The 144,179-nt window shown below is 36.7% G+C and overlaps 1 long non-coding RNA gene across 1 annotated transcript; it reads right to left on the reverse strand.

Moving 5' to 3' along the window:
• Positions 1 to 23,771: 23,771 nt before the first annotated feature.
• LOC309617214 lies at positions 23,772 to 117,022 on the reverse strand. The gene is made up of 4 exons (XR_014237802.1): positions 107,481 to 117,022; positions 102,074 to 107,154; positions 40,297 to 40,336; positions 23,772 to 37,415 (listed from the first exon to the last, which is right to left on the reverse strand). It is a non-coding gene; the product is annotated as an uncharacterized lncRNA (long non-coding RNA).
• Between the last annotated feature and the right edge of the window lie 27,157 nt (positions 117,023 to 144,179).

The following is a 144,179-nucleotide window of genomic DNA, read 5'->3' on the forward strand; positions in this document are numbered from 1 at the left end:
TTTACTTCTTCTTTTCCGATTTGGATTCCTTTTATTTCTTTTTCTTCTCTGATTGCTGTGGCTAACACTTCCAAAACTATGTTGAATAATAGTGGTGAGAGTGGGCAACCTTGTCTTGTTCCTGATCTTAGTGGAGATGGTTTCAGTTTTTCACCATTGAGGACAATGTTGGTTGTGGGTTTGTCATATATGGCCTTTATTATGTTGAGGAAAGTTCCCTCTATGCCTACTTTCTGCAGGGCTTTTATCATAAATGGATGTTGAATTTTATCGAAAGCTTTCTCTGCATCTATTGAGATGATCATATGGTTTTTCTCCTTCAATTTGTTAATATGATGTATCACATTGATTGATTTGCGTATATTGAAGAATCCTTGCATTCCTGGAATAAACCCCACTTGATCATGGTGTATAATCTTTTTAATGTGCTGTTGGATTCTGTTTGCTAGTATTTTGTTGAGGATTTTTGCATCTATGTTCATCAGTGATATTGGCCTGTAGTTTTCTTTCTTTGTGATGTCTTTGTCTGGTTTTGGTATCAGGGTGATGGTGGCCTCGTAGAATGAGTTGGGGAGTTGTGTCTTTTCAAATTAGAGTTTTCTCCAGGTGTATGCCCAGGAGTGGGATTGCTGGATCATATGGCAACTTTATTTTTAGTTTAAGGAACCTCTATACTGTTCTCCATAGTGACTCACCAATTTACATTCCCACCAAGAATGTAGGAGAGTTCCCTTTTCTCCACACCCTCTCCAGCATTTATTATTTGTAGATTTTTTGATAATGGCCATTCTGACCAGTGTGAGGTTATATACCTCATTGTAGTTTTGATTTGCTTTCTCTAATATTTAGTGATGTTGAGAATTTTTTCATGTGCTTGTTTGTCATCTGTGTATCTTCTTTGGAGAAATGTCTATTTAGATATTCTGCCCACTTTTTGATTGGGTTGTTGTTTTTTTTTTTTTAATATATTGAGCTGTATGAGCTATTTGTATATTTTGGAAATTAATCTCTTGTCCGTCACATTGTTTGCAAATATTTTCTCCCATTCTGTAAGTTGTCTTTTCCTTTTGTTTATGGTTTCCTTTGCTGTGCAAGAGCTTTTAAGTTTAATTAGGTCCCATTTGTTTATTTTTGTTCTTATTTCCATTACTCTAGGAGATGGTCCAAAAAGATATTGCTGAGATTTATGTCAAAGAGTCTTCTTCCTATGTTTTCCTCTAGGAGTTTTATAGTATCTGGTCTTACATTTAGGTCTTTAATCCATTTTGAGTTTATCTTTGTATATGGTGTTAGAGAATGTTCTGATTTCATTCTTTTACATGTAGCTGTCCAGTTTTCCCAGCACCACTTATTGAAGAGACTGTCTCTTCTTCAATGTATATTCTTGCCTCCTTTGTCGTAGATTAATTGACCGTAGGTTCTTGCCCCATATTCTTTTTTTTTTTAACATCTTTATTGGAGTATAATTGCTTTACAATGGTGTGTTAGTTTCTGCTTTATAACAAAGTGAATCAGTTATACATATACATATGTTCCCATATCTCTTCCCTCTTGCATCTCCCTCCCTCCCATCCTCCCTATCCCACCCTTCTAGGTGGTCACAAAGCACAGAGCTGATCTCCCTGTGCTATGCTGCTGCTTCCCTCTAGCTATCTATTTTACGTTTGGTAGTGTATATATGTCCATGCCACTGTCTCACTTTGTCCCAGCTTACCCTTCCCCCTCCCCGTATCCTCAAGTCCATTCTCTAGTAGGTCTGTGTCTTTATTCCCGTCTTGCCACTAGGTTCATCTGAATGAGATCCTTGCTGGGTAGAGTAATCTTGGTTGTAGGTTTTTCTCCTTCATCACTTTAAATATGTCCTGCCACTCCCTTCTGGCTTGCAGAGTTTCTGCTGAAAGATCAGCTGTTAACCTTACAGGGATTCCCTTGTGTGTTATTTGTTGTTTTTCCCTTGCTGCTTTTAATATGTTTTCTTTATATTTAAATTTTGATAGTTTGATTAATATGTGTCTTGGCGTGTTTCTCCTTGATTTATCCTGTATGGGACTCTCTGTGCTTCCAGGACTTGATTAACTATTTCCTTTCCCATATTCTTGCCCCATATTCTTAATCTCATTTTATCATTTAACATTTTTCCTTGGATCTGATATTTAGCCTAATTTACAACTTCTACTATTTTTACTTCCATTTGTGAAAATTTAAGTTTTTCTAACTAAGTTGTCTCAGAATGCTTTAGGTAAACATGATTTTTTTGTTAAAGTTTTAGTTCCAAGTTCCAAAGACAAAACTTTTAGCAGATTCTTTTTCTCTAAACAGATTCACTTCTAAATAGAGAAGAAAGACTCTTAGATACAAGTAAACCAAAGGTATATTTGAGTGCTGCCTTCTACCACCTCCTGAATCCCAAATGAAGTAAGCCCGGAGGATTATCCTAGGTAGGAGTAAGAATGACAGGATTCAACACTCTGTGCAGGGTGTGGCTAGGAGACAGGAAGATGTTTCCTCATCATTTCAGAAGTTCATGATCACTGGGCTTACTTTGCTATTTTGCACAGATGCCCCAACTCCACATAGGTTTCTAAAAGATATAATTGCAAGTATTTGACCTAGAGTCTATTTCCAGTTACTCAGGTTGCACTAGAAAGAACCTTTAGAACCACTATTTTATAGTCTACCTGGATATAGCTGTGGTTGTTAGAGAAGCAGTACAGGGTTTAATGAGTGTGTCTGCCCTATTCTCAAGCAGCAAAGCAATTCTTCAAATAGCACAAAAAGCCAAGTGCTTTCTTGCACTTTAACATACAATTTGCATCTTTATTCCATTTATCCCTTAGCAATTTTATATGATCCTGCTTAGAACTTAAAGCCTACAGGGGCAGTATAATGACTAAAGGAAAGACTCTTGTTCACAAGACGGATTGTTCTGGGCACCTCTACAAATAACACATGTCTACCTGGCCAGGCCATATAAGCTATTACTACTAATAAGGAACAAAATCTATGATGATTTCTACCATTTACTGAGTGCTCTACATGTTAAGCCCATTGATCAGTCTTTATAAAGGGCAAAATAGTAACTATCTTTAAGTGTTGAGAGAATAGGAGGTCATTCATTTCAAAGAAATGGAAATAAACCTAGAATGGGTAAGAAATTCATAGATGGTTGCACTTCTAGTAAGAATAGCAGCTGAATGTCAGGTCTAACAATGTCAACTCCAAGTATGAGCTTTAGAGAAGTGGCTAAGGGAAAAACTTTCCCAATCAATACAAAGCGGGGATTATCAGGCCCCTTTAAGCAAATCTCAGAAGGTAGGGTATAGGTTTTCAATCTTAAAGTGGTTTAATGATTGCCTGGAGTGCTCCTTAAAGACTTCCTAATTCTAAATCTTTTGGGGGTTGAAGTCTGGGAATGTGCCTTTTAACAAGCCAGGAACATAATTTGGCTGTCTTTTCTTTGAGAGTCCAAGCCCTGGAGAGAGAATTATAGTTTCCTTCCATTGTTGAGACAAATTTGCTCAATGAAAGTCAACTTCCAGATGGTGAGCTGGCCTACTAAGAGCAATCAAGGTTAATTTCCTACAAAGATCTTAAAATAGGAAAAAGAAACAGGGAAGCAGGGATTTTTAACATATAAAACCAGGAGAGAAATTGCATATTAAAAGGGAACATTCATCCTTTCACCGAACAAGTACTAACTTAAGGCAGAGATTGTGCTACATATTTGGCTTACAGTAGGGATTTCATGGAAATTTCAATCAAAGGGATAACAGAAAATAGTCAGTATCTGTAAACTGGGAGGAGAGCTCTAATAAATGGTACAGAAGTGTGTCTTGGGATCTGAGGGCTGCAGGAAGGTAACAACACCAAGGCTTCATCTTGGATATATATACTGTGGACTTGCCCAGACTCTGTGTGCTCTCTGGTGAAGATAGATGCTCCATTACCATTCAGGTAAGCCCTGGCCATTAGAATAGTGATGCTATTACCGGCCATATAAGATTCTTTAAGTAGCACAGTATAAAGCAGGCTTTGAGAAATGTCAGATCTGGTTTTGCATCCCAGCCTGTAATAGTTGTGCAACCTTGTTCAATTTACTTTATTTCTCTGAGTTGCAGTTTTCTTCTTTGTATAATATGGGTAATAACATAATCTATCATCTAGAGTTTTGTAATGATCAAATAAGTAGACATTTATTATCTCATTTAATCAGTTCTTCAAAGTATTTAGAATAGCACTTTGAAATTAAACAGAAAATAGGGCCAAGAATAAACCCAATTTGCTTTTCCCTCTGTATTAACCTCTTAAGTTGCTTCATTTAATCTCACAGTCTTAAATAACATTACTATTCTGGTGACTCCCTTGAGCTTTAGACTAAATATTCAACTTCCTATATGAAATCTCATCATGGGTACTTAATAACTATCTTTTAAGTGCTATATCCCCCCAAATTAATATATTCAAACCCAGACTTTTAAATTTTATTACTTCACATTGCTCATCTCTGAATTATTAGCATCTCAGAAAATAGGACCATAATTCTGGCAAAATAAATTTAATCTTGATTCCTCTCTTAATCTCATACTATATCCAGTCCCTCTGCAATTCCTGTTAGTTCAGCTTTAAAATGTATTCCAAATATCACCACTTTCCCCTGACTCTGTGTCCCATCCAACCTACCATCATCTCCCACCTGGTGCACTGACACAGCTGCCCAATTAATGTCCCTATTTCAGCTCTTGACACTAGATTCGATTTCTCCCTGTGTTCACAACCAGAGTTATTATTTCATAAAATTCAGTCACGTCACCATCCTATTCAAAACCTTCCAATGCTTTCATATTCCAGTTAAAATAAAATCCATTTCGTTTATGCTAACCTACATTTCCAATATGATCTACCCCCTGCCCACTTCTCTGACTTTACCATGCTGCCCACATTTCTAAGAACCCAATGTTTCTTGCTACTTTTCCAACAGGACAGGCCCGAAAGTGTTCATTTCCACCAGAATTCCTTCCCACATGCTGTTATCTCTGCTTTGATCCTTCATATCATTCATGTCTCTTTCCACATGCTCCGTTCATAAAGACAGACTATATTCCACTGACTACACTACAGAAAATATTTTCCATCTGTTACATTTTATTCCTTTATGCTACTACATTTTGTATTACACTTACCATTGTAATTAGCTAAATTTCTATTCTTTAAGTTCATGTGCCTTCTGTTTTTCTCATTATAAGCTCAAGAATGCAAAAACAATGTCTGCTTGGCTTCTGCTCTATCTTCAGAACCTATAAATGCTCTAGCATGTACATAGTAGGCACTTTAAATAATGTTGAATATAAGACATGAAAGTGTCAGACACAGAAAAATGTACTCAGTAGATAGTATAGTAATCCAAAAAGCAACAGATAAAATTTACAGCTTCTTCTCCAACTCCTTCACCGTGGCTATATTAAACTATTTCTTGTTTTCCAAAAGCACTGTGACTTTTTGAGTCTCCTTGTCTTTGAATGAGCTTTTCCCTCAGCTCAAACTATGGAAGAGAATTACAGGCTGTGTTCAAGATTCAGATGAAATAGTTCCTCCTCTGGATATCTTTCCCTAGACTCTTTTCCTTCTATTCCATTAGATAAGGTCTTTTCACAGCATCATGAACATACATGTCTTCTTTAAAGCCCTTCTTGTCTTTTTTCTTTAAATGTCTGTTCTAATAAACTATGAGCCTGTAACGGACAGGATTAAACATTTTTCATTGTATTCAAATAGAACTTCTGGCCATGGCACCTCCTAACTGGATAACTCCAGGCAATTCTTTAATTAAACCCTGTATACCTCACTTTCCACATTTATAACACAAAGGATATAATTGTAAATGTATCATGTGATTAATTGAGAAATGCAGATTGAGGAATGCAGTGAAGTACCCACTGTGTATGCTACGCAAGGCATTAAGTGTTCTCTAAATGTTAGCCGTTATTATTATACATTCCCAAAGTTAGCATGGCGCCTTGCATACCACAGATGCTCAGTAAAGGATTACTGAAGTTAAAGAAGAATTGTACCCAACAGAGTTAAATAGGCAAGGAAGACTTTATATGAGTGTATTGCAAAATAGGAGAGAGAATGCATTCAACTTTCCTGAAACAAAAAGCAGAGAAAAATTTAAGCTCTGGGGTAAGCTAGTGGAAAAATATTGATGATCATTAGGAGACTGGTTGGTCAATGTGATTAGGCCATCTGTGTTTGCTAATAGGTACATATGGTGCATATGGAAGTTAGGCACCCACCCTCCCACAGAGATGGGGAGTCAGAGGCTCTATCTTCCTTGATGATTACATTTCAAGGGAGGTCTCCCAGATCCTTGAGAAAGACATTCCTGGGTTTTAAAACTGGCAAGAGGCTGAGAGAAGGAATAGAGAAAGAATTTACAATAGAAATTAAAAGTAATTTATAAAGTAAATGCCCTAAGAAAAGGGATGACAGGGCATATAGTCAGGAAGGAACCTGTCCAAAATTTAATCAAACTGAGGGGACATTTAAGACTATCTTGGACACAATAAAGATCCTGATCTCCGGTCTTATATAAAGCAATATAATCTAATACTGCTAATTGCTGCATTGTTATAGTGATATGTACCAAATACTACCTGTGGGTAGTCATTAGTGATGTTAACCAAATATGTCTAGCTCTCTGCTTATGGACATATAGCAGGATGAAACTTCCTGTTCCCCTAAGGAGTGAATGAACCCATGTGAATTGTTTTGGACAATGCATTGTGGAAAGAAGTGATATATTCCTCTGCTGGACTGAAGGTTTTAATTGTCTGTGTGTTAGCCCCCACTAAGGCAACCTGTAACATTTGAAGGGGAGCTGCTTAGTCAGCCTGAGTTCTAGAGTGGGAAGTTAGGAAGCTGAGTCAAGCCAATCCACACTGGACTGCAGAATGAGAAGAAATAAACTTTTGTTTTCAGAAGCAGCTAATACTGAAGCATTGTATGTAGTTTAAGCATGACCTAGACATCTCTTCCTCTCTGTAAGCATTTTAACCGACTTCAGTCAGAAAAACAAAACAGACAAATACCATCCTCAAAGTTCCAAAATCATCCACCAAAACAAAGTAAGAACATACATACAGGCCCCAAATCACACACAAAAAAGTTGTGTGTGCAAGGGATATGAGCTTGAAATATTAATCTCTCTTCTATTATTGAAAGACATTTATTTTTCCTTGTTCATTTTTGATAGAAATATGAGCCATCGATTTTCTTTTATTTCAAGATCCTATAGATTTTCTATAAATCTACCACAATGAAAACATTTATATTTCATTATTACAAATTCCATAGGGAGCTCTCTCTCTTATACACTCCTTCTCAATTTCATTACATAATTAAAATGGGGAAGTTGCCTTGGGGAAATAATAAAGTATGCTAGGATATACCTGTCTTAAGTAAATACATAGAAGGTATATTTTTACTAAATATTTTAGATTACTTCAGCTTCTTTTAAAAAATATACCTAATGACCTGGCATAGACAATTACCAAAACTTGAGCATTATTACCCTTTGAATGATAATTATATTTTAATTAAAATGCCAAAGTGATCGAAAGGTGAAGAATAAGCTATTTACTGTGTGGAGTCTAAACAATGAAATAAATGGGAGAAAGGACTTAAATTTTATGATGTTTTTCTAGTACCACTGAAAAAGTGATATTGAGAGCAATTATTTTTTTCCAAAATGCAGTACTACATAAATAGAAGCAAATTAAATCTACCACTCAGCAAATTTCATTTGCCATGGAGAGATTAATATGAAAAGGGCCTCTGAATTTTTATCAGAGCAGAAAACTTAATAGGATATTTCAAAAATTCAGCTCTGTCTGGCTTGAGGATAGATAATGGAATTTTGCAGCTTAAATCTTGAGGTCACTATTTCAAAACGCCCCAGGTTGGCAGTAACTAAAAAGCATTACTATCTGATGGCACTGCAGTGCCTATGTGAAATGAATTACTGGTTTCACTCTGATGGTTACCAGATAGGGATCTAATACCATCTGAACAACTGGAGCTAATTGGCCCAATTGCTGGTATTTCAAGGAGGCATCCAACAATTGAAAATGGAATTACATTCTCACTGTGTACTTGGTTGCTTTCCCATGATGGGAAAGACAGGTGTGAAGTTTACCTGGGCTTATCTTGGGTTTTGATGTAAATAAATCGAAGATTAGTTTTGGCAGCTCATGCTTTCACCCTGCAGGGTCCTGGAGATCTGGGTATTAAGTTGGGGATAATGTGTCTTGCCCCGTTTGCCTGGAAGGAAGTCTGTGCAAATGAAGTGATGTTTTAGGGTCTTGTCGTCCATGGATAAAGGACTTGCTCTAGGCTAGAGGAATTCAGGGAAGGTTGATATGGCTGCCTACACCTGTTACCCAGTTTGCACAAAACTACTCTTAGCATTTCAGATTGGTATAGTGGAAGGGAGGAATTAGAGTTACTGAGATGCGTAAATCAGGGACAAACACTAACCCTTAAACTGTCTCAACGACAGACAGTGGATACATGAGGGCACTGACCCAAAGACAAATGGCCTGGATTCAAATACTGGTTCCACCCAATTGCTGGTGTGTTGTGTATACTCCCTAAGCCTCAGTTTCTCACCCTTATATGGCTGCTGTGTGATTTAAAAACTTAATGAACATATGAAATGAGTCTGGCAAAGAGTAAACATAATTACACTGGTTATAACATTTTTATTGTAACAAATTAGTAGTTATTGTTATTTTTAACACCTGTTTTTCAAAAACTACCTCCTAGTTTGGTATGAGGATCAACAAACAAAAAGAAACAGGGTATCTATAAAGTTCCACACAAATTCAAGGTGTTAATAATAATAGTATCCAGGTTATTTTTGCATATTATCATGTTTTATTTCTTATTTTATTCCTGCAATTTCAGACGGTGGCATCAGGGACTAATTAACACTCTGGGCATAGAGTAAAGCTGAAGCAAACAGTAAGAGGAATAAAGAGGGGGCTTGTGGAAAATCTTTGTGAAATATAAGAACTATCATTGCCTCAAGCAGATTCCCTCATGCTCTGGGTTAGCAGGACTGCCAGGTCACTGAGCATTCTTTGTACATGATGTTTATTGGAGCCAGTAGGTATTAAATTATTTCATCAAGCAGTCCTGTAACTTTGCAGCTCCCTGGTGGGTCTTCTAATCTCAGATTATGTTCACCCATTGAGCCATGATTGCTGGAAGCATTATTACTCTTTCTCATTATACTATCTCCTATCTCCTGTGTCCTCTTTTATCCCTTGTTAAAATTATTCCACGGAGAATATTTTTTTTAACTCAAATTGAATTTCCTTTCTGACTCCCTACCTTGATGTCTTAAGAGTTCCAGTTTCCTAAAGATCCCTTAAAAATTCTAAGGGAAAACAAAATGTGTGAGTTCAGTAAGTTTTTTTTTTCCTTGGGAAAATAACTTTAATGTTTTCATCCATTCCATATGTATTAATCAAAGTTCTGGACCATGTCCTGAAGATGCTATGTGTGAGTGCACACACACAAACACACACACAGACACATAATATATTTAGTGTGGTAGAGGTTATGTAGCCAACTCAATGAATTCTATTTTTTTTTGATGGCTTTTTTTTAAATTGAAGTATAGTTAATTTACAATGCTGTGTTAGTTTCTGGTGTACAGCAAAGTGATGCAGCTACATATATATTCTTTTTCATATTCTTTTCCATTATAGTTTATTACAAGATATTAAATATAGTTCCCTATGCTATTCAGTAGGACTTTGTGATTTATCTAGTTTATATATAGTAGTGTGTATCTGCTAATCCCCAACTCCTAGTTTATCCCTCCCCCAACCCCTTTCCCCTTTGGTAACCATAAGTTTGTTTTGTATGTCCATGAGTCTGTTTCTGTTTGGTAAATAAGTTTATTTGTGTCATATTTTAGATTCCACACGTAAGTGATATCATATAGTATTTGTCTTTCTCTTTCTGACTTACTTAGTATGATAATCTCTCGGTCCATCCATGTTGCTGCAAATGGCAAAATTTCATAATTTTTTATAGTAGCATTCCATTGTGTGTGTGTGTGTATATGTATGTGTGTATATATATATATATATATATATACATACACAAGCACATATATACACATACCATACACACACACACCGTATTTTTTTTACACACATATACATTCCTTTTTTATATTCTTTTCCATTATGGTTTATCCCAGGAGATTGGATATAGTTCCCTGTACTATACAGTAGGACCTTGTTGTTTATCCATCCTAAATGTAATAGTTGGCATCTACTAACCCCAAACTCCCAGTCCATCCCTAACCCTCCCCTCTTGGCAACCACGAGTCTGTTCTCCATCTGTGAGTCTCTTTTTGTTTTGTAGATAGGTTCATTTGTGCCATATCTTAGAATCCACATATAAGTGATATCATATGGTATTTGTCTTTCTTTTTCTGGCTTACTTCACTTAGTATGATAATCTCTAGTTGCATCCATGTTGCTGCAAATGGCATTATTTTGTTCTTTTTCATGGCTGAGTAGTATTGCATCATATATATGTACCACATCTTCTTTATCTATTTATCTGTTGATGGACATTTAGGTGTTTCCATGTCTTGGCTATTGTGAATGGTGCTGCTATGAATATAGGGGTGCATGTATCTTTTTGAATTATAGTTTTGTCTGGGTATACACCCAGGAGTGGGATTGCTGGATCATATGGTAACTCTATTTTTAGTTTTTTAAGGAACCTCCATACTGTTTTACATAGTACTGCACCAACTTACATTCCCACCAGCAGTGTAGGAGGGTTCACTTTTCTCCACAACCTCTCCAGCATTTGTAATTTGTAGATTTTTAATGATGGCCATGCTGACCAGTGTGAGGTGCTACCTCATTGTAGTTTTGATTTGCATTTCCCTAATAACTAGCCATGTTGAGCACCTTTTCATGTGCCTATTGCCCATCTGTATGTCTTCTTTGGAAAGATGTCTATTAAGGTCTTTTGCCCATTTTTCAATTGGGTTGTTCATTTTTTTTGTTGTTGAGTTGTATGAACTGTTTGTATATTTTGGAGATTAAATCCTTGTCAGTTGCATTGTTTGCAAATATTTTCTCCCAGTCCATAGGTTGTCCTTTTGTTTATGGTTTCCTTTGCTGTGCAAAAGTTGGAAGTTTGATTAGGTCCCATTTGTTTATTTTTGGTTTTATTTCTATTGCCTTGGGAGACTGACCTAAGAAAACATTGCTACAGTTCATGTCAGCATGTTTTGCCTATGCTCTCTCCCAGGAGTTTCATGGTGTCATGTCTTATGTGTAAGCCTTTAAGACATTTTGAGTTTATTTTTGTGCATAGTGTAGGGTGTGTTCTAACTTCATTGATTTGCATACAGCTGTCCAGCTTTCCCAGCATCACTTGCTGAAGAGACTTTTTCCCATTTTATATTCTTGCCTCCTTTTTCAAGGATTAATTGACCATAGGTGTGTGGGTTTATTTCTGGGCTCTCTATTCTGTTCCATTGATCAATATGTCTGTTTTTGTACCAATACCACACTGTTTTGATTACTGTAGCTTTGTAGTATTGTCTGAAGTCTGGGAGGTTTTGCCTCCTGCTTTTTTTTTTTTTTTTCCTCAGCATTGATTTGGCAATTCTGGGTCTTTTATGGTTCCATGTAAAATTTTGGATTATTAGTTCTAGTTCTGTGAAAAATGTCATGGGTAATTTAATAGGGATTGCATTAAATCTGTAGATTGCTTTGGGTAGTACTGCCGTTTTAACAATATTCTGTCAATCCAAGAGCATGGGATATCTTTCCAGTTCTTTGAATCCTCTTTAATTTCCTTTATTAATGTTTTACAGTTCTCAGCATTTAAGGCCTTCACCTCCTTGGTCAGGTTTATTCCTAGGTTTTTTTTTTTTTTTTTTTTTGGTGGTGGTATTTTATTTATGTATTTATTTATTTAATTTTTATTGGAGTATAGTTGATTTAAGATGTTGTGTTAGTTGCTGCTGTACAGCAAAGTGAATCAGTTATACATATACATATATCCACACTTTTCTAGATTCTATTCCCATAAGGTAATTACAGAGTATTGAGTAGAGGTCCCTGTGCTATACAGTAGGTTCTCATTAGTTATCTATTTTATACAAGCACTGTGTATATGTCAGTCCCAATCTCCCAGGTTATCCTGTCCCCCCAACCATAAGTTTGTTTTCTACACCTGTGTTTCTATTTCTGTTTTGTAAATAGCTTCATTTGTACCATTTTTTAGATGCCACATACAAGCGATATCATATGATATGTGACTTTCTCTGTCTGACTTACTTCAATCAGTATGACAATCTCTAGGTCCATCCATATTGCTGCAAATGCATTATTTTGTTCTTTTTTAGGGCTGAGTAATATTGCATTGTATATATGTACCACACCTTCTTTATCCATTCCTCCACAGATGGACATTTAGGTTGCTTCCCTGTCCTGGCTATTGTAAATAGTGGTGCAATGAACATTGGTGCGTATGTATCATTTCGAATTATGGTTTTCTCTGGATATATGTCCAGGTGTGGGATTGCTGAGTGATATGGTAGCTCTATTTTTAGTTTTTAAAGGAACCTCCATACTGTTCTCCATAGTGGCTGTACCAGTTTACATTCTAACCAGCAGTGTAGGAGGGTCCCCTTTTCTCCACACCCTTTCCAGCATTTATTGTTTGAAGACTTGTGGAGGATGGCAATTCCAACTGGTGTGAGGTGATATTTCATTTTGGTTTTGATTTGCATTTCTCTAATAATTAGTGATGTTAATCATCTTTGCTTGTGCCTGTTGGTCACCTGTTATGTCTTCTTTGGAGAAATGTCTATTTAGGTCTTCTGCCCATTTTTGGATTGGGTTGGTTGTTTGTTTTGATATTGAGTTGCATGAGCTGTTTGTAGATTTTGGAAATTAATCCTTTGTCGGTCGCATCGTTTGCAAACATTTTCTCCCATTCTGTGGGTTGTCTTTTTGTTTTCTTTATGGTTTCCTTTGCTGTGCAAAAGCTTCTGAGTTTAATTAGGTCCCATTTGTTTTTGTTTTTATTTCCATTACTCTAGGAAACAGTTTGAAAAAGATATTGCTGCGATGTATGTCGAAGACTGTTCTTCCTATGTTTTCCTCTAAGGGTTTTATAGTATCTGGTCTTATATTTAGGTCTTTAGTCCATTAAAAGTTTATTTTTGTGTATGGTGTTAGAGAATGTTTTAATTTCATTCTTTTACATGTAGCTGTCCAGTTTTCACAGAACCACTTACTGAAGAGATTGTGTTTTCTCCATTGTATATCTTTGCCTCCTTTGTCAAAGATAAGGTAACCTTAAGTGCGTGGGTTTCTCTCTGGTCTTTCTATCCTGTTCCATTCATCTATATTTCTGTTTTTGTGCCAGTACCATACTGTTTTTATTACTGTAGCTTTGTAGTATAGTCTGAAGTCAGGGAACCTGATTCCTCCAGCTCCATTTTTCTTTTTCAAGATTGCTTTTGCTATTTGGGGTCTTTTGTGTTTCCATACAAATTGTAAAATTTTTTGTTCTAGTTCTGTGAAAAATGCCATTGGTAATTTGATAGGAATTGCACTGAATCCATAGATTGCTTTGGGTAGTACAGTCATTTTCACAATATTGATTCTTTCAATCCAAGAACATGGTATATTTTCCATCTATTTTTTGTCATTTTTATTTCTTTTATCAGTATCTTACAGTTTTCTGAGTACAGGTCTTTTGCCTCCTTAGGTAGGTTTATTCCTAGGTATTATATTCTTTTTGATGCAGTGGTAAATGGGATTGTTTCCTTAATTTCTCTTTCTGATCTTTTGTTGTTAGTGTATAGGAATGCAGAAAGATTTCTGTGTATTAATTTTGTATCCTGCAACTTTACCAAATTCATTGATGAGCTCTAGTAGTTTTCTGGTAGCATCTTTAGGGTTTTCTATGTATAGTATCATGTCATCTGCAAACAGTGACAGTTTTACTTCTTCTTTTCCAATTTGGATTCCTTTTATTTCTTTTTCTTCTCTGATTGCCATGGCTAGGACTTCCAAAAGTATGTTGAATAAAAGTGGAAAGAGTGGATATCCTTGTCAATACTTGTGATTGGTCTGTTCATATTTTCTATTTCTTCATAGGTCAGTCTCGGAAGGTGGTGCCTTTCTAAGAATTTGTCCATTTCTTCTACGTTGTGCATTTTATTGGCGTATAGTTGCTTGTAGTAGTCTCTTATGATCCTTTATATTTCTGTGGTGTCAGTTTAACTTCTCCTTTTTCATTTCTAATTTTATTGATTTGAGTCCTCTCCCTTTTATTTCTTGATGAGTCTGGCTATAGATTTAGCAATTTTGTTTATCTTTTCAAAGAACCAGCTTTTAGTTTCATTGATCTTTGCTATTTTCTTCGTCTCTATTTCATTTATTTCTGCCCTGATTTTTTTGATTTCTTTCCTTCCACTATAAGTTTTGTTTGTTCTTCTTTCTCTAGTTTCTTTAGGTGTAAGATTAGGTTGTTTATTTCAGATTTTTCTTGTTTCCTGAACTAAGATTGTGTTGCTATAAACTTTCCTCTTAGAACTGCTTTTGCTGCATCCCATAGGTTTTGGATTGTCGTATTTTCATTGTCATTTGTCTCTAGGTATTTTTAAATTTCCTCTTTGATTTCTTCAGTGATCCATTGCTTGTTTAGTAACATATTGTTTAGCATTTAGTAACATATTGTTTGTGTTTTTTTTACACTTTTTTTCCTATAATTGATTTCTAATCTCATAGTGTTGTGGTTGGAAAAGATGCTTGATATGAGTTCAGTTGTCTTACGTTTACTGAGGCTTGATTTGTGGCCCAGGATGTGATCTATCCTGGAGAATGTCCATGTGCACTTGAGAAGAAAGTATATTCTGCTGCTTTTGGATGGAATGTCCTATAGATATCAATTAAGTCTTTCTGGTCTAATGTGTTATTTAAGGTTTGTGTTTCTTTATTAATTTTCTGTCTGGATGATCTGTCCATTGGTGTAAGTAGGGTGTTAAAGTCCCCCACTATTATTGTGTTACTGGAGATTTCCCATTTTATGGCTGTTAGTATTTGCCCTATTTATTGAGGTGCTCCTATGTTGGGTACATATGTATTTACAATTGTTATATCATCTTCTTGGATTGATCCTTTGATCATTAGGTGTGTCCTTCTTTGTTTCTTGTAACAGCCTTTATTTTAAAGTCTATTTTTTCTGATATGAGAATTGCTACTCCAGCTTTCTTTTGATTTCCATTTGCATGGAATACTTTTTCCACCCCCTCACTTTCAGTCTGTTTGTGTCCCTAGGTCTGAAGTAGGTCTCTTGTAGACAGCATATATATCCGTCTTGTTTTTGTATCTGTTCAGCCAGTCTCTGTCTTTTGGTTGGCACATTTAATCCATTTACATTTAAGGAAATTATTGATATGTGTATTCCTATTGCCATTTTCTTAATTTTTTTGGGGTTTATTTTTGTAGGTCTTCTTTCTTCCCTGCCTCTTTTGTTCTCTTCTCTGGTGGTTTGATGACCATCTTAATGTTGTTTGGGGGTTGCTTTTTCTTTTGTGTGTGTGTATCTATTGTAATTTTTCGGTTTGCTGTTCCCATGAGGTTTTGATATAGCAGTTTATATATGTACAAGGTTGTTTTAAGTTGCTGGTCTCTTTCCCTCCTAGAGAAAATCCTTTAGCATTTGTTGTAAAGCTGGTTTAGTGGTGCTGAATTCTCTTAGCTTTTGCTTGTCTGCAAAGATTTTATTTCTCTGTTGAATCTGAATGAGAGCCTTGCTGGGTAGAATATTCTTGGTTGTAGGTTCTTCCCTTTCATCACTTTAAATATATCATGCCACTCCCTTCTGGCTTGCAGAGTTTCTGCTGAAAGATCAGCTGTTAACCTTATGGGGATTCCCCTGTATATTAGTTGTTGCTTTTCCCTTGCTGCTTTTAATATTTTTTCTTTGTCTTTAGTTTTTGTCAGTTTGATTAATATGTGTCTTGGTGTGTTCCTCCTTGGCTTCATCCTGTATGGGATGACTGGGGAGACTGCTTCCTTTCTCATGTTAGGGAAGTTTTCAGCTATAATATCTTCAGATATTTTCTTAGGCCCTTTCTCTTTCTCTTCTTCTGGGACCCCTATAATGCAAATGTTAATGTGTTTAATATTGTCCCAGAGGTCTCTGAGACTGTCCTCATTTCTCTTCATTCTTTTTTTTTTCTTTATCCTTTTCTGTGACAGTGATTTACACCACTTTGTCTTCCAGCTCACTTATTTGTTCTTCTGCCTCAGTTATTCTGCTACTATTTCCTTCTAGTGTATTTTTCATTGCAGTTATTGTATTGTTCATCTATGTTTGTTTTTTAAATCTTCTAGCTCCTTGTTAAACATTTCTTGTATCTTCTCGATCTGTGCCTCCATTATTTTCCCGAGATTTTGGATCATCTTTAATATCATTACTCTGATTTCTTTTTCAGGTAGATTGCCTATCTCCTTTTCATTTAGTTGTTCTTGTGGGTTTTTATCTTATTCCTTTGTTTGCAGCATGTTTCTATGGTGTCTCATTTTGTCTGACTTTGTGTTTGCGGTCTCCTTTCCACAGGCTGCATGTTCATAATTTTTGTGCTTCTTGTGTCTGCCCCCTGTTGGGTGAGGTTGTTCCAGGGGCTGTGCAGGCTTCCTGCTGAGAGGGACTGATGCCTCTCCTCTGGTGGGTTGAGCTGGGTCTTCTTCCTCTGATGGGCACAGCTGTGTCAAGGGGTGTGTTTTGAGGTGGCTGTGAGCTCAGTATGACTTTAGGCAACCTGTCTTCTGATGGGTGGGGCTGTGTTCATATCTTGGTGGTTGTTTGGCCTAAGGCTTTCCAGCACTGGAGCCTCAGGTTGTTGTGTGGGGCCAGGCCTTTGTGCTGAAACATGGACATCAGAGAGCATACTCCCATCAATATTCCCTGGGGCTTCTGTTTCCAGTGTACTTCCCCTCACATGAGCTACTGTCGACCTTTGTCTCCTCAGGATACCCTCCAGAGTCCCTAGGTAGGTGTAGCCCAAGATACTATGAAGGTACTACTTTGTGCTGGGTCCCAGTGTATGTGAAAACTTGTGTGCACCCTCCAAGAGTGGAGTCTCTGTTTCTCCCAGCCCTGTGGAGCTCCTGCACTCAAGCCCTGCTAACCTACAAGGCTCAATGCTCTGGGAGTTCTTCCACCTGATGCCAGACTCTCAGACTGTCTTGGAGGGCTATTTTATGTGGAAACATGCTTGTACAGCTCGTGTGGGTTTAATATTGATATTTTTTGGTGTGAGGGTTGTTTTTAGTATAGATGTGTGCCACCTCTTTCCTCAGTGTATGCTGGCCATTATCCCCTCTATAGGAGGTGTGACTGATGTGGTGACCAGATCATGCACTGGGTATTTAGCAGGGCCACACTTTTGCTCTGTGGTTGTCACTGCCCTGTCAGAGGTGGGGTCTGCTGCCTAATTGTTGGAGTAAAGGCCACCAGATCTGTTTCTTAGCTGTGTTTCTGATCTGTGTTGTGAGGTAGGTGGGATTGGAGCACTCCCACTGGGATGGAAGCCACTTAGTATTCCTCCTCTGGAGCTGTTCACCTGTGGGTGTGCTCTGTTGTGTCACCTTTCAACCATTGCAGTTGGCCCTGGTGTCTCTCAGACATTGTTTTCACGAGGCCTCCAGCATAGATCTACTTAAGTCAGGTCCCAGGATTGCAGTCAACATGGATATGGACCCACTTTGGGTGCTATGGGGGGAGCTCAGACTCTGGCCTCACCCTTCCCCCACGTGTATGTGCCCACAAAGTCTACAGCTACTAAATCTAGACCTGTCTTGGCTGCAGGAGCACTCATTGTCGGGTCAGATGTTCTCTAGGTGCTGAGTTTACAAAGCCGGTCATGGGGCTGTCAATTTGCAGTTTGCCAGCTGTGAGGAGAGATTTCAGCTTTTCTTCCTTAGTTGCACAGCTCATGGGGCTCAGCTGTGGTTCAACCCCACCTCTGCATGTGGGCCACCCACAGGGGTCTGCTCCTGAGGTTGCCCCAGAGCACATGAGCCCACCCTGGTGAGGAGAGGGTGCAGAGGCAGCAGCAGCTGGGTTCGCTGGAGCCCTGAGGGGGATGGGGTGTGTGGGGTAGCTGGCAGCCATGGGCATGAGCGAGCCAGCCCCAGTGGGGGTCCTTCCTCGTGCCTGGGAAGGCAGGGACCAGTGCATAGGGAGAGAGGCTGCAATGGCAGTCCTTCCCCCTTGCATGTCAGTCAACAATGGCGCTTTGCTTGTATGGTGGTCTGCATTTCTTCCACAAGCATTCCCGGTTACAGATTTCCTCACTCCCTTCCCCTCAGGATGTCTCCTTACAGCCAACAGTAGTCTTCTCCCTAGGTTTGTTCTCCAAACCCACATTCCAGCACCTAGCCCTTGTCCACACTGACAGACACATGTCTCAGTCTGGTGTACGCAGGGCTGTGGCATGGACCACCTGTGTAGGTCTCACTCTGTCCTTTCTGCCACAGACTGGTTGCTGTGCTCTCCTCTGATAGACCCTGAAGCTCCCCTTCTGGCCCAACTGATCTCCCTGCTGGTGAGTGGGCTTCCCCTGATGCGGGAACCTCTCCTTTCCTTCAGGTCCACCCCCCAGGGGCACAGATCCCATCCAGCTTCCTCTCCTCTTCCTTTTATCTTTTTCTTTCTTTTGTCCTACCCAGTTATGCGGGGGATCTTTCTTGTCCTTTTAGGTGTCCAAGGTCCTCTGCTAGTGTTCAGCTGGTGCTCTGTGAGAATTGTTCCATTTGGAGATGTATTCTTGATGCATTTGTGGGGAGATATGAACTCCACGTCCTCCTACACCTCCGCTATCTCGTCTGCCTGGTGTGATTTTAAAAGGTATTTCTTAATATTCCCTTTCTGATATTTCATTGTTACTGTAAAGAAATGCAACTGATTTCTGAATGTTAATCTTGTATCCTGCTACTTTGCTGAATTCACTTATTAGATCTAGTAGTTTGTGTGTGGAGTCCTTAGAGTTTTCTATATATAGTATCATGTCATCTGCATATAGTGACAATTTTACCTCTTCCCTTCCAATCTGGATACCTTATATTTCTTTTTCTGATCTGATTGCTATGGCTAGGACTTCCAATACTATGTTGAATAGAAGTGGTGAGAGTGGGCATCCTTGTCTTGTTCCAGATTTTAGTGGGAAGGCTTTCAGCTTTTCACTGTTGAGTATTATGTTGGCTGTGGGTTTGTCATAAATCAGGGGTGTCCGGACTGGTACCAGTCCATGGCCTGTTAGGAACCGGGCTGCACAGCAGGAGGTAAGTGGCGGGTGAGTGAGTGAAGCTTCATCTGTCACTCCCCATTGCTCACATTACCAACTGAAACATCACCCCCCAGCCCCATTCCACCAGCTCTGGTCCGTGGAAAAGTCGTCTTCCATGAAACTGATCCCTGGTGCCAAAAAGGTTGGGGACCGCTGTTATAAATGGTTTTTATTATGTTGAGATATGTTCCCTCTATACCCACTTTGGTAAGAGTTTTTATTGTGAATGGATGTTGAATTTTGTCAAATGCTTTTTCTGCATCTATTGAGATGATCATGTGGTTTTTGACTTTCTTTTGTTAACGTGGTGTATCATATTGATTTGAGGATGTTGAACCATCTTTGTGAACTTGGGATGAATCCCACTTGGTCGTGGTGTATGATCTTTTTTATGTGTTGTTGGATTTGGTTTGCTAATATTTTGTTGAGAATTTTTGCATCTATATTCATCAGGGATGAATTTTCTTTTCATCCTGTAATTTTCAGCCTGTAATTTTCTTTTTTGGTGGTATCTTTGTCTGGTTTTGGTATTAGTGTGATAGTGGCTTCTTAGAATGTCTTTGGGAGTGTTCCCTCCTCTTCAGTCTTTTGGAAGAGTTTGAGAAGGATTGGTATAAGTTCTTCTTTGTATGTTGGTTAGAATTCCCCAGTGAAGCCATCTGATCCTGGACTTTTGTTTGTAGGGAGTTTTTTTGTTTTGTTTAAATTACAGATTGTATTTCACTTCTACTGATTGGTCTGTTCAAATCATCTATTTCTTGGTTCAGTTTTGGTGGGCTGTATGTTTCTAGAAAGTTGTCCATTTCTTCTAGGTTGTCAAATTTGTTGACATATAATTGTTCATAGTGTACTCACGATTTTTTGTATTTCTGCTGTATTGCTTGAGATTTCTCCTCTTTGATTTCTTATTTTGTTTATTTGGGTTCTCTTTTCTTCTTGATGAGCCTGGCCAGAGGTTTCTCAATTTTGTTTTCCCTTTCAAAGAACCAGCACTTGGTTTTATTGATTTTTTTCTATTCATTTTTTAATCTCTATTTTATTTATTTCCTCCCTGATCTTTATTATTTCCTTCCTTCTGCTGCCTTTAGGCTTTGTTTTTTTTTCTTTTTCTAATTCTTTTAGGTGGAGTGTTAGGTTGTTCATTTGAGATTTTTCTTATTTTTTTTTGAGGAATGACTGTATCTCTATGAACTTCTCTCTAACAGCTGCTTTTGCTGCATCCCATAGTGCTTTCATTGTCGTTTGTCAAGGTATTTAAGTTCCTTTTTGAATCCTCGTTGACTCATTTGTTTTTTAGTAGCATGTTGTTTAGTCTCCATGTAATCATTTTTTTTCTCACTTCTCTTCCTGTGGTTGATTTCTTAGTTTCATGCCATTGTGGTCAGAGGAGATGTTTGAAATAATTTCTATACTCTTAAATTTGTCAAGGTTACTTTTGTGCCCTAGTATGTGGTTAATCTTAGAGAATGTTCCATGTGCACTTGAAAAGAATGTGCATTCTGGGTTTTTTTGATGTAATGTCCTGAAAATATCAATTAAGTCTACCTGTTCTATTATATCATTTAGGTTCTCTGTTGTCTTATTGATTTTCTGTCTAGAAGATCTGTCCATTGATGTGAGTGGGGTATTAAAGTCACCTACTGTTATTAATTTATTCCCATCAATTTCTCCCTTTATGTCTGTTAGTAGTTTATGTATTTGGGTGCTCCTGTATTAAGTGCATATACACTGATGAGTGTAAAATCATCTTCTTGTATTGATCCTTTTACCATTATATAGTGTCCTTCTTTATATTTCTTTATGGCCTTTGTTTTAAAGTCTATTTTGTCTGATATGAGTGAGCATTGCAACTCCTGCTTTCTTGTCATTTCCGTTTGCATGAAATATTTTTTCCATCTCCTACTTTCAATCTATGTGTGTCCTCTGCCCTAAGGTTGGTCTCTTGTAGGCAGTATATTGTAGGCTCTTGTTTTTTTATCCAGTTTTCCACTCTCTCTTTTGAGTGGAGCATTCAGTCCATTGACATTTAAGGTAATTATTGATACATATGTATTTATTGCCATTTTAAACCTTGTTTTCTAGTTGATAGTATGTATTGTCTTTGTTCCTTTTTCTTTTTGTGGTTTGATGATTTTATTTTATGCTTGTGTTCTCTCCTTTTTTTGTGAATTTATTGTATGTTTTTGATTTGTGGTTGACCTATTTTTTAAGTATGTATATGTACATATATGTATGTATGCATCTCTTTAAAGTATCCCTTCCTATATCTGCTTGTTTTAGGCTGATAGTCATATAGGCTCAAACACATTCTTTAAAAAAAAAAAAAAAATCTATATTTTCTTACTCTCCTTCCCCACATTTTAAAACTTTGATGTGCTTTTTTACATCTTCATGTTTATCCCTTTGCTCTTCCTTGTGTTTATCATTGCTTTCATGAATAGGATTTTTTTTTTCTTTTTGATCTGTATACTGGCTGTTTTAAGTGATTTACTGTCCAATTGTGATTTCCTCCTTCTTGTATATTCTTGATTCTTTTCTATTTAGAGAAGACCTTTCAATATTTCTTTTAGGGTAGGTTTACTATTGCTGTATTCTTTTAGTTTTTGCTTGTCTGAGAAATTCTTTATTTCTCTTCCTATTCTAAATGATAATCTTGCTGGGTGTAATATTCTAGGTTACAGATTTTCCCTTTCAAGATTTTGAATATATTTTGCCACTCCCTTCTGGCCTGCAGCATTTCTGTAGAGAAATCAGTTGATAGCCTTATGGGGGGTTCCCTTGTAAATAACTCTTTGTTTTTCCCTTGCTGCCTTTAGAATCCTCTTTAACTTTTGCCATTTTTATTATAATATGTCTTGATGTAGGTTTGTTTGGGACCCGCTGTGCTTCCTGTAACTGGATATCTTTTTCCTTCTCTAGGTTTGGGACGTTTTCAGCCATATCTTCTTCAAATACATTTTCAATCCTCTTTTCTTTTTCTTCTCCTTCTGGAATCCCTATTATGTGTAGGTTGGCATGCTTTATATTATCCCATAGGTCTCTTATATTGCCTTCATTTTTTTTTTTTATCTGGTTTTCTGTCTGCTGTTTTGACAGGGGTAATTTCCATTATTCTATATTCCAGGTCACTTATTCTTTCTTCTGTGTTATTCATTCTGCTATTCATTGCCTTTAACTCAGCTTTCATCTGAGTAAATGAATTTTCTAATTTTTCTTGTCTCCTCCTTATAGTTTCTAGTTCCTTATTACAGTAATCTGCATTTCTGTCAAAATACTTTCTGAATTCCTTCAGTATTTTCATTACCTCCTTTTTGAACTCTGTTTCTATTAGACTGAAGAGGTCTGTGTCTTTGTTTGTTCCTTCAGGGGAGTCCTCTGCTTTTTCATTTTGCTTATATTTCTCTTACTCAGTGAGTTTAGGAGAAACAATTATCTACTGTAGTCTTGGAAGTCTATTTATATGAAGGAGCATCCATGCATAGCTTGTGTGGATTTAATATTTTTTTGGTGTGGGGCTGTTTTGATTTTGATGTTTGCTGTCTCTTTCCTCAGCGTGTGCGGGCTGCTATCCCCTTAATGGGGGTGTGCAGGTGTGTGGCCCGCACATACTCCCAAGGAGGTGGGGACAGTGGTTGGTGCCCAGTCGTGGGACCCTCCACAGCGGCAGCAGTCCGCACCCACCTTTGGAGTCTGAGATGGCAGCGGCAGGTCATGCCTGCCCCTGGAGCTCTTGCAGGTGGTGCCCTGCCACCTGCGAGCACGTGCCTGGAGAAAGAAGCTCCTGTGGTGGTCCCACCCCTCTCCTCGTGGGCCCCCCAAATGCACCTTGCCTCTCTGGTGGGCCCTGGCTTCTTCACAGACTCCCTTGGTTGTGGGGCACCACACCCTAGCCCCCTCGGCTGTCTCCACACAGCCAACCCATCCTCTCCCTGGGTCTGACCTCCAAAGCCCAAGGCTCAGCACCCAGCACCCACCTGCCCCAGTGGAGGAGTGTCTCAGGCTGAGGAGCACTGAGTGGCACCGACCATCTGTGCAGGTCTCTCTCTGCTTTGCCCTCCATAAACTGGTTGCTGCACTCTCCTCTGAGGCTCTGAATCTCCCAGTCTGTCCTGGCTGATCTCTCCATCAATGATGGGACTTCCCAGAGTTTGGAAATGTTTCCGCTTTCACAGCTCCCTCCCAGGGGTGCTGGTCCAGTCCCAATTCCTTTTTCTCTCTCTTTTTTTTTTTTCTTTTATCCTACCCAGTTACATAGCGATTTTCTTGCCCTTCTGGAAGTCTGAGGTCTTCTGCCAGTGTTCAGTAGATATTCTGTGAGAATTGTTTCACATATTGATTTTTTTTTTTTGGGGGGGGGGTATAGTTGCTTTACAATGTTGTGTTAGTTTCTGCTGTACAATGAAGTGAATCAGCTATATGTATACATATATCCCCTCCTTTTTGGATTTCCTTCCAATTTAGGTCACCACAGAGCCTTGAGTAGAGTTCCCTGTGCTATACAGCAGGTTCTCATTAGCTACCTGTTTTATACATAGTAGTGTATATATGTCAATCCCAATCTCCCAATTCATTCCACTCCCCTTTCCCCCCACCTTGGTGTCCATACGTTTGTTCTTTACACCTGTGTCTCTATTTCTGCTTTGCAAATAGGTTCATCTGTACCATTTTTCTAGGTTCCTCATATATGTGTTAACATATGATATTTGTTTTAATTTTTCTGACTTACTTCACTCTGTATGACAGTCACTAGGTCCATCCACATCTCTACAAATGACCCAAATTCGTTCCATTTTATGGCTAATATTCCATTGTATATATGTACCACATCTTCTTGATCCATTCATCTGTTGATGGACATTTAGGCTGCTTCCATGTCCTGGCTGTTGTAAATAGTGCTGTAATGAACATTGCAGTGTATGTGTCTTTTTGAATTATGGTTTTCTCAGGGTATATGCCCAGTAGTGGGATTTCTGGGTCATACGGTAGTTCTATTTTTAGTTTTTTAAGGAACCGCCATACTGTTCTCCACAGTGGCTGTATCAATTTACATTCCCACCAACAGTGCAAAAGGGTTCCCTTTTCTCCACACCATCTCCAGCATTTATTGTTTGTAGATTTTTTGATGATGGCCATTCTGACTGGTGTGAGGTGATACTTCATTGTAGTTTTGATTTGCATTTGTCTAATAATTAGTGATGTTGAGCATCTTTTCATGTGCCTCATGGCCATCTGTATGTCTTCTTTGGAGAAATGTCTGTCTAGGTTTTCTGCTCATTTTTTGATTGGGTTGTTTGGTTTTTTTTGCTATTGAGTTATATGAGCTGTTTGTATATTTTGGAGATTAATCCCTTGTCGGTGCTTCGTTTCCAAATATTTTCTCCCATTCTGAGGTTGTCTTTCCATTTTGCTTATGGTTTCCTTTGCTGTGCAACATCTCTTAAGTTTCATTAGGTCCCATTTGTTTATTTTTGTTTTTATTTTCATTACTCTAGGAGGTGGATCAAGAAAGATCTTGCTGTGATTTATGTCAAAGAGTGTTCTTCCTATGTTTTCCTCTAAGAGTTTTATAGTGTCCAGTCTTACATTTAGGTCTTTAATCCATTTTGAGTATTTTTGTATATGGTGTTAGGGAGTGTTAGCTTTTACATGTAGCCACCCAGTTTTCCCAGCACCACTTACTGAAGAGATTGCCTTTCCTCCATTGTATAGTCTTGACTCCTTTGTCATAGATTAGGAGACCATAGATGTGTGGGTTTATCTCTGGGCTTTCTATTCCTGTTCCATTGATCCACTGATCTATATTTCTGTTTTTGTGATAGTACCATACTGTCTTGATTACTGTAGCTTTGTAGTATAGTCTGAAGTCAGGGAGCCTGATTCCTCCCTCTCTGTTTTTCTTTCTTAAGATTGCTTTGGCTATTTGGGGTCTTTTGTGTTTCCATGAATTTTTGATGTATTTGTGGGAAAAGGTTAGCTCCACGTCCTACTCCTCCACCATCTTGATCCGTTCCCCCATCTTTACCCATTCATTTGTCCATGGACATGTAGGATGCTTCCATATCTTGGTTTATGTAAATATTGCTGCTATAAATATTGAGGTACATGTATCTTTCCGAATTAGAGTCTTCTCTGGATATACACCCAGGAGTACGATTGCTGGATCATATGGCAACTCTATTTGCAGTTTCTTAAGGGACCTCCATACTGTTTTCCATGGTGGCTACACCAGTTTACATTCCAACCAACAGTGTAGGAGGGCTCCCTTTTCTCTAAACCTTCTCCAGCATTTGTTATTTGTAGACTTTTTAACGATGGCCATTTTTACAGATGGGAGGTGATACCTTGTAGTTTTGATTGGTATTTCTCTAATAATTAGCAATGTTGAGCATCTTTCATGTGCCTATTGGCCATTTGTATGTCTTCTCTGGAGGAATATCTATTTAGATCTTCCACACATTTTTTGATTGAGTTGTTTGGTTTTTTGATATTGAGCTGCATGAGCTGTTTGTATATTTTGGAAATTAATCCCTTGTCAGTCGTTTCACTTGCAAATATTTTCTCCCATTCTGTGGGTTGTCTTTTCAGCTTGTTTATGGTTTCCTTTGCTGTGCAAAAGCTTTTAAGTTTGATTAGGTTCCATCTGTTTATTTTTGCTTTTATTTCTATTGCCTTGGGTGACTGACCTAAGAAAACATTACTATGATTTATGTCAGAATGTTTTGCCTATGTCCTCTTCTAGGAGTTTTGCGGTGTCATGTCTTATTTAAGTTTAAGCCATTTTGAGGGGTTTTTTTTTTGTTTTTGTTTTTGTGTTATGTGTGTGTGGTGTGAGGGAGTGTTATAACTTCATTGCTTTACATGCGGCTGTCCAGCTTTCCCAACATCACTTGTTGAAGTGACTGTCTTTTCTCCATTGTATATTCTTGGCTCCTTTGCTGAAGATTAATTGACTGTAGGCGTATACCTTTATTTCTGGGCTCTCTATTCAGTTTCATTGATCCATATGTCTGTTTTTGTGCCAATACCACACTATTGATTACTGCAGTTTGCAGTGTTGTCTGAAGTCGGGGAGGGTTGTGCCTTCACCTTTGTTCTTTTTCCTCAGGGTTGCTTTGGCTATTCTAGGTCTTTTATGGTTCCATATAAATTTTAGGATTATTTGTTCTAGTTCTGTGAAAAAGGTCATGGATAACTTGATAAGGATGCATTAAATATGTAAATTCCTTGGGTAGTATTGCTATTTTAACAATATTAATTCTTCCAGTCCAAAAGTATGGGATATCTTTCCATTTCTTTGAATCATCTTCAGTTTCCTTTATCACTGTTTTATAGTTCTCATCATACAAGCCTTTCACCTCCTTGGTCAGATTTAGTCCTAAATAGTTGTTTTTTTTTTTTTAATGCGATTTTAAAAGACTTTTTTTTCTTTACTTTTTCTTTCTGATATTTAATTGTAGTGTAAGGAAATACAACAGATTTCTGTATGTTTATCTTGTATCCTGCTACCTTATTGAAATCTTTTATCAGTTCTAGTAGTTTTTGTGTGGAGTCGTTAGGATTTTCTATATATAGTATCATGTCATCTGCATATAATGACAATTTTACCTCTTCTCTTCCAGTTTGGGTACGTTTTACTTCTTTTTCTTGTTTGCCTGCTGTGGCTAGGACTTCCAGTAGTATATTGAAAAGAAGTGTTGAGAGTGGTGTCCTTGTTTTGTTCCAGATTTCAGCAGAAAGGCTTTCAGCTTTTCACCATTAAGTATTAAGTTGGTCATGGGTTTGATATAAATGGCTTTTATTATATTGAGATATGTTCCCTCTATACCCACTGTGGTAAGTATTTTTATTATGAATGGATGTTGACTTTTATCAAATGCTTTTTCTGCATCTATTGAAATGATCGTGTGGTTTTTGTCTTTTGTTGATGTGGTGTATCATATTGATTTGCATATGTTGAACCATCCTTCTGAACTTGGGATGAATCCCACTTGGTCGTGGTGTATGATCTTTTTTATGTGTTGTTGGATTTGGTTTGCTAATATTTTGTTGAGAATTTTTGCATCTATATTCATCAGGGATGAATTTTCTTTTCATCCTGTAATTTTCAGCCTGTAATTTTCTTTTTTGGTGGTATCTTTGTCTGGTTTTGGTATCAGTGTGAGGGTGGCTTCACAGAATGTCTTTGGCAGTGTTCCCTCCTCTTTGATCTTTTGGAAGACTTTGAGAAGGATACTTTCTTCTTTGTATGTTGGTTAGAATTCCCCAGTGAAGCCATCCAATCCTGGACTTCTGTTTGCAGGGAGTTTTTTTGTTTGTTTACAGATTATATTTCACTTCTAGCGATCAGTCTGTTCAAATTATCTATTTCTTTTAGATTCAGTTTCAGTGGGCTGTATGTTTCCAGAAACTTGTCTATTTCCTCTAGGTTTCCAATTTGCTGGCATATAATTGTTCATAGTATTCTCTCATGTTTTTCTTTTCTTTTTGTATTTCTGTGGTATTGGCTGTTATTTCTCCTCTTTGATTTCTTGTTTTGTTTATTTGGGTCCCCTCTCTTTACTTCTTGGTGAACCTGGCCAGAGGTTTCTCAGTTTTGTTTACCCTTTCAAAGAACCAGCTCTTGGTTTTATTTATTTTCTTTTGTATTTTTAAAAATCTCTATTTTATTTCCCATCTGATCTTTATTATTTCCTTCCTTCTGCTGACTTTAGGTTTTATTTGTTGTTCTTTTTCTAATTCTTTTAAGTGCTAGGTTAAGTTGTTTATTTGAAATTTTTCTTGTTTTTTGAGGCAGGCCTGTATAAATATGAACTCTCCTCTTAGGACTGCTTTTGCTGTATTCCATAGATTTTGTATGGTTGTGTTTTCATTGTTATTTGTCTCAAGGTATCTTTTAATTTCCTCTTTGATTACATTGTTTACCATTTTTTTGTTGTTTTTTGTTTGTTTGTTTTAGTAGTATGATTTTTAGTCTCCATGTAATCATTTTTTCTTGTTTCTCTTTCTGTGGTTGATTTCGAGTTTCATGCCATCGTGGTCAGAAAAGATGCTTGAAATAATGTCTATCCTCTTAAATTGGTTGAGGCTTGTTTTTTGTCTTAGTATATTGTCTATCCTAGAGAATGTTCCATGTGCACTTGAAAAGAATGCGCATATATTTTTTTGTTTGGATGCAATGTCCTGAAAATATCAATTTAAGTCCAACTGTTGTGTCATTTAGGATATCTGTTGCCTTATTCTTTTCTGTCTGAAAGATTTGTCCATTGATGTAAGTGGGGTGTTGAAGTATCCTGCTATTACTTTATTCCTGTCAACTTCTCCCCTATGTCTGTTCGTATTTTATGTATTTTGGTGCTCTTATATTGGGTGCATATATGTTAACAAGTGTAATATCCTCTTCTTGTATTGATCCTTGTGTCATTATACACCGTCCTTTTTCTTTATGGCTTTTGTTTTAAAGTCTATTTTGTCTGATGAGTATTGCTACCCCCACTTTCTTGTCATTTCCATTTGCATGGAATATCTTTTTCTGTCCCCTCACTTTCAATCTATGTGTGTCCTTTGCCCATAAGTGGGTCTTTTGTAGGCAGCATGTTGTAGGCTCTTGTTTTTTTTTTGGCCAATCTGAAGCTCTGTCTTTTGATTGGGGCACTTAGTCCATTGACATTTAAGGTAACTATTGATAGATACATATTTATTAACATTTTAAACCTTGTTTTCCAGTTGATTTTGTATTTCTTCTTTGTTTTTATTTTTCCTTTTGTGGTTTGATGGTTTTCTTTTGTATTATGCTTGAGTTCTCTTTTTTTTTTTGTGAGTCTATTGTATGTTTTTAGATTTGTGGTTACCCTGTTTTTCAAGTATGTTAACCCATTACTATATCTACTTGCATTAGACTGGTAGTCATAAAGTCTCAAATGCATTCTTTAAAAAAAATCTACATTTTCTTATGCCTCTGTCCCACACTTTATGATTTTCATGTCCTCTTTTACATCTTCATGTTTAGCCTTTTCTGTACATTGTAGTTATCACTTTCACACACAAAATTTTTTTTAATCTATGTACTGGCTTATTTAAGTGTTTTATTTTCCACCTGTGATTTTCCTATAGATTCTTGATTCTTTTCTATTTAGAGAAGACCTTTCAATATTTCTTTTAGGATAGGTTTAGTATTGCTGTATTCTTTTACTTTTTGTTTGAGAAATTCTTTCTCTCTCCTTCTATTTTAAATGATAATCTTGCTGGGTGGAATATCCTAGGTTGCAGGTTTTTCCTTTTCAGGACTTTGAATATATTTTGCTACTCCCTTCTGGCCTGCAATGTTTTTGTGGAGAAATCAGCTGATAGCCCTTTGGGGTTTCACTTGTAATTAACTCTTTGCTTTTTGTTTTGTTTTCTTGCTGCCTTTATGATCATCTCTTTAACTTTTGCCATTTTAATTATAGTATGTCTTGGTGTAGGTCTGTTTGGGTTCATCTTGTTTGGGACCCTCCCTGATTCCCATACCTGGATATCTATTTCCTTCTTTAGGTTTGGGATGTCTTTAGCCATAATTTCTTCAAATACATTTTTGATCCCCTTTTCTCTTTATTCTTCTGGGATCCCTATTATGTGTAGATAGGCTCACTTTATATTATACCATAGATCTTGTATATTGCTTTCACTTTCTTTCATCTTTCTGTCTGCTGTTCTGATTAGGTGATTTCCATTCTTCTATCTTCCAGATCATTTATTCATTCTTCTGTATTATTTAGTTTGCTATTTATTGCCTTTAGCTCAGCTTTCATCTTGGCAAATGAATTTTCTAATTTTAATTGGCTCCTCTTTATAATTTCTAGTTCCTTGTTACAGTGATCTGCATTTCTATCCATAGCCTTTCTTAATTCCTTCAGTATTTTTATTACTTCCTTTTTGAATTTGGGATCTAGTAGACAGGAGAGGTCTTTCATTGTTTGTTCTTTAAGGGGATTTCTGTTGGTCTTTTAATTGGGAGTGGTTCCTCTGCTTCTTCATTTCACTTATATTTCTCTGACTCTATGAATTTATGAGAAACTGTTATCTACTGTGGTCTTGAAGGGCTGTTTTATGTGGGAATGTCCCTATGTAGCCTGTGTGAGTCGTATTTTTCGTGTGATGGCTGTTTATAGTATGGATCACATTTTTCCTCAGTGTGTGCTGGCTATTATCCCTTTGATAGGGGGTGTGATTGGTGTTGTGGTGACCAGAGCCTGTACTAGATGTTGAGTAGCACTTCCTCTTTGTTCTGTGGCTGTCACAACCCTGTTGGGGGCAGGGTCTGCTCTCCAGTTTTTGCAGTAGAATTTCCCAGATCTGTTTCTGAGCTGTGGTGTGGTGTAAGCAGGACTGGAGCTCTCCCACTGAGAGAGGAGCCACTGACTATTCCTCTGCAGATGCTGTCCACCAGGAAGTGCTTTCTGTGGTGTCATCTGTCACCCAACGTGTGGGCTCACAAACTACACTGTTGTTGGCACTGTCCTTGGCCCTGCCTCAGCCATGGGGATGAGGCAATGGGCCTGAGTGTCCCTCAGATGCTGTACTGACAAGGCCACTAGCACAGATACACCAAAGTCAGGCACCGGAACCCACCATAGTCATGCATATTTGCACACTTGGACCTACCATGGGAGCTATGGAATCAGCCCAGACTCAGGACATGCCTCCTGGTGCATGCACCCATAAAGCCTGCAGCTGCTAACTCTGGACCTGTTCCAGCCACAGGAGCACTAGTAATCTGCTCAGATGTGCCACAGGCACTGAGCTCACAAAGCAGAGTAAATCCACCTAAGTCACAAAGCCACTGAACAGGGCTCAGATTTCAGCCTGGCTTCTGTAGTTGCACAGTCCATGGGGATTTGCTCGGATTTCAGCCCTGCTTCCGTGTATGGGCAACAGCTGGCTCTTGTCTGTAGAGACAGATTGGCACCCACTGTGAGCATGGGGAAAATGAGGCTGCTATGGTGGGGCCCCACCTCTTCCATCACACAGGTGTTAACAGTGGGGCTTCTATGGTGGACTGGGGCTCTGTCCTATGCACACCCCCAATTGTGGCCTGGGCCATACTCCAGCACCTTCAGGCTGTCTCTACACAATCAACCCCAGTCCTCTCCCCAAGCCAAGTCTGTCCACTGAAGCCTGAGTTTCAGCACCCAGCCCCCCTATACCAGCAGACACGCATCTCAGGCTGGGGAGTACAGCGAAGTGGCTAGGACCATCTAGCCTGGTCTCTCTCTCTGTTCTGCCTGCTGCACTCACCTCCAAGCTTCTGAAGCTACCTTTCTGTCCTGGCTGATCTCCCAGCTGATCAAGGCAGTTCTCAGGGTGAGGGAACATTTCCTCTTTCACAGCTACCTCCCAGGGGCACAGGTCCCTTCCCAATTCCTTTTTTCTTTCTTCCTACTCAGTTACATGTTAATCTTTCTTGTAGCTTTGGTTGTATGAGATATTCTGCCAGTGTTCAGTAGGTATTCTGTGAGAATTGTTCCACATGTAGATGTATTTTTGATGTATTTGTGGGAGGAGGTGAACTCCATGACTTCTGTTCCACCATCTTAATCCACGACATCCAACTCAATGAATTCTGTTGATCTAGATTCATAATGTTTTATGAATAAAATGGAATTAAACTTAGGCTTTTTTCCCTATGTGTCTGAACCATAGTTTCTATTCTTGGTCTTCTCTACTCCTACTCAATTCAGGTCTCTTTCTCTCTCTCCCTCTCTCTCTCTCTCTCTCTTTTTTTTTTTTTCTGAGTAACATTCTTAATATATGGCAATTTACCATAGAGTATGGAAGTGAATTATATATGAAAGACCAGAAACAATATATCAGTCGAATATTTTGCACTAAGTGACTGAGGCACTGGTGTCTTCCTTGGGCATATAGGAGGGTTGAGCTCCTTGCCTTGTGTTTTATGTCTGAAAATGCTCTCCTAGTATCTTTCATCACACACTATTTTGGCCTCTTGAATGCTACTGTCCACTTCCCCTTCTTCTGGTTTCATTCATTGTAAAGACCTTGCAATTGACCCATCCCAACAAAGACTACAAATACCAAATCAGAAACTAAAATTTGTGTTTCCACATGTAAAAGGATAGAGGAGCACTGGAATGTCTAAAACATTTTTAGAATTAATACGATCAATTGTTGATGTTAGGAAATCAAAGCACTGCCCAGAAAGTTTTGGATTTATGGTTACTATACCAAGTCCACCTAGAATATACAGTTTTTATATAACATCCTTACTAAGGAGAGAGACAAACCAAAACATAAAAAGGAGAGTCCATGAAAGGTAACAGCTGGTTGTAATCTTCGTGAGGGCTGGGCTATTCCTCTTTCTTACCACAGTATATCTAGTGCCTGGCACAGTTCCTAGAGTGGAGTAGAAACTCAATAAATAATTGTTAAAGAGAAAAGCAAAAGGGACAGGTCATAGCCACAGACACAATCACAAACTTAAGCCTATGGAGGAGAGAAGAATAGATACACATGACTTCTCAGGACACAGGCAGCAAAGCTCCAGACTCCTGCTGTCTTGCCCATGATACCTATGGTGTATGTTGTCATGTAGAACACAAATTTTCTAGGAATCCTCTTTTTGAGGATTTTTTTTTTTAACTGAACCACTACCTGACATACAAGTTAGTCCAAACAGAAGATTCTGTCAGTTCTCTAGGCAAATATTCTTAGGAGTGGTAGCACAAATAAACTTTTCTTCTAACTATCCAGAAGTCATCATCTTAACAGAAAGACCTCACACATTTCTACTGAGACTTAGTCCCAACCTCCTTTATGTAGTTACTATTTATTACAAACTTCTTATATGCCAGGAACAACTCTTAAAATCTTAATATGATAATTAATAGAATCCTCTTAACAAATTGTAATGTGCCTGTTATTACTAGTCTCTCACCTGTAAATTGGAAAAGAGTCTTAGAAAAGTTTAATTGAATATCTTCTATAGGCCACTCATTATTGTAAAGGATGCTAAAACAAAAATGAATGATACATGGTCTCACCACTCAAGGCATTTCTATTTTATTGGGGTAGACGGATATATACATAAATATAAATACTACAATTAGGAAAGTGCTGTACTTGCACGTTCACAGCATAGTGATTAACACAAATACTTTTGATTTCACGTTGCTCTGGTCCCACACTTTGTTCCGTCATTAAATATCTGTTTGGGGGAACTTTTAAACTGTTCTCTGCCCTATTTTCCTCATACAGTTAATTAAGGTGATATTTGTATTTATCTCCAAGAGTTGTCATGAGAAATTAATGTAAACGATGGATGTAAATGGCTAGCCCATATTAATTTCTTAATAATTAAATGATAATTATTACTACCAATAAGTTTATTATTGTGAAAATAATGATGAAAATAATAAATTGTCTACAAATGAATTAGAGCAGCTGTCATGAGGAAGATGCATTTGAGATGACTATTTAAGGATGCATAGGTTGTCTCAAATTGTAGCAGAAGATGCTTAATCCTGACAGTTGGAACAGCATGTGCAATGATTATCAGAGTAAAATTGAATTTCCTATAAAACCTTGACCTCCAAGTCAGAAACATGGACACATCCTCTTCCTGTTGACCACAACAAGACCAGTATCCCTCAGCAGAAGATGAATTATACAGTCTGGATCATTGATCATGCTGAGATTCATTGTCAGCTTGACTTTTAAGATTTGCCAGGTATTAGAGGAGCTTATTTATAGAAAGCAGATGGCTTTTTGTCATTCAATTCACTGAAATTTACTTAGTATGAGGAAGGGAGAAACCAAGCTGTCTCCATGATAAAAGCTTTCTAAATACATTAACTCATTGAGTGGACTGCAGAGGGACAAATAGACCATTGCTTTTAAAATGAATTAGCCTTCTTTTATGTTTTCAAAGAGATAAGACCAAAGTTCTCAGCAGTGAATGATAACACGAGTAGTAGAAGAAATTTCAGAATTCGCTTTATCAAATGCTGAATTCGCTCTCTTCCATAGTGCCGCCTTCCTTATGAGGTGCCTTCACTGCCTCCCTAGAATAGATCAAGTTCAAAAAACCGTTGCCTGATTTCAAACCCCAGACCCATTCCATTACAATTCTCAGATCTCTGCCTTGTTTGTCTTTTTATTTTTTGTGTACAATCAAATCAAAACTCCAATTGGCTGCCTTCTGTTCTGGTATTACAAAGTACCTTTTGCTTTCTTTCTTTTGCTGTAACACACATTCTGCATCATTTTAAAAGTGGCCCCTAGTTATTCATCCAACTGTTGTTTTTATTCAAAATTTTATTGTGACATATTTACCAAGATGTGTGTATTCTCTCTGTCCGGTTGATCTCTGTCTCCTTTCTGCCTTCCTTTCCTCTTTTCCTCCTAACTATCCAAAATCCAGTGAGCACTATTGAAGAGCAACAGGAAGTGTGAACTTTGGAGCCAATAGTTTTTTTTGTCCTAACTAACTATTGTCCTACAATAGTTTTTTGTAGTTTTTATTATAACTTATGAATCTTACAAAAATGTATTTTTCTCTGCAATTATTTAATCTGTAAATAATTCTATATACCTCATGGAACTGTTGTAAGTAATTTAAAAAAAGGGTAATACATACAAACAGTGGCTGGAAATATAGACTTACTTATTACTATTATTACCACTATTAGGTACCAGGGATACAAAGACAGAAAACCCATGGTATCTTCCCTGAAGGAGCTCACTATGTAGGTTTAGAAGAACTTAGAGTATCATTACTTTAGGATAAAAGATATGCTTGAGTATGTAGACAGATAATGAAGAGTGAGATATAATGTTTTAATTCTTTTAATAAACAAACAAACAACTTTTGAGCACTTCTGTTTGCAAGGGAAGGTGATTGATTGTGTCTTAATCTACATGCACTTGAGATGGCCTGGAGCTGCTTGTTTGGAAACGTGTATTGAACTGTGAGACAGCACAAAAGATCACATTAATGATCTCTGGCAGGGACACAGGATGAAAGAGTAGAATTGCCTCATGAGTTGGCCTGTGATTGATTAATAACATGAGGAAAATTAAGATGCCTCGCAGTTGGTCACCTTCAAAACCTTACAGTACCTCAGCAGAAGAAAGAATAAGTCTCTCCATAGGATAAGGCAAGACTTCTTGGAGGAAGATCTTGGAAATGCCCAGTCAGTCACTTTGTCCCAGCGAAAGTCAATCAATCATGATGGGCAACACTCAATATTTGTCCCAGGGTTCCCCACAAGAATTGGACAAGGTTTTGCCAAGAGTGAATCACATTTGATCTCTCCCTTGTTCAATCCTGCCTCCTTTCTTTTACAGGTTTTCATTTGTAGTATACATCTTTCACACCGGTCTCCATCTCAGCATCTGCTTCTGGAGAAACCAACCTGTGACAGTGGAATTTAAATGTGGGAAGACATGGTCATTCATTTGATACAGAGTAAACGTTTCTAAGTACATTTCTGCATGTGCTGCAAAGATATTTCATACTTATAACAAGCATGGTTGTGGTAGTCTTCATCGCTAAAAGAATGGCAGAGCAGACATACATACTTCAGGTCATTGCTTTCAAATTCGAAGAGGTCAAGGTCAGTCTAAAGGAAGTAGCCTACATATGCTCGTAGGCTTGATGTTAAGGAGGGTCTACTCTTCCCAAAATCTGTCTTCTGTTGCCTTGCTCCAAAAGGCCCTTTAACGACAGTACTGATGATGGATCCACAGCATTGTGAATGTACTAAATGCCACTGAATTATGCAGTTTAAAAATGATTTAAGGTAAACTTCATGTTTATACCAGAATTTAAAAATGCTAATATAGCTGGAAGAACTCAAGCCTTAACATGGAGAAAAAGCCAAAAAGAGATCATTTGGAAGTTGGTTTAGAATAGAAATTGGCCACAGCCTTGTTGGGTAGGGGAACTGGGCATGAAAAAATAGGAAAGAAGAAAGAAGTGTGATGACAGAGTAGTGGTTCTCCACCTGTCCTTCACTCTAGGAATTCTAGATCTTTGGATGAACATAAGAATCACCCTGGAGAATTTGGAGGGGGGGAAAAAGAAAAAAAACCTGTCCTCCAGGCTATGTCCCCAAAGCAATTAAATCAGAATCTCTGAGAGTAGATCCCAGGCATCAGGTTTTTTAGGTGCCCAGGTGATCCATTATGTACTCAAGCTTGAAAAACTACTTTATTTCCATACCATTTACTAGTGAATGCATTTTCATCTTACTGTGTCCTGTTATATACGGTATTCTTTATTGGGAGGTGATGTGAGAGTAACATCAAAATCTTTCATCCCCCAAATTCTGACATTGCCCTCTTGTTCCCCTAACCCTAGAAGGGAGTAGGAAAGGAGAAACCTTCCATGGATGAGAACCACTCTAGTAGGGGAGTGAAAATGTTATCAGTGTCCAGCTTTGCCAGCAACGACCTATGGCTAAAACCCTGAAATGTATATATCTGCTTCTCTTAACACTTCTCCTATTTTACCAGAAATACTGTGGAGCCCTTAAGCTGTTTTTCTTCCTTTCAGTCTTTATTCATCCACACCTTTATCTAATACCAGTCACAATAATTACTTCAAAATGCAATTCTGTTTGTCATTCTCCTGCTCAAAACTCTTCAGTGGCACCTTTTTTAGCCTCTATAATAAGTGGCTACAAGACCTTGGATGAGCTCCACCTGCCCATCTCTGTAGCCTCATCTTTTCATCTTTGAGAACATCCATGTGACCTTCTCCTCCAGTCTCACTGTACCTCTCATTTCTCGTAACACCTCTCCTGTTCCCTCCTGTCCTCTCCTCTTCCTTCTGTATCTCTACATCCCTATCTCTGTCTCACATCTCAAGAACTTGACCTGTGCTATTGAATTTGATTAGAATGTTCTTGCCTTTTCCTTGGTTGGTGATCCCCACTCCTCTTTCAGGTCTTGAGTTAAATATCCTTCCTCAGGGAAGCCTCCTGACATGTGGTATCATCCACTGCAATAAACAAACAAGGCAGTGGGCATGGTTCAGATATGTTCATAGCAAGGTAAGATATTTTTTTCTTCCCCACTGGCCCTTGAGTTTTAAGACAGTATAGTAATGTCTATTCTATTCAACACTTTATCACTAGGGCTTAATATTATGTCTGGTGCTTTGAAAAATGTGTTTCTTATTAATGATGGAGTGATTGACTGACTGATCTTAGTTTCTGAAGCAAAATAACTCAAAAGGAATAGTGATTTCATAGCACCCTAAGTTGTTGTGCCTTTTCTTCCCAGAACAGTTTCTCTGCATTCTCAAATTAGATGGCAAAATATCTTGACAGTGCCTGAAGTCTGAGATTAGTCACAAGAGGATTAGATCTTTAACCAACATGATGATAGCCCAGGGGGTAGATGATTATAGCCTAGCATATCACAAGAGGACTTGACTTGGGAGAGTGAGCACAGATTTGGCATTCCAAGATTTGTCGAAGCAACGGGAATGCCTCCTCGTCAATCTTGATAAAGGTCAGATTATAAGAAATAAGAGTAAGTACCATTTAACCCAGTAGGTAGCACATGTATACCTCCATTTTCTCTAGAGCCTGAGAATATAAATTGTTGAAAGATGATTCAGAGAAATTAACTGATCCAGAATACGGTAATATATCATTGTCTGCCACCAAGTATCAGCATCTCAGCATCTTTACATGATGCCTTTTTTCCCTTTATTTGCTTCTACAGATATAATGAACTGAATCCTCACTTTCCCTAGACTCTTAGATCTACATTTTTAAAGCAATTTTAGCTAGTGCATAGAGGCCAATAAGCAGAATTATATGGAGAAATCCACCAATTACTTAAAATTACACAACCCTTCAGAATCTTAAAGAAGTAATAAACTGAGCAAAAGAGGAAGTGAATGTCATCATCCCAAGTTCTGCTCCTGAAATGTGTCCAGTCTTTATAGGTTTCCCATAAACATGGTCGTCCACATCTCACTAACCTCCAGGTCAGTGCATGAGTGCGCTTTCAGATATCTCAGATGCCAACCCAAAAAAAGATCAGAGACATAGAACCCAAATTCAATTACTATTATTGTAGGTGAAGGTGAGCTCTCTCTGTTGCAGTTGCATTCAGGGGTCAGAAAATTACAACCCACAGGCCACATCTGCAGGCAGCCAGCTTTAGTAAATAAAATTTTATCGTAATATACTCATGGCATTTGTTTATGTATTGTCCACAGCTACATTCACTGCAAAGGCCAAGTCGTAGGGCTGACACAGACACCATAACGCAAAACCTAAAACCAACTGGCTCCTTGCAGAAAATGCTTGCTGACCCCTGCACATGTATCAGGTCCTGTTACATCACTAGTTGGTCTCAGAAATGGGGGATTAAGGTCAGGGTGTCTACTTCCTGAGGCCAGTATTGCAGAAGAAATAGTATAGGTAGTAATAAATAGACAAGTGATCCCAAAGTAGCATTGAATTTCCAGGTAGAAGACTTGAAAATGTTGGCATCCTCTTCAAAGTTAGTTGTTAGTAGTTAAAAAACAATATTTCAATTTGAAGAAGGGAATTTCAGTCAGATTGACTGGATATATTTAATTTGGGGCATCAGTGGGAAAAGGCAGAAACTTTTAGACGCTCATAAAAATGCAGAGCTCACATCTTAGGCCTTTCTGAAATCTCAGTACAGAAAAAGCCATTTATTTTTCATCAAATAATTACTGAGTACCCAGTGGTTTAAAAAAATATACTAGACCACTGAGTAGTCCTATAAGTGAAACTTAAAACTTGAAAATAGCTGTTTATTTTCTTTAAAAGCAAGATAAATGAATAAGTTTTAAAAAAATGTACACATATCATCTATAATGAAGTACAATTAATATCATTTAATAGTCATTTAACTTTTAATAGGTTACTTAACCTGCTAGTGACCCAGTATCATCATTTGTAAGATACAGATGATAAAGGTCATAATTCATAAGGTTGTAAGAATTAAAGGAGCTATTATATTTAAAAGTCATAAAACACTTTTTGGCATAGAGTAAATACGGAAAAACAAAAACAATCTATTTTTCTTGTTGTGAAGAGACGCACATTCAGATATATTACAATGGTTGTGGTAACCACAATCTCACTAATGTTCACATTCTCAATTATTCAGACTTGTCTCAAGGATGCAATTGGTGGTTGATAAAGGGAGAACACTGGTCTTACCTGGTGGAGATTTATTTTATTTTCTTATTCTGTTTGTCTTATGAAAAGAAAAAAGATGCCTTTATTTGGCATCTGCTTTTCATTTCTTACTTGTTGGTGGCCTGACCTCTTCTCTATACTTAGTTGTCTCCAGTCAAATTTATTTTCTTCTTCTTTCTCTACCTTTTCTTACTTTCCACAATACCAGAGTTTAGATGTCATACCTTAAAAGTGGGTCTAAATATTGTGACTGCACTGCATAAACTTTAAAGCACTGGTCAGATATTAACTTGTATTACTGCTTTGAGTCAACGAGAAAGTCCCTTGCCTTTTTGTCCCCCATCTAATACCACTTCCTGAGAGAGATGTGTGCTCTTAGAACATTCAGCTTTTCTCAACTTGGTCTTTTATCTTCTGATTTTATGCCTTTCCAATATTTATTGTGTGTAATTGGAAATCTGACCTTTATATACAGGAATCATTACAGTAGCTAAATAATGGAAAATAATAATACTTTACTTTCCATAGCATCTTATAAATATTAAATCAACTTTCACAGGCATTGTAAAGCTGGACTGTGAGCTTGAGGCCAGAGACCATATTTTATTTATTTTTGCAACCTAACAACTTGCTTCTTCATATCTAGCCATTAGCAGGTGCTTAATAATTTTAAAATGTAAATGTTCTTACCATAAAGGCCCTGTGTGGGATGCTTGTAGAGTACCATCTCCTGTATACAAATGAAAAATAAACTTATTAAAGCAAAGAGCACACAGAACTAGAATTTAGTTATTATAATTCATTATTAAAAACTCTTTCTACTAAATTAGGGCTTGCAAAACAAACAAAAACAAGAGGAGGGTTAGGGATTGCAAAACAAAGAAAAAGAAGAGGATGGTTTCTCATGGACATCCTCATGATGTCACTTTCAGTGACAGGGTGTTACAATGAATATTATTGTAAAAGAATGATAAGGCTTTAAAATGGACTGATATAGCCAATAGTGACATGAAGAAGTTTCTTGGATTAATAATTTTGATGGGACAAATAAGAAAGTCACACTGGAAAGAATATTGGTTGACTGATCCCTTACTTTAAACACCTATCTATCTATCTTTCCAAAGATTATGACAAGAAGAAGGGTCAAATAAATAATGACATTTCTTTACTTTAATGATAACTTGGAAACTCCACTTCCTGCAGATAGAATTTCAAAAGTTAAACCTCTTTTGGATTATTTTCTACAAAATTTCAGTCGCTCTATATACCCAAATAAGAGCTATCACTTGAGGAGGTAATGATAAAGTGGAGAGGACGACTCAGATTCAAAACCTATAATCCTGGAAAACTTACAAAATATGGAATTTTGGTCAGGACAGTTAGCGGAAAGTGAAACTGGATCTATGCAACCTTGAAATTTACATGGGTGAAGGAAAGAAACTGCAAGAAACAATATTATAGGTCCTAATCTTGGTTCATGGCACCATATTTACGAAGACAATTGTTACAACAGTGTGACCACATCTGAAATATTGTTGAAAAATAAAACCAGAGTGTGTGGGACTATAAGAGAGAATCACGGTATACCAAACCTATTAAAGGAGAAATCTGAAAATCTACAGAGGGGAGAAATGACATTCTTATGGAAGGGAGAAGTGATTCTTCTTATATGGAAAGACAAGAGGCTAGTCTGAATGGTGATAACTATTCATGATGCCTCCATAGTATCTACAGGAAAGGAAGACCAGAGGACTGGCCATCAGATGACTAAGCCCACTTGTATATTAGAGTATAATAAATATATGAAAGGAGTTGATTGACCTGATCAATATCTGGCAAACTTCAATATCCTCTGGAAAACTCAAAAATGGTATAAGAAACTGGGTTTGTATTTGAGTAATTGTGGTTTATTCAATGCATTTAAAATTTATTGTAACCTTAATGCACAGAATAAAATGACTTACATGGAATTTTTGTCAGCAGTAGCTAGAGAATGGGTAACTGACCATTCTGGTGGTGTAGTGGTAGTCCCGCACCTTGCTCTTCTTGTAGCATTTCTAAAAGAGCCCCCTGCAAAGATTCACCTCGATGACTACTATGTAAAACAAAAAAACATATTTTAGAGGAAATAATACCCACAGGACTAAAAAAAAAAAAAATGCCGCCACAAAGTGTAGAGTCTGCTCTTTCAGGGGAAAGTGCATTGAAACACGGTATATTTGTAATGGATGTTCTGTTCCCCTGCACAGAGGTGCCAGCTATACTGCCTATCACGCTAATGAAATATTAGAATGCTTTAGTAACAAACGTACAAAGCTTCAAATAAATACATTAAGTGCAAAAAAAGTCACTGATATTTACTCAGATGCAGGTGTTTCAATATTCACTTACATAACAAATCGCCGGCCACAGGCATTAGTTTCTGCAAAAATCCCCTGGGTCAATAATATGTTAAATGCACCAACATTCACATGATAGGGGTCCCAGAAGGAGAAAAGAGATAGGACCTGAGAAAATATTTGAAGATATAATAGCTGACAACTTCCCTAACATGGGAAAAGAAACAGTCACCCAAGTCCAGGAAGTGCAGAGTCCCAGGCAGGATAAACCCAAGGAGGAACATGTTGAGACACAGAGTGATCAAATTGACAAGACAAAGAAAATATTAAAAGCAACAAAGGAAAAGCAACAAATAACATACAAGGCAATTCCCATTAGGTTATCAGCTGATTTTTCAGCAGAAACTCTACAGGCCAGAGGGAGTGGCACAATATATTTAAAGTGATGAAAGGGAAGAACCTACAACCATGAATACTCTACCCAGCAAGGCTCTCATTCAGATTCAACAGAGAACTCAATAGCTTTACAGACAAGCAAAAGCTAAGAGAATTCAGCACCACCAGACCAACTTTGCAACAAATGTTAAAGGTACTTCTCTAGGCAGAAAAGAAAAGGCCACAAATAGAAACAAGAAAATTATGAAGGGGAAAGCTCACCAATAAAGGCAAACATACAGTAAAGGTAGAAACCATCCCCACACAAATATGCTATCACGACCAGCAATTACGAGGAGCATATAAATGTAGGGTATTGGAAATGCATGTGAAACTAAAAGACCAGCATTGTTTGAAACTTAAAACAATCTTATTTATATAGAGACTGCTATATCAAAACCTCATGGTAACCATAAACTGAAAATTTACAATAGATACACAAAGAATAAGGAATGCAAACACAACAGTAAAGTTAGTCATCAAATCACAAAAGAAGGGAAAAACCAAACAAGTCATGGAGATGTACTGTACAGCAATACGGATTATAATACTGTATTGCATATTTTTAAAAAAAGGGAAGAAAAAAGACCTACAAAAACAAGTCCAAAACCATTAACAAAATGGCAATAAGAACATACATATTGATAATTACCTTAAATGTAAATGGATTAAATGCTCCAACCAAAAGACACAGACTGGCTGAATGGATACATAAACAAGACCTGTATATATGCTGTCTACAAGAGACCCACTTCAGATCTAGGGACTCATACAGACTGAAAGTGAGGGGATGGAAAAAGGCATTCCATGCAAATGGAAATCAAAAGAAAGCTGGAGTAGCAATTCTCATATCAGGCAAAATAGACTTTAAAATAAAGACTTACAAGAGACAAAGAATGACACTACATAATGATAAAAGGATCAATCCAAGAAGAAGATATAACAATTGTAAATATATAAGTACCCAACATAGGAGCACCTCAATATATAAGGCAAATACTAACAGCCATAAAGGGAGAAATAATGAGCAGCTTTAACACCCGACTTTCATCAATGGACAGATCATCCAGAGAGAAAATTAATAAGGAAACATAAGCCTTAAATGGCACATTAGACCAGATGGACTTAATTGATATTTATAGAGCATTCCATCCAAAAATAGCAGAATACACATCATTCTTCTCAAGTGCACACAGAACTTTCCCCGGGATTGATCACATGCTGGGCCACAAAGTGACCCTTGGTAAATTTAAGAAAATTGAAATCATATCAAGCATCTTTTCTGACCACAACACTATGAGATTAGAAATCAACTACAAGAAAAATACTGCAAAAACACAAACACCTAGAGGATAAACAATATGCTACTAAACAACCAAGAGATCACTGAGGAAATCAAAGAGGAAATCAAAAAAATACCTAGAGACAAATGAAAATGAAAGCGTGATGATCCAAAACCTGTGGGACACAGGAAAAGCAGTTCTAAGAGGGAAGTTTATAACAATACTATCTTATATAGGAAACAAGAAAAATCCCAAATAAACAATCTAACTTTACACCTAAAGCAACCAGAGAAAGATGAACAAGCAAAACCCAAAATATAGAAGGAAAGAAATCATAAAGATCAGAGTAGAAATAAATAGAGATGAAGAAAACAGTAGAAATGATCAAGGAAACTAAAAGCTGGTTCTTTGAAAAGATAAACAAAATTGATGAACCTTTAGCCAAACTCACCAAGGAAAAAAGGGAAGAGGGCTCAAATCAATAAAATTAGAAATGAAAAAGGAGAAGTTACAATGGACACCACAGAAATACAAAGGATCATAAGAGACTACTATAAGCAGCTATATGCCAATAAAATGGACAACCTAGAAGAAATGGAAAAATTCTCAGAAAGATACAATCTCCCAAAACTGAACCAGGAAGAAATAGAAAATATGAACAGACCAATCACAAGCACTGAAATTGAAACTGTGATTTTAAAACTCCCATAAACAAAAGTCCAGAACCAGATGGCTTCACAGGTGAATTCTAGTAAACTTTTAGAGAAGAGTTAACACCTATCCTTTTGAAACAATTCTAAAACACTGCAGAGGAAGGAACACTCCCAAACTCACTCTTTGAGGACACCATCACCCTGATACCAAAACCAGACAAAGATGCCACACAAAAAAAGAAAATTACAGGCCAATATCACTGATGAACATAAACACAAAAATTCTCAACAAAATATGAGCAATCCAAATTCAACAGTACATTAAAAGAATCATGCTCCAAGGAGCTTCAAGATGGTGGAAGAGTAAGACGCGGAGATCACCTTCCTAACCACAAATACATCAGAAATACATCTACGTGTGGAACAACTCCTACAGAACACCTACTGAATGCTGGCAGAAGACCTCAGACTTCCCAAAAGGCAAGAAACTCCCCACGTACATGGGTAGGGCAAAAGAAAAAAGAAAAAACAGAGACAAAAGAATAGGGACGGGACCTGCACCAGTGGGAGGGAGCCATGAAGGAGGAAAGGTTTCCACACACTAGGAAGCCCCTTCGCAGGCAGAGACTGCAGGTGGTGGGGGGGGGAAGCTCCAGAGCCATGGAGGAGAGCGCAGCCACAGGGGTGCAGAGGGCAAAGCGGAGAGATTCCTGCACAGAGGATCGGTGCTGACCAGCACTCACCAGCCCGAGAGGCTTGTCTGCTCAGCCGCCGGGGCGGGTGGGGGCTGGGAGCTGAGGCTCGGGCTTCGGAGGTCGGATCGCAGGGAGAGGACTGGGGTTGGCTGCGTGAACACAGCATAAAGGGGCTATGGCGCCATGGCTAGCCTGGAGGGAGTCCGGGAAAATGTCTGGAGCTGCCGAAGAGGCAAGAGACTTTTTCTTGCCTCTTTGTTTCCTGGTGCGTGAGGAGAGGGGATTCAGAGCGCCGCTTAAAGGCGCCCCAGAGACGGGCGCGAGCCGTGGCTATCAGCGCGGACCCCAGAGACGGGCATGAGGCACTAAGGCTGCTGCTGCCGCCACCAAGAAGCCTGTGTGTGAGCACAGGCCACTCTCCATACCTCCCCTCCCGGGAGCTGGTGCAGCTCGCCACTGCCAGGGTCCCGTGATCCAGGGACAACTTCCCCGGGAGAACGCACGGCGCGCCTCAGGCTGCTGCAACGTCACGCCGGCCTCTGCCGCCGCAGGCTCGCCCCGCATCCGTACCCCTCCCTCCCCCCGGCCTGAGTGAGCCAGAGCCCCCGAAGCAGCTGCTCCTTTAACCCCATTCTGTCTGAGCGAAGAACAGACGCCGTCAGGCGACTTACACTCACAGACGGGGCCAAATCCAAAGCTGAACCCTAGGAGCTGTGCAAACAAAGAAGAGAGGGAAATTTCTCCAAACAGCCTCAGGAGCAGCGGATGAAATCACCACAATCAACTTGATGTACCCAGCATCTGTGGAATACCTGAATAGACAACGAATCATCCCAAATTGAGGAGGTGGACTTTGGGAGCAATGATATATATATATATATTTTCCCTTTTTCTCTTTTTGTGAGTGTGTATGTGTATGCTTCTGTGTGTGATTTTGTCTGTATAGCTTTGCTTTTACCATTTGTCCTAGGGTTCTGTCTGTCCATTTTTTTTTTTTTTTGGATAGTTTTTAGCACTTGTTATCATTGGTGGATTTGTTGGTTGGTTTGGTTGCTCTCTTCTTTCCTTTTTTTTTAATAAAAAAAATCTTTCTAATAATTATATTTTTTATTTTAATAACTTTTAAATTTAATTTAATTTTATCTTCTTTCTGTCTTTCTTTCTATTTTTCCTCTCTTTTATTCTGAGCTGTGTGGATGACAGGCCCTTGGTCCTCCAGCCAGGTGTCAGGGATGTGCCTCTGAGGTAGGAGAGCCAAGTTCAGGACACTGGTGCACAAGAGACCTCCCAGCTCCATGTAATATCAAACGGCGAAAATCTCCCAGAGATCTCCATCTCAACACCAAGACCCAGCTCCACTCAACGACCAGCAAGCTCCAGTGCTGGACACCCTATGCCAGCAACTAGCAAGACAGGAACACAACCCCATCCATTAGCAGAGGGGCTGCCTATAATCATAATAAGCCCAGAGACACCCCAAAACACACCACCAGATGTGGACCTGCCCACCTGAAAGGCAAGATCCAGCCTTATCCACCAGAACACAGGCACTAGTCCCCTCCACCAGGAAGCCTACATAACCCACTGAACCAACCTTAGCCACTGGGAACAGACAACAAAAACAAGGGAAACTACGAAGCTGCCGCCTGCAAAAAGGAGACCCCAAACACAGTAAGTTAAGCAAAATGAGAAGACAGAGAAACACACAGCAGATGAAGAGGCAAGGCAAAACCCCACCAGACCTAACAAATGAAGAGGAAATAGGCAGTCTACCTGATAAAGAATTCAGAATAATGACAGTAAAGATGATCCAAAATCTTGGAAATAGAATGGAGAGACTACAAGAAACGTTTAACAAGGACCTAGAAGAACTAAAGAGCAAACAAACAGTGATGAACAACACAATAAATGAAATTAAAAATTCTCTAGAAGGGATCAATAGCAGAATAACGGAGGCAGAAGAACGGATAAGTGACCTGGAGATAAAATAGTGGAAATAACTACCAAAGAGCAGGATAAAGAAAAAAGAATGAAAAGAATTGAGGACAGTCTCAGAGACCTCTGGGACAACATTAAACACACTAACATTCGAATTATAGGGGTCCCAGAAGAAGAAATGAAAAAGAAAGGGACTGAGAAAATATTTGAAGACATTAGAGTTGAAAAATTCCCTAATATGGGAAAGGAAATAGTTAATCAAGTCCAGGAAGCACAGAGAATCCCATACAGGATAAATCCAAGGAGAAACACGCCAAGACACATATTAATTAAACTATCAAAAATTAAAAGAAAAAATATTAAAAGCAGCAAGGGAAAAACAACAAATAACACACAAGGGAATCCCCATAAGGTTAACAGCTGATCTTTCAGCAGAAACTCTGCAAGCCAGAAGGGAGTGGCAGGACATATTTAAAGTGATGAAGGAGAAAAACCTACAACCAAGATTACTCTACCCAGCAAGGATCTCATTCAGAGTTGACAGAGAAATTAAAACCTTTACAGGCAAGCAAAAGCTAAGAGAATTCAGCACCACCAAACCAGCTTTACAACAAACGCTAAAGGAACTTCTCTAGGCAGGGAACACAAGAGAAGGAAAAGACCTACAATAACAAACTCAAAACAATTAAGAAGATGGTAAGAGGAACATACATATCGATAATTACCTTAAATGTAAATGGATTAAGTGCTCCCACCAAAAGACACAGACTGGCTGAATGGATACATAAACAAGACCCATATATATGCTGTCTACAAGAGACCCACTTCAGACTTAGGGACACAAACAGACTGAAAGTGAGGGGATGGAAAAACATATTCCATGCAAATGGAAATGAAAAGAAAGCTGGAGTAGCAATTCTCATATTAGACAAAATAGACTTTAAAACAAAAACTATTACAAGAGACAAAGAAGGACACTACATAATGATCAAGGGGGATCAATCCAAGAAGAAGATATAACAATTGTAAATATTTATGAACCCAACATAGGAGCACCTCAATACATAAGGCAAATACTAACAGCCATAAAAGGGGAAATCGACAGTAACACAATCATAGTAGGGGACTTTAACACCCCACTTTCACCAATGGACAGATCATCCAAAATGAAAATAAAAAAGGAAGCGCAAGCTTTAAATGATACATTAAACAAGATGGACTTAATTGATATTTATAGGACATTCAATCCAAAAACAACAGAATACACATTCTTATCAAGTGCTCATGGAACATTCTGCAGGATAGATCATATCTTGGGTCACAAATCAAGCCTTGATAAATTTAAGAAAACTGAAATCATATCAAGTATCTTTTCCGACCACAACGCTATGAGACTAGATATCAATTACAGGAAAAAATCTGTAAGAAATACAAACACATGGAGGCTAAACAATACACCACTTAAGAACCAAGAAAGCACTGCAGAATCAAAGAGGAAATCAAAAAATACCTAGAAACAAATGACAATGAAAACACAACTACCCAAAACCTATGGGATGCAGCAAAAGCAGTGCTAAGAGGGAAGTTTATAGCAATACAATCCTACCTTAAGAAACAAGAAACATCTCAAATAAACAACCTAACCTTACACCTAAAGCAATTAGAGAAAGAAGAACGAAAAATCCCCAAAGTTAGCAGAAGGAAAGAAATCATGAAGATCAGATAAGAAATAAATGAAAAATGAATGAAGGAAACAGTAGCAAAGATCACTAAAACTAAAAGCCGGTTCCTTGAGAAGATAAACAAAATTGATAAACCATTAGCCAGAGTCATCAAGAAAAAAAGGGAGAAGACACAAATCAACAGAATTAGAAGTGAAAAAGAAGTAACAACTGACACTGCAGAAATACAAAGGATCATGAGAGATTACTAAAAGCAACTACATGCCAATAAAATGGACAACCTGGAAGAAATGGACAAATTCATAGAAATGCACAACCTTCTGAGACTGAACCAGGAAGAAATAGAAAATATGAACAGACCAATCACAAGCACTGAAATTGAAACTGTGATTAAAAATCTTCCAACAAACGAAAGCCCAGGACCAGATGGCTTCACAGGCAAAATCTATCAAACATTTAGAGAAGAGCTAACACCTATCCTTCTCAAACTCTTCCAAAATATAGCAGAGGGAGGAACACTCCCAAACTCATTCTACGAGGCCACCATAACCCTGAAACCAAAACCAGACAAAGATGCCACAAAGAAAGAAAACTACTGGCCAATATCACTGATGAACATAGATGCAAAAATTCTCAACAGAATACTAGCAAACAGAATCCAACAGCACATTAAAAGCAAGTGGGATTTATCCCAGGAATGCAAGGATTTTTCAATATATGCAAATCAATCAATGTGATACACCATATTAACAAATTGAAGGATAAAATCCATGTGATCATCTCAATAGATGCAGAGAAAGCTTTTGACAAAATTCAACACCAATTTATGATAAAAACCCTCCAGAAAGTAGGCATAGAGGGAACTTAACATAATAAAGGCCATACATGACAAACCCACAGCCAACATCGTCCTCAATGGCGAAAAACTGAAACCATTTCCACTAAGATCAGGAACAAGACAAGGTTGCCCATTCTCACCACTATTATTCAACATACTTTTGGAAGTTTTAGTCACAGCAATCAGAGAAGAAAAAGAAATAAAAGGAATCCGAATCAGAAAAGAAGATGTAAAGCTGTCACTGCTTGCAGACGACATGATACTATACATAGAGAATCCTAAAGATGCTACCAGAAAACTACTAGAGCTAATCAATGAATATGGTAAAGTAGCAGGATACAAAATTAATGCACAGAAATCTGTTGCATTCCTATACACTAATGATGAAAAATCTGAAAGTGAAATTAAGAAAACACTCCCATTTACCACTGCAACATAAAGAATAAAATATCTAGGAATAAACCTACCTAAGCAGACAAAAGACCTGTATGCAGAAAACTATAAGACACTGATGAAAGAAATTAAAGATGATACAAATAGATGGAGAGATATCCCATGTTCTTGAATTGGAAGAGTCAACATTGTGAAAATGACTATACTACCCAAAGCAATCTACAGATTCAATGCAATCCCTATCAAATTAGCACTGGCATTTTCCACAGAACTAGAACAAAAAATTGCACAATTTGTATGGAAATACAAAAGACCCCGAATAGCCAAAGCAATTTTGAGAAAGAAAAACAGGAGCTGGAGGAATTATGCTCCCTGACTTCAGACTGTACTACAAAGCTACAGTAGTCAAGACAGTATGGTACTGGCACAAAACCAGAAATATAGATCAATGGAACAGGACAGAAAGCCCAGAGATAAACCCACGCACATATGGTCACCTTATCGTTGATAAAGGAGGCAAGAAGATCAGTGGAGAAAAGACAGCCTCTTCAATAAGTGGTGCTGGGAAAACTGGACAGCTACATGTAAAAGAATGAAATTAGAACACTCCCTAACACCATATACAAAAATAAACTCAAAATGGATTAAAGACCTAAATGTAAGGCCAGACACTATCATACTCCTAGAGGAAAACATAGGCAGAACACTCCATGACATAAATCAGAGCAAGATCCTTTTTGACCCACCTCCTAGAGAAATGGAAATAAAAACAAAAATAAACAAATGGGACCTAATGTAACTTAAAAGCTTTTGCACAGCAAAGGAAACCATAAACAAGAGGAAAAGACAACCCTCAGAATAGGAGAAAATATTTGCAAATGAAGCAACTGACAAAGGATTAATCTCCAAAATATACAGGCAGCTCATGCAGCTCAATATCAAAAAAACAACAACCCAATCCAAAAATGGGCAGAAGACCTAAATAGACATTTCTCCAAAGAAGATATACAGATTGCCAACAAACACATGAAAGAATGCTCAACATCATTAATCATTAGAGAAATGCAAATCAAAACTACAATGAGATATCATCTCACACCGGTCAGAATGGCCATCATCAAAAAATCTAGAAACAATAAATGCTGGAGAGGGTGTGGAGAAAAGGGAACCCTCTTGCACTGTTGGTGGGAATGTAAATTGATACAGCCACTATGGAGAACAGTATGGAGGTTCCTTAAAAAACTAAAAATAGAACTACCATACGACCCAGCAACCCCACTACTGGGCATATACCCTGAGAAAACTATAATTCAAAAAGAGTCATGTACCAAAATGTTCATTGCAGCTCTATTTACCATAGCCAGGACATGGAAGCAACCTAAGTGTCCATCAACAGATGAATGGATAAAGAAGATGTGACACATATATACAATGGAATATTACTCAGCCATAAAGAGGAACGAAATTGACTTATTTGTATTGAGGTGGATGGACCTAGAGTCTGTCATACAGAGTGAAGTAAGTCAGAAAGAGAAAAAGAAACACCGTGTGCTAACACATGTATATGGAATCTAAAAAAAAAAAAAAGTTCATGAAGAACCCTAGGGGCAAGATGGGAATAAAAACACAGACCTACTAGAGAATGGACTTGAGGATATGGGGAGGGGGAAGGGTAAGCTGGGACAAAGTGAGGGAGTGGCATGGACATTTATACACTACCAAACGTAAAATAGATAGCTAGTGGGAAGCAGCTGCATAGCACAGGGAGATCAGCTCGGTTCTTTGTGACCACCTAGACGGCTGGGATGGGGTGGTGGGAGGGAGGGAGATGCAAGAGGGAAGAGATATGGGGACATATGTATATGTATAACTGATTCACTTTGTTATAAAACATATCTGATTCACTTTGTTATAAAGCAGAAACTAACACTCCATTGTAAAGCAATTATACTCCAATAAAGATGTTAAAAAAAGAATCATGCTCCATGATCAAATGGGATTTATCCCAGGGATGAAAGGATTTTTCAGTATCCCCAAATCAATCAGTGTGAAACACCATGTTAAGAAATTGAATAATAAAAACCATATGATCATCTCAATAGATGCAGAAAAAGCTTTTGACAAAAATTCAACACCCATTTATGATGAATACTCTCCAGAAAGTGGGCATAGAGGGAACATACCTCAACACAATAAAGGCCATATATGACAAACCTATAGCCAACATCATATTCAGTGTTGAAAATCTGAAAGCATTTCCTCTAAGATCAGGAACAAGACAAGGTTGTCCACTCTCACCACTATTATTCAACATAGTTTTGGAATTCCTAGCTACGGCAATCAGAGAAGAAATAAAAGGAATCCAATTTGGAAAAGAAGAAGTAAAACTGTCACTATTTGCAGATGGCATGATACTATATATAGAAAATCCTAATGACACCACAAGAAAACTACTACAGCTCATCAACTAATTCGGTAGAGTTGCAGGATGAAAAATTAATACACAGAAATCTGTTGCATTTCTATACACTAACAATGAAAGATCAGAAAGAGAAATTAAAGAAACAGTCCAAAGCACCAGAAAGAATAAAATACCTAGGAATAAACCTACCTAAGGAGGCTAAAAGACCTGTACTCTGTAAACTTTAAGATGCTGATGAAAGAAATAGATGATGACACAAACAGATGGAAAGAGGCACCATGTTCTTGGATTGGAAGAATCAGTGTTGTCAAAATGACTGTACTATCCAAGGCAATGTACATATTCAATGAAATCCCTATCAAATTACCAATGGCATTTTTCACAGAACTAGAACAAAAAATTTTACAATTTGTATGGAGACACAAAAGACCCCGAATAGCCAAAGCAATTTTGAGAAAGAGGAACAGAGCTGGAGGTATTATGCTCCCTTGTTTCAGACTATTCTACAATGCTACAGTTATCAAAACAGTATGAAATGGGCAGAAAAACAGAAACATAGAGCAATAGAACAGAATAGAGAGCCCTGAGATAAACCTACACACTTATGGTCAATTAATCTACAATAAAGGATGCAAGAATACACAATAGAGGAAAGACAGTCTTTTCAATAAGTGGTGCTGGGAAAACTGGAGAGCTACATGTAAAAGAAGGAAATTAGAACATTTTCTCACACCATATACAAAAATAAACTCAAAATGGTTAAAGATTTAAACGTAAGACTGTTAACTATGAAACTCCTAGAAAAAACATAGGTAGAACACACTCTTTGACATAAATCGCAGCAATATCTTTTTTGATCCATTTCCTAGAGTAATGGAAATAAAAACAAAAATAAACTAATGGGACCTAATTAATCTCAAAAGCTTTTGCACAGCAAAGGAAACCATAAACAAAATGAAGAGACAGCACATAGAATGGGGGAAAATATTTGCAAATGATATGACCAAAAAGAAATTAATCTCCAAAATTTACAATGAGCTCATGCAGCTCACGTTAAAAAAAAAAAAAAAGGGCAGAAGACCTGAATAGGCATTTCTCTGAAGAAGACATACAGATGGCCAATAGGCACATGAAAAGATGTTCAACATCACTAATTATTAAAGAAATGCAAATCAAAACTACAATGAGATATCACCTCATACCAGTCAGAATGGCCATCATCAAAAAGCCTACAAACAGTAAGTGCTCTAGAGGGTGTGGAGAAAAGGGACCTTCCTACACTGTTGCTGGAAATGTAAATTGGTACAGTCACTATGGAGAACAGTATGGAGGTTCCTTAAAAAACTGAAAATAGAGCTACCATATGATTCAGCAATCCCACTCCTGGGCATGTTTCTGGAGAAAAACATGGTTCAAAAAGATACATGCACCCCAGTGTTCATTGCAACACTGTTTACAATAGCCAGGACATGGAAGCAACCTAAATATCCATCAAACAGTTGAATGGATAAAGAAGATGTGGTACATGTATACAATGGAATATTACTCAGCCATAAAAAAGAATGCAATAATGCCATTTGCAGCAACATGGATGCAACTAGAGATCATCATACTAAGTTAAGTAAGTCAGACAGAAAGACAAATATCATATGATACCGCTTATATGTAGAATCTACAAAAATGATACACATGAACTTATTTAGGAAACAGACTCACAGACTTAAAAAACAATCTCATGGTTACCAAAGGGGAAAGGTGGGGGGGAGGGATAAATTGGGAGTTCAGAATTGACATATACACACTACTATATTTAAAATAGATAACCAACAAGGACCTAGTGTATAGCACAGGGAACTCTGCTCAATATTCTCTAATAACCAAAATGGGAAAAGAGTTTTAAAAACAACAGATATATATATATATGTATAATTGAATCACTTTGCTGTACACCTGACACTAACACAACATTGCAAATCAACTATAGTCCAATGTAAAATAAAATTTTTTTAAAAGGCAGTTACATTAGAGTTTAGGCTTTCTTCAAGAACCAGACACCACCCTTATCTGCAAATAAAATAATATTTCTGTGTCCCCTGTTTCCCCCATGAAAGTAACAGAAAATTTCCATGAAAATGGAAAACAAAACGATTTACCGTGTTGAGTTGGAAAAAAGTGTCAGAGTAATCCCTACCTCCTTCTCCATCTTTGAATCTGCATAAGTTTATATCAGCTACATTTACTGAGAACTTATATATGCCAAGCATGATATCATATCCTAGGGATAAAGAGGTCAATAAGATGTGACACCGATATGCAAGAACCTTACAGTAAACTGAGGAAGACAGACAATACTGAGTATCTATTTTGGAATACTTTTAAACTAATAAAATTAGAAAAAATAATAGAGATTTAGTGCGTATTTTAAATTTGACAAGTCAGCAAAATGTCTCCTCAGACAAATCTTTGGAGAGTTGAATGGAGAACCTTTTCCTCATCATCACACTATTTTCTCTTTAGAATACTCATCATGATGCCTAAGCAAAACTTGTCAAGGATCCACTACTTAGGGTGAAACAGCACAAGGAAGAAAAGGGAAAAATATCAGGGAGCAGTGAGTTCTTTCAGGGAAGAAAATTTGAAAGCCTGGTGGGGAAACCAAAAGAGGGCAAGAATGATTGTTAACTCCAAATAGAAAGTCATATCCATAGAGTTTTTAAAAATTCATTAATTACTGTAATACAAAGCAGCAAAAGCATAGGTACTTAATTAATATTCACTGAACAAATGAATATGTAAATTTTGTGGCTGGAGGAGTAAAGCAATAAAATCCCCCTATCAACCTGTTGAGGATAACAGACATTTCTCCATTTAAGGATTCTTCAACTTTAATCAATAAGTTGGACTTTCTGAAGAAAAAAAATTGAGACGATTACTACATTAGACATGAATGAAAGTTGGCTTTAGAAACACTGGATACATGGAGTAATTTTGTTGTTGCTTGTTTGTTTCCCCTGGCCATTGGTATTGATTTATACAATGATAAAAACACGTATGCAAACTCATAAATATGTGTGGTAGACTAATTCCCCACCCCACCTCTCAAGATGTTGGAATCCTAATCTCAGAAACCTGTGACTGTTACTTTTCAGTGCAAAAGCTCTTTGCAGATGTGATTTAGCTTAAGAACCTGAGATGGGGGAACTATAAGCTAATATGCTTTAAGCCACCACATTTGTGGCAATTCGGTACAGTAACAATAAAAAAATACAGTTGACCAACATTTAAACATTGTAAACTTTATATTTAGGCATGGGTATCCTGTATCTTTTGAAAATAAAAATATCTGATAACCCCCAACCTTCTACCCATATACCTGCATGGAAACAATTGAAAGGCGTAGAGTCCTTTTCAGCAGGTGCATGAGAACTAAAACCATCAGTTACCCTCTTGAGAAATTATTCCCAGCAGCCCCACATATTAATGTAACCTGCATGGTCCCTGTGGAATTTGAGTCATAATCCCATTAGGGCATTATTAGAAACTTAAGGGTATGAATAGGGTAACTGTTATTTACAACCCTGTGAAAACATGAAGAATAAAATGAGCATCAAGAATAAGAGATGCTAGCGGAGGAGGCAGAAGTATTTGAGATGTTCTACAAGGTCATTTTGTTCTGTTTGCCAAGATATTTTCCATAATTTCTACCAACTAACTGATACTTGGCTCTCATGCACCCATCTCCTTTGTACAAAAAACCACGTTGAAATAAAGTATAATCATTTGTTGGATACACCATGCCATTTCCTGCCTTATTGTCTTTGAATGTGCTTTTTCCCCCATATGGGATGTTCTTTCCTTTTATTCTTGTCAGACTTCATTCAAAACCAAAATGAAGATTCAGTGCTGTGCATATTTTTTGGGAAGCAGTAGCGTGCTCTTGAGTCCCAACCTCAGTTCTTCTTTCCTCACTTATCAATGAGTCCAGGTTTCATAAGATAGGATCAAATAAAATGCATGTATTCTAATAATGTCCTTATTGGTCATTACTTTATATTCAACATGCATGCCTTGATTTGTTTATTCATAAATATTAAGCATCTTATATATGCTAGACATTGTATAAGGCACTAGTGACATAATCTTGAAAAAATACAGATCATTCTATCCTAGAGCTTAGGGCAGAATTCAATGATGATGTAAAGCTCATTTTCCATCTTTATAACCACAGTACTAACACAGTGCCTGAGACATAAAGTATCGATGAATATTTGAAGGAAGGAAAGAAGAAAAAAGAGTGAGAAAATGGGAGAAGAAAAGGGAAAGAGAGGAACGAAGAATGAGAAATAGGGAGAGATGAGAGAGAAATAGGAGAGGGAAGAAGAGGCAGAGAAAGAACAGGGAATGAGTTCCCTGAATACCAAGTTCTCCCAGCCAAAATTTGGGCGGGAGCTGGCCCTGAAAAAGAAAAATAAGCAAGTTTCTATAGAATATGCATAGCTGCCATCTTGACAAAAATTCATTTTTATTTCATGTAGAATATCAAAGAGTGATGCCATGTTTCACAAACTTTCCCACTGAATTATTCTAATAGCAAAGAGGAGTGAGGGAGAACCTCCAGAGTCTCTCAACCCACTAGAAGAGGGGAATTTCTTTTAAGTCTCTGGATTTATTTGAAAAATTCATGTAAATTTTATATTCTACTCATAATACAGTCACTTTAGTTTAAATATAAAAAACCATTAATTTTCTCTAAAACCTGCTAGTAAAATTTATGCCCTAGGAAATTGCATCCATAGTTACTGTGCAGCTGCTTATCCCACCCAGCACACCACCACCTACTTGGCAGTAATAGGCATATACCAGCTTGCAAGGCAATGGACTGGGGAACCATCTGGGCCAGGTGGTCTCTGAAAATGTCCACAATGACTATCACTGGAAACAGTGAATGGGACTTTTTGCCACTAACCGTATAGCAGGGAGAGATGTCCACACAAAGAATCATCTGCTCTTACTTTATATGCTTGGAGTCCTTTAAGTATTTTAAAACAGCAATTACTATTTAATAAGTTCCATTTTAGCTGTTTCTAAATCAGTTAATGATATGTATTTTCCTTTTAATATCCTTCCGAGGAGACTAAAGAGCCTCTCACATAATTTCATTAATCTGCACAACATTTCCTTTTCAAAGATGGACTTTTTCATCACTTAAAGTACCTTATTATACCAAGTTAGTATCTAATATCAAACGTTTCTCTGGCTTAAATAATAGCAATGTTTATAATTGGATGGCAGTTAGAATTTGAGCTTTAAATCTAGAGAATATTTTGTTATTAAGTTAATACAATAAAATGGTTGGAAATGTAAGAATTTTTTAACTTGTGGGTATATTATATTTATGTGTCTTTTTTTAAATTCATAGAAATATTTATAGTAGTAGATTTCTCACTTATTAGGAATGACCAGTTCTGGATGTAATAGTTTAAATAGATATTACTAAGTATGTTGGCATGTATAAATGTAAATGATGCTGCTTCAATTGGACAATGTAAAAAGACATGTACATTCTGCACAATTGAATGTCTTACGTACCTGAGGGCCAATTACAAAACCCTCTTTTTTCTGTGTTTAGTAGAGAGTTTTATAAAATATTTGATAATTCTTTTCCAAAAGACATTGGAACCACTCATTCCCATTATTCAGGTAATTCAGCCTGGAAGTTGCTCTCTTTCTGTCAGGATCAGAGGATGGTTTATAAAGCCACCCCACAGAGAGAAGGTATTGGTAGTAGGCATTTTCCAGTATGTGAAGTGGAATAGAGCATGTCCCTGACCTGCCAAAATTGCCTGAACATGTTGAAAAGCAAGAAAGGACTATACATTTAGAATAATAGAACTATTATGGCATTTTTTAAAACTTTAAAATAGGTGCAGAGGGTTATCAGCATCTCTGTCTGAAATTAATATGATAATTATCAGCTTTTACTTTAACAAGTGCTCAGTCCAACAAGAATCAATTTACACAAATATTATTAAACTCCTACTTTTTTATGGACTGATGACACTACAGTGATAAAAACACACACAAAAAACATTCTTTTTTATGGTGCTTACAGTCTAGTTGGTGAGATATAAATCAGAAATTATCTGATAATTATGTAGCAGGACTGTTTATTGTCAAAGGGCTATGAGGGAAAATGAAGCAGGGGGTAGAACTAGAGTGTACTGGCAAGGTGGACTCTATGCAGGTTTGTCCAGGTACGGCCTCACTGAGGGATGGCAGTTGAGTTTTACAAATGAAAAAGGAACCATGTAACTAAATACCCAAGGAAAGTTATGCTAGGCAAGAGGACCAATAAGCTTGCCTTATTCAGTGAGTAGCAAGAATACTGGAGAGGTGTGAATAAGGACTGTGATAAGTGATAAATCCAGAAATAAGCAGGACACAGGTCACATAAGTCCCTATAGAGATGGTGAGGAGTTATGTGTGAGGAGTGTTATGGAAATTCTTTGGAGTGGCTTCAGCAGCTACATTTCTTGATCTTATTTAGGGTTAAAAGAAGATCACTCTGTTGCATAGGAAATAAGTAAAAATAGCCAGGGAAAGAGTGGAAGGTAGGAGAGAAGTTAGGAGAAATCATGATGCTCTAGAAGACAGGGACAGGGAACTTGTTGATACTAATATGTATGTTGTGCAGGGATCCAATTTAAGGTATGTTTTGAAACCACATGATCATCTCAATAGGTGTGAAAAAAAGCATTTGATAAAATTCAACATCCATTCATGATAAAAACACTTACCACAGTGGGTATAGCAGGAACATATCTCAACATAATAAAAGTTATTTATGACAAACCCACAGCCAACATAACACTCAGTGGTGAAAAGGTGAAGGCCTTCCTGCTAAAATCTGGAACAAGACAACCATTTCCATTAAACATAGTATTGGGAGTCCTAGCCACAGCAATCAGACAAGAAAAATATAAGGTATCCAAATTGGAAGGGAAGAAGTAAAATTGTCATTACGTGCAGATGACATGATATATATAGAAAACCCTAAACACACCATGCAAAAACTACTAGAACTGATAAACGAATTCAGCAAGATAGCAGGATACAAGATTAACATACATAAATCTGTTGCATTTCTCTACACTAACAATGAAATATCAGAAAGAAAAAGTAAACAACAACAAAAATCCCTTTTAAAATTGCATCAAAAAATGTAATAAATACTTAGGAATAAACCTGACTGAGAAGGTGAAAGACTTATATGCTGAGAACTATAAAACACTGACAAAGGAAATTGAAGATGATTTAAAGAAATGGAAAGATATCCCATGCTCTTAGATTAGAAGAATTAATATTGTTAAAATGGCCATACTGCCCAAAGCAATCTACAAATTTAATGCAATCCCTATCAAATTACCCATGACATTTGTTTACAGAACTAGAACAAATAATCCTAAAACTTATATGGAACCATAAAAGACCTAGAATTGCCAAATCAATCCTGAGGAAAAAGAATAAAGCTGGAGGCATAACCCTCCCAGACTTCAGACAATACTACAAAGCTACAGTAATCAAAACAGCATGGTTTTGGCACAAAAACCGACATATGGATCAATGGAACAGAACAGAGAGCCAAGAAATAAACCTACATTCCTACAGTCAATCAATCTTAGACAAAGGAGACAAGAATATACAATGAGAAAAGACAGTCTCTTTAGGAATTGGTGTTGGCGAAACTGGACAGCTGCATGTAAATTAATGAAGTTAGAACACGCCTGCATGCCACACACAAAAATAAACTCGAAATGGCTTAAAAACTTAAATACAAGACATGACACCACAAAACTCCTAGAAGAGAACACAGGCAAAACATTCTCTGACATAAATTGTAGTAATGATTTCTTAGGTCAGTCTCCCAAGGCAATAGAAATAAAAGCAAAAATAAACAGATGGAACCTAATCAAACTTATAAGCTTTTGCACAGCAAAGGAAACCATAAACAAAATGAAAAAACAACCTACAGAAAGGGAGAAAATATCTGCAAATGATGTAACTGACAAGGGATTAATTTCCAAAATATAAAAACAGCTCATATAACTCAATAACAAAAAAACAAACAACCCAATCAAAAATTGGGCCAAAGACCTAAATAGATATTTCTCCAAAGAAGATACACAGATGGCCATGAGGCACATGAAAAGATGCTCAACATTGCTAATTATTAGAGAAATGCAAATCAAAACTGCAATGAGATATCACTTCATATTGGTCAGAATGGCCATCATCAACAAGTCTAAAAATAATAAATGCTGGAGAGGGTGTGGAGAAAAGGGAACCCTCCTACACTGCTGGTGGGAATGTAAATTGGTACAACCACTATGGAGAACAGTATGGAGGTTCCTTAAGAAACTAAAAATTGAGCTACCATATGTTCCTGCAATCCCACTCCCAGGCATATATCCAGAGAAAACCATAATTTGAAATGATACACCCCAATGTTCACTGCAGCACTATTTACAATAGCCAGGACATGCAAGCAACCTAAATGTCCATTGACAGATGAATGGATAAAGAAGATGTGGTACATGTATACAATGGAATATTACTCAGCAATAAAAAAGAACGAAATAATGCATTTGCAGCAACATGGATGGACCTAGAGATTGTCATACTGAGTGAAGTAAGTCAGACAAAGACAAATATCATATGATATCTCTTATATGTGGAATCTAAAAAAAAAATGGTACAAATGAACTTATTTACAAAACAGAAATAGACTTCCCTGGTGGCGCAGTGGTTAAGACTCTGTGCTCCCAATGCAGGAGGCCCAGGTTTGATCCCTGGTCAGGGAGGTAGATCCCACATACATGCCACAACTAAAAGTTTGCATGCCACAACTAAGGAGCCCATGTGCCACAACTAAGGAGCCCGTGAGACACAACTAAGGAGCCCACCTGCCAAAACTAAGACTGAGCACAAATAAATAAATAAGAAAAGCAGATGTTCACCAAGATGCAGTCAAACCAGAACAAATATTTAAAAAAAACAAAACAAAACAAAACCAGAAATAGAGTCACAGACATAGAAAACAAACTTATGGTTACCAGGGCGGGGAAGCAGGGCCGGTGGGGGGTGCTGAGGGATAAACTGGAAGATTGGGATTGACATATACACACTACTATATATAAAATAAATAACTAATAAGGACTGTATAGCACAGGGAACACTTCTCAGTACTCTGTAATGACCTAGATGAGAAAAGAATCTACAAAAGAGTGGATATATGTATAGGTATAACTGATTCACTTTGCTCTACACCAGAAACTAACACAACATTGTAAATCAACTATACCCCAATAAAAATTTTTTAAAAATAAAAAATAAAAATAGAACAACCCTATGATCCAGGAATCCCACTCCTGGACATATATCTGGAAAAGACAAAATCTCTAATTCAAAATGATACATGCCCACCAATGTTCATGTTCATGGCAGCACTATTTACAAGAGCCAAGACATGGAAACAACCTAAATGTCCATCGACAGAAAAATGGATAAAGATGTGATGTGTGTGTGTGTGTGTGTGTGTGTGTGTGTGTGTGTATATACACACACACACATACATATATATGCATCTATCTACCTATACACACACACACACAATGGAATATCACTCAGCCATATAAAAGAATGAAATAATGCCATTTGCAGCAACATGGATGGACCTAGAGATTATCATACTAAGTGCAGTCGGACAAATACTGTATGATATCACTTATATGTGGAATCTAAAATATAATACAAATGAACTTATTTGCAAAACAGAAACAGACTCACAGACATAGAAACCAAACTTATGGTTATCAAAGGGGCAAGTGGGGGTAATAAATTAGGAGTTTGTAATTAGAAGATACAAACTACTATATAAAATAAACAACAGGGTCCTATTGTATAGCACAGGGAACTATATTTAATATCTTGTAATAAACTATAATGAAAAAGAATATTAAAAATATATATATATACACATTATAACTGAATCACTTTGCTGTACACCAGAAACTAACACAACATTATAAATTGACTATGCTTCAATTTAAAGAAATAAAAAAATATATACCAATATATGCTTTGAAGGTAAAAGCAACAAAACTGCTGATGCCTTGGGTATGAGGAGTGGGAAAAAATGGAAAACTAGAATGATAGAAGGTTTGGTCTATACATCTATGTGAATATCAGTGTCAATAATAAAGATGAGAACTGGTGGGGGGATGATCAGTTTTGGGGAATCAGGAGTTGTTTGCCACTCATAAGTTTGAGATGTCAATGAGATATTCAAGTGGAGATGCACAATAGTTAACCGGAGAGTTAGTCTGCAGGGGATGGGAGAAGTTAAAGGTAGAGCTATGTATTTGAATGTTGTCAACACACGGTTCTTATTTACAGTAATGTGTCTGGATGAGAACAGTTTTAACTGAAAATTTATTTAGAGAAGAGTGACAAAGATTGATCCCTAATTTATTTCACCACTTAAACATTAGAAGTAAGCTAGAAGTAGCCAACAAAAGAACTTGAGAAGCAGTATCAGGAGAAGTGGGAGGAACATCAGGAGACAGGATCCTCAGAAGCCGAAGAAGAAAGTGATTCATAAAGAAGAGGTAATTGTGTCAAATGCTGCTTTGTTCAAGTGAGATGAAGCTGATAATTACCACCGGACATATCTAGATGTAAATCTTTGGAGAGTCAGTCAATGACATAGTGGAGGCCAAACTACTAATAGGAGTGTACTGAGTACACAATGGGGATGAAGAATAGAAACCTGTAGGTTTAGGCGGTTTTGAGTCATTTGCCCATAAAAGATCACAGAGTATTGGGGTGGTAGCTGGAGGAACACTGAGTCAAGGGATTTTTAAAAAATATGAGTTATGGGCTTCCCTGGTGGCGCAGTGGTTAAGAATCCACCTGCCAATGCAGGGGACATGGGTTCGAGCCCTGGTCCGGGAAGATCCCACAGGCTGTGGAGCAACTAAGCCTGTGCACCACAACTACTGACTGAGCCTGCGCGCTAGAGCCCGAGAGCCACAACTGCTGGGCCCACGTGCCACAACTGCTGAAGCCCGTGTGCCTGAAGCCTGTGCTCTGCAACATGAGAAGCCACCTCAATGAGAAGCCCGTGCACCGCAACAAAGAGTAGTCCCCGCTTGCCGCAACTAGAGAAAGCCCGCGCACAGCAACGAAGACCCAACACAGCCAAAAATAAAACTAATTAATTAATTAACTTTAAAAAATGAGTTATAATAATATATGTTTTACTGTGATGGCATTGATCCAGCTTATCAAGGTCTACATCTCCATTAATAATCATTCCTTTCAAATGTTTAGAAAAAAGCTTAATTATAGCCATTTATATAGCTCAGAATTTCACAGCATAGGCTAAAATTTCAAAGATGTAAAGGGGCTTGTAGTTGCCCAGTCTGCTCCAATCTATTTGTTCCTTGACTCATTTCTACATAATAAACTACAATGTCTCTCCTGAACAACTGACCACCACCCAGGATAGAAGTGATAATTGCTACAATTTAACAATTTTTTTTGTTATCTCCAGATATCAACAACAGAAAGAAATCTTGGATTATTTTTGTTCAACAACTAAAATTCCAGATGATAAGACTGATTCTGATATTGTGCAAATCTTTGTTTTATAGCTTTGATTATGTCCTGACTATGGAAAGACATAGGAAGTAGGTGTTTCAGTTGCCGCCAGTGTCATCTGACTAAAAATTAAAATAAAAATATTAGGTTGCATTAAGAGAAGAATAGGGTGAAAATCAAAGAAGGTGACCATCTTTTACTTTCCTCTTCTAATTATACCAGACTTGATAAATGGTAGTGATGTTATATTTATCTAATATTTTTGGTAGGTTTTTATGTGCCTGGTTCTGGGAATAGAGGAAAAAGATACAATCCCAACACTGAAGAGGCTCAGAATCAAATAGGAATGGTACAGACAAGAAATTGCAACAACGTGTAAAATGCTCTTACTCTATGATGTACGGGGGCTGTGAACAGAGCGTCCAGACGGTTGATACCCAATTCAATTCTTGCCCTTTCTTCCCAGAATACATGGTACTACCTGATCAAGATGGTACTAAAAAGAACAAAGAGAACATTGTAAGATGAGAAGGGCTGCCACACTTTCAAAGGTTGCATGCTATATGTTGGCTTTTGACAATCAAGAAAATGTGTAGGGGCTATTAAAAATAAAAACAATTAACATATTAACAACATGCTGAGCACTTACTATGTACTAGGTGAATTAATTTCACCATATTAACAAACTCTATAAAGTAGGTTGCATAGTTTAATCTCCCTTTTACAATGAAGCAAAGGAAAGGCATGGAGGTGAGTTGTTTTTCCAAGGTCACAGAGCTGTATTGGCAGGGACTAGTTCATACCAGTCAGTTCAACTTCAGAGCCTAACTAATGCTCAACTCTGACAACTAAACCAGAGGGCGAGGATGTAGAAACTGTGACTGATGAGGAATCAATAAAATAACTCCTCTCTCTTCATCTCCAGGTTAAACATCCTGAGAGCATCTGAGACGGTGAGGGTCATGGTTAGAACATCTAAATACTTAAAATAAAGCAAAGTATTTTTCCCACGCGAGACATTTATGTGACTCCTGATAATAGAGCTAGGAGTGAAATATCAAAGTTATAAGAGACAGAATTGATCTAATAAAAGGGATCCATTGATTTAAAAAAGTCTCCTCTGTCATTAGGCAGTAAGCCAAAACCAGATGACTAGAATTGTTCAATTATATGTCATCTACCACAATCATATGATTAACCAAAATTAACACATCTCAGTGTAAAAGTGCTTAAGGAATAGAAAAAAATTACATTCCAACTAAGCTTTAGAAAGCTTCACCTGAAGTGAAAACAAACTTTAATGTACCTGGTCATGCTATGGTTTAGAGCTATTGACTGAAGAATACATCTGTAGAGAATGCTTTTGGGAATCTTCCAAGAGAAAATAGAATGTTAAAAATGATCTGATATAAATTTTAATAGATCTAGTGGAACTGCTGCTTACAAGTTACATCAAGTCTCTGAATTTCTTGTTTCTTCACCAGTAATACAGGAATAATAATGTCTTCCAGAAATACCATACAGAATTGAGTTTACTCATAACGCAACACTTTCCACAGTTTCTGATATGTAATACATAGTAAATATTTTCATGTTATATATGTAAATGAATAGCATGGCCTATACTTACTGACAGTTTTTAAGTTGAGCAGTCAAAGAAAGGTACACTTATTGGCATAGAGCTGTCTAATTTTGTTAGCTTGCTTTCAATTAACTCTATTGTTTTTGTAAATTTGTAGTAGAAAATTACATTAAAAATGTATCAAATTCAGGGCTTCCCTGGTGGCGCAGTGGTTGGGAGTCTGCCTGCTAATGCGGGGGACGTGGGTTCGAGCCCTGGTCTGGGAAGATCCCACATGCCGCGGAGCAACTAGGCCCGTGAGCCACAACTACTGAGCCTGCGCGTCTGGAGCCTGTGCTCCGCAACAAGAGAGGCCGCGATAGTGAGAGGCCCGCGCACCGCGATGAAGAGTGGCCCCCGCTTGCTGCAACTAGAGAAAGCCCTTGCACAGAAACGAAGACCCAACACAGCCAAAAATAAATAAATAAATAAATAAATTTTAAAAAAAAAGAAAAACTCATAGCTAACATCTTAAAAAAAAATTTAAAAATGTATCAAATTCAGTAATATGAAAAAAAAGAAACATTGATTGCACAGAAGTAACCACAGTTAACACAGCAGAGCATTTTATGATGTAATGAACTCTTTTCACAACACAAGGGAGTTTTGGTTATTCCTGGTCTGTTTAGTGCTGTAATTGTGTCCTTGCTTTAATGATTCAAGTGTCTTCACATTGGTCCAAACTGAAATTGACTGATGCTGGAAATGGACTGTGTTCTTCTTAAGCGAAAAATTATAGGTATGCATTTGATTTAGTTTTATAAATTCAAGGAATCTCAGGAGCATACATAAATAACTTAGTTCATGGTATATGAAGAGTTTTGTTTTTTATATAGAGTATACAGAGCTGAGGAACACTGGCAAAGTGGGGGAAAATGAAGGAATCCCTTTTTTAAGCCTGGAGGTCCAGGCTTTCTCTTTTGAGATCCTGATCCTTTGTCTTCAGGTGGGAGGTGTCTAGGCACCTATTATTAACTAACTTGAGGATTTTCTTTAGTAAATTATACAAGTCCTTTTCTTTCCACTTTCTGCATCTCTTAACATTCCTGAATAGGTTCTTCAAAATTAGAATCCCATGTGCTACTTATTTGCATTCATGTCAAATGTTTCAAGGGCAAGTAGGACACTCTGTCCACACTACTTTACATCACATATTACAGAGGTACTAATTTCTCCATCATCATAAAAGATCATAATTATCTTTGGATTTTTTCACTGCTATTTGATTCATAGATACATGTCTGGATGCTGATGTCATGTATATTTTATTAAAACCTCACCAAGCATTAGCAAAGATAACTGTTCATACCTCCAGAATTTTTTATTCATGTTTATCCACAATGGGTGAAAGCAGCATGCAAAATAAATGAAGAATGATACCACAAATGTCTTTAAAGAGATATTAGAAAAGAATCAGCAGAGAGGGCTTATGAAAGTTGTATGACCTATATATTATCTATGCATACACTACAACAGTCAGAACATTTAGTATGTCATGCTCCATACCAGCCCCAAATAATATATTTGACACATAATGAAGTTTTCACTTGGGGTGGGGAAGTAAATTTTGCCTTTATTGTTATTTTTAAAGATGTATTTATCTTTAAATGTGTTGTTTGCTTGAAAAGTCTCTACATATTTTCACAATCATTTGAAACAAGCATTTTGTAATGGAAGCATCAAACATCTATACTATATTGCAATGTGTAAGCACTAGCATCATTTTCTTAGCTTGAGTAAGGCTCAGTATCCTAATGTCATTCATATTCCTTTTTGTCACAGTGTTACTAATGAATATTGAAGCTGAAGACAGAAAATAAAGTGCCCAAGACATGGTCAATAGGTTAAAACAGTAGCATATTTTTAAATGCCCATAAATTGTTTCTTTGAACCCAGGAGTCATATGGTGAAGTGGAAGATGAAGAGGACCCCTTCACTTAGAAAGGCATTTTTCTTCTAATTAGCATGTGTCAACCAGGGCTCAGGGGAAAAATACATGATGATATTTCAGACAATGCAATAGAGTAGCTATTCATGGAGTGCAAGGTTAGCAAAATCTATAAGGGTATTTACACACATTTATTATTATTTTTTTTATGTCTTTGTCCCTCGGTGAATGTAAAGGATACGGTTTTCTAGAAACAGAAGGTCAGAGATGGGAAGGAATTAGACATAATTTAGTCTGGTCTCTTCATTTTTAAAAATGAGGATACTGCAGTCCAAAGAAGTCATAGGAATTGCTTAAGTTCACATAACTAGTAAGAGTAGGAATGAGGAAAGAGATTGCCTGCCCCCCAGTATTAGCCCTTCCATTTTGTTCTATTCTGTGACCTGAATGACACAAATCAAGTGTATATTCAAAGAAAACTTCAAATACGATATTTTGAAATTTTTATTGACCCCACTACTGATGATGAATGGTTTCAAATATCTTAACTATTTTCAGACTGAATTCTAATATTCTATGTGGGCTGTGTAGCAAAGTGACATAACATGATATCAGTTTACATGCTTCACCACCACACTGGTGTTAAACATCTCTAATTTCACATAAAAAGATGCTCAACATAGTTAATCATCAGAGAAATGCAAATTAAAAACACAATGAGATATCACTTAACACCTGTCAGAACGGCTATCATCAAAAAGACCACAAATAACAAATGTTGGCGAGGATGTTGGAGAAAAGGGAACCCTCATACAGTGTTGGTAGGAATGTAAATTCGTGCAGCCACTATGGAAAACAGTATGGAAGTTTCTCCAAAAACTAAAACTAGAACTACCATATGACCCAGCAATTCCACTCCTGAGTATCTATCCAAAATTTTAAAAAAGAAAACACTAATTTGAAAAGATACATGCATCCCAATGTTCACAGCAGCATTATTTACAATTGCCAAGATATGGAAGCAACCTAAATGTCCATCAACAGATGAAAGGATAAATAACATGTGGTGTGTATACACACACATACACACACACAAACACACACACACACAATGGAATACTACTTAGCCATAAAAAAAAGAATGAAATTTTGCCATTTGCAACAACATGGATGGACTTGGGGGGTATTAGGCTAAATAAAACAAGTCAGACAGAGAAAGACAAATACTGTATAATATCACTTATATGTGGAATCTAAAAAATAAACTAGTGAATTTAACAAAAAAGAAACAGATTCACAGAAAACAAACTAGCAGTTACCAGTGGGGAGAGGGAAGAAGAGAGGGGCAAGTAGGGAATTAAGAGGTGTAAACTACTACATATAAAATAAATAAGCTACAAAGATATGCTGTACAACACAGGGAATATAGCTAATATTTTATAATAACTATAAATGGAATATAACTTTTAAAAATTGTGAATCACTATGTTGTACACCTGAAACTTATACAATATTGTACCTCAACTATACCTCAATTTTAAAAAGTCCCTAATTTTAAATCCAAGATCTATAATTTTTATTTATGTCACCTTGGACAAATTACTTGATTTCTCTATGCTTGAGTTGTCTCATTTGAAAAATTTGAATTATGAGTCCCAAACTCATACAGTTGTGATGATTAAATGTGTTGTGTGCACACAAAGTGTCTATCCAACTTTCTAGTCCAAAGTTAGTCCTCAATATATTTTAGCAACTATTACTGTTATTTATTATTGTTAATGATAATAAAGAGACATTGCCTTGCCTTGCGCTTGGATGCAGCCCATTAGATTGATGAATTCATCTACCTTCTATAAGAGTGTGGTTTCCATCTTCAGACAATGAAGAGGCATAAGAAGAGATTGGTTAATGCTCATGTAATAATAAATGAACATAAACCAAAAGATTCACTGTCTCCTTGGTTTCAAACACATAGGCAGATGGTCTGTTTTGACATATTGAATTCCAAATCCTTTGCAGTCTTGTAAAGTTCAATCAAATGAAAACCACATTGTAAGTCATGGTACAGGGAGGCAAATATTTGGCCATAGATGAAATGCATGTGTTAGTTCAAACTAAATAACCTTTGGAAGACAACCACTACTAGACCAAAGATTTCTTTTGCACAAGATTACTAAGCAACATATTCTGGCTAGATGCTCTGCAGTACAATATATTGTTAATAAAGTTGGCATCTGGCCTATAGGAACATCCCTTTACCCATCCAAAATAAATAATTTAACTTCAGGGGATGTCCACTTACTTTGTAATCATCCTATATGTGTAACCTACTGAACTGTATTCTGGGAAGAGCTGCTCAAAGCCCCTTTGAGCCACTTTCTTGATACATATAGAGTAGTCAGTAGACTCCAAAAGTAGAAATCTTGGAAAAATTGTCCTTAAGACAATTAGTATGAATGCTGCATTGATAAATGTAACCAGATGTTAATTTCATGTTTTCTCAAGTGCCACATAAAGTCACATGTTCCTTATCAGGTTTCCATTAAGTAACTCATGACACTAATGAAATAATGTTTTAGTAAGAATGATCCAATCACAGGCATCATGACAATGTCTTCTTTGTTTCCCTCCCTAATGTTCAAATCTAATGGCAACACACCATTCAGAATAGCCAGGGGCCCTAATTACCAAATAGAACACTGTAGCTCAAAGAAGATTTTAAGCTAAGAAACAAACAACTAATTGATTTACAAATGACTTGAGGTCCAAAACTTAATTTGTAAGTAACTCAGGGAATTAAATATCTCATGAGGACTATTGACTGGTAGAATCATGAAATAATCATAATCATAGCCATTCATAATGAAGATAGGCCAATAGTTTTCTTTCTCAATGGAGACTCTGCCATGGTAAGCTTTTAATGACATTCTCTTTGATTTACGTTTACATAAATCAAAGTTTATGTAAACATACAGTTTATTGGTCGCTTGCTCAGCAGAATCTTTCCAGAAAAAAAAAAAAATTACACACAATAATGTTTCACCAGTTATATCTCCATGAAACATATCTAGGTTACAAATTGTACAATAGAAGACTAATTAACACTGATCAGCAGATGTGCCTGCCAAGGCAGTACACTGAGACAAACAAATTTACAACTCACTTCCTGGAAAATAAATTCACTTGTGACTCTTCACAGGATACCTGGATAGGTATTTAAGGTCTATCCCCAAGGCCCTCTTCCCATATTACAACATCAACACATCAGCCTTCAGAGTTAGATAAAAGGAATCTGATGAGGACCACGTTAACATTTATGTTGAGCTTAAATAAAACATGAAACTAACATCTTGAAAGACTCTGAGCTGAGCAAGGAAGCATTCACACCACGTTATTCAAGAATTATTCATGAAGCTTCAGTGCTTCTCAAGATTTTAGTTGCTTGTATCTGATTTTACTTAAAGTTCTTCCCTGCAATGATTGTTTTCAGATATAGGAAGTATGCAATAAAGGAAGAAACTATTTGAGCACCTAATGATATCTAAAAGCCTTAATTGCCGGATCGTCTTCCTTCCTGTTAAATACTTCTGTGTGTTGGGATGGGGAGGGTGTTGGTGGGAGGAAAGGGAAAGGTTTACATTCAGGAAAAGCAGATTAAACAGAAGGATCTTACCTCAAAAAATGAAGCCTCATAGTCTCCTAGGTTCAGGGTTCTGTAAAGTCTGAGCTATTTTCTAATGATTTTGTCACACAAATCTTAGCTTTATCTTTAAGCAAAGACCCCACTGAACAAGGTTTGTGAGTATCTATCCTCAAAACCTCCTGCCTGTAACTAGAAGAGAAAGCCATCTTTTTCCTTGAGTTTTTCTTGTCTATATTCCAGACTTCCTCAGTCTCCAGGGAGAAAGTGAATGGTACAAATTGACCCACCCTGGCACCCTTCAGCCTCTGAAATGGCTCAGTCCCACCTGGTCTCTGATAATTACTTATGAAGCAAGCTTTTATCTCTCAATAAACAACATTCCCCTTCCTCCAGGAATTCCCTGTGGCCTTAATTTGCTAAGTCAGAAACCAAGGACCCCTTAGTGACAACAGAAGGTTATATCTATTTCTTTAGTGGTTTATAGTTTCCAAAGCACTTCCACGTACATTTTCTCATTTGATAATGATGAACATTTAGCTCCATTGAAAGCATATGTTAGACTGAGAAACGGACTGTGGCAGATGTGACATTTATGGGATTTCACACAGGGCAGAAATTAGCATGAAGAAGCGAAGGCTGTTCAAGTGTGTAAGACTCATGGTCCATAATCAGAGATAGGGTGTCATTTGTATTTACATGCAAGCAGAACTGGAAAGGCTGATCATGAAACATTCAGCAACATTATTTCTCTCCCTCTCTCTCTCTTTTTAATGTTGGCATGCATTTTTAACTCTAGTGATATCCAAAATAATTTGTGCAAATTTAAAAGATAGAAACGGTTTTGACCCAAACTATGCATTAGTTGATAAAAAGAGGAGAAAAAAGAACACCAAGCATACAAATGCAAAATAATTCTCTCAGTTGGACTTTTTTATTCAGTTTGAAATTAAGATGTTTAATGGAGGGAAGGTAGACTGAAGTAGTTTTTGTGATTAAGTGTATATTATGGTATTTATATTTCGCAATGACATGTAACTTTCCCCCTATGACACTAAATTATTTTTATCATTTTTTCATATACAATTTCTATATCACAGTGCTAATGCTTTTTATAAAGAAAATAACCATTGTGTTTTAAAACCACAGAAACTACACTTTAAAGATTTTATCTTTTCAGGAACAAAATGGCAAATATGTCTTTCTGTCTTAAATTTATATACCCTTCACAGTTTTTTATATGAAAATGTTCAAGGACATTTTTCTTATAAAATCTGATTCTGAATATGGTTTAGATCACTTTTAAACAATATACATTTTGGTGGAATAAAAGGTATATTCAGAAAATGTGCACAACTCATAATTAAATCAAGTCAATTAATCTTTGAAAAGTGAATGTACTTATTTAATCACAATATAGATCAAATTTGAACATTACTAGCAACCCAAAAGCTTTATGCTCCGTCCCAATCAAGCCCCTAAAGGAAACTGCACCTATGACCTCTCAACACAGATTAATTTTGCCTGTTTTTAGAAAATTTACCAATGGAGTCATACATTATGTATACATTTGAATATTTTTCCTGAATGTCATGTTTGTGATATTCATCAATGCTGTGACATATAGAATATAGGCAGTGGTTTGATCACTTCTTTGCTATGGGATGTTTCTAGTTCAAGTTACTGTGAATGATCTCATATGAATATGTATTATACATATATTTGATTATATTTCTGTTGGGTATAATCTTTATTTCAATTTTAGCCATTCTGGGTAGGTGTATAATGCATCTGAGTATGGCTTTAATTCACATTTCCCTACTGACTGGTAATGTTAGATATCCTTTTGAGTAAGGTGCCTGATGAAGACTTTTGCCTTTTTTATTGGATTGCCTAGCTTCTTCTAACTGAATTAAGTGAGTAAATTAATAGAAACATTTATAGGTTGATTGCTAGGTAGGTAGACAGATGACTAGAAAGATAAATACATACAAATAGACAGATAATAAAATAACCTTATTTATTCCTGGTAAAATTCTTTATTTTGAAATATATTTTCTCCAATATTCTCCAATATTTTCTCCGATGTTAATATAACCACTTTAGCTTTCCTTTAATTAATGCTAGCATGGTATCTCTTTTATCATTCTGTCACTTTTAATCTGCTTGTGTCTTTATATTTAAAGTGGATTTTTTTGTTTTTAATGTAGGCGGCATATACTTAGGTCTTGCTTTTCCTCTTTTAAATCAAATCTGAAAATCTCTGCTTTTAAAATGAGATTTTAGAACCATTTCATTTGAAGTACTTATTAAGATAGTTGGGTTTAAATCTACTATCTTTCTATTTATTTTCTATTTGTCAGATTCGTTATTGTTCTCTTTTAATTTTGGATCAATGACTTCATTTTATCACTGATTCTCCATTTTAAAAAAAATTTTGTTTTCATTTTTAACAGTTTTCTTTGGTCTTCATTTTGCACTCTTTAGAGTCAGTTCACTACAATTTTCCAGTGATTTGAGGGTGGAATCTCAAGCCTCCTTCAGGAGGTTCTGAGTGTCTGAATGATTTGTCCCAGCCATTGCCATCACCAAAGTGTCTGTTGATCAGCAATGATAGAGCAAGAGAAGTGAGAGGAACACACAGCCTTACCTATTAAAGAGGCAGGGGGTTCGTGGAATGAGAACTTAAAAAAACACCTGCTAAAGCACAGATGTTAGGGTAAAAGTATGAGGGCCGAGCAGTCTGCAAGAAACCCTCCAGGCACTCTGGGCCGATACTGAGTCCCTTTCCTACTCCCATTCTTTTCTTCAAAGCACCTGGTGAAAAGGAATTGTTAGGTGAGTTCAGATTTTCTTTTCTGTCTGTGGCTCTCAGGGATTCTAAATTGCCATTTCAGCTCACCCTTGAACTTTGAAAATTCATTAAAAGTTAAGCTGCTTTTTTTTCCCCCCACCTCTGTAGTGATTCTTTTCTTTCCCCACTGCTCCACCAACAGTGATAAGAGCCATGAGTTTGTTTTCTCCCAGAATGGGCTCAGCACTCTCAATTTTAGTTCATTAGATTTCTTCACATTCTCAGGTCACTACTGGGATTTATAAACATGATTTTGTAGGTTATCCAGCATATTCTCATCACTAAGGTAGGAGCACTGTCTCCTGCAACTTTCTATAGCCTAAGAGGAAGCATAAGTCTCTGCCTGGTGATTTTTGATCAAATGTCTTAATGTACCTGGAAAAGCACAGACAGTATAAATGGCACTGTCTTCCTTCAGAGATCATTTAGCTTTTGTCTGGAAGACTATTAGAATGAAGCTTGATTGCCTTATCCAGTTAATATATGAATTGATTCAAGGCTGAGTTTTAGGCTCTTCCACTTCCTGTTTGACCTACTCTTAGAATAGAGTTGTTCTAGGATTTAAATTAAAAGCCTGAAAGCCATATGTGCTTACTAGGGCAGGCCCTGGAGTTCAGTTGTTTTTCTTCCTCAGCATGGCAAGATTGCTAAAGCTCTGCTGGGCTTTTTTAACTTCCAAGTATGAGTTTTTAATAAAAATTTTCACCTCCTATTCCTTGAAGTTTATAGGTTGGCAAGTGCCTTGTGATCAAACTAAACAAAATAACAGGTTGACTTTTTTACAGTTCTTTCCCCCCCCCACCCCAGGGCTCTCTTTTCCTCAAGCCTTGGAATCCCCTGATTCCTGGTGTGTACGTGTGTGTGTGTGTGTGTGTGTGTGTGTGTGTGTGTATTCTCAGCCCTGGAATGCTTCTACAAGCTCTGGGCTACAACTTTCTATGTCTATGCCTCACCCTGAGAAGCAGGAGATGTCCTGAGAAAAAGAATATATGAAAATAATGGCAAATATATTGGGTTTGCCTCAATATACTCTCCTTTTCTCCTGTGTCTTGATTTGCTTTCTGATGCCTTCAAACTGCTTCATGGTCATTCTGAATGAGAGATTCAGTGTGATACTAGCCTGAAGTGGAGATTTTAGTGATAATTCATAATTTTAAATTGTTTTTACAGCTGCCCCACATCATAAAAAGTTCTGTGGGAGCCAAAGCAATCTATATGAATTTCAGTTTATTTTAAGTCCTTTCATAAGAATTACACTAATATGAAAAGTTATAGCACAGATGTCTTATTGGTAAAGGTATAGCAGTTGTTGACTGATGCCATGCATGCTCTAAGTCAGAATACCTAAATTTACTATTGCGCAATTCCTATGAATTACCCAAGTTCATACCAGTTGGTGGAAAATGCTGATTCAAAACTCAGTATCTGCTCAATCCCAACTTAAATTTATTTCAGTTTTCCTGACATTCACAAATAGAATGTCTATCCAAACATTGATCCAAGCTGTAATTATCCTCAATTCTTCCTTCCCCTTATCTACCACATCAATTCATGTTTTCATTCCTAGTGCCACTCATTCCAATCTCTCTCAACTGTACTCTCTTCTCCTTCCCTCCCAATTGGTGCTATTGGGGCTCAGAGCCTCACCCTTTCTTGCCTTAATTATTATTCTCTCTCCTAATTTGACTCCCTGACTTCCTTCTCAGTACATCTATCTTTGAAGTTGCTACTCTGAGTTATCGTTTCAAAACACAAATACCATTTCAGTCTTACTTTAAAACTCATTACAAGCTCACTGCTCACATGCAAAGGAATGACATATTTTAGGGCAGCAGTCAGATTGTGCAGGAGTTTTATAAGTCAGGCTAACTTTTCTGTCTTAATATCTGACTCTAAACCTATAACCCTGTGTATTAGCTACAGTAAACTACTCCTAGGTTATTACATGATATTGGCACACATAATTATATGTCTTTGTCTGAAAAGTCTGTGAGTAAAATTCTTTTATTTTCTTAGGCCTCCAAGACCTTCTCTGTGAAGATTTTTCTTAATGGACTAGCTTTTACATTCCTTCCTCTGTTCTTCCATGACCCTTTAGACATGGATCTGCCATAATACATATGCATGGTCTATTCACGAATGGTTATATTCTCCAAAGATGTCTCTCGATCATTTTCTCTATTGTCTCTCATTCATTGATTATATCCATGTCCATGACTCTATTTTCTATGTATATAGCAATTAATCTGAATTGTCTCTCTAAATTTTCTTTCCTTTAGCTTCAGAACTTTATGCAAATCACCTTCTCCAACTCCCCTGCTGTATGCTTTATTTACTCCACATGTAAAATTAAACCCAATACTTATTGCTCCCCATGTTACAGTCTCTATGTTTACTTAATCAAATTACTGGAGCCCCAGTCTGTTTAACCAAGAAAACTTCCTCCAGTTTCTCAATTCATTTCTTTTCTTTGCTTCCTGTATCCATTCAATTATGAAAAACTGTTGAGTCTATATCACAAATGTTATTTAATCCTATCAAATTCTCTTCATTTTCACCAGCACTAATCTAGTTTCAATCATCACTATCTTCTCAAGGGTTATCATTCTAGTGATGTCCCAAAGGACATCACTTAAGATGGATCTAATACAACTTCTTCTGCTTAAAATCTTTAAAAATCCCTCAAGGTTAAAATTTAGTTCCCTAATTCGATGTATAATACATTGTATTAACTTTTGAATCTGATCTTGTTTTAACCACACCTCCCCTCCTGAAAATCTTTATATATATATATACACGTTAATATCTAACCAAAGACATCATATAGTCACGTTATTTTTTTCTACTTGAAAGCATTTCTTTTTTTAACTGGACAATAATCTTTTTCATTCATAAAAGCCACATCAATTTGAATCCTCTCTGTGAAGCTGTGCATAACTCCCACAATCAAAGTAGTTATTCCATTCATTCTACAAATATTAATTCAGTATCTACTTGGTACCAGGTACAACTATAAGTGCTTAGATGAACAAAACAAATGAAGACAAACCTTAATGAACAAAACAAAAATTCCTGTCTTTATGAGTTTTATAGCCTAATGGGGAAGAAAGAAAATAAGCATAAAAATAAGTGTATTTAAAAGTCTGTGAGAACATCAAAAGAAAGAGCAGAGGAGGGTAAGGGATAGGAAATGCTGAGGGGATTGGATGGGTAGAAGTTTTCAACAGGGTGATCAGAGTAGGACTCTTTGAGAAGGCAGCATTTGAGCAAAGACTTGAAGGAGCTGAGAAGATAAACCAAGTGAGTTGCTAAGGAAGGGTGGTCTAGGCAGAGAAGCGAGCTTGTACAATTAGGCTAAGATAGGAATACATGTGCCATGTTTGAGAAACAGCAAAAAAGTTGGATTGGAGTGATTAGAGGGAAAGAGTAGGAGATGGAAGTCATAAAGCTGTATGGAAAAGTCAATTGCATATGGCTTTGTAGGGTATGGTAAGGATTTTGGCTTTAATCCTGAGTTAACATGTGAGCAATGCAGACGTTTAAGAAATAACATGGTCTTAGGTTAAGGATGTCCGACATTAGCCCCCAAAGAACTTTATACTTATCTTTATTGTAACACTTAACACGATGTATTTAATTGTCAAATTGAATCTCTCTTATCCCTGTCCGATATTCTGAAGTTCTTGAGAATATGAATCATGTTATATTTGTCTTTGTATCCACAGGTATAAGTCTATACTTATAAGCCAGGACATTGCATGTGGCCAATAAATTCAGATGTAGATTTAATTACAAAATATTGCCTGTCCAGGATGTGTCAGGCACAGAGGTAGATGCTGTTGCATTTTAATTCAAATCACAATAGAAGTCAGAGGTAATTTATGCATGCACTGATAGCTGCACACATTCCATGTACATTGTTATTTCATTCACCTTTGGGTGACTTAAATAATCATCTTCTGCTGCAAAGTCCTGACTTGGATAAAGAAGCACTGTATCTCTTTCAACATATCACCTGAAACCCCTATATGATTTGAGTAAGACAGAAAAAAAAAACACCTTTAAGCCATAATAAGACCTGTCGTCATTGTGAGACTTTATCTATATTTTAATGACCTTATTTTTTCATAAGAACTCTAAGAGGTATGTAATACTGTTTCCATTTTCATAATGAAAATGCTAATTCTTACTAAGAATTAGGATTTGAACCCAAAGCTATCACTTTCAGATTGTCAATGTCTTTTTGCCTCATCACTCCATTCATCAGAGGGTCTCTACATTACAGGAAATTTATGCATCTGTATTACAGAGATATGTATCTTGACATATATTTATAGACCTAAGTACACTTATATAGAACTTATGTGAAAAAAAAAAATACTACTGCATTTAGGAAAACTGCCTTGTATTTAAAAAGAATGTTTTGTGTCAGTGGCGAAGAATGAGATTTTGTCATATCCAGAGAACTGAAGATAGGTTCAGGAGCTTATTTTCCTCATTCTGGAAATTCTGATTACTTCAGTGAGATCCCATATCAATTTCTCACTTTGGCTTAATGCATCTCTTAGAATGCTTCGAAAGATACATGGGACTTTAAATTGCAACCTTGGTTCTTTTTACCTCTTCACAGTAGAAATAAGCCTTAGCGATTTTTCTTTCTTCTGCCTCTCCCTATTACCTGAGTGCTCTCCTTGTCCAAGGCCACTCTATTCTCACCTGAAGAATAGCACTTATCACTTCCTCAAATGGCTCTGGTGAGGGACAATTCTAGAAGATACATAAGCACAATTCCGACCAACAGTATATGTATAGATAGAAAAATAGATACATACATGCCTATCTACATATATACCTACATATACAGGATAGGCTCTGTGTGTATATGTGTATTTGCATATAGTTGTTACAAATCTTAAACTCCAAAATAAGACAAACTGAGATTAGAATCTCAATTCTGCTGTCATCTTAGCAGCATGAATGTCAGCCAGTAACAAGCTCCCTAAAATTCAGTCTTCGAATGTGTAGAAGTAATGTTGCCAGCTTTAGAAGTTATAGTAAGAATATAATGATGCAATATAATTAAAAGCAATAGTACAGACTAATATTACTTATTTAATAATAGTAGCTTTCTTTTTATATATATATAATTTAACTTATTTTTTGGCTGCATGGGGTCTTCGTTGCTGCGTGTGGGCTTTCTCTAGTTGCGGTGAGGGAGGGTTACTCTTCATTGTAGTGCACGGCTTCTCATTGCGGTGGCTTCTCTTGTTGCGGAGCACAGGCTCTAGGTGCGCGGGCTTCATTAGTTGTGGCTTGTGGGCTCTAGAGTGCAGGCTCAGTAGTTGTGGCGCATGGGCTTAGTTGCTCCACAGCATGTGGAATCTTCTGGGACCAGGGCTCGAACCCATGTCCCCTGCACTGGCAGGCATATTCTCAACCACTGTGCCACTAAGGACGTCCCAATAATAGCAGCTTTCTAACAGTAAATGACTAACCTATGTGTTAATATCTAGTATTTCCATGTGCAGATTGCATTAACTTGAGTAGGTCTGAATGCAAAGTAATGGGTCAATACTAAATCAGTTTTCATAATGGAGCATTTGTAATACAACCATTTATGCAAGCAGGGCATTAAATTCCTTTGTTTTATAAACTCATTGCTATAAACTGAAAATCTTACAAAGAGTGGCAGTGTATTGCCATTTTAAAGGAACTTGTTTCTCAACACTTTCTCTTGGCAGCTGACTATTCTTTCCAATTTCCTGTGATTTACACATCTGTCCATTGTGATGGGAAGACATGCCAATAAGTGGGCAGAGGTGGGCCATGCATCGATCTCTGTGACACGCCATTAGCCATCTTCTTTCACTTAATATTATCTGACGAGTCTTGACCAGTTCAATTTTCCCTCTGAAGACACTGTGTTTAATAGAATTAGAATTCCCCGTGCTCTCATGTCACGCTTTATGCTTAGGCAGATTCAAAGTTCTCTCTTCTTAATTCTGTTTTAAGTCATTCTAGCTAATTCTCCATTCCTTTTTAATCTCTATACTAAATGAAAGGCAAAACATTTCCACTGGCTTGGATAAAATTTGTCAGTCAGTCTTTCGGAAATTTCAGAGTGCTAACTAAACTATTTTGTAGAATTGTTCAGAATTGTTTAGCAATTGGGAACTTTTATCTTTGTTGTTGTTTGCAACATAATTATGAATTCATATTTTAAAATATATCATTCTAGTTTTGTCAATGGGAAATAATTTCTGTTTATTTTGAAATTCCTTTTTTTTCTAAATCAACACATGGTAGGACTAAGAAAGTTGTAGTGACCCAAGATCAATTCTTTCCAACAGAAAAAAATCTGCAACTTTTTGTTCACAATTGATTTTTTTTTTTTTTTGCTTACTAAGATGAAGTTTCCACCATAAAATGAAATGTCCATTTGTAAACAGACACCAACATTTTCCCTAATCAGCAATTCTCTCATTATTCAGGATTTCAGAGTAGACAGTTTATTAGGGAAATCAGAGGGTAAATTTTATCAAAAATATATTCTGTTGAGAAATAAACACAGTATAAGTCATAGCATTAATATATATCTAATAAATACTAGTATCTATTTCTTTCGCTTCTGCCCCCCAGGTGATATCAGTGAACTGTATCTTTTAACGTCTACAATGAGCGTCTGGGGCTTCCCTGGTGGCACAGTGGTTAAGAATCTACCTGCCAATGCAGGGGACACAGGTTCGAGCCCTGGTCCGGGAAGACCCCACATGCCACGGAGCGACTAAGCCCATGAGCCACAACTACTGAGCCTGTGCTCTAGAGCCTGCGCACCACAACTACTGTAGCCCATGCGCCACAACTACTGAAGCCCATGCACCTAGAGCCCATGGTCCGCAACAAGAGAAGCCACCACGATGAGAAGCCAGCACACTGCAACAAACAGTAGCCACCACTCATTGCAACTAGAGAAAGCCCGCGCACAGCAACAAAGACCCAACACAGCCAAAAATAAATACAATGAGCATCTGAGGTAGTATTTGTTGGTCTCATTCTACACATGAGAAAAATAAGGCAAAAAATAAAATAAAATAACTTAGCAATGTTATACACATAAAATATTTTGACTTCTGCCTGTTTCCTTCCCAGATCACCCCAGGATATTGAAGGCAGTTCTTAGAATTTGGCTGACCGTTTTCAGGCACCTTTCATTGGTGTTGTCTGAAAGGACTCATTTGTTAAATACGAGAGAAATGATAATAACTACTCAAAAATAACCACAATTGCTGAATGACTTGTAATGATAGCAAGGGAGGTCAGTGATCAAATGCCCACAACGACAGTAAGTAGGTCATGCAACAGTTTGCATATGTTTGCATATTTGCCTATGTGGGTGCAGGTGTGGGTGTGGGTGGGTGAGTGTACACCCCAGTCTTCAATGGCTTTCCATTAAATAAGTGGAAATGAAAACATTTTAACACTAGACAGACTTTATCCTACAAATTCCCTTCAATCTCTACTATCATTCACACAGTATTATGGGGACTCATTAAAATATCCTCCTTCGATAGTGGTAATTATGGTTCTCTCCACCCTGTGGCAGGCCTTTCCCTCCATTCTACCTGTGGAAAACTTAACCTAAATACCAGGTTCTCTTTGAAGCTTTTCTTGAATAGTGTTTTTGTTTCTCCTTGCTACTGCAAGAAGTCAACACAAACTGGCTTAGAACAACATAAATTTATTATCTGAGAATTCTATAGGTCAGAAGTCTCACTGGGCTAAAATCAAGGTTTTAGTAGGGCTGCATTCCTTCTGGAAGTTCTAAGGGAGAATCCATTTCCTTGTCTTTCCATATTTGAGAGCCTGCCTGAATCCCTTGGCTCATGTTCCTTTCTTCCCCATTCATAGTCAGCAGTATGGCCTTTTCAACTACCTCTCTGACTCTGATCCTCTTAGAAAGTCCTTTGTAATTACCTTCGGCCCACCTGAATAATCATGGGTAATCTTCCCATCTCAAGATCCTTGATTTATCACATCTGCAAAGTACAAAGTATCTTTTGCCATGCAAGGTAATATATATTCACAAGTTCTGAGGATTATAACTTGGGCATCTTTAGGGGAGACAATATTCTACCTACTACAGAGGGAAATCAATCTTGTCTCTGTCATTACATTTCCATGGACCTAGAGTCTGTCATACAGAGTGAAGTAAGTCAGAAAGAGAAAAACAAATACAGTATGCTAACACATATACATGGAATCTAAGAAAAAAAAAAAAAAAAGGTCATGAAGAACCTAGGGGCAAGATGGGAATAAAGACACAGACCTACTAGAGAATGGACTTGAGGATATGGGGAGGGGGAAGGGTAAGCTGTGACAAAGTGAGAGAGTGGCATGGACATATATACACTACCAAACGTAAAATAGATAGCTAGTGGGAAGCAGCCGCATAGCACAGGGAGATCAGCTCGGTGCTTTGTGACCACCTAGAGGGGTGGGATAGAGAGGGTGGGAGGGAGGGAGATGCAAGAGGGAAGAGATATGGGAACATATGTATATGTATAACTGATTCACTTTGTTGTAAAGCAGAAACTAACACACCATTGTAAAGCAATTATACTCCAATAAAGATGTTAAAAAAATAAATAAATAAAAAATTAAAAAAAAAGAGTTTATACCACTATTATATTTTAGATTTAACACAGATTTATGGGCGTTGTTTTTAGTTGTGGTTTCACTTCATCTCCTCCCTTCAAAGTTAGAATCCCAGAGGGCATTGAAATCTTATCTCTTCAATTCAACTGGAGATACTTGAGGATATTCCTACCTCCTGGACACGTTTTGATTCCCAGAACATCCGACATGAGTTCAGTTTATTAAATTGAACTTAAAAGTTTTGAGAGAGACTAATTAAACTATGAGTCAGTCAAAGCAAAAGCAGCAACAGACAATGGAGTTACTTTGTTAAGCGATTTCTGTTATCAAGTAGGACAAGACTGGCAATATCATGAGCGTGAAAGGGTTCAGAATGAGCCTTCTTAAAATGTGGCACTTTGGTATGCAGACTATTTTGAGCTGAAGGCAATCAAAACCCAGCAGACTTAAGAACTTTTACCTGTCCCTTAACTACCTAAAATAATTGAGATAGTGGGCCTGGCCCAGAAAGAGAGTTATTTCCAAGAGATAACTTTTTCTCTGAATGACCTATTTGTATGGCAGAATAAACATCTAATTACCAAACATCTTCTCTCCTTATAGTCCTGTGAATCACCTTCCTCCCCTTTGAATCTCCAGGCCCCTATCCCATTCCTTAGCTCAAGATGCATATAAGCCTCAATTGCCCAGCTTGTCCTTAGGTCTCATTGTCTTTGTGGAGCCCCTGTATATATATGCAATTAAATTTTAATCTGTTAATCTGTCTATGTCAATTTTATTTTTAGACCAGCCAGAGAACCAAGAAGTGTAGAGGAAATTGTTCCTCTCTGAGAAGCCCAATCTGTGGTCTTTCAGGAAAACTAAATCTAGAAAGTGAGTTTTGGGGATTGGCATATTTTCTAGAATGGCTGTATTTTCTAGAATAGGATGCAGTCAAACTTTTAGAGGGCACTGCCTATCATAGCTGCTGAGAAAAAATTAGAAAGAAGTCATTAAATTCTCTTATCTTTAATCCTGATTACCTTCTAAGATCATTCTTGTGACCAGTTAGTGATAATTGCCCATGTGGAAGGATTTAACCTTCTTTACACTGTAGTCCAAACCACTGACAATCATAAACTTGCTTGATGCCTATCTTTAGAATTAAAGGAGGGATTAGTCATTAAGGTAATAATATCTTTGTTCTCAATTACTGGAAGGGTGGAGAGTTGTGTTCATTCAGGGACTATGGTTGGGAGACAGAACAGAGAACGGGCTATAAATTCATTGTACAACAGTTTCTTCAAATTCAGAGAAAAATAAAATTGAATTTTTCCATTGATCATGATCATCTCCATGCCTACAACCTATGAACATTTCACAGACAGAGAATCTGAAAGAAAAAGCCAGAAAATAAGAAAAAAAATAAAGGAGTTCCTGCAAGGTAAAATATACTCTGTTTTGAGGAAATAAAGACACAAGATTTTTTAGGTTCAAAGCATTGTGCTATTTGTTTCAAAGACTAATCCCATGACCTCCTTAAGAGATATTCATTAATATTCTCAATTTTCAAATAGAGATTAAGAAAAAGAGATTAAATAACATGAAAAATATAAGAGCACAAATATGAATTAATAAATATTTAAGTGTCTAAAAATATAACATTAGGAAAATGCATTAACTTTTAGATGAATTGTTAAATTAGCCATCACAAAATACCTATCACATTGAAAACATGCTATAGGCTAATTTTTCTGACTTTGCAATAACTGTTAAGTGGGCACCATGTTTGCTGAGAAAGCATACTCAATTTTAAATTAAATAAGTTACTTATAGCCAAATTACTAGAAAAATAAACTATAAAAATTCTTCTAATTTTTTATAAAAACTAGTATTTTAGAGCTTTTTAATATATTTGATACAATGTAAATTTAGACCTCTAAAAATCAACATTTCTGACTAGAGCCCAGAAGGTATTAAAATAAAACCTACCTCCTTCTTATTAAATGTATTTTATATTCATTTTAGTTTTAAAAAAGTGATTATTTTATAATTTGATGTACACCAGTTAACAAAATCTAGTAAGCTTGAAGCTCAGTTGCCCAGGAGTAGAATTCTGGACAAAGAAGAAGGATGTTTGATGAGGAGACACAATGATAGTTTTCTGCATAGAAAGGTGTGATAGTTAATTTTATGGGTCAACTAGGCTGGGCCACGGTGACCAGGTATGTAGTAAATCATTATTCTGAACGTTTCTGTGAGATGTTTTAAAATGAGATTAATGTTTAAATTGGTAGATTTTGAGTAAAGCAGATTGTCCTCCCTGATGTGGTGGGCCTCATCCAATCAGTTGAAAGCCTTAACTGAACAAGACTGACCTCCTCAAACAAGTGGGAATTCTGACAGCAGATAACCTTTGGACTCAAACTACAGATTTTGGACTTACTTGTCTCCATAATCTTGTGTGCTAATTCCTTAGAATAAATCTTAAATACATATATATATACACATCCTATTGATTCCGTTTCTCTAGAGAACCCTAACACAAAGGGAGAAGGGAATGATTATCCATAAATAAATAAAATCAAAGAGAAACCAATGGGTCACAAATAAGGCATACTATCAAGAGTAGTATATGTCATAAAGGTAAAAAGTGACCTGCCCAGATGAGGCAAAGAAACGAACATGTCTTAGCTACCAAGGATTGTGCTACTTGCTTCAAAATTTAACCCCCCATAGTCTCCCTATGAGATATTCATTATCATCTTCAATTTTCAAATAATGATATTGAGGCCTGAGAAGTTAAGTAATATACAGTCTCAAGCAACCACAAAATTTGGGAGAAATGCATAAGTTAGACCTTCTTTAGTTTTGTTTTTCTGTCTACCTAGCACCTCAGGCCTAATTTGATTAAACTCCACTCACCCACCCAAGGTCACCACTACCAGTTAACCAGATATTTAGGTATCAATCTCATATATCATGGACAAACTGTTACATTAAACTCAAAGTGCATAACTCACATGTTTTACAGTTGAAGGTCCCTAATGGATTTGTACATCACCACTAGTTTATGTGATATAATTCATATGAAGTGTCATAAATATAAGTGGCATATAACATTCAGGTACAGTTTATATGTAGTTCATCACTGCACATGTAGCAAAGTTAATTATTGGAAATTAACATTCTGGGGGTATATTATACCTACAGTCATCATGCTGGGCTCTTCCAGTGGAGAGAAACCTTCTCCAATGGCCCCTCTGTGACTCTGGTTTATTACCTCAATGATTTTGTTGCTTGTTGTAACCCAATATGTATGTTAGTATACCTTAAGGAATAGGTTGTCATCCGATTTATTAGTTGGAGTACCTTACATCTTTCAATGGTAGGGAAAATTTTATATTGACAATATCCAGAGTTTTTATTGAAGTTATATTAGTCCTATCTATCAGAGAGATGCTAGAAAATCTATAACTCTCACCAAAATGATGCCCATGTGAGCAATTCAGTTTATGAAGTGCAATCTTCTAAGCCAAGCTTAGGGCCCTGTGATTCATTTTTCAACCTATGTGATGTTTAATGATTTTGTCAAAACAAAACTAATACACAGTTCTATGTCCATCATCAAATTATGCCATTCAATTTATAGCTTAAATCTATGAAACATGACTTCCAGATATGGAAGTCTGAGGACTGGGAAATAGCTCCAGTCTATGTAATTCTCCATTCTCTATTGACACAGATATTTGTAGTAGGTGAGAAGTTATTTGGCTTATTATTACACTGGGAATTTTTCAGAACAGAGTAATGACATTGTTTCATTATGTCAAACATGTAGATATCTACCTAGGGTATACTGTTGGGCCAAAAAAATGATTATTAGAAAAATGAAACTATATAAAACAAGAGGGGAAAGTGCTGAAAGGTCCTTATCACCTTGTTTAAATCAATCTTAAATCCCATTTTCTAAACTGTTAAACCGTAATTCCCAAACACATTCATTTTTCTTAACCATCTTAGTCAGAATATCAAGGAACATTTTTGCAAGTTATTTGCCTGTGTGTGTGTTTGGTGTGAGTGCATACACACGTGGGCAGTTTAGAAGGCTGAATATACTTCATATTCTGTTTTCATCTTCTTGTTAGATGTTGTTTTATTAAGAATTAGATATTATTAAATAGGGTCAAGAAAGGTAAACCTTTAGTCATTAAAAAAAAAGAAAAATAATATAGTTCCCTCTTTGGAGAATATGATTTCTACAAATGAAGTTTATGTTGGTTATTTAGACAGTGGAAAACAGTCCTTTTTAAAACTGCCCATTGTGTTTTCACATTTCAGAGGTGATGAATAGCAACCTTACTTTTCCTGGTTAATTTTCTGAGATTCCTTTATTTCCTCCGCCCACAGGGTGAAGTATTTAATATTTGCCAATTATCCTTCCAAGATCGTTTTATGTTGATCTTTTTTGCGTACCACTCTGAGAAATGCAGGGGTTTAGACCTACTATGTAACCCCCTACAGGTATTAAACAAGGTTCAGTTGAAAGGGATTGGAACATATGTTGAGATGCCTCCTGACCACGCATGAAGACATTTTTATTTCAATATTCTGAGAAAGCAAATAAAGCACAGAATGATTCACCAACTAGCCCAGGGCCTCATAGTTAATTAGTTGGGAGTTTAAATTCATACTCAGCTTGTCAGATTCAAAAGCCTATGTTCATTATGTAATATCCCACAGCCCCTGGAAGTTGCAGAATTCCAACCGTAATGGGGTAAAATCACAGACACGTCAGATTTAGCATTTGTCATCAGAATGTTCAGCACAAAAAAATCAATCCCCCTCTGCATGCAAGACCCTGCCATTAATCATTTTGCCTTTTTCTCACACCTACAGCACATGACTCAAAAAAGAAGGCTAACATGAGGATGAAATTTACACTTTCAATAATAGGTCTGGATTGTGTAGAACAGATTCACCTCTAATGCTATCCTAATCAAAACTTTTATTACCAGTAACTAGTCAGAGTTTATCTAGAGAAAGCAGATAAGTATTAAAAGTTGAATCTTAGGGGACTTCCCTGGCAGTCCAGTGGTTAAGACTCCGCGCTTCAACGGCAGGGGACAGTGTGGGGAAAAAAAAAAAAAAAGAATCTTAGGATCTTTGTCATCAATAGTGTGGCTTAGGTGGAATGAAATGTTGGGGACTCTGGGATATAAAAGCTGCAACACAAACAAATTAACAGGTCAGCGGCTTTCATAATGGAAGTGCTAATGGAAAGAAAAAAGTCATCAGTTCAAGTCAAAAACTACAATAAAGGACATGGAACAAATGGATGCCCAATGCAGGCCAAGGACAACACCAAAGGAGTTTGGTGTGAAAGGGAAAGGTTACAGAATATAAGTCACAACAAAATATTTTTTTCGGCACTAGATCCCACTTCCAACGATTTCAGGTCCATGGGTATTAAAAACATACCACCCTAGACTTAGACCATTTCACCAAAAGTATAAGTGATACTCAAAATGATCTTAGATGGGGGCTGGATACTAGAACTAAATGCCATCAAATAGCTGAGAAAGTTACATCCTTTTTCTTTCTTTCTCACGTATTCTAATTACATTAATAAAGAAGTCTCCAGTTTTATATTAACATGTCTTTAACACTTTATTAACACTTGTTAATTTCTCTTCCATAGTTTTATAAAGTTTCCTTTTAAGATACATTTATTTACATTAAAAAGGGAGTCAGTTTAAAGGAAAATAAGTAGAGACTTTATGCAGGCATGGTGAAAATCATGGTGGTGTAATATAATTATTGAACTTGAGAAACAGTGTACCTCTAGATGAAATGTTAAAGCATCTGAATCCATTAGCAAAATCTAAGGACTAGTCTATCTCTGGTCATCTCTGAGATTTGTGGGAGGAACTGACACTGGAGGGTCAAACACGAGGGCCAGTTGAGGCAAGAAATAACAGGTTTGCATTTATACAATTCATACTCATCCACTGACCAAATAACAAGCCCTGGATATAAGAATGAATGAGGGGCTTCCCTGGTTGCACAGTGGTTAAGAATCCGCCTGCCAATGCAGGGGACACGGGTTCGAGCCCTGGTCTGGGAAGATCTCACATGCCACGGAGCAGCTAAGCCTGTGCGCCACAACCACTGAGTGTGCGCTTTAGAGCCCACGAGCCACAACTACTGAAGCCTGCACACCTACAGCCCGTGCTTTGCAACAAGAGAAGCCACCACAATGAGAAGCCCGCGCACCGCAACGAAGAGTAGCCCCAGCTCGCTGCAACTAGAGAAAGCCTGCGTGCAGCAACGGAGACCCAATGCAGCCAAAAATAAATAAATTTATTTAAAAAAAAAAAAGAATGAGATTAAATTCCTGACCATCCCTCTGTCCAGCATTGCAGTACGCTTCTTCTTATTTGTTTAGTCTCTCATTGAAATTTTCTGTAGCAAAAACTTTCTAGGGTAGTTCTAACTACTGCAGACAAATGTCTTTCAACCACAGACTGCCTTTCTGTACAGTGAGGTCACTCATAGGATCTCTAATCACTACATAGTATATGCCAGATAAGCATCTCTCTTAGAAATCTGTCTTCTCCTTCTGAAATATTCTCAGTTCCTTCCATCATTTCTAAGTTTCACCTTCATCATCTTGATACCTCATCAATAAACGAATTCCAATTTGCCCATATTTTTAAAGTATTACAGCCAGAACTGAATTCACTATTTCAGGTCTAGCAATATTACTTTATGGACGTTATCAATTGAGCACTAATACAGAAAATGTTCTCTACTTTTGCTTCAGCCCAAGATCGCACTAGCTTTGTGTATTCTATTGATGACTCTGAATGAAATTATTGTTACTTGTTTTCTTAAAAGTGTGGATACTGAATGCATCTTAAGTAATTATTTTTTTAAGCTTATGAGTTATGTAATTAGAAAACTAACAAAAGACTACCCCCACCAACAAACACACATTCTTTATCAATTTCCTCTAAATTTCTCAGGTAATATAAATAAAGATAACAAAAAAAGGGGCCACATAGATAGCAGAATATTAGATTTATTGGTTATATGGCTCTTTATTTTTCTTGAGAATTTTTCTGAAGACCTCATACAGCCTGAGAGAGAGATTTCTTGTTTCTTGTTACACCAGTTCCTTCCTCTTCCAACATACCTAATCACTCACATGTATGTGAAAGTGCCCTTTTTGTTACTGGTGGGGCAGAGGAGAGGGAGTAAAACTGGCAGAGAAATCATTTGTTGATGCAGCGTTTACCCTTTGTCATGATATAGTTCTCCAATACTGTCAGTGGCAGGACTGCAGATTAGTTCCTAAACCTCGAAAAGAACAGACGTCTAATTTTCTACCCAACAGAGGAAGACAACACTCCTTTTTCAGCTATATCTTTATTTACAAAGGACTGTGATGTGGGTGCTAGTCCTGGATAGCAGTGTCTTTATCCCAGAGAGTCTGCTCAATTAGCAGAGAGGGAAAAAAAAAAAAAAAAAAAAAAAAAAAAATATATATATATATATATATATATATATTTTTTTTTTTTTTTTTTTTTTTTATGTAGATAAGGGGACATTCACAGACATTCTGCCTCCAGGTACTATGACCAAGACTAGGCCAGTCCTTCTCCAACTTTAATTTGCATACAAATCACCAGAGGATCTTGTTAAAATGCAGATGTGGATTTCCTGCTTCTGGGGTGAGACCCCAGAGTCTGCATTCCGAACAAACTTGTTTTAGGAAAAGCCATGATACTGGTCCAGAGACCACTTGATTGTTAAGGGATTAAGAGAAACCTGGCAGATTAAAAGCTTCCTACATTTGTTTCCAGCTCTATTTTTTATTAGACTACCTTAGATTTCATTTACCCAATAAATATGTATGGAGCATCTGCGATGTTCCAGGCCCTGCTTTACCTGATGGGCATTCAGTAGTAAAATTTTTCCCAGTGCCCTTTAGGTGTAGGTTCAAAATGTAGGTCTCTCCTTTAAGACCTCATTGCAGTGGGGCAAGCATTTCTAATACAGCTTTGACATTAAGGTTAAGAACAAGGACCTTGAGAATTCGAAAAACTTAATTTGAAAGCTGGCTCTGTCACTTCATTCACTTGCCACCTTGGGTAGATTAACGAAATTCTGAGCCTCAGTTTTCTCATCTATGATGAATTAAAAGAGGAATTAAAAGATATAATATTTTAAAGCATTAGTAGTATCTGACATGAGTAATATATTTTTTAAAAATTCCAATTATTATTATTATTGTCCCAGTTCTGGTATTCACTGAGCCGTAGAGTAAAGCAGAACCTGCAGGCACAGACATACTCAGACGTAATCCTTGAGGGGCTAGGGCTGAGGGGGGTGCTAACAAGTAACAATGTTGGAGGATCCTGAAAATAGGTCCTTAGAGGTATTCACTTCCCCATTCCAGAGATCTTCGTGTGCACGAAAATTGTTTTCTCTGTAATGACAAAAATGCCTATATCTGAACTGGAGCCACTTGTGCAGACAAGTCTACATTCTGTACAAGCAAAGGAAAGAGACATATAGGAAGAAGTCGAGAAGGATACCAAATCATCCAAAGAGATTTCACAGAGTGTATAGCTCCAGGGATACAGGGGACTTTCTATACCGGGGGTAAAATACTGTGGGGAGTGGAAACCTCAAAGGGCAAAGGATAGTCCTACTAGCAGAAGGCAGAATTAGAAAGAGGGAGGGAGAGAGGTGGGAGGAACACTGTCACTAGAACTGCAGGAAAAGGGACTTGGATATCAACTTCTAGCAATACTCCAGTTGCTGACCTACCAAGTCACCAGTTTGAAGATCCTGAAAGTTTTCCGTAATTGAGGAAAATTGATGAAAGGAGAGTGATGAGAGTCATTCTGCGGTGGAATGAATGGTGAAAGAAATCTAAGCTGCAGTGCTCAACACTTATGCAAATTGACCACTTGAATAAGGAAGCACCTTGTTCTGTGCCAAGCTGCTTGTTTGCATGAAACACATTCATTTTAAGGGTTATTAAAATGCCACGGTGTTTAGACCGTAGGCTGGAGAAATATGTGGTTAGACCAGAGCACAGGGGAAAAAAAATTAAGAACATGTGTCAAAAGAAATATCCATTTATTATTTCTGAGGGCAGTTAGAAATCACAGTCTGGGGACAAGAACTGTGATAATTTTATATAATTCTGAAATACTTGTCACTTCGTCATATTATAGTTTTGACAGTATCTATAATACTTTCCGCTTATTAATCAGAGAGAGAGGGAGGGAGGGAGGAAGGAAGGAAGGAAGGAAGGAAGGAAGGAAGGAAAGAGAAAAAGATCCATAAGCTTGTCTGTCTAGATGACCACAGGAAAGAAGAGGTAAGAGACTGTATTCTGATCTGATGCCAAGTTTGGAAGGGCAGGAAAAGATGATGCAAGAGTGAATGACCAAAGGACAGATAAGTAAGCTTGGAAAAAAATTAAGTCAGGTTAAACACTTGCGGCAGTAGGAAGAAAACTAGGAGCTGTATTAGACTTGATAAAGGTGCTTAGCTGGAGAGAGGCTCTGTTGTTTTGAAATCTCCTGCTTCCGCAGAGCTGAAAACCTTTCCTGAGAAGCTTGACGGACAAAAGATCAGCAAGAAGGCCAAGCATTATTGACAGCAGCAATTAGAGACCCATAAACTAGACTAGGAAAAACCTGAATTCGTAAGGAGAATGAACTTCTGCTCTTGTCTTCATTTGCCTTTCTGATCTTACAGCGGAGTACGAGGGTATGAAGGACTTTAAGAGACTGTGGCCACATGGTGAAATGTCAGAGCGCTTGGCAACTGTCAGCCTCCTGGAAGGGTATTTCTCCCCTAGGCTCATTAATCTTACCACGACAATATCTTGTGTAAACTGGCATTTTGGAAACTTCCCCATTACTGCTTTCTGATAATCACCCAAAGTGAATTAGTGTTTTAGTGTTCCCTAGTGTGACTTTCCCGTGCCTTTTCTTGTAACCAGCTATGACTGCACCAACATTAAATGGGTGGAAAAATGGAAAAGGTGACTTTGCAATTTTTTTTTTTTTTGACTCTTCTGAAAATGTCATGTCCTCAGTTGGAAACTTTTAGAGGTCCTTTTACTTCCTGTCTCAGCATAATAAACCACGTCTATCTTTTTTCATATCTGCCTTTTTTCATGGTTTCATTTGGGCTGGGTCCAAATTAAAGTGGAGGGAGAGGCATTGCTTTCACAGTAAATTGAGGTCCGGGGAAGACATATGAATTGAATAAATGAGGTGCAGTAAAGACGTGTAATGTGATTAATATAATGCACTTGAATGCACTGTTTTAAGAATTCCCATTCCTGTTTTTTATTTTTTTTGGCTTTTATGGTCTACATTTTAAAAGCACCACCAAAGAAAATGTCATCCTCATTATAAAGAAGAAAGGGGTAATCTGGAGAAAATATCTGAAATGCAGTTACTGTGTTGTACTTATTTTATTGCCTACTCTTTAAAATTTTATTTCTGAACTTCAGGCACATTCTGTCTTTGTGAAAGAAAAAATTACAGAAAAAGTGACCTGGTAGTTTACCTAGTCTCTATGGTCACATCCAGTGCGAACGGAACATCCAAATCAGAAACAACTTGTGCCATCAGGAATTTAGTTTAGATTGACTGAACAAACTTCCTTTTCTTATCTCCTTGCCCTCCTCAATGATAGACACAGGCTCAAGATTTTTCAAGTATCTTATACTTGTAAATGTCATAGCCATATGTTCTATCAAATTAAAATATGGTAATAATTATGGTTTCTAGAGAAGACAGTGGGAAATATTAGTCACACACATTTTGCATTATGCTTTAGAATTGGCACACCTCTTTTACCTTTGCTTTGCATTTTATCCTCTCCTCAGTGGAAATAAATACCGGAATCCCATTGTGCAGGTAAGAAAATGGAATTGCTTAAGGCCAAACAGCTACTATGTAAAGAAGCTGAAATTCAGAAACATAACTTGTCCAGTGAGCTAAAAGTTGTCTCCTGCATTATCTGGATCATTCTTCAAAAGAAGTGTCATAAAGAAGGTACTTGAAGATACTCATTCTACAGACGAGAAGCAAAAAAACCACAATGACAACAACAAAGTAATTGGTTCATTCAACTAATAATATTTAAAGGAGATTTAAATTTAATTTGGTTTCATTTTAAGTCTTAGTTTCTTCCCTCTATATCATGGGGAGAGATGAGTATATTCCCCTTCAATGCATTGAGGATTGGTAAAACAAACAAACAAACAAACAAACAAACCATAAAGGAGCACAATATAGTGGCTAAACATGTCAATATTGGAATCAGATCTCCACAGTAAAAATGCCAGTTCCCCCGCAGCTTGTCCTTGGGGCAGTTTACTTAATTTGTCTATGTCAGCATTCTTGCCTATACAATGGAACTGCAGATAGATATCCTCTTATAAACAACCAATAACATACTGCATGCAAGCACTTGACATAGTGTCTGGTGCATAGTGTATAGTCAATAAAAGTTTGCTATGAGATGCATGATAATAATTATTCTTTCTATTTTCCCTTCAGCATAGTCTAGAATCTAGTACTATTTAGGATTTAAGTCAGTACCATGATTCAACACACCCCTCCTCTGAAGGGCAACATACCAACCATACTGTAACCCTAGGATGTCTCCACTAATGTATTATCCAATGCCTTGGAGAGACATGACTGAATCATGTTTGCTGAGAGAAGTCCATGTACTAAGCACAGACACATTTACCAAAAACGGAATGAAGCTTATATTTTAGGGCTCTTCATCTGCATGCGCCCATTATCTACAGAGAGGGCAGTGCAGTAGTCACATGGTCATATTTTTATAAAATTTACAAAGTAAGACATTTTAACCTCAATTAGTCACCTTTGCACTCATAATTTTATATTCTTTATCTTAAAGAAGGCTTCACTCATATGATGAAAATTTCAAGACCTACAAAACAGGAATACATCTCTTCTAGAATACCTCCCATATATATAGAAATTAGGCTAAGACCATTGTTTCTTTCCTTCCCAATCCCCACCATTGTCTCACTTCTCCCTTGGGTTAGAGTTGAGGTGCCCTGTGGATATTTTGGGGATCCAGCTAACTAGAAACTGTGCTGGGGGACTATGTAGATTTAGCAGAATATGCTGATGTGGTTCAGTTGCTCTGTGTGTGGTAGTTATTGCTAGCTGTCTCAGTAAAGGGATTTCCAAAGGTTTATACCACTGATAGGCGGTATCATGATGTAAATGCACGCTATACCCCCCATCACCAGCATGTGATAAAGGAGGAAAAGAAAAGATGTGGAATTTAAAGCTTGGCGGAATATTCCTCCAACCAACACACGTGCAACTTTTTAAAAAACGGATTTAGTTCTACTGAAGCCTAGTCAAACCATAGTTTTTACCCTATCAAGAATATACTTTGTAATTCAAGAAAAGTGAATAAAAATAAACAATCCTTGTTAGAAGACTGAAATTAACATTCTACTCACTCTATAAAATGTAATAATCTAAAACCACCATAAGACTGCAGCCAAATAATTTAGGGAACAAAAAGTATTATCGAAGTGTTTCAAGAAGTTAATTAATTAAAAAATATGTTATTCTTCTGCATTATGTGGTACTTGTAATCTTTTTTTTCAATTTATAATCTGTTGTGACTTCTTTACTCATTCTTAATACTGTATTTCATACAAATTTGCGTAATTTTGTATTCTTTATCTTTTTAAAAATTAATTATTTTATTTTTATTTTTGGCTGTGTTGGGTCTTTGTTGCTGCGCACGGGTTTTCTCTAGTTGCGGCAAGCAGGAGCTACTCTTCGTTGCGGTGCACGGATTTCTCATTGCGGTGGCTACTCCTGTCTCAGAGCAAGGGCTCTAGGCGCAAGGGCTTCAGTAGTTGTGGCTCGCGGGCTCTAGAGCGCAGGCTCAGTAGTTGTGCCACACGGGCTTAGTTGCTCCGCAGCATGTGGGATCTTTCCGGAGCAGGGCTCGAACCTGTGTCCCCTGCATTGGCAGGTGGATTTTTAACCACTGTGCCACCAGGGAAGTCCCTGTATTATTTATCTTAAAGAAGGCTCCACTCATATTACACTCAAGACCTACAAAACATGAATACACCTATTCTAGAATATCTTCCAAATATGAATATAGAATTTAAGATAAGTCTTTTCAAGTTATTGAGGGTGAATTCTCACTCAAGCAACATAAAATGGAGTAGAAAGGCAGAAAAGGTAAACAAGGGGAAAGATGGCGTCATGTTACGTATTTGTTTGACTCTTTTTACTTTCCTTTTGGGCTCTTCGAGCAATGTTACCTGAGGCTATATTGCGGAGCTCTTAAAGCCCAAAGAAGGAATATCCTCTCTTGATTTGTCAAGGGGGCTTTTTGGAAGAAAGAAACTGCATAAAGCACAAACAAATAAATATACACAGAGACCTGAATAGGTATCATAAGAATTCAAAAAAGGGTTGAAAAAGAAGCAATAAAGAGAACCTACTGGGAATAAAGAGGCTGGAAATGTTTCCACTGATTAGAATAATGCTTATTTCTATTAATCCCCCACCATCTTCATTTGCAGCAGTCACCATTTTTTTTTTTTTTTTTACATCTTCAATTACAAATTTATGAAGTAAATGTGCGTTACATGGCAAATACATGCCAGGATCTGAGCTATGTGTTAAGATACCATGTTGGGCAAAAATTTAGGCCCTATGTGGAAAATATAGCTAATATGAGAGATGAGCAAAACCATGCCCAAATCACATAGACATAAATCACAACACTGATATGTGCTACAAAGGAATGGTGTAATTACAGGATATACAGGAGGACATGACCTAGTCACAGATATCCCGTTTCCTTTAGTATGTTATATTTGAACTACTGTCTGATGTATGAATATGAGTTACTGAGGAAACAAAAGTTAGGAAATGGGTGTCGGATGGGAAAAAATGATGAACAACATTTCAATCAGAAGGAAAACATATGGGGCAAGGTCACAGATTATAAGAGAGAATGAGAGAACAAGCCATGACTAAAAATAACTCAATTAATTTGTATTTTTAGAAAAGTAATTTTGTAGAAAATATATTGTACTGGGTAGATGAGTCCCATCATCATCATCATTATCATCCTTTTACCACCATCACTACTACCACTTCCACAACCACCAATTTCAGCCCTATGTGCCAGCTACTATACCAATCATTTAAGATACATTTTCTCAATCCTTATGCAAATCTATGTTCATTAGTTTGGTCATTCACTCATTCATCCATTCATTCACTCAATATATATTAAATGCCTAATCTACAGCAGATACTCTGATGGTTAAGAGATATCTGGTATTTAACAAAACGGATATAGACGACTCTAATGGAACATTAATTTGTAATTAAATATTGACTTGATATATGTTACTTGTTATTTTATATACTTCATTTGACTCCGTGTTCTAAAATTACTCAATTCTTATTTAATGGCTCAGCCCTGGTTGGTGTCACAAACTGGTTAGAAAGGACAAACACAAGTCTGACTCAGGAAGGGAGAAGAGAGAATCATGAAAGAATGGAGCTGGCTGAGAAAGTCTCCTGGACACAGGGATGCTTGAGGGTGAGTGTAGACCCTCACAGGTGTCCATGGGCTTTACCACATGAAATTAATCACACATGTGCCTGCTTCCCCATCCACCAGCAGATGAACTGAAATGCTGTGCCGTGGCCAGGGGTGGGGTGTTGGGAAGTAGAGTCAGGTATCTCCCTTTCCTGCAGGCTTACCCCTGCAACCAGCATCAGATGACCAACCCCCAAAGATCTTTAAACCTCCACTCCAGGACATATGTGGTAACTGTATTGGGGGAAGGCAAAAGGCTTTCTCCTGATGAGATACAGCCTCTGGTCAATGATCTGCCAGCCTAGAACAAGGATGACCACTATCATGCTCCACCCCAAGAAGTCATGGGACAGATGTGCCCAAACCTGACCCTAAGTGCTCATGTCCATGCTGCTACGGGTTTCAGTAGTCATGGGTGGAAGAGAGAAGAAGGATGGATGGGCCAGGGAACAGGGGGCACATATAAGTGAGATCATAACAGTGTTTGTTTTTCTCTGTCTTGTTTCACTTATCATAATGTCCTCTGGCTCCATCCATGTTGTCAGGCAGGATTTCTTTCTTTACTAAGACAGAATGATACATATATATATATACATACATATATATATACACACACATATATATACACACACACACACATACATATACACATATATATATTTTTTATGTATTTCTCACATTTATGTATCCATTCATCCATTGAAGGACAATTAGGTTATTTCTATATCTTGGCTCTTGTGAATAATGCTGCCCTGAATGTGGGTGTGCAAATATCTCTTCACCATTCTGATTTCCATTCCTTAGGAAAAATACCCAGAACTGGGATTGCAGGATCATATAGTAATTCTATTCTTAATTTTTTGAGGAATCTACGTACTGTTTTTCATAATAGCTGTACTAATCTGCATTCCCACAAGCAGTATACAAGAGTTTCCTATTCCCTACATTCTTACCAACACTAGTTATCTTTTGTCTTTTTGATAATATTCATCCTAACAGATGTGATGTGATAACTCATTGTGGTTTTGATTTGTACTTCCCTCATGAGTAGAGATGTTGAGCACTTTTTCATACATGATAGTCATTTGAATTTCTTCTTTTGAAAGTGTCTATTTAATTTCTTTGCCCATTTTTTAATCAGGTTATTTGTATTTTTGGTATTCAGTTGTATGAGTTCCTTATATATTTTGGATATGAACCCCTCATTGGATATATGGTTTGCAAATATTTGTTCCCATTTCATAGGTTGCTTTTTCATTTTTTAAAATAAATTTACTTATTTATTTATTTATTTATTTATGCCTGTTTTGGGTCTTCGTTGCTGTGCACGAGCTTTTCTCTAGTTGCGGTGAGTAGGGGCTACTCTTCATTGTGGTGCATGGGCTTCTCATTGCGGTGGCTTCTCTTTTTGCAGAGCACGGGCTCTAGGTGCACGGGCTTCAGTAGTTGTATGGCTCGCTGGCTCTAGAATGCAGGCTCAGTAGTTGTGGTGCATGGGCTTAGTTGCTCCGCGGCATGTGGGATCTTCCGGGACCAGGGCTCGAACCCATGTCCCCTGCACTGGCAGGTGGATTCTTAACCACTGCACGACCAGGGAAGTCCCTGCCTTTTCATTTTTGTAGATTTGGGGTTTTTTCTCTCAGCAGCTTTTTAGTTTGATATAATCCTACTTGTCCATTTTTACTTTTGTTGCCTGTGCTCTTGGTGTCATATCTAAAAAATTATTGCCAAGAATGACGTTAAGAAAAATTTCCCCTACGTTTTCTTCTAGGAGTTTTGTGCTTTCACATCTTATGTTTAATTATTTAATCCATTTTGCATTGATTTTTGTATATGGTGTTTGAAAGGCCCAATTTCATTCTTTTGCATATAGATATCTAGTTTTCCTAACACCATTTGTTGAAGAGACTATCCTTTCCCCATTGTGTGTTTTGGCACCCCTGTTGAAGATCAGTTGACTGATAAGGTGCTGGTTTATTTCTATGTTCTGTATTCTGTAACATTGGTCTATTTATCTGTTTTTATGCCAGTATCATACTTTTTTGAATTTTTATTTTTATTGAAGCATAGTTGATTTACAATGTTGTGTTCGTTTCAGGTGTACAGCAAAGTGATTCAGATATATATATATGTGTTTGTGTATGTATATATATATGTGTGTGTGTATTATATATATGTGTGTACATATATATATATGTACACACACAAATATTCTTTCTCAGATTCTTCTCCCTTAGAGGTTATTACAAAATATTGAGTATAGTTCCCTGTGCTACACAGTATGTCCTTGTTGGTTATCTATTTTACACATAGAGTGTGTATATGTTAATCCCAAACTCCTAAATTATCCCACTCCCTCCTTGCTCTTTGGTAATCATAAGTTTGTTCTCTATATCTGTGGGTCTATTTCTGTTCTGTACATAAGTTCATTTGTATCATTTTTTTTTTTAAGATTCCACATATAAGCAATATCATATGATATTTGTCTTTGTCTGTCTGGCTTACTTCACTTAGTTTCATAATCTCTAGGTCCATCCATGTTGCTGCAAATGGCAAAATTTCATTCTTCTTATGGCTGAGTAATATTCCATTGCATATATATACCATATCTTCTTTATCCATTCATCTGTCAGCGGACATTTAGGTTGCTTCCATGTCGTGGCTACTGTAAATAGTGCTGCAATGAACATTGGGTGCATGTATCTTTTCAAATTATGGTTTTCTATGGATATATCCCCAGGAGTGGGACTGCCGGATCATATGGTAGTTCTACTTTTAGTTTTTTAAGGAATCTCCATACTGTTCTCCACAGTGGCTGTACCAATTTACATTCCCACCAACAGTGTAGGAGGGTTCCTTTTTCTCGTTGCACTCTCTAGCATTTATTGTTTGTAGACTTTTTGATGATGACCATTTTGACCGGTGTGAGGTGGTACCTCATTATAGTTTTGATTTGCATTTCTCTATTAATTAGCAATGCTGAGCATTTGTTCATGTGTCTCTTGGCCATCTGTATGTCTTCTTTGGAGAAATGTCTATTTTGGTGTTCTGCCATTTTTTGATTGGGTTGTTTGTTTGTTTTGATATTGAGCTGCATGAGCTGTTTGTATATTTTGGAGATTAATCCTTTGTCGGTCACATCATATGCAAATATTTTCTCCCATGCTGTAGGTTGTCTTTTTGTTTTGTTCATGGTTCCTTTGCTGTGCAAAAGCTTTTAAGTTTAATTAGGTCCCATTTGTTTATTTTTGTTTTTATTTCCATTATTCTGGGAGACAGATCTAAAAATATATTGCTGAGATTTATGACAAAGTGTGTTCTGCCTGTGTTTTTCTCTAGGAGCTTTATAGTGTCTGGTCTTACATTTAGGTCTTTAATCTATTTTGAGTTTAATTTTGCATATGGTGTTAGAGAATGTTCTACTTTAATTATTTTACATGTAGCTGTCCAGTTTTCCCAGCATCATTTATTCAACACTCATCTATGATTAAAAAAAAACAATTCTCCAGCAAGTGGGCATAGAGGGAACATACCTCAACATAATAAAGACCATGAATGACAAACTCATAGCTAACATCATATGCAACAGTGAAAAGCTGAAAGCATTTCCTCTAAGATCAGGAACAAGACACTCTCACCACTTTTATCCAACATAGTTTTGGAAGTTCTAGTCACAGCAATCAGAGAAAAGAAATAAAAGAAATCCAGGAAAAGAAGAAGTAAAACTGTTTGCAGATGATGTGATACTACACATAAAAAATTCTAAAGGCACTACTAGAAAACTACTAGAGCTCATCAATGGATTCAGTAAAGTTGCAGGATACAAAATTAATACACAGAAATCTGTTGCATTCCTATACACTAACAACAAAATATCAGAAAGAGAAATTAAGGAAACAATTCCATTTACCATCACAACAAAAAGAATAAAATAACTAGGAATATACCTGCCTAAGGAGGCAAAGCCCTGTACTATGAAAACAATAAGATGCTGATGAAAGAAATCAAAGATGACACAAACAAATGGAAAGATATACCATGTTCTTGGATTGGAAGAATCAATATTGTCAAAATGACTGTACTACTGAAGATAGTCTACAGATTCAGTACAATCTCTATCAAATTACCAATGGAATTTTTCACAGAACTAGAACAAAAAAAATTAAATTTGTATGGAAACACAAAAGACCCTGAATAGCCAAAGCAATCTTGAGAAAGAAAAACAGAGCTGAAGGAGTCAAGCCCCCTGACTGCAGACTGTACAACAAAGCTAAAGTCATCAAAACAGTATGGTACTGGCACAAAAATAGAAATATAGATCAATAGAATAGGATAGGTAGCCCAGAAATAAACCCATGCACCTATGCTCAATTAATCTATGACAAAGAAGGCAAGAATATACAGTGGAGTATCATACTATTTTGATTACTGTAGTTTGTAATATAGTTTGAAGTCAGTTAAGTGTGGTGCCTCTAGCTTTGTTCTTCTTAATCAAGGCTGCTTTGGCTATTTGGGGCCTTTCGTAGCTACATATCAGTTTTAGGGTTCTTTTTTCTATTTATGTAAAAATTCAATAAAGCTTTTTTTTTTTAAAAAGAGAAATGTAACTTTAAAATAAACTACAACAAAAACCTGTATGAATATGCTGTTTGCTTTGCTTAAACATTGTCCTTGACTTCTAGTCACCACATCTTAAACAAAGATGCTTCTTGTTCAAGTGTCTGATTCTTGTTTTAGCCTTAATTCCTCCTATTTCTCTTCTTACTATAACACTCTAAGTTCAAGCAATTAACAATGTTTATAGGTGCCTAAACTTACCTTGTCACTTCATGTTGGTTTCAAATCTTTATTCATGATGCTCCTCATCCATTCAATGTTCTTCTTCCCTTTTGCACACCTAAAAAACAAGGATATAGTCAAAGTCAATCTCAGTAGTCAACTGCTCTGGAAATAGACTTCCTACCCCCAAGAAACATTATGTTCTTTTTACTCCATAATAACAGTATATTTATTTATTTTTTGAACTCATTGCTTTTATTGCCTCTATTTGACATACCAGTCTTTTCCACTATATTAAAATCTTCTTAGTGCATGAACCACATATACTTTGTGTTTATAGGGCTAACATTGAGCTCAATCCATTGTAGGTACTCATTTCGTCCTAAATTACTTATGCTCTGTCAATAGAATATTGTTTAGCAGTTAAATCCCTCTGTCTGAAGGCCAGATAACTCATTGTAAAAAAGTTTTTTCAAACTCGATACAAATGCATCAGACAGGCCATATTTTTAACAGTTGAACAGAGAAACAAAAAAAGAAATGTCTCTGCCTGTAGGCCATTTTGATGTTGGAATCTTCTTGCCAGCAAAGTTCCCAATTAATGTTCAAGAAAAGCTATTTGTTTTGGACCATCATGTCAATGATATGTTTTCTTTCGGAAAAGAATAGCATTTGACTCTGCAGAGATAGAAGCAGACAGACAGAAGACAATAGAATAAAAATAAAAAAGTTTTTTTTTCTGTTCAGTTTCTAATATGAAATATATATCAAGGTTAGTTTTTGAGATCTGCTTGTTTTCCTATGTAGTTATTATGCCCATTAAGCACCCATGAAAACAAACAAAATGAACAACCAAAATATTGCAGAGGAAAGGATAAACTCAAGAATCTAGCAAACATACATTATTTAAATAATATACTTTATATACAACATCTATACTATTATTAATCTGATATCTTATAAATATGAATATAAAAATTGATCAATATAAATATCTAAATGTGTGTGCTTCCACTGTGACAGGCACCAGGCCAATTAGTTTGTATACAAAAGCTCATTTATGTCTCACAACAATCTTGTAAGGTCAACATTATTATTTCACAAATGTGAAAATTCAAGCTCAGAGAGAGATTAAATGATTTAAATCTTGACTTTATTGATTTTAAAACCTGTGTTCTTGTTCTACTAAATAACAACAACCACAAAAATAATATAAGAAAACAATCATAAAGCACAACAGCAATCAGTACTGTAACTTGAAAAGCTTCTTATACTTACTGAATTCTCATCATATACCCATTCTTAGTGCTACAGATATACAGTTTAAAGTTCTCACCTCTACCCTGTAAACTTGTTATCCCCCTTTGACAAAAGATAAGAGGACATCGGCACAATGACCAAGGGTTATACTGCTTTTACATTTTGGAACTAGGGTTGTAAGCTGGGCAGTCTCCCTGAAGAACTCTAGTTCCTAATATGTTATGTTTCAGAATCATTTGTATGTGTGGTCGTATGTATGTGATATCTATAAGCTTACATATACCCAGGTAAACATCAATTAACAGTTAAATTTAAACATGTTATAGACAATGTGCTAAAGAAATGTTAGCAGGACTGAACATCAATCCTAAGAAGTTTCACTACATCCCTCTAGCAATCTTCCACTGCCATAACTCCAATGCCATAGCTCTTTGAAAGTGAGAGACTCAACATATCTATAGCAAGTCTACTTGAGATGAGGTTACATGGATTCCCTTACCTTTTAAAATAAGACCTTCTTACTTGGCACACTGTCAGTACATACATGGATGTAGTTGAATGGATGTGTGGAGAGAGTAGGAGGGTAGGTGTTATAGCTGGGTTTCTGCTGGATTTAATGTACTAGGCACTCTATATGTAATGTGGTTTTATTTCTTGAATACTATACAATGAATTAGGAATTCATATTCCCATTTTAAAGATAAGGAGCCCAATTCTTGGTAAGGTTAATTAACTTCCAATATCAGTCAGCTATTGAGTTCTACAGATTAAAAAAACAACAGAAATACATAACTCTAATATTTTTGCTTATAACTGCTAGGTTGTATTATTCATCTTTCTTCCTATGTGTCTGACACATGAGGATCATTTGTTCACGTGAAGGCACCCAAGAATACTATTGGTCCAAAACACAAAGTTAGGAAGAGAGAGTTTATTATACCCACATCTTTTTTTTTTCTTTTTTTAAAATTATTTATTTATTATTTATTTTTGGCTGTGTTGGGTCTTCATTTCTGCGCGAGGGCTTTCTCTAGTTGCAGAAAGCAGGGGCCACTCTTCATCGCGATGTGCGGGCCTCTCACTATCACGGCCTCTCTTGTTGCAGAGCACAGGCTCCAGACGCGCAGGCTCAGTAGTTGTGGCTCATGGGCCTAGTTGCTCCGCGGCATGTGGGATGCCCCCAGACCAGGGCTCGAACCCGTGTTCCCTGCATTGGCAGGCAGATTCTCAACCACTGCGCCACCAGGGAAGCCCCCACATCTTTTTTTCCAAGATGATTTTTATTTGTACCTTAGATAAGAGAAAACCACAGGAGAGTTTCCTGGTGTTGATTGTGCCTTTAGAATCAGAACTATTCATTTTCGGATTATTAACAACATTCTATTTTTATTTCTATATCTGTGTTTGTCAAGATGTGACTATAATTTTGATGCTAAGGTAAATGATGTCTCCCTTGAAAAAGATCCAACCTGGCATTTGATATACCAAGTTGGACATAATCATTTAATTGAAGATATATTGTCCTGTTGATAATTATCATTAGTCTCCTAACGGCAGGTCTCTGTAGAAAAAAAGATGATGCCAACTAGTAGTTGAGGAATAAAATTTAGAGAGAATAAGTCATTGAATTGGTTAAAGCAGTGGCATGGAACAAAAGCTATATATTTAGGAGAGATTTGGGGTTTTACGCAGAACCTTTTTCCCCCATGTTTGAAAGAGACATTATGTATAGTTATTGTCTATTCATTTGTTTTCCTTTTCCTGCTCAAAGTGGTTTAAAAAGTAAATCTCTTTTTTTCTCTCTCTTTGTGGGTGTACACACACACACACACACACATACACACAACACTGGAGCCATTATTAAAATGTAACTTTTATAAAAACTTCAATTGTTCTTCACATAGTTTGCTTTTCTTTCACAAACAGTGATCCACTGAAGGGAAGACTACAGAATCATACAATACTATTTACTCCTTTAACGAAATAGCTCAAGGCCATCAAACATTCCTGTTTGACTTTTATTTTTTGTTGTTTTGATTCTTATGTCATATTTTTATGTTTTTTTTTTTTTTTCTAGTTTGCTGGTCTGTTTCCTTCCCATCAGCCATCGTCCCTCATCATTAAATATATGACAGAGTCTACTAGTGTTCTCGCTAATAAGGTCTAGGCTTGGAAATCAGAAAATCAAATCTGTCCTTTTAACCTCCTGAAGGGATACTTATTGGATAGTTACTATGTGTCAATATACAGGAGACATAATGTGGAACTAAAAGCAAATGAAGTAGTATATACCTTTATAGAATGAGAGTCTCATCTGAGAGGCAATCCATAAGAGAGAGTTACATAAAGGAATGATAGTTATGATAAGTAGAAAGGAGAACGATGCTATAAATATATATGGTAGGAGAAATTGCCCTAGCTATGGAATTGTTTCTGCAGAAATAGTTTTTATAACGTGTGGATTTATACACTGGTCATACATAATGATCATAATTTTGAAGGTCTATTTCCAATACTTGGTCCACAAAAGTGAGAAGTAGAGAACAGATTACCTCTTTTGTACCATCCTTCTACTGCCTACTGCTCAGCACCATGACAGTGGCTCAGCTTCTTTTTGTTTCCATATTTATTCCCAGCCTTTATACCATTACATATTGACAAAAATATATTCCATAATTTAAATTCTGTACTTGGTTGATAAGAATTATTTTGCTTTCTTTGGATATATGTATAAAATGGCCTTATATGTGACAGCTAGACAGATAAACAAAGACCACACACTCAAGGTTACTTTTCTCCTTTCCTTTTTCTCTTGTTTTTCCCGGTGAAAAAGAATGTATAGACATTAAGAGTGCAGGTTCTATAGATACCATGGCTGGAGAGAAGGCTCTGCTCTGCTAGGTAGAATTTGTGTGAATCTGGGCACTTAGTTCATTTCTTTGGGCATGAGTTTCCTTACCTACAAGAAGAGATACAAGCTGCAACTTCCTTATCGGGCTGTTGTTGGCATACAATGAAAAGACTCCTGTTTTACACGTCAGTACCATCAGTGATTGGATTTTAGCATGGTAGTCTGACCATGTCAGGTTTTATTGTGCATATTATGGGCTTAACTAGCCTCCTCTAATTCTTCACTGGGTATTCTTGTGGCTTAGTTTCATTCTCAGATTTAGCATAGGCATCTTGATACTAGAGCCATTATCTTATTTTTAGAACCACACACATCCCCCAGAGACTTAAGACTTTATGACAGACTCACTCCCTCTCTTTCACTTTTGTTAGTATTTCCTCACTTTATGAGTCAGCTCATATGATCTAGTGGTCAAGGAATTTAGTTCAGGTATAACATTCTCCTTCTTGAATAGCTTTGAATGATAAACACATAAAGTAGTCTCCAGGGAACAGGAATCACACCAATGTGGACTACTCTCCCACAGTGCCCTGCCTTCACACAATACAGATTCAGAACCACAGGCAAAAATCACCCCTTTGGTACAGAAAGTTGCAAAGGAAAAGATTTAATTGTGAAATATATTTACCTGGGAGATTTGAGCATGTGCTTTTGTTTTGGATTTTTCGCATTTTGTAATCTGCATTGTTTGTGCTGGCAATTCCTTCTGAGAGGGACTATAAGTGACTTCCAGTTGGAAGAGAGAGGGAAAAGCAAACAGCTTGCAAGCAGATACACGCAGAAATCTGGGTTGCTTCTAAACTGGCGTGCACATGCTGTGCCTATTTAAGTCTTGATGTCTCAACATGTAAGTCCTTCCCGCTATAAATAAGAAATATATATATAAAATCACAAAAACCTAGACTTTGCTTATGGGAATCTATGTGCTCTATTCTCTAGTATAAAAAACCTCAGGGGGCTTCCCTGGTGGCGCAGTGGTTGAGAATCTGCCTGCCAATGCAGGGGACACGGGTTCGAGCCCTGGTCTGGGAAGATCCCACATGCCGCGGAGCAGCTAGGCCCGTGAGCCACAATTACTGAGCCTGCACGTCTGGAGCCTGTGCTCCGCAACAAGAGAGGCCGCGATAGTGAGAGGCCCGCGCACCGCGATGAAGAGTGGCCCCCGCTTGCCACAACTAGAGAAAGCCCTCGCACAGAAACGAAGACCCAACACAGCCATAAATGAATAAATAAATTAAATTAAATTAAATTAAAATTAAAAAAAAAAAAAAAAACCTCAGGGATGGAATGGACCTGATAAGAGGGTGAAGTCTAAAATCTTTTTAGATACTTGTGCATTTTACATATACCACGTACATCAATGAATTCAGGGAAGCAAAGACATTGGAATGGGTTGAAGCAATAAGAGCAAAGGTCCAAACTAGAAAGGGGTAGTAATGGTCTGGGTGCTATCAAGTATTCACTGGTCCATGATATGTGGCTCCTGTCTTGGGAGGATGAGCAGGGTTCCATTAGTATTGTTAAAAATTAAAATAATGACAAAGCCTTACTGAGTGCCTGTCATGCGAGAAGCACTGAATATGTGGGATAGCCACAAATTCTTCGTTAATTCTCAGTGATGCTATGAGATAAATATTAACACTATTATTATTTTATATATAGGTATACTAAAGCACAGAGGAATTATGTAACCTCACCGAGGTCAAGCAATCAGTATAGAGCTGTGATTAAACACCAGGCTTTCTTACTCCAGGCCCTTATCCTTACTCGCCATACCCCATCTTCATGGAGACATCTGAATTGCACTATTTTGGACACTGATTTTCATACCCTGTAAACAGATTCCCAGATTCCACAGGAATAAAACTCAGAGATAGAATTTACCACATTGCAAAAATTTCTTAAAAGATGCTAGAAGCTATAACAATATCCCACCACTTATATTTTGTGTCAAGTAACTTAGCTGATATCCCTGGAGAAAAGACTATGCTGGCAATTGTAACCAATATACATTATTTATCAAGGTAACAGATTTATAATCAGAAGTTCCCTAAATTATACAGAGTGTTATACCTGAACCAAGATACAGTTTGTGTAAAGAAGCTTCTTCAAATATAAAATCTCATCCAAAACTGTATGAGAATTTTCCAAACAAATAAAACAATATTATAAGTATTACCTTTTGCCTGATCATCATTTCTATTCATATTTGTCAAACATGTTAAACACAGCTTTACCTTTGATAAACTTAATCAGGGGTAATGGGTGAATAATTAGAAGATACATTATAAATGAATAACAGAGTATATATTTGGTAATAATTAAAACATTTAATTATTTGTTTTAATAATTAAAACAAATAATTAAAACAATAATATAACATTTACCAGTATTTAGTATCTAGCAAGTATCAATGCTATATCAATTGCTTTAAAACTATTACTTTATTTAATATTCTCAGTAACACTATGATGTCATTTGGTACTTTGGGATCTTTGGGAACAAAAGGCCTTAGTAAAAGTCTAAGGTGTGGAAGTGTTCATAGGTTACAAAAAAATGTTACTAGAGCTGAGCTGTAAAAGGTAATCAGAATTAAACATAAAAAGCAGAAAAGTCCTTCCAGGAGAAGAAAACAACACATGCAAAGAAGGTTGGAGGTATAGGAAAATATGGGTCAATTGCAGAAATTGTGGCTGTAGCTTAAAGGTCGTATATGTCATGCAGAGGAGCTTAGTTGTTATACTGAAGGTAATGAGAAGACAGGGAACCTCTGAAAGGGGCAATGATGTGGTGGTGTTTGTATTTTGGAAGATCTCCTTGGAGGATAGGATAAATCTACTGATTAAACAATTGATATGCAGGAACCAAATAATGCAACTCTGAGACAGAGTTATTTCTGTATCTCTGTATGTTATATCTACATTTGAGGTTATATTTCTCTTGTATAACAAGAAGCAGCACAGAATGAGGGCATTACACTCAGAGGTCTCCAAGTCACACTTTAAAAATACTATACATGGCTAATATGCCTTTAAGAACAGACATTGGCCTCAATTAGTATTTATTTATCTTAGCTGAGCCTACTTTACATATAGTAAAATGTTTAAACCTTAAGTGTATAATTTATATTTCTATGTGTGCATTCAAGATGCCACCAGGAGAATGTATATCATAGTTTGTTCATCAGAAGAAGTGATGAATATATTAATTAATTAAAATTATCTTTCAATGATCTTTTTATCCCCTCCCATCTATAAACGTATGGAACGAGTTCTATGGGAAACAGAGAGCTTAATTACATGTGTTAGGGAAAGCTTGTTAATAAACGCAGTTGAAGCTAGAAAGTGCTAAGTGTTGTGAACAGGCATATTGAAAGTTCCATGGTTGTTCAGAGTAGAGTCCTAGATCATCTCCATCTTCAGGAATCAAAACTCGCTTCTGGGGGCAATGGGTACTGAACTGCAGCTTTAGTAATTAATAATATTTAAATCATCAAAACACCAAGAAAATACTAAAATTGCAAGCACAGAAAACAATGATCTGTTTCAGTTCTCTGTGTTTCAGAGAACCAAGACCTTGATGTAAATTCTTCCTCAAGGTCCCTGATGATCAACATAAGACTCCCTAATGGACAGGATAGAACTCTCTGTGAACATCTTTCTAAAAATGCAGTTATATAGAGAGAGCTTATAAAGATACAGAGGTCTTTAAATAATTAATTTAGAACTAAGGTTATTATTATTAAACATATGTACTTTTATATGCGTTAACTATTCATGGTGTTTGTTTTGGAAATTCTAACCAAAAACATTGATCGCACAACTAATCTCTGTCAATGTCTGACCTGCTTGTGTCAGGAAAAAAAATAATGATTCTTGAGTGAGATAGTCATACCCCACTTTTCTATCCTTGAGCTCTGACAAGTAAGCCTTGAAAATATTATTAGTTTAATGTATGATTGTAAATTCTTGGCATTTTGGCTTCTGTGTGGCTTATAATCCCCATCTCCCACCTCCCCGCTGCCCCCCCGCCTTGACAGTTCAGTTTCCTTATTACTACTAGTAAATCTGATCTGGAGTACTCTTTTAGTGCAGAAATTGTATTAATTTTGGGGAAAATACTCATAGTTTAAATCAATAAATAATTTATATTGTCTTAAAAAGAGATAAAAGTATCACTGAATATATTCATCTTTTACTTTTTTTAGAGTGGAAAGCTTTTGACAATATAATGGGTTCTAGTAGACTTCAGTTTCTGGAATATTTTGAAAGATATTTTATAAGCTATTCAAGTGCTAGATATTCTGATCAATAACACTAAAATTCAATGAACACATCTTTATTTGGTATCTCAAATATTCAAATATTTCTAGAAATGTTTAATTTATTAAAGAGTATTGTTCTCTTTTTCCATACCTACTTTGCTAGAGCTACTAATAACTTCCATCTACTGATCTAGACACTCCAGCTCCAGAGCTCAGTTGTATTAGGTCAGAGATATAGTGTAATATGGTGACATTACCTTCACTGGGGACATAGGATCTTATTTCAATCTTGTGCTCTCAGATCTGGTATGTGATGGTACAATCACACCCTCTGAACTCAATCCTTATGACTAAGCTTCTTCTGCCTCAGGTGTCCTGTCTAGCACTACACTTGCTTGAAATTGGACACCAGTTTTTAGCGTTTCCATCTTGAAACCATAAAGTGGCCTTGAGGTATCCCTTTCCTTGAGGACCATATTGTATTTTCCATACCCACCACATGTGAAAGAACTAGTCACCTGAATACCACCCCTGTGGCCATCATCCAGTTTTCACCTATTCCTTATGGATGTTGATTTTTTAGCCCTTGTTCTTCTCACCTCCCTGTGTCCATGGTTTATGTCCTAAGACTTTACAATCCCTTTCACTAGAAGAAGAGTGCATTTCCCTGAAACTTAAGTTTGAACTCAGCTATGCATAATGGTTTGAAAGAGCCACAAATCTTTGACCTTCTTCCCATCAAGAGTTGGGGGCTAATTTCTTTCCCCTGGAATCTGAATCAGCTTTAGTGACTAGTCTGTAACTAATAGAAAATAACATAAAATATACTGGGTAACTTCTGAGTCTGGGTCAGTAGAAGTCACGCAGCTCCTGCCTGATTTTCTGAAATACTTGTTGGAAGAACCCTGAGTTACCAGGTAAGAAATCCAACTATGCTGAGGCTGTGAATGTCAAGTTTAGATACTGTGTTCAACAGTCCCAGCTGATTCTTTCCTCCAGCCACCCAACCCAGACCAGACATAGGAGTGAAGAAGTCATCTTGGAAGGCGATTCTCCAGCCCAGCTAATCAAGTGATCAATCATTTCAATCATCTCAAGTGAGGACCAGACATCATAGAACAGAAAAGAGCCATTCATACTGTGCCTTTTCCAAATACTTAGCCAACAGAATCTGAGAGAACACAATAGTTGTTTTACACCACTAAGTTTTTGTTCAACTTGTTTTATAGCAATAGATATCTAGAAAATCATGTGACTGCTTTGCTTGATGAGATCTGGATGGAAGTAACTGTGTGCCATTTATAAGCCTAAACCCCAAGAGATTTTACTCATTTCATCTCTTTGTTCTTCTGCTTCTGCCATTGCTAGAATAAGAGCACACTCTGGCTAACCCGATATTCCACGGGAGACAGAGTATGTGGTGTAGGTCTGTGTCCATCATGCAGGGAGGAACCATTCCAAGCTTCCCCACAGTCTGAAGCACAGCTATCCAACCACATCCTGACTAGGTCAGCAAACCACCAGGCAACATACAGACTCACCAGCAAGAATCAATAATTGTTGTTTTAAACTACCTCTTTAGTCGATTACACAGCAAAATCTGACCAAAACACCCCAAAATTATTTCTGCCACTAACCACAATTGTCTGATTGTTTCTCATCAAAGAACAAGGCAAGTTAGCCATGTTCTTTTCCATTATGTACTTTGAATTTTTGGCAGTTTCCACTCAGGCACCAATTCCTGGCCTATGGTACCTATATGTGCTCTAGTCCTAGAAGGTCTTTCCCATAGCTGACTTAAGTTATGAAATAGATCAATGTCTCTGGAGTATAGATTTGGGGGTTACCAGAAAAACTAAAGAATGGCGTTCTTTCATATCTCCCATGGTAGTAATTCTACTCCTGCTCCTTCAGACCCTTACATTAAACAAGTTATCTGTCAATGACTTCCCAGTCTTCAAGCACTCTTTTATACACACTCACTGTGCTTTCCTCAAGAGGCAAAGGCTATCTTTCTCCCAGTGAAATCCTTTTTATTTTCAAGACAGTAACTGCACAAATGCATTGCACGGTTCTAAATCAACATCTCTCTTCCTCTCTCCCTCTCTCTCCCTCCCTCTTTCTCTCTCTCTCTCTCTCTCCTTTCCTCACAGCCTCATGATGGGAGCATTTTAGGATTATTTTCTTTGCCATCTGTTTCTCAGAAAATGATGGAGACTACGAAGTTCAGGGCGGTACAGACATGTGGGCTGATGGCATCAGTATTTCTTGCTCACATACAGCCCCCCAAATCTCAAAATCACATTTGCCACTAAATTCCAATTGCAAGAGCCAGATGGAGAATTGAAATGTGATGGGGCAAGATGTTTCATTTCATTTCAAATGTTTAATGACTTTCCATTCGTAGATAAAAGATCAGAAAATTAATGTAAGGTACAGAAGTCAGGAAACGTGAAAACATTAGGATAGAATCTGTAGAATAAAATTTTATAAGTGCCCAGTGTGTCTGAAAGAAAGATCATCAACATTGCAAAATGGAAGTTCTGGGAAGGATCTTTGAGAATACCTATTGAATTTTATAGATGAAGAAATAGACTCAAGGTTAAAATGCTGCGTAACTCTATTCAATTCAATTAAGCAGTGGGGCTAGGACTACATCTGAAGTAGACATTATCTGACTTTTTAAATAAATTCTGTTAATAAGAGGTGGAAAGAAAGAGAGAATGAGAAGGGATGGTAGTAGCAGGAGAGAAGAGTGAAGGATGAAGTAGAAACAATGTTGTTAATCAAGGAGAAAAGAAATGCATGAGGGGACTTCTTCCTGGAGGGAAGGGGGGTGGGAACCTAAGAACTGGACTTTTTGCCTGCCCACTGGGTGTCTCATTTTATTCTCCAAGAATTTTCTAAAAATTAGGATGATTGACAAATTTTAATGAGTGAGGGAGACTGTAAGACATAAATTACTTTTCCAGACCTGATTCTAACCTAGACCACCCTAATGCCAAAATTCATGGTATTTCACTACTATGCCACCCCAGCTCCAGAAAAGAGAAAAAGGGGATGAGAAAAGGAGATCTAGTGGGAGAGACCAGAACAGAATTTTATTAAAGGCATATGCTAGGTCAACAAGGTAGAATTCAATATTTTGCTCTATCATTTACCTGCTGTTTCTCCTTGAGCAACCTATTTCACCCCCTCTGTGCCTCTGTTTTCCCATCTCTCAAATGAGGATTACTGTAAGGATTGACTAGTGTAATTTTGCTAAAGCAATCATCATGTCTTAAACACTTTTTAGATGTGTAGATTCTTAGATGACTTTAAATGTTATACAGGAGTAGAATGTAAGGAGAGAAAACTTTGCTCAAAAAGAGACAAAATCAACCAACCAACCAACCAAAAAAAAAAAAAAAAAAAAAAAAAGCAAGCAGGAAGCAACAACAACAACAAATTTTGAACAGCATTTGCAATAGTAGCCCTAGCATTTCCTAAAATCCCACCTGTGGTGCTGAAGCTAGCATTTGTGGCAGTTATATAAAGCTTTGATTGTTCTATAATTCTATGATTGTTCTATAAATTCCAAAGCTTGTTATGCCACAGCTATGAAACTTTGGGCACAGAAATTAATGGAGGCTGTATTCTTGCCTGCATGATACCAGGCTTTTGTAGTCTTAGAGAATAAAATTTGAAAGGAAATGGGCTTCATGCAATAGTTTGTCATAAGTGAAATTTATATTTATGCAAAGTGCAAAAGTGTTTAAGAAAATCCCAGTCATTTGAGGGTATGGTCAACTAGGATTCCATTACTTGGCATTTCATGTTAATTTTCTCATCTGTAATTTGTAAGTTTTGAAACTTCTCAGTGTCTAGAAGAGATCACAGCACATAACAGCATGGAAATAACTACTTTTTGAACGATTCTACTGCTTGTTATAGTTCTTTATAATATAATACCTGAACAGGCTAAATAACAGAGGATAATGTAGGGAAGAGAACAATGATTTGAAGTTTGTTTTCTAGCTTACTCTCTCCCCCTAACAAGTTAGCACAAAAACCTAAATTCCCATCTCTTCTGACACTGATACCTCATGGGCTGCAGCGTAGGGACTGACATATTCCAGTCACTAAGTGAGGAAATCCATATATAAGGATCTCAGTGCTTATCTTTGGAACCAATCTCTTTAGTTTCCAATACCAGCTTTGTCACTTTATTGGCTGTGTGAATTTGAGAAGGTGATCACATCTCTTTCTGTCTCAATTCTCTCATCTATATGATGTGTCAGGGGAGGTGATAATAATAACTATTTCTTAGATGTTTTGAGGATTAAAAGAGGTGATCTACGGAATCAAATGGAACCATATCTGACACAAAGTAAAGCACTCAATATATGTCGGGTGTTATTGGTCTTGTTCTAAGAAAAGTTGGAAGCCATATATAAGAATTTTAGATTGGAGTGAAGTGAGGGAGTCTGTAGTTTAAAAAAAAAATGCTGTCTGGAAAAATGTAAGTCAATAGTGCAATGTGTGGATAGCACAAGAGCATGAGGATGGTAGAGGTCAATTAACAGCAGGAAACTGACTTCCACCACATATATGTCCCACATCATTTCATGGAGGGGAGATCCAGAATTGAGATCCTACAGAGTATAAATGCAGAGAGACCAAAAAATTTCATGAGAATAAAGAATATCAAAATCCATCATTTTCAACAGAGTACCAAATCCAAAATTAGAAGGTAAAAGGGCATGAAGCAGATTTCTCTGTGTGAATGTTTTGCATTAAATATAAACGGAAATTTCCCGTAGATTGAAGGAGACATTGCAAAATTAGAGTAGGCATGGATGGAAGAACTGTGTGTGTATGGGGGTAGGGAGTCCTAAGGAGTCTACAGCAGCAGTGACCAATAAAACTTTCTGTGATTATGTAAGTGTTCTGCATCTGCACTCTGCAGTATGGTAGTCACTAGCCACGTGTGACTTTTGAACACTTGAAATGTGACTTGAGAACTTGAGGAACTAAATTTTAAATTAAGTTTAATTAATTAAAAATTTAATAGTCATAGGTGGCTAGTGGCTACCCTTATGGAAAATGCAAGTCCATAGAACTGGATGGATAGACAGATAAAGATATCTTCACAATTAGGAAAACAGGGTACTTCAATGCTTTCTAGTTTTATGACTTGGCCTGTTTTTAGCATTCCAACACATGATGCTAAGAGACTTAACATTTATATTTCCTATAAGAACAGAGGCAAACTAGGGATTCTAACTCTATCAGGCATCTTCTTTACCGGCACATAGGCTAGAACTCCAGAGAATAAAGTTTTTTTTTGTAAAACCCCTTCCTAGAGTTACAAGCACTGACTGTTGCTCATTCCTTTTGGAGTCTCCCTTGCTTGTACACCAGGCCAAATAAAAAGCAGGGGTTGGCAAGCTACTGTTTTTCACAAAACTGTTTTTCACTGGGATGTCTTAAGTTGAGAAAGAACATGGCAAATACGGTAAAATAATGACAGTTGTCACTTGTTTTTCAGATGTACCACACGAGTTACTATAGTATCATCTTCCTCCTCTTGAAGAGTCTCAAACAGAAGATAACACAAGCCAAACTGTTTTTAGAGGTGAATGCACAATTTGGATTTCTGCCAACAGTGCTGTAATCAGGTATCCAAAACTTTAGAAAGCAGACATATATTTCTGCACTATTTTAAAATAATCAGTGAGGTAGTAAAACTTTTCCAAACAATTCTTACACTAAAAACGTGTTGTCAAGTCTCAATAGAGGTGTCATATGACAGTTGATTCTCTACTTCAAGCTTGAGAAACAGCATGTCCTTCTGTCTTCCCTTTGAGCTCTCTTCTTTCTGAAACTTCCTGGACTGTGCATCTTCAGAGGAAAAATAAAAAGCCTCCATTTTATTTAAGCCACTGTTATTCTTGGCACCAAATCCTAATGTATGCAGAAAAAGATCACGTTCTATTCCCAACTGATTGAGTTGAATGTCAGTTTGAAACTATAATATGTGCTGTGAGGATCCAGGCCATTTCTCCTCTCATAACTGGTGGGACTTTTTTTTTCCACCACTAATAATTGCTAAATTTTACTGAATACTTGCTGTATGTCATGCACTATTCTGACTGCTTGCACAGTAAGTTCATGAAATCCTCTGAAGCAACCCTGTGGGATAACTATTATAATTGCTCCCAATTTACAATGCAAAGTCTTAATCACAGAGAATTTAAACAGTTTTCCCAAGGTCAAAGGGCAACTAAATGTTGAGACTGGTATGAACCATGTGGATTCATGAGGCAATACCCATCCTCTTAATAATTAATGGTTAGGATCTGACTAGCATAGTATTACTTACATGGGGCAGTGGATCTAGCTAAAACTCAAAGAGGCATTTATTGTGGCTCTACAAAGACCAAGTCTGCTGGGGGCTGCGCTTTGCAAAGACAAGTTTTCAATACCTGTGCATCTCAGAGTTCATTTTTAATATATTTCAATCTTTTATTTATATTTGTACATTCATGAACTTCCTGTTTTTCTTTTCTGAAAACTGACTACTTATTTGGATTCTGTTGCCATTATTATTGTCAGCATCATAGCTGATCTGTATTAAGCACTTTCTGTATAGCAGATCCTAACTCAAAAATTTACAGTAATTATCTCATTTAAAATTACTAAAGCCTAAATTGATGTGTATAATTATTATCTATATTTTACAGATGAGGAAATTGAAGATCTGGGTTCCTTTCTCAAGTTGTCACAGTTGCCAATGAACAGCCAGGGAATTAACCTGGGTCTGCCTTACCCTACTAGCTTTACTGAAGAACTGTACACTTATAGGCATGTTTGTAATTTTGCCTGTGGACAAAGCTGATCGTTCTATCCGACTGTGGTTTTCAACCTGCAAATATGCAATTTCCTGTTTAAGTCATAATAAATATGCTAGTTTTTAAGAACACACAACTCTCTCTCCCCGACTCAGAATGCATTTACTGCGTTTTCCTCTAGGCAGGAAAGAAACATGCATTTAAGGCTCCCTGTGACAGATGATTCACAGAGCAGCACTGATGCCTTGCTTTATCTGTGCCCCTCACATAAAGTGCTGCAGTTAAAGTGGTGAGTGAGGGAAGTAGCAGCAGAATATGGGCTGGTACTGAATAAAGAGAAAAAAATGAGAGAGGAATAGTCGTTGCCAGTGAGGGAAACTGCCAAAGCTAAATAGGAATTTAAACTCCCTTTTACCCCCCAGTGAACAAATGCACAACTTTTCACATTCTTCCTTTACATCTTAAATCTTAGAAGCTTGGTATCATTAAGCGACTTAGTGCAATAGTCCTTCAAGGGAAATTATACCCTATCTAAGAAACAGTGACAAATACGAGATATAGTACTCCCAGTTTAGTCAAACCACTGCCTTGGAAAGCAATAACATTGCCTGCTTTGATTCACACTGTGTTTCTCTGCGTCACACACTAGTCGACTATTTATCTTATTCAATGGCAGCTCAGTATAAGACTGAGAGCTATAAAGAATTTATTCTATACTCCCTCCCAAATTCTTTTCTGGTAAAAATGTTAGAGGCTTGTTTTATTTAACTCAGGACTCCTCTGTCTTATTGCTCATTCTTCTTGTCTGATGATTGTTTTATTTCCTCCACATTCTAAGGAAGGGAAGAATTTCCAAGACGAAACCATTGGGTAAAAAGTCTTCTATACTAATTTCCAAAATGGAAATGTCTTAATAATCATCTTTTAGATTCCTATAAAAATTTAATTTACTCACAGCAAGTATGTATTCCCTTCTAGTAGAAATTGCTTGCCTAACCACAGCCATTTTCCTTCACCTTTCTTCATTTCTGGCAGCTATTGATTGTGTCAGAGAGACTAAAATGTGGGATCCTTTATTTATTAATCTTTTCTGCAGTTAAGGTTCATCAGGCATCAAAATTCTGGCCGATAAGACATACAAAGTCTGCTGAGGGCTCATGTGGAAGATTTCCTTCCCTAATAAAGATATAGCTCCAAGAAATATTCCGCCTTCTTATTATATAGTATATTTGTATATGCAAAGTCAAGTAGGCACAGAGTCACATTTTACTATCTCATTGAAAGCAGTCTAAATATAACTCTGAATGTCCTTCCCTTGAGACTAGCAAAAATTTAATCTCAGTGACTTTTGTGCAGTGGCACTCACAAACATGCATACACAAATGCCCTCAACAAATGTGCAAAGATGGCTTGGTTTTACCCAATATCCAATCATAGGGTGAGACTTAAGTGCTTCTACTCAAAGTTACTACCATTAAAGTAGCTGTTGTTCTAGACTTGAAGTCAGAAACTGTGATAACGATACATTTAAAACACAGGAATCTGCTGAGGCTTGGTACTTAGGGCCTGGTTCCTTCCAACCCATTTGCAAAGCCTTGCTGCTCTCCAGGGAGCACTTCCGTAAGTCAAGAGATACCTCTCCACTTTTACCAGCAGCTGCCAGAGAAATGGTAATATCTGTCCTCTCCTCATCCCATTCTTTCCCACTGTTTTAAAGGCTTGACTCTATTTTGCACCTCCCCCCTCCCCCCACCCCTGAAAAAAAAAGATATCTGTCAAAACCTCAGTTAGTTTAGATTTCTGTAAAGGGAGAAAGAGAGATTGTCTTCACAAAGTTTATGCCTCCCTCTTCCATTTTTAAGGATGCTTGTGATTATACTGGGCCCACATGAATACTCTAGGATCATCTCATTTTAAGGTCAACTGATTAGCAAGCTCAATCCCATCTGCAACCTTATTCCCCTTTGCTGTGTAAACTAACATGTTCATAGGTTTTGGAGATTAGAGTGCTGACATCTTTTGGGTCCATCATTCTGTCTACTACAACTTTTTACGCCAAAGTAACAATAATAATAATAATTTTACTAAAATTATAAAGTAAATTATAAACAATAAATAATAATAATAACAATAATAAATAAAAGGCAGTTTTTCAATCATTTTTATTGAGAACTTTCTAACTATGATTTGCAAGTAGCTGGGCTTTAACTGAGAAGCAGAGAATGCAGTTTATGCCTTCCTTTCTCTATAGAATAAGATAAGAATTATTCAGGGACTTCCCTGGTGGCACAGTGGTTAAGAATCTGCCTGCCAATGCAGGGGACACGGGTTCAATCCCTGGTCTAGGAAGATCCCACATGCCTCAGAGCAACTAAGCCTGTGTGCCACAACTACTGAGCCTGTGCTCTAGGGCCTGCAAGCCACAACTATTGAGCCTGCGTGTCACAACTACTGAAGCCCGCATGCGTAGAGCCCGTGCTCCGCAGCAAGAGAAGCCACCGCAATGAGAAGCCCGCACACCACAACGAAGAGTAGCCCCCGCTCGCCACAACTAGAGAAAGCCTGTGTGCAGCAATGAAGACCCAACACAGCCCCCAAAATTAATTAATTAATTAATTAAAAAAAGAATCATTCAAATGTCAATATAAAACAGATATAAATAAAAGGAGTCAGAGGTCATGGACCCTCCAAGTAATTATCTGCGGGACTCAGCTATACGGTTGTATTTTTTCCCTCCTGTGCATCTCTGTTGCAGTACTTGGTTTGTTCCTGTCCTGAGGCTTAGCTCACCATCCCGGTTTTATCTGTTATTATTCTAACACTAAAGAGAATATCGATGAGGGCATTGGAAGACTAGAGTTTCAATCCCAGCTCTGCCACGGGATAACTGCAATTCCCTGGTCAGTTTACTTTCTGTCTTCGAGATTGTCGCTCTATATGTAAAAATCAATGAATTAGACTAGATCAATCACATATCCAATAAGAACCACAGTAACAGATATGGTACATGGCCCATGTATAAAATATATTTCAATCTTCAATAATTCTATAATCATCTCCATCTTAAAGATAAAGAAATTGAGGCTCAGAGAAGGTACAGAGCATTTCCTAAATGAGCCCAACTTGTACATAATAAAAAAAAACTAATTTATTATCTCATACAAAATACTCTCATGTAATATATAAGGTATAAAAGTCTCTCCTTTAATAATCACGGTGTCATTCTGCCATTCAAATGCAAATAGGTGTGAATGTTTATAAACACGTACTTACACATAATGCATAATTCATATCTAAGCAATCAAGTTATTCTAATACCACAAATTCCAAATGATGTATTCAAAAGTGAGGGTAGCAGAAGGCTCAATTTCCCAAGCTGCTGAGTCCTTGCTGCAGGCAGATTCCAGCTCTGATTAAATTAATGCCTGCCTAAATACAGGAACAGAGCCAACATAAGAATCAATGTCAGTTAAAGCTTTCAGCTCTTTGGGTGTAACTTTTATTTTTCAACACAGAATACAGTCAAATTTTTTTCATCACTATAGAAGTTAACAGGAACACTTGGATCAAACACATCCACGTTATAGACTAAAGTGTTCAGTAAATGTAGCTACAAGAATAAAAAAAAAAATCGAAGAAAACCATATCTGAACATCTATATCACAAATTGCCAGTTAAAATTAAATTACTAGAGACATAACTGGGTATTAGTAGCTCTTGCAGGATTCCTGTTCATGCTTGTCACATTCACCACCCCCACTCTCACTATACCTAGATTAGAGCCCATTCATCTGCCATTTAAACAATCATCAAAACTAATAATTAGGGCTTCCCTGGTGGCGCAGTGGTTGAGAATCTGCCTGCTAACGCAGGGGACACGGGTTCGAGCCCTGGTCTGGGAAGATCCCACATGCCGCAGAGCAACTGGGCCCGTGAGCCACAACTGCTGAGCCTGCGCGTCTGGAGCCTGTGCTCCGCAACGAGAGAGGCCACGACAGTGAGAGGCCCGCGCACTGCGATGAAGAGTGGCCCCCGCTTGCCACAACTAGAGAAAGCCCTCGCACAGAAACGAAGATCCAACACAGCTAAAAAAATAAATAATAAAATAAATAAATTTAAAAAAAAACAACAAAAAAGAATTAATAATTACAGAGCCTTCCAGGTACTAGACATTATATTAAGTGTTTATATAGGTTATCTCTTTTTTCTTAACAATCTTATAAGGTGGGCATTATTATTAACCAAATTGTATAATAAAAAGGACAGAGGCTTAGAGGAGATACATAATTTGCCTGTGGTTGCACAGCTAACATGAAGTGGGGTAACCAATTTCCCTCCTTTGAAAGCTCGTGATATAAGATTTGGTTTAGTAGAAAAAAATTTTCCCACTGAATGGAAATGTACTATTTTCCTTTTTTGTCTCTTTCTCCACTATCCTGAGCTCTGAGGAAATGACTCCATTCTTTACCTTTTTCTCCCCATTTCATCTTTCACTGACAGACACAGAAACTTTCCTATAGAAAGGGATCAATAAACTATTTTAAAATTAATAAATCATTCTGAATGGAAAAGGAAACTCCATCTGGATGAGCTCAAATCCTAAATCTGTTGCTTCCTGTCAGTTTGTACAAGTAGCATAGCTTCTCATAACCTCATTTCTTTTACTTGATAACACTGGGCTTAAGATATTTGTGAATTAAATATTATAATGCATGTAACAATGATCAGTAAGTACCAAACATAATAAATGCTAAATAAATAATAGTTCACTATTTCTTTACTTGCATATTCAGTAAAAATCCCTTCATTTGCACATCCATTCACCTGTACAAGCATCAAGTGTACACTGAAAACCTAATTTATGCCAAGCACTGGGCATATACTGATAACTAAAACAGAAAAAGTCACTGCCCTGGAGAAAACTTTGATTTCATTAACAGATTAATATTACCTATAGCAAATTCTAATAAACTAGACAGACACAAAGGCAGGTGTTAAAGAAATTATCTCCTATTTATATATAGAATCAAGGACATTGAGGAAGAATAATAAAACAGAATTTTGGAATAATGAGGTTTAGGACACCCTGATATTTTATGAGCCTATCCACTCAGATTTTATTTCCATAATATCAAATAAATTTTTGCATGAGCTAGTGTAATTCAAAAGTTCCTCATATTTTTCATGCTTCTTTGCATTGACCCAACCTGTTGCAATTTAACCTTTGCATGTATCTCCATGACACCCACCCTTTCTTCCTAAAAAATAAATGAAACATTTTCAGGTTTGGTCAATGTGCTTTGTACTAAAAATACAAAATGGCCATTTTTGCTTTTTATCATCGAAATATTTTTCTGTTTTCTCTGCTTTAAAGTCAATGTCATAGGTATTTGGTTTTTTTCCAAATTGACCATTAGACATATGTCTTAATCATGATTACCCTGGCTTTGCTTTTATTTATTGGCATCCAGATTCCACTTAGTGATTATAGATTGTCCCCTTCCTGTTATTTACAAGCACCTATTTCTACACAGTAGATTTCTTAAGCTACAGTTTATTTCCATCAATTTTATTTAGCTCATTTTTAATTTCCTTCATTCCCAGTCTACGAAAAACTCCAATACAATATTTTGTGCTGTGTCACTTGAAAATGTGCAAACTGATTTAGCTATGACCACAGCCATCTGCAACATCTACACTTTCTTTCAAGTTTAGGATAGCAAGGGGACAAATTTCGTTGTTGATTCTAAAAGGGAGACAATATGATATACTAAAAAGAGAAAATAACAATGAGTCAAAAGACCTAGGTGCATTCTAATTATGCCATTTCACAACTTAAACCCTTCAGTGAATTCCCCCATGGACCACCAATTAAAGCCCAACCTCCTCAGTAATGCTTATAAGGCCATCATGATATTTATTTCAGGCCATCTTCTCCAGCTTTCAATCTTGACATTTACTCCAGCCATGCTGTAGGTCTTCATGTTCTCTCACCCTTGTTCTTTTTTATACCTCTTATTATTATCTCTCTCTAGAAATCTCATGCTAGGATAACTTCTACTCATTGTTCAAGATTTAGTTTAGACATCACTTCCCTCTTAGTGACCTATTTCCATCACAGCATTTCCCAAACTTGTGTAAGATAAGATATAACTCTGGAAATGTTTATCTGCTAAATTAGTGTTTTAAGTGTATGTGGGATTTGCTTTAATCAGGTATGCTAAGACATGCAGACATAGAAATGACTGTCATGAAAGAAGAAGGTTTTATACTCACAGATCCTTAGAAACAGAAGGCAGGGCATGCCACACAGGGCTACGTGGAGGATCCAGGGTCAGTCAGGAGGGAGAGGGAGTGAGGGGAAAATGTGAACAAGAGTCTTTATGCTAGTTTCATAACAAGGAAGGGAAGAGGTGGTTTCAGGTTTAGGATTAGCTAGTTTGAATAGTTTTAGTGAGTACTGGAGTGTAGGAGCTGTTTCTAGTTGTCTGGTACCTGGTCCAGGGTGATTAGGGCAAGAAAAGAATGGCTCAGAGTAAGAACCCCACTGAGGAGGTGGTTGGCAGTGTGAGCTCTGGATTAGTTGTTTTACATTTGATAGATATCCTACCAGGTGAGTTGTTTATTATCTCTAGGAATTAGCTAAACTTGGGAAGGATAGTGCCTCCAGTACTGGCAAGGCTCTAAGATGTCAAAGCATCAGAAAATAAGGGGAAAAAACCATGATTAGTACAATGAGCTTCTTTAGAGAAAATCATTAACTTCTAAAGCACCCAGCTAGAGTTCCAGTTCTAGGAAGGGCAGTGGGGTAGCTTATCTGGGAATAATCTTCCTGTAGATAACAATGATAGTTTATATGCACTGAAGACAAGAGCAGAGAAAAGCTGAAAGGAATCTGACTAATGATAGAAAGTACATCACTGGATAAAATCTGTGTTTAAAGAGCCTTTCCCATTAAGGTTCTCCTGGTTTGCAATGCATGGGGCAGCTATAACTCAAGCAGAAATAGCAGAAACTATCTTATTGGATTGAGGTGTCACAGAATGGACTTTAGGATACAAGGGTCTCTGGAAATGGAGGAGGAAACCATAGAAAGTGGAATACCTAAATATGCATATAAACCTCCCACAAAACTCTGTATGACCCTGAACTGTTTGTGCACATGTCAGCTCCAAGAAGCCTCTTAGAAAACAACAGTTAGATGATTGAAACTCTGACCAGAGGTCTCAGCTTCTGTTAACAGTAGGGGTAGCACACCTTGAAGTTTGAATCACACCTAGTTAAAGGGTATGATAAAAACTTTGTACTGAAACTCTGCAATGGGCATGGCTTAGAAATAAAGACTAGATTCTTGGACTAAGTAATATACCTATGACTAAAGGAAAAGTTGACACAGACACTCTGTAATAATGTATAAAATCAAGCCTCCTCAAAAATGAAGGAAATCAACTAGTAACATAAGTACTTGATTCATCTAAGTTGTTGCATGCATTTCTCTTCAATAGTGATTTCTTTTACTGCATAGTAGGATTCTAGAGTAAGGAAGCACCACCATTTGTTTTCATATGGGCTTACACAGAGCTAAGGTTTTTACTTTTGATAATGTCCAATTTACCATTTCTTTCCTTTTGTGGATTGTGCTGGTGATATTAAATCTAAGAACTCTTTGACCAGCCTTAGGTCATGAAGACTTACTCTCTCTTTTTTTTTTTTAACTGAAGAAAAGGTGGGGCTATCCTTCATCTATGGAATTGGTTTTGTTACTCTGTCAAAAATCAGTTGGACATATTTTTATGGTTCCATTTCTGGGTTCTCTACTCTATTCCATTTATTTATGTGCCTATCTCTCTGCCAGTACCACAGTGTCTAGATTACGGTAGCCATATAGTAGACATTAATATTTGTAGAGTGATTGCTCCCACTTTATTCTTCTTTGTCAATAGTTAGCTATTCTAGGGCCTATGCATTTCCAGAAAAAATGTTAGAAAAATCTAGTCTGTATTTCTAAAAAACCTACTGGGATTTTGATAGAATTTGATATACTAGGGGCTAGTATACTGTGTTAAAAAAAAGAGACCTGAGTGGACATCCTTGTTTCATTCCTGATTTTAGAGGAAAGTATTCAGTCTTTCACTGTCAAGAATGATGTTAGCTGTAAGTTTTTTTGTAGGTGCTCTTTATTAAGTTGAGGAAGCTCCCCTCTATTCCTAACTTCTAATTGCAGAAAGTTATTTTCTTTTAATCATAAATGAGTATAAGATTTTATTAAATGCTTTTTTGTGTTAATTGATATGATTTTTTTTTTCTCTAGGCTGTTGATATGGTGAATTACATTGACTGATTTTAGACTGTTGAACCAGCTGTGCATATCTGGAATAAATTCTACTTGGTCATGATATATAACTGTTTTTATACAGTTTTATACACTGTTTGCTGCTAATTTGCTGACAATTTTTGTATTTGTATTTATGAGAGATATTGGTCTGTATTGGTTTATAGTTTTCTGTATTTTTCTTCTATACACTATCTTAGGTTTTAGTATCAAGGTAATACTGACCTAATAAAATGATTTGAGAAGTGTTCTCATCTCTTCTACTTTCTGGAATATATTGTGAAAATTGGTGTTGATTCTTCCTTAAATGTTTTGTAGAATTCTCCAGTGAAATGATCTGGGCCTCAAAATATCTCTTTCAGAAGCTTTTTAATTTAGAATTTATTTATTTAATTGTATTAGTATGATTCATATCATCTATCTCAGCTTGGTTGAGTTATAGTAGCTAGTGGCTTTGAAGGAATAAGTCACTTCTACAAGGTTGAGTGTATAGTTGTTTGCAGTATTCCCTTATTACCATCTAACTGCTGCATGATCTGTAGTGCTATCTCCTATTTTATTCTTTTTTTTTCTTATTTCTTGCCATTTTTCTTTTTATAATTTTTTTAGAATTTTTAACTGAAATATATTTGATGTATAATGTTAGTTTAGTTTAAGGGGTATGTCCTACATAATGATTTCACATTTGCATACATTATGAAATGATTACCAGGATAAGTCTAGTAAACCATCTGTCCCCATACAAAGTTATTAAAATATTACTGACCATGTTCTTTATGCTATATATTACATCCCCATAATTTATTTATCATATAACTGGAGGTTTGTACCTCTTAATTCCCTTCAACTATTTCACCCACCCACCAACCCCCATCCCTTTTGGCAACCACCTGTTTGTTCTCTGTATCTTTGAGTCTGTTTTCATTTTGTTGTGTTCATTTGTTTTGTTTTTTATATTCCACATGTAAGTGGGATCACGTGACATTTGTCTTTTTCTGTCTGATTTATTTCACTTAGCATAATACCCTCAAGGTCCATCCATGTTGTCACAAATGATAAGATTTCATCTTTTTTTATGGCTGAGTAGTATTCCATGGTATATATGGATATATATCTTTTTATCCATTCATCCATTGATGGTCACGTAGGTGTTTCTATATCTTGACTATTGTAAATAATGTGACAATAAATATAGAGGATATCTTTATGAATTAGTGTTTTTTTCTCCTTTGGATAAATACCAAGAAGTGGTATAGCTGGATGATATGGTAGTTTTATTCTTAATTTTTTGAGGAATCTCCATACTTTTTTCCATAGTGGATGCACCAACTTAAATTCCCACCAACACCTAGAGAAAACCATAATTCAAAAAGACACATGCACCCCAATGTTCATTGCAGCACTATTTACAATAGCCAGGTCATGGAAGCAACCTAAATGCCCATCGACAGACAATGGATAAAAGAGATGTGGTACATGTATACAATGGAATATTACTCAGCCATAAAAAGGAATGAAATTGGGTCATTTGTAGGGACATGGATGGACCTAGAGACTGTCATACAGAGTGAAGTAAGTCAGAAAGAGTAAAACAAATATCATATATTAACACATATATGTGGAATCTAGAAAAGTGGTACAGATGAACCTGTTTGCAAGGCAGAAATAGAGACACAGATGTAGAGAACAAATGTATGGACACCAAGGGAGGAAAGCAGGGGTGGGATGAATTGGGAGATTGGGATTGACATATATAGATACTAATATGTATAAAATAGATAACTAATGAGAACCTGCTGTATAGCACAGGGAACTCTACTCCACTTTGCTGTACAGTAGAAACTAACACAACATTGTAAAACAACTATACCCCAATTAAAAAAAAAAATTCCCACCAATAGTATATGAGTGTTCCCTTTTCTCCACATCCTCTCCAACACTTGTTTGTTGTCTTTTTGTTAATAGCCATTCTAACAGGCATGAGGTGATATCTCATTGTGATTTTGCAATTCCCTAATAATTAGTGACGTTGAACGTCTTTTCATGTGCTTATTGGCCATTTGTATGCCTTCTCTGGAAAAATTTCTATTAAGGTTCTCTGACATATTTTAATCATTTTTTTGATGTTGAGTTGTATGAGTTATTGGTATATTTTAGATATTAACCCCTTCTCAAATGTATAATTCACAAATATCTTCTCCCAGTAGGCTGCCATTTCAGTTTTTAGATAGTTTCTATTCCCGGCCCCCTCAAAAAAATATTGCTAAGGCTAGCACTCCAAGAGTGCACTGCCTGTGTTTTCCTCTAAGAGTTTTAGGTCTGTATTTAAGCCCTTGACCCATTTTGAGTTTATTTTTGTATATAGTGTGAGAAAGTAGTACAGTTTCATTCTTTTGCCTATAGCTGTCCAGTTTTCCCAACACCTTTTATTGAAGAAACTATCTTTTCAGCATTGTATATTCTTGCCTGCTTTTTCATAGATTAATTGACCTTGTGAAGGTTGATTTATTTCTGGGTTCTCTATTGTGTTCCATTGATCTATGAGACTTTTTTTGTGCCAGCACCATACTGTGTTGATTACTGTAGCTTTATAGTAAAGTTTGAAACCAGGGAGCATGTTACCTCCAGCTTTGTTCTTCTTCAAGACTGTTTTGGCTATTCAGTGCCTTCTTTGTTTCCATACAAATTTTCAAATTATTTCTTCTAGTTCTACAAAAAACGCCTTTGGTATCTTGATAGAGATTGCACTGAATCCATAGATTGCCTTGGACAATATGGTCATTTTAACAATATTAATTCTTCTAATCCATGAGAACAGTTGTCTTTCCATTTGTTTGTGTCATCTTCAATTTCTTTCATCAGTCTTATAGTTTTCTTAGGTCTTTTACCTCCTTGTTTAGATTTATTGCTAGGTATTTTATTATTTTTGATGCAATTATAAATGGGATTGGTTTCTTAACTTCTCCCTCTGATAGTTTGCTGTTAGTGTATAGAAATGAAACATATTTCTGTATATTAATTTTGTATCCTGCAACTTTACTGAATTCATTTATTAGTTCTAATAGTTTTTTGGTAGTGTCTTTAGAATTTTCTATATATAGTATTATGTCATCTGCTAACAGTGATGGTTTTACTTCTTCCTTTCTAATTTGGATTTTATTTCTTTTTCTTGTCTGATTGCTGTGGCTATAACTTTAAATACTATGTTTAATAAAGTTACTAAGAGTGGGCATCCTTGTCTTGTTCCTGATCTTAAAGAAAATGCTTTCAGCAATTCACTGTTGAGTTTGATGTTGGCTGTAGGTTTGTTACATATTGTCTTTATTATGTTGAGGTATGTTCCTTCATACTCACTTTGTTAAAAGAGTTTTTATTATAAATGAATGTTGACTTTCATCAAAAGATTTTTGTGCATCTATAGAGATTATAAAGATTCTTTTCTTCAATTTGTTAATGTGGTGTATTACATTGGTTGATTTGGGGATATTGAACCATCCTTGCATCCCTGGGATTTAGCCCACTGTTCGTGGTATATGATCCTTTTAATGTATTGTTGAATTTGGTTTGCTAATATTTTGTCAAAGATTTTTGCATCTATGTTTATCAGTGATATTGGCCTGTAATTTTCTTTTTTTTTTTTGTGGTGTCTTCATATAGTTGATGTATTTTCTATAGATTTACTTTGGTCAGTTTTGCTAGTGACTTGTTAATATTGATTTTTTTCAATGAAGCAATGTTTCATTTCTTTGATTTTTTTCCATTGATCTAATGTTTTTAATTTCATTTACTTCTGTTTTATCTTTATTATTTCCTTCCTTTCAACTTATTTTGCTCTTATTTCTAGTTTCTTGATATGTCAACTTAGATGACTGATTTGACAACTTATCTCTTTTCCAATGTAATTATTTAGTTCTATAAATTACCCTCTCAGCATTGCTTTATCTGAATTTCACTTATTTTGGCATGTAATATTTCCATTTACATTCAGTTCTATGTACTTTTATTTCCTTTGAGACTTCTTTTGTGAACCACAGATTATCAGAAGGGTGTTGTTTAATTTTCACGTGTTTAGATCTTTTCCTGTTGCCTTTCTATTATTAATTTCCTGATTAAATCCATTATGGTTAGAAAGAATTCTCTCTGTCATTTCAATTTCTTTTAAATGTGTTGAGGTTTGTTTAATGGGCTATGACATAGTCTATCTTCGAGAATATTCCATGGACACTTGAAAACTATATATGCTGTTAGAAGGAGTATTTATATATGTCAATTAAGTCCTGTGGTTGACTTTGTTGTTCTGATCTTTCATATCTTGCATTTCTGTCAGCTGATGAGAGAAGAATGTTGAATTCCCAATTAAAATTGTGAAGTTTTCTATTTCTTCTTTCATCGCTATTCATTATCTATCACGCATTTTGAGGCTTAATTGCTTTGTATATAAACATTTAGGATAATTATGTCTTCCTGGAGGATTGATTGGCTTATCATTATATAATGTTCCTCTTTGTCTTGAGCAATTTTCTTTCCTCTGAAGTCTACCTTATCTTAGATTAATATAGCCACCCTTGCTATTTTTATTAATGTCTGCTTGATATACAATTTTCCATTATTTTATTTTCAGCCTGTCATTGAATTTGATGTTTCTTTTAAACAGCAGATATGAGTCATTTTTTTAAACCACACTGTGAATTTCTGCTTTTTAATTGATATATTTATACCATTTACATTGAAGGTATTTATTGATATGTTACTGCTTAAATTGGCCATTTTATTTTTTTTTTCTGTTTATTTCCACTGCTTCCTGATTCTCATTTCTCTTTTCTTGCCTTCCTATGGATTATTTAAATACTTTCCAAGTTTCCATTTTGACTTATTTTAGTGTTTTTAAGAGTATCATTTTGCACTCTTTTCTTTATAGTTGCTCTGGGTATTAAAATATGTATATGTGACTTATCACAGTTTCTTGGTATCAGCATTTCACCACTTCAAGTGAAGTGTGAAAACCTTACTTCCTTCCATTTGTGTCCTTTTTACCATCATCATTTCAGAACTGATAAGCTATTTCATCATGCTGTGAACTAATGGTCACATATCCTCATATTTTTCTTCTTTCTCTTCATCACATGACCTGATTTCTCCAGTCACAACTTTGTCTACAACACTACATGTTCAAAAAGTCAGACTTTTAGGTATCGAAATAGAACCAAACTCTTAGATGGGCATTATAAAGAGTAGGATCAATTTCTAATAATGAAAACAGTATAGGGGCAGTCTCATCAGCATATCTGCCATTTTACTGTGCTAAATGATAATAAGAAACTTCAAGTGTGTGCAATTCTGTGTGCAAGTCTGAATTTTTACTTAAGGTACAATAATGCATGGCTTGCCCTTCACTCCACCCCAGGATATGTAGCATGTGTTGCTTTGGTAACTTGCCCAAATGTTCTCTTTGGAACAGCAAAAATTCCTGTCTTTTTAGGGTTCTTTGTAAATGATCGCATCCTCATTCTAGCAATTGCTACATCCAGATGCCTCCCTGTTGCAGACAGTTTTCTAGCTAAAGCATCTGGGCCAGCAGTGATCAGGCAGTTGTGTCTGAGTCAGTTATGTGGTTAAATGGATAATGGACTGTCTGGGCTGCCTAGGTCTTTTGAATGTCAATTTCCTCTGACTCAAATTTTCAAGTAATTTATTCATCTTTTGCTATTGTTGATAGCATTTCTGCTGCAATCCCCTCACATGACTCCGATTTAAGGTGATAGGGGGAAAGCTTCACATTCTGATTTATTTCTGCAGAAGAGTCTGAATTTATAAGGTGTTTGTGTTGGCAATTCACTTTTTAAAATATCAATAAAATATATGCTTCTCTGTTTTGTTTTCTTGTTTCCCTTTTTTGCATCACAAACATTTGTTATAATTATGGTCCTTACACATGTTTTTATGAACTAGTGAGGACTTCAGCTGCTAACTAAATTGTTCTAATATGCCAGGAAACACAACCCCTATTTTGGAAGCATTAAACAAATTTAAAAGTTATCTTTATTGGAAACCAAAACTCCAGCATTTAATAGCGTGCAACCCCCAGTCAGAGGTGCATTTTGTTTCAATGGTGGCCACAAATGTGGACAGAAATCACTCTGACTTATTGTGAGTAAGATAGAAATTTCTGATTACTATCCTGTCTCTGCATGAAACCAATCTCTTTAGAAAGACCATTTGAATCTGGGAGATAGAGGGCGAATGTAAATACGAGTAGAGGTTAAAACTGTCGCTATGAGTATGAAGTCATAAATTATGCAGCCTGAAAATTCATTATGTTGTTTTTGTCACCAATCTCCTGAGCTTTATTACCAAAAAAATCTAGAAAAATAAAAGAAAATGAGATTAAAAACAGTGAAAATTTTTCTACAAGAAAATTGGGTTTATTGTAGCATTTCCTGAGGAGATTGCCTCAATGTAAAATACACTGCTTGCACAATACCTTTTAGATGGTTATAGCTGAAAAACACTTTATTTTTATTTTTAGCTTATAACTTGTTTGACTTTCAAAGGACTTTACTCTATCCTTACTTATTGAAAATTATTATGATAGTTTAAGGGAAACAATCTATTATTGGAAGAACAGAGTATTATTTTTAAATATACAAAGATTTGAATTCCACTGGATGTGTTTTTAAGCTATTCAACTGATATAGTTACTTCAGGTATGTTTTAAATATTCTAGTTTACATTTAAACATATTTTAAATCAACACATGTATGCATTGATTGCTTTATTCACTCACTAACTCATGAAGCTTCATTTGAATGCCTTTGCAGACAATTTCAGCTGGAGTCATGTGACCCAGAGCAAGTTACTTTAGCTCTCAGAATTTCAGTTTTCTCAACTGAAAACTGGAAATTATGACTCCTGAACTTCCAAATCTGTAGAGTTTTGTGAAGACCAATTTTAACTATGAGTTTCAGCTTGCTTTTTAACTTTGAAAGCACTGTCAAAGAACAGTGATGATGAAAAGAAAGAGGAGGATAAAACTGTCAGGATGATGGAAGTTTATCAGATTTTATTTGCCTTCTATTTTCTAGATATGAATATCATTTTTACTCAGTTTATCGTTAGAATATTAGAAATTTCTATGTTTAAAGGACCCAAAGACCGTTGTAAATGAAAGATTTTTCAGTAGTGCTATAATCCAGCTTTATCTTCCTTTCATATTGTATAGAATCAGGAACATCCCCTACATAAAAAACCCAAAACAGTTTTGCTAATGTCAAAAGGAAGCAGAAGAGGTATAACTAAGTCAGAGGTTGGAATGAGAGTATTCAGTTGAATTTTCCTTGGGCATTATCCAGGCAAAATATTTTACTCATCTATTCATTTTTTTACTAAAGATGGAAAATACCCAATGAGTGTTGACTTCCTGGCTCAGACAATTAATACTTGTTCTGAATTTCTGAATAGGACTCTTAGGGCAAGCCAAGTGGATCTCTTCCTTGAGAGGGAGATTAAATGGAATAGTCCATTGGATCTTGTGTGAAACTTACTTGCTAACCATGATCTAGACTGGTGCTTCTCGAACTTCAAATTCATACAAACCATCTAGCTATCTCGTTTAACATCTAGCATTTCTTTTTGATTCCTTCTTAGAGTTTTCATCTTTCTGCTTACATTACCCATCCATTCTTGTGTGTTGTCTACTTTTTTTCATGAGTGCTATTAACATATTAGTCATAGTTATTTTATATCCTCTCTCTGATAATCACAAAATCTGTATCATATTGGAGTCTAGTTCTGATACTTGTTTTACCTCTTAAGAATGCATTTTTTCTCACCTAGTAACATTACTTGTAATTTTTTGTTGAAAGCTGAATATAACGTATTGGATAATAAGTATAGTAAGATTTGGTGGGAGTATTTATGTTAATGTAGGTAGGAGTTGGTCTGTGTTTAATGTTTGCTATAGCTGAATGTGCCTGAGGCTTCAAAATCCTCTAGTGTTATTTCCCTTGCTGTCTTTGGACTTCCCTAAGAGTCCTCCTCAGATATTGTCTGTATCTTGTAGATCTTTTAGCTGTAGCTTGCTATTATTAAACTGGAGTCTGTTGGTATGGAGATAAGGTAGGAGGAGGGGAGCATTTTTTATCTTATGATTAAATCTCAGGTTTCAGTGGCCTGGTGTTTCTGAGCTATAACCTTCACCAGTGTTTCTTAGCATTCCCCCAGTTCTGGTGAGACAGGAAGGTGAAGGAGAATGGTGTAACTGAGCAGGACTCTATGGGACCTTCCTGGGACAGACCCCACCCACCTACGTCTTCCACCTGCCTCGTTTGTAGAAAAGCTTTAGTTTGCCAGGCCTCCCATGAGTCACACAAGGCTAGCTCAAGAGTTAAGGATGGGAATAATGTGAACCTACAGTAATAAAAGATGGCGGTTGAGCCAGGAGAACTGGTAACAGTTGAAACATACAGCTATACAGCATTCACAGAAACTTTAGTTCTTTCCTGAAGGACACAGATAACAGTGCCGGATGCATGTTCCTGAGTTGTTTTGCAGATACTAAAACCACCACCAGACGGAAGAAGCTAATTGCATAATGACCAGGCTGTAGCCATAACATAAGCTGCTCCATCTCAAGCAGTACTGAATCAGTGGCTTACATAATTCCAGGAACTGGCCTCAAAGAAATGGGAACAGACCAACCCCAAAGTTGAAGATTAACCTTGCTTAAAACAATCAAGATGATGCTGACCAGACCATTGCATGACCAGTTTTGAGATGACTGTCAAAGCCGACTGTGCTGCTTTGCACGCAACCCCTGCCTGTTCACCCCTGGAACTTCCTGGTTTTCCCTATAAAGCCATTTTCCCTCTAACTGACAACTTGTAGATGGTTTTTGAGATGCTAGTCTGCCATCTTCCCAGGTTGCTGGCTTCCTGGATAAAGCATCTTTCTTTTGCACCAACCCTTGTCTCTAGAACACTGACTTTTGAGTGATGAGTGGCCAAATTCTGAGTTGGGTTCCAGTTCTGGCCAGTAACAACAGAATTAGAGAAATTCCTTTACCGCAGTATGGGGTAAGGCTGGAAATTCTTTGACCCCAGAGAGTAGGCTGCTGTTATGGAGGATGCTCTGGCATATTTCACAAGTGTAACTATTTACCTCTTCTTGCCAGAGCCATAGGGGATTGCCCTTGGCATTATACCATGAACCTTGGTGAATTTCCTAGAGGCAAAACCTACAAAAGTGTGGGGTCATCCTAAGCCTGCAGCCACTACAGTTTCTCACACTCATGCTAGTCCTTACTCAGCTCATGATGGCTCCTGGGAATTTTATTTTTCCTGATGCTCTTGAGAGAAAGTGGGGTCTTTGGCCTCTCTGCATTGTTGCACATTTCTTGTGACTGGGTCTGTGTTAGGCAGAGTGGCAAGAGAAAACAGCCTGTGGGATCACTGTCACCACCTCCCTACCACACTGCAACACCACTTCCATCATCTGGGTCCAGTTTTATAACTGAGGCTTAACTGGGGTAGAGCCAGGAGAAACAAAAGAGCTCCATTATACAGGGAACCCCTTTCCCAGTCCTCTATTTTCTGTCTGAAAGGAACATGATCTGTCTACACCCATCTGTGGTTTGGGCTGCCTGAGAGTCTAAGTCAGGAAATATGGGAGGAAAACAATAGCTAAATCATTGCCTGATGAGTCATTATTTGCGTTTTGATTCTCTTATCTTTTCTATCTGTTCTTATTTCGTTTTCATAATCCTCCAATAAGTTATATTTTCTTTTAGTTACACTCAGAGAAAAGGGTAGGGGGGAATGTCCTTCTTCCATTTTAACTGTATTCAGCCTCTTTTTGAAATGGCACTTACTTTTTTCACTCAGGAGTATCATATTGTTTCACTTGATTAGAAGGTAGAAAATCTCAGAATTACTTTAGTAATGAATTTGATTTCATTTTATCCATATTTTGCCAGTTGGAATTAACATTGGAAAAAATAAAAAAGAGATGGCTTTCCTCCCCCTGCCCCCACACACATACATACAATATCTGGGGATAAATAAGACACCTTAGTTTTCCCTTATTTTATGCCATATGGAATTGGTCTCTGAAGGATATATGGAGTCCTTTTATCTCTTGAACATTTTCAATAACCTTCCCCTAACTTCCTAGATGAAAATCATAGTATTCTTCACATTATGAGGGTCTTTTCTAATCCCCCACATCTGACTGAAGCAAATCCTAACTGTTGGTCGGAGGAAATTTGGGATTTTCATCTTCATCACAGTGGACATCTATAATGTAAACACCTCTTGTTACTGGGAGTATCGCTAACCTCCTCTAAAAGAACTATGAAATAGACAACATACATAGAAGTGACTGATGCTTGTTATGTTAACAAAGGCATTCTTGTCTATTGGGATTGGAATAAGCATGAAAAAAGAAAATTCAATCCTGCAATAGAAATTAAATAATAATAACCACCACCATTTCAGTGCTTATTCTGCTGGATACTAAAATAGGTTCTGCATGCATGCCGTCTCCTTTGTCCTCTCCAGACTGAAGTGTTGAATAATTAAGTCCTGTGTCCATCAGATATAGAATTAGTTTTAGAGAGATAAGTCAACTATATCTCTTATGGATTACATTCTAAGTTTGTATGCTTTCTATTTTTCTATACTGCTTTTAGGAATATCACATATACACACACACACACACACACACACACACACACACACACGTTAATTATCTGGCAATTTGCCAAAAGCTACTGGGATGAGATTCCAACTATGTATCTGTTTGTTTAAATATTTCTGTTGTTGTTGTTGTTATTGTTGTTGGGAGTGTTATAAACTAGATAGAGAACGTTTTCTTAGGTCAGTCTCCCAAGGCAATAGAAATAAAAGAAAACATAAACAAATGGGACCTAATCAAATTTATAAGCTTCTGCACAGCAAAGAAAATCATAAACAAAATGAAAAGATGACCTATGGACTGGGAGAAAATATGTAATGTGACTGATAAGGGCTTAATTTCCAAAATATACAAATAGCTCATACAACTCAATAACAAACAAGCAAACAAAAACAAAAAAACCCCCCAAACAACCCAATTGAAAAATAAGCAGAAGACCTAAATAGACATTTCTCAAAAGAAGACATACAGATGGCCAATAGGCACATGAAAAGATGCTCATCATGGGTAATTATTAGAGAAATGCAAATCAGAACTACAATGAGGTACCATCTCACACCACTCAAAATTGCGGTCATTATAAGGTCTACAAGGGACTTCCCTGGTGGTCCAGTGGGTAAGACTCTGAGCTCCCAAGGCACGGGGCCTGGGTTCGATCCCTGGTTGGTGAACTAGATCCCATATGTATGCCACAACTAAAGATCCCGCGTGCTGCAAGGAAGATGCCACATGCCACAGCTAAAACATGGTGCAGCCAAAATAAATAAATAAATAAATATTTCTTTAAAAAAGTCTACAAATAACAAATGTTGGAGGGGGTGGGGAAAAAAGAGAACCCTCCTACACTGTTGGTGGGAATGTAAATTGGTGTAGCCACTATGGAAACCAGGATGGAGTTTCTTCAAAAAACTAAAAATACAGTTACCATATGATCCAGCAATCCCACTCCTGCGCATATATCCAGACAAAACCATGATTTGAAAAGATACATGCACTCCTATGTTCATAGCAGCACTATTTATAATAGCCAAGACATGGACACAACCTAAATGTCCACTGACAGATGAATGGATAAAGAAGATGTGGTACAGATATACAATGGAATATTACTCAGTCATAAAAAAGAATGAAATCATGCCATTGCAGCAACATGGATGGACCAGAGATTATCATACTAATTGAAGTAAGTCAGAAAGAGAAAGACAAATACCATATGATATCACTTATATGTGGAATCTAAAATATGACACAAATAAATATATCTACAAAACAGAAACAGACTTACAGACATAGAGAACAGACTTGTGGTTGCCAAGGGTGGGGGAGGGGTTGGGGAGGGAAGGATTGGGAGTTTGGGATTAGCAGATGCAAACTATTATATATAGGATGGATAAACAACAATGCCCTACTGTATAACACAGGGAACTATATTCAATATCCTGTGATAAACCATAATGGAAAAGAATATGAAAAAGCATATATATTATATATGTATAACTGAATCACTTTGCTGTACAGCAGAAATTAACACAACAATGTAAATCAAATATACTTCAATAATTAAAAAAAAAAAAAACATTGAGAAAATTTTCTTATTGTAGTTCCAACCAGCCTTCTGAGAAACTACTTCTCTGCAAAAAGTCCCACACTGCAGGTGAGTGTCATAGTTGCCTAGAACACTGCTGCCAACGGCTCTGTTTGGGAGTGGGCCCTAGAAGCTGTATTTTTGAAAAAATAAAAATAAAACTAAAGCTCCCACGTCATTCACCTCCTGGCCCATCAATATGTAAGCCTCTGGCTTAGAGAAATTGATGATATCAATTGAATGATGAAGCAATATGGTTTCCGTACCTACAGCAATTTGTTATTAATATGGGATCTAGGAATAGAATTGAGGTTATCTCTGACTTTAGATGGAAGATAAAACATGATTACATCTTTATTTTCTCTAGCTTTTAACTGAAAGTTTGCATTTTCTTCAAATAGGAATTTAGACAGAAAATGTAATCAAGCCACAGTATAATCAAGCAATACATGTGATTTTGTCACTAATAAGAAACACAGATATTATCATATCTGTATTTTCTCCTATTAAATTACAGCTATGTAGGTATCTATAAATATCATTAATGTCATTGTTGAGGAAAAATAAAATTTCCCCTACCCTTCTAAGTTCTTCTGGCTGGCCTAAAAGTTAAATTGGCATAAGACAGATTAACAGGAAAAAAAAACAAACAAAAGTTTAGTAACATGTACACACGCGAGAGACTCAGGATAACTGAGTAACTCATCAAAATGGCTAAAATCTTCACCTTAAATACCATCTTCAGCTAAAGACAAAAGATGTTGGGAGTAGTGGTTTGGCCCTCAAATGGAGGGAAGGTGATTCACACAGAGATAGGAAAGCAAATGTTTGATAAAAAACGTTTGCTGGGCCCTGCAGAGACAATGGGGCACAAAGAGGAATTTTAACAAACTGACTTTGCTGGGTTCCTCCCTGTTTGTCCACCTCATTCATACTATAGTTATCTATGGTGATAGCTCCCTTCCTGGAACAGGTCCTCTATCTACATCCTTTTAGGCAATTAGGGGGAAGTTCAAAGTTTCTTCCTGAGTCTTCTGGGCCTTGATTGTTTTCAGCTTGAAATAATCTGCAGGCCAAAGAGACATTGAGGGTGGCAAGTTTTGCTCTGCTACATCATCAGTATTTTAAAATTATAATTGCTGTTATAACACAGCTAGACCAGATTACTAAATATTTCAATTTAAAACACCCACATATGATTAGATTACAAATTTGCATTTTTTAGTATTTTGATCAGTGTATTGGACATATTGGTTTCCTTTGTAACCCTATGTATTTTACTTTACTTATTTATAAAGTATTCCGAGAAGGGATCCTTAGACTTTAGCACACTCTTCATGGGGGCGCAGGGCACAAACTGTTTATGATACCCAGTTTTAGAGGTTATTCTACTGAGCAAATAAAGTGGCCATTTTACAAAGTAGGACAGAAATGGCAGCATGACCATACTGTCACTGCTACTATTGTTTCATAGTAAATACTTCACACATTTACATCCCATCCCTATGCACTCCCACCAACTCCCAAACAATACTCATTATGTACATATTGAAGGAATATTCCACTGTATTTTATACCCGGTTAATAGATTTTGGAAAAAGAGCTACCATCGAGGAAAAAAGTAAGAGATAAAAATAAATGAAGAGAAAAATCAGTCAAGAATATTTAAAAGAGGATAAAATGGGAGAGAAAGAAAAATGACTGAAACCAAAAAAGAGGTAGACGTCTTCATTCTCCATTTCCTCAGTTCAATAGCTTCAGGTTTCCTATTTACCTGCTTCTCACAACCACCTGGAAAGTAATCACCTAGCGCCTCCTTTGCTCCTGAGCTCATCTTGTATTACCCTGAGATTTCTATCATCTTTTGTAGGTTTAATAAGTCATATTTTTTAATAATCGAAATATTTGCAAAAATTCTGTGATTTAAAATCAATTCATCACCCATGCACAGTGACTCGTTTAAATAACAAAGTCAACTTGGAATGGTCAATAAATAACTTGATATTTGTTTAGTATTTATGTATTACACTTATATAATGTTTAGATCTAATTCCCTTTTATAGTTGTTTTTGTGTTTGGAATTCTAAATATTTTAATTTTATTTTTTTGAACCCCTAAAGAATATAACATATCAATTTAGTATGATACTATTCTAATTTCCATGCATAAAACAAATAATTTCCCACCTTCTGCGATAGACATTCTGTTTATTCTACTCCCTTGTTTGAAAAAAAAATCACTAACTGTGATGTCTAAAGCCCTCAAGGAAAATTTTTCGATATGAAATTATAATGGAATGAAAGAGACTTACTGCCAAAAGTAGCTTCATTTCAATTTATGAGAAATAATAAATCATTAAAATGGAAACTATGCATGAATAAAATCAAGAGACAAGACTGTGACAGAATTTTAAGTAAACTTTGTATCAATCCTCAAAAGCCCAATACTGATTGTTTATGCAGTTGGTGTTTTTATACAACCTTGTATTAAATCTCCCTAATTATGCCATAGTTGAATAACAATTAATATGTAAATAGAAACATAAAACCAGGTTTATCTCATGTAGCGATCTGTACCAGCAAACATCCTTCACAATCCTCCAGTTAGAAAATCTCCTGGGTTGCTTAGGCATTCTATTTTTCTCTTCTTTTAGTTTTAGCAATCTGGTTGGCAAAGCTAATTCAGAGCAGGATATGCTACTCCTGTAACTGTTTACAAATCTTTAACATCTGGAAAAATGTAGCTTCTCTGTTGGTCTTCCTACCCCTCTAACTCAATAACATTAAGTGGGATCCCTACCTTGGGCAGAATTGAATTTTGATCATATTCATTTTATAGACATGCTATTTTTTGTTGTTTGTTTGCCTTAATTTCCAAAAATTATAATGATTAAATGAATTGTTTTACGTAGGGCATAATAGCAAGTTCTGGCCTAAAATTCCAAGGCTCAAAACACAACCTATATAGATTTTACATGAGTCACATGATAAAAATAGAATTTGAGGCTACGCTTAAGCATTGTAACCCTCTTAAATTCTCTGTTTCTTCTGATTGTTCTCTTATTTTAGGAATATTGAAGCCTGAAAAATGGTCTTTGTTACTTACCATTATGCCAATGTACCAGCTATTTGGAATCAGCTGGAAATTTATTTTATTTTTTAATTTTATTTTGAGTTTAGTGTAGCAAACTTATAACAAAATGAGCAATATTAGAAATCAACAACAAAAATAATAGATTGATTAAATTATACCACTCTGTCCTTGGCTGCCTGGCAAATCCATATCTTTTTTGGTTATAAATCCTGATTCCCTGACCACAGGGTTTGGCACATTTTCCTACACTGAACCAATTACAGTGTCCTTTGTCCTGTTTATGATGTTTGGAACAGGGGTAGAAATATGACTTAAGCATGGCAAGTTAGTATCTTTTAAAAATATTAGTTATAAATGTTAGTTATAAAGTGCCTTGGTAATCTTTTTATGATTGAATAAGGAGAATGTGCATATTGGAGATATATGGGATGAACTGAATGTATGGATGGCTTAAAGCTAATTTGTCTGTCACCACCATTAGCAGGTGTGTTCTTTTAATGACAACAGATCCATCATAAGCATCTTTGGGTATCAGACACACTGATACACAAGTTTTCCATCCACATAATTCTTCTTGGTTTCTAAGAAAGTAAAGAAAGAAAATTACTACCAACTGGAGCCTAAACCTACACTATAGTTTCATGTGATAGTTTAGCAAGAAAAATTGCAGCATTTGCAAGAGTTGGGAATGGCATTTGGAAATTAAGATTTCATGCATATAGCTCAAGAGTTGCTATTTAGTGGGGAATTCTCAGTTACTCTACTTAATATTTATGAATAGCCATAAATATTAAAATATCTTTGTTTAGACCCACAGTTTTTGAAAATAGCCATTAAGCTTTTTTGATATTCTTTAAGTACCTAATTCACAGTATAAACTACGGCGGATGCATTAGGCATACCAGCCACATTAATCCAGTGAAATTCTGTTTTGATTTTAAATCTGCATTTATCTTTCTGCTTTTTTGCAATTACTTGTCAACTTCCCACTTTTTAGCAATAACATGTTAGAACACTTAAGTAAATTAATTGTAAAGAAAAATCACTAAGTTTTAGATTTATTCATATAGGGAGACTGTATGAGTGCAAGTATGAGTTAGTTGACCCCATAATTAAGAAAAATAGCTTTACTAAGCAATTATTCTTTGGAGTCAAAATTATCCACTGGGGTCATCATATTAAATAGACAGACCAACTATTGTCAAATATTCACATGGACATAACGATTTCAGCTGTGTATCTAAAAAGAAAAAAATTTCAGAAAACTAAGACTGTAAAGAAATATTTTTAGTCATTTTTTTTCTCTTGAAAAACTGTAGTGCAATCAATATGGAGAGAGGTTTTTAGTTTTTTTCTATTAAGAAATAGCAGGCAGATGAAAAATTTTTAATTTTTAAGCCAAGAAAACAATTACGATTTTACATATTTTAATAAAATTCAAAGAACCAGCACACTAAAAAATTCAACTTAAATATTTAAACACAAAATAAAAACTACTGCTAGACAGTCTAATGCTTTTGGACAAATTCCTGCCATATTATTCATAAACATGGCCTTCAGTAAATAGTCTCTCTGTAATTGTTTATTTGGCTGGGCAATAAAAGCTCCATCTCTTGTACAATTGTTCTTCAACTCCCAGGCAATTAATATGTCTTGCTATGGAAACATAATATGCAATATATTATCTTATAAGAATTCATCCTACAACATAGAGCACATTTATACAATGTTAGAAATATAAACTCCTCATAGATCTCACTGAATTATCCTTATACTTTTGTTTTAAGGGCTTTGTATTTTATCTATGGAATCAACAGATTCTTTATCTTTGTATTTTATCTATGCAAAGTCTCTTTGATGGGTCTATAATACCTCTGATTATAAGGGGAGATCCAAAAAAGGCTTAAATAAGGAATGGAAAGAAGAGAAAAATTGGTTTTAAGAGCAATCATTTAGTTATTTTTCTTTATAAATGGCAGAATTATATGTTGCTCCCATAGACGTGAACAAATTTGTAGATTTCTATGTATCTACATAGTGGAGATGATTTCAGTTCTGCAGCTCTGGTTTTGACAACAGATTGGGCGATGTTTATTTAGGTACATGAGTCCTGAGCCTATGAAGGCTTTAGGGCTCAAAATGAAATTGAATCAACCTCACTATGTGAAGAGAAAGTTTATAACCGTTTGTCTGTGTGATGAGTATCCCCTCATCATTGTAGGACTTAAGCAAAAAGACAAATCATGGTCTATCACATGCCCTTCAGTCCTTACCATTCCCCAAAGTACAGAGAGACAAGTAGATCAGCTGTTATTACTGGCCAAGGCAATATTGAAGGAGCTTAATCCATAACTCAATGCCTTTCTTGATATGAAGGAAATTATATGTTTGCCAGGCTTGAAGAGATCATATCAGTCTTTCATCATTGTATTTCTAGGAACTGCAGGACACATGGAATGTATTCAATTTATATATGTTAAAGAGGACATGGTAAAAAAACTCTCAAGTTAAAAAAATTAACTGTTATGTACTTTATATGTATGTGTGTGTGTATATATATACATATATATGTATATAAATTCTGCTTCTTTCTTCATTCATTTTTGAATTTTCCACCATTCATTTTTTTAAATTTTATTTATTTATATTTTTGGCTGCATTGGCTCATTGTTCCTGTGTGTGGGCTTTCTCTAGTTGCGGCGCAGCGAGCAGGGACTACTCTTTGTTGCAGTGCACAGCCTTCTCATTGTGGTGGCTTCTCTTGCTGTGGAGCACAGGCTCTAGGGCGTGTGGGCTTCAGTAGTTGTGGTGCATGGGCTCAGTAGTTGTGGCTCGTGGGCTCTAGAGCACAGGTTCAGTATTTGTGGCACACAGGCTTAGTTGCTCTGCGGCATGTGGGATCTTCCCGGACCAGGGCTTGAACCTGTGTCCCCTGCAATGGCAGGTAAATTCTTAACTACTGTGCCACCAGGGAAGTCCCCACTGTTCATTATTAACTTCAATACATGAACATTTTCAGTCATGCAGGAATCACAAAGTTGGCATTCTCCATGACAATTTGCTTTACTTAGCACCTGACTGCATCTCTTCGGGAGGGCATATTTTTTCTTTTCAAAGACATTTATATAAGTCAGATAGGATCATCAAACCAAGTCACTTTTATTTAGTAATTTCAGGG

The sequence above is a fragment of the Balaenoptera borealis genome (assembly GCF_965194805.1).
Source record: "Balaenoptera borealis genome assembly, chromosome: 19".
Lineage (NCBI taxonomy): Eukaryota > Metazoa > Chordata > Mammalia > Artiodactyla > Balaenopteridae > Balaenoptera > Balaenoptera borealis.